Here is a 137742-nt window from a genome sequence, read left to right as displayed (position 1 = left end):
ACAAGCTGAAGGAGGAGCAGAAAGCGGAACTCGAGGCAAGCTTTCGAGCAGCAGTGCTTTTTATCCTTCAGTACAAATAGGAGGGGAGAGGTGTTCAAGAAGTATGATTTTCCTACTCTTCCACCCTATGATGAAACGCAAAAAGAGGACATGATGGTGCATATGATGAATCAAGCAATCGGGCAGGCTTTCATAAACCATGCTCCAATTATGGCTAATTCTGTTCACAATGCTGTGCTCAAGACGCTGCAAGATGGGGGATTGTTTGTCTTTTTGGGACCAGCCTATCAGCAGGCTAGTCAGAAGGTTTTTGCCACTACTGGATCGACTACTGCAATGCCTTCGATTGACCCTCAAGCTCAGGCAGAAGGAGACAATGGGGCTACACGGCCGATTAGCACAACAACGTCGTCTCAGTTCTCTCCTGTGTATACCAGCTCCACGCCAATGGCTACACATGCACAGGGAAACTTCATGACAGGGTTCCCGGTTGGATGGAATCCTGCTACTGATTATGGTATGCTCCCAGAATACATGGTGTTATCTTCAGCAGGGCAGCCAAGCTCATCAGCTTCACAGCCGATGAATCAACAAGCTAATACGTCGGCTCCTCAGCCGACCCAGTCTCAGGACACCACGTCGGCTCCACAACCATCGATTACAACTGCGTCAGCGCCATCGTCAGCAAGTCCAAGCAACGTGTTGGCTTTTGGGTCGACACCTCAACAGCAGAATTTGGCGATGATGATACAGCCCAAGTCTCCTATAGAGATCCTGTAACACCGTAAATTTCAAATCAGGAACCCAAATAAATTTAATTAGTTTTGTTATAGGCCGATAAGGCTTATTTGCTTCATCTGGCATTTTAGAACATTTATCAGGAATTAAATAATTTATTTAGCCATAAAATAAATATAAGGAAAATAGGTTGTGAGCATTCATGCCGTTTTGCAACTTTTATTTGTTTGTTGTTCAGATTGAGTTTGAATTCTTTGAATTCAAATTTAATTTGAATTTGTATGAATCTAGTTTCAAGAAAAATGGAAAACCTATCTTTCTCTCTCTCTTTCACTCCCTTGATTCCAGCACGGCCCAGCCCAATCTCTCTCTTTCTTTTTCTTCTTTTCCCCCGCAGCCCAAACCGGCCCAATCTTTCTTTCTTTTTTCTTCTTTCTCCCACGGGCCGAATCCCCTCCCACGGCCCAGCTCCCGCGCCCCAGCCCAACTTCCATTCCCCCCTCTCTCTCTCTGACCCGTGGGGTCCGCTCGTCGGGGGCGTCCCCTACCTCGGGTCCGAACCGAACTTGCGGAGGAGCCCGAGTCCGACCCCGCCCCGCGCCGCGTTCCCCTTGGGCCCGCATGCCCAGGTCCTTCGACCGCCCCTATATAAGCGTCCCTTGCGCCCCTTGAACCCACCAAATCCGCAGCCGCCGCCTTTGCCTTCGCAAAACACTAGCTCCCAAAGCCGCCGCCTTCATCGAGTTCAGAGGTCGCCGCCGTGCTGCCGTTCCGCTCCGACTCCTCGACGACATCGCCGCCCCGAAGCTTCTCCGTGGGGTGAGGAACCTCGCCGACCTCTTCTCCCTCTCTCTTTTTTTCCTCTCGCGCGCGCGAAATCGCTCGCTGGAGTTGGTTCCGACGGCGCTCGCTGCCTCTAGCCGCTGCACTAGTTCCCCGCCGCCCTAGCGTCATCCCCAAAACACCCAATTGAGTTCGCGAACTCGGTTCCCGTCCAAACCATGCTGCAAACCATGCCCGGAATTGTGTTTTCGCAGTATGCCGGCGAACCGCCGCCACGCAGCCTCGCCGCCGGCGCATTGCGCCGCCCCCCCAAACCCTTTCCGATCTTAGCCGCCAGATCCAGATCCAATGACTCAGATCCAACCTGGCCCGAGTCAATCCAACCCATACTGGTCAACCCCATCCCCTTTTGCTAAAGAGCCCCAGAAGTTTTATAAAATTAACCCGCGGTCCAAGTTAGTAGGAAAATATTTCCAAAATAGCCCTGTTATTTATGTTTTAGCCCCTGGACTTTTCTAAAATCTTACCCGCCGTCCTAGGAGTTCTTTTTGCACCCTAGCCCCAGAGTTTTGTTACAATATTATGTTTAGGCCCTTGGTTCCTTTCTGTTTTTCATAAATAAGCCCTTAGAACCTTGTTTAGGCCATAACTTCACCGTTTTAGATCCGTTTTCGACGATTCTTGCGCTCACGCAATCCTTGCAATGTGTAGAATAGATTCATGCTCTCTTTTTGTACTGTTCATGCTGTATGGTGTATTGTTTCTTATTGTTGTATGTGTTTATTTGTATGTTCTCGTGTGATGTGTAGACGACGCGCCTTCGAGGGTCAGCAAGACTTCGAGGACGTTGGTCAGCAGCAGCAGTTCGAGGAAGGCAAGTGGCCTCTTGATCATACTTTTGTCCCCAAATAAATCACAAGTTATTCACATTTACTTTATTGTATGCATGTGTCTATAAAATGATGGGAACCCAATTAAGGATCTTACCTAGATTGTTTATCCATGCCTTGATCAAACCGGGTTCTATAATTAAGTTGCGTAGTACTGCTAGTTGCTTATACATAGATCATGGTTAGAGATACTTGATACAATTGTTATACATGTTACTTCATGTTCTATGGTTAATGTTGTTAAGCAAGATCATATGATTTAATTGGAACATGGAGAACCACCCAGGAAAACAGTACAACCACAATATTACATGGCTCTGGTCTTGGCTGATTAATTAGAAACTCTAGCTTGTTACAGCCTTACCGAAAGGGCAAGAGGGGCTGTATCGATGGGGTATAGCTCGGTCCTCTTGGGGTAGCGGCCTTTGCTAAGGAGCTGACCATTAGGGAGGGTTATGCTCTACTTTGACTCTAAACCTTAGTGGGTTGTCATTTGTTAGGGAATCTTTGTAAAGGCCTCGTATCGTCCCTATGCAACCATACCTTGGAAGTGTGGTATTGTGTCTAATCAACACATGCGTGGTTGGGTTCAAAGTTCTTCGGGACTTTTACGCAAATTGTGGTGAAAGTGTACAACCTCTGCAGAGTGAAAACTAACCGGTTAGCCGTGCTCACGGTCAATAGCGGCTTGGACCCTCACATGATAATTGAACTTGAAGATGATCTAAATCGATGTTTATTTATGATGTTGATGATGGTTACTTCATATGCTTATTTATTGGGTTAATGGTATAAACTTACATCTAGTTAATGCTTGCTAATAAAACTTGATCAATTAAAAGTGCTTATCGCAGTTAAACCATGTCAGCTATTCCTTGTTTCAGCCATGCATGTAATTTTTAGATGTTTTCTTGCCACTTGTTGAGTACCAACCATAAGTATACTCACCCTTGCATAACGCTGTTCAGACCAACATAACGATTGCCCGGAGTACCCAGAAGACTTCGAAGATTTCTAGGCGTATGTCTCCCAGTCGACTGCCTGTGCTAGAGGATTCTGCTGTTACTCTGAGATGCTATTTATTCGTTTAAGATTAAGACTTTCGGTTATGTAATAAAGTCTTTAATACTCTCTTTCGTTATGACATTGTTATGATATTCGCTTTATTGTCTATCGTATGTGTGTAAACTGATCCTGGCGCATATATGAGAATGCGTTCGGTTTCCTTCATAAATCGTGTGTGACAGAAGTGGTATAAGAGCAGTGTTGACTGTAGGACGTTAGCCTCGTTAGAATGGTCGTAATTAAGGTCTTGTTTAGTAGCCATGCCTTTATCTATCTTTCTGCTATTGCTTATTTTGAAAATTGCTTAATCCTTATTTTATTCTGACATCTTTTATCCTATCCATGGTGGTATACTTGTTTCACTTCTTTCAAGTATACTCTTGCTAAGCAAAAATTTCTCTATCTTGCCCCGCTACAGATGGCCAGGACTCGCCAGACTGCCCGCAAGAGCACCGGAGGACGTGCCTACGCTCGTCGCACACCTGTGGAGCCACAGCAGGAGGAGGTTCCCGTGCCACCAGTCCAGGAGGACGCACCCGCTCAGCCAGAGGTGCCCTTGGCACCACCAGAAGATCACTCAGATGCCGCTGCAGATGCACCGCGATGAGATGATGAGGAGGTACCAGGGAGGGACTACTTCTTTGATGAGGACTAGGATGGCCGCATCATGGAGGTTGATGAAGAAGGGAACCTGAGGTCACCGCTGCCATCGCCAACACCAGCACAGGCAGAACCAGCTCCATCACCAGAGTACTAGGCACCCCCGTTGGAGGATGATGAAGACCCCATCCAGTATGAAGGCTACTACCGCGGAGGCATGTGGGATGACTCCGATGCAGAAGAAGAGCCCCTAGAGCTGATAGATGGTCCAGGCGCCCCAGATGGAGGAGAAGAGAACTCGGCGAACCCCCCAGCACCACCCAGAGTTGCACGAGAGCAGCCTGAGTACCGAGCGGAGGGGGAGATTCACTATGTTGATGATGCTGAAGTGTAACACCCCTGTGTTAATCGTCCTGCTAATCACGATTTATCTCGCTAATCGTGGACTCAAATTCGTCGTTAACGCTAATCGCGTTCGCTTAGTAAACATCTAGTTAGCCGTGTTCGATCTCGTTTTTGTCCTTGATCTGAGCTCCAAATCAACTTCCGCCCAAAACGAAAGTTGTAGATCTTTTAATCCTCTACAACTTCTATTTTGGCCAAATTTCATGTTCCCATACGAAATTTGGAGTTTCAACTGTTCGAACTCGAGCAAAAATCATTTAAACGAAGAAACAGTGCATCTCCTGTGCTCGGCACTGTGCCGCCCCGACGCCATACCGGCGTCTGGTCGCCGGCGAGCGACGCCACGCGTCGGCAATCGCGCCCTGACGCCGCTCTTCACCTAGCACTGGCCTGGAAGCTTCCGTTCAGTCCATCCCTATCCCTTTCCCGAGTTGTTGCGCAGAGCACGAGCTCGAGTCGCCGCCGTTCGTCGCGCCGGCCACGGCTCGCCGTCCCGCCTCGATTCGTCGCACCCCAAGCTGCGCAACCTCGCCCCGACCTCACTCCGTTCCATCCCGTGCCTGCTCGAGTCGTTTCCCCGGCCGAAATCGAGCTGCAGAACTTCGTCCGCCATTGCCGTCGCCCCGAACTCCACCCCGCGCCGTCGAGCTCCCTCTCCGAGGTCTTCTCCGCCCAAATCGAGCCCCTGGTGAGCTCCACCGCGCTCTCCTCTCTCTTCCTGACCCTTTCCCCGGCCTAATCCGCGGCCGCCGCCGTCGAAGCGCCGCCGCGCCGCCGCGAACGCGCCGCCACCCTCACTGTGCACGCCGCCGGAGCTCTCTGCTCCTCCCTGGGCGCCACCTCCGCGCGCCCTAGGGCCGCTCGGCCTCCCCGTAGCTCGCGCCGCCCCTTGCCGCGGCAGCCTTGCGCCGCCGGAGCCGGAACGGCTCGGCGCCGCCGCTAGCCGCCGCCGCCCCCAGCCAGGGTCGCCGCCGCGCGGTCGCGGGGCCGTCCTGTGCGTGCGCGGGGGCCCCGCCGTGCGCCCCGGGGGCCGCCTGCCCGTCCCGGCCGTAGGGCCCCGCCGCTAGCCGCCGGCCGGCCCCGCCGGAGGGGAGTGCCGCCGCGGCCTGCCGGCCGCGCCCTATGGCGTGCGGCGCAAAGCAGAGGAGGGGGCGAGCTGGGCTCCCTGGCAAGTGGGGCCCGGCTGTCAGCCCCCCCTCTTTTATGTTTTCCAATTTATGTTTTTATTCTAAATTCGGCTGAAAGTTCATAATTGTGTATAAAATCACAGAAAAATGCGAAAAATGCCAAACCAATTTTGTTAGGTTTCTAAAATAATGATCTTCAGAGGAAAAATACTGGTTCACGTGAATTGTCATTTTTTCTCTGATGAAAAATTCAATTTGTGTTTAACCTAGTTTATTTTGTACCACTTGTTCTATAGCTCTAAAAATTATGAAAAATTTGCAGTGGCTTACTCTTGGTACGTGTAATCCACTGTAAAAATTGCAGGTGCTAGTGATGTGCACTTTTGGGTAGATCTATTTATGTTCTTTTTCCTGGCTAGGGTTAGTTAATTGCTTTGATAGCAGTAGCTTATGTTGGAAAATTTTTGTGAGGCATGCCTACTGCTTTCGCGTTGATCTGGTTATTTGTTTCGTGCATGCAAAGCAAATTCCTGTTAATCCATGCTAACCTAAGTCGTTTTAGTAGTTGTTTTCGAAGGAAACACTTCAGGCTAAATGTTTAAACCTTGTTTTCACATCGTAAGCTCTTATGCATTGCTCTGTGTCCTATCTGTTGCATGACATATTTTATTCGTGTAGACGCCACGACCGACGCTGTCCACGAGCTAGTTGCTGAGCCGGTCCAGGAGCCACGAGCAGGAGAGCAGCAGGAGGTCGTCGTTGAGCACGCTCCAGCAGACTTTGTTAACCCCGCTGACCTGCAAGGCAAGCCCCGGAGCATAACCGTAATTTAAAATTATTCAATGTTTATTTAAGTATTGTGCATTTATGTTCTAGGAGTTGAATGGAACCATAGTATGCATGTTTTCCCTAGGTACCGTGGGCCTATACTAGTATGCAGGTGTCGATAGAAATGCTTTGCTAAATAGGATTTCGGTAGAAGTCGAGTGATTGCTGTCACTCGCAAGTTTAGGATCTTGATCCCTTAGCTTTGGCTTAGAAATACGTTGATGAGTAAAAAGAATTGGAGACCGGGCGGAAATGAGTTGGTTTATGTGAGAAAATGAACTCCCGCCTGTGTCGATTGAGGACCGTACCGTTGTTGGCCCTGATGACCGAGTTTGAACAGTACTAACCACATACCGGAAGTAGGAGGTAGTCGAAACCGGTAAGCTGTGTACCACATTACAGCGGTGATTTGAATTCCGCCATGCTACGCTGGGCGTGGGAGTTGGCGGGTGTTGGATAGGATGCCGCCTCCGGGTTCTCCGGGAGTTCACCGCGAGGGGCCCATCACCTGGGTTTTAGCAGGCGTAGTTCAGATGCCGTGGTAATGTGGAAACAGTTGACGCGCATGGCCCGGCGGGGTTTACATGTGTCGTGTGAGTTAGGTCCACCTTGCAAGGTTAAATCGGATCGATTCGCCGTTTCTCTCGGTTAAGAGAACCTTGGTCACTGCGTCACATCGTAGTAAGAAGTGGAATAAGTATTGAAAGGTAGCGATGGAATGCTTTACCTGTTGTTCTGAAGGTTTACTCTAATCTACCATGTGTGCTCTAGATGATTAGGCAAACTTAGTTAATACTTGAGATACTAAACGGAGCTAAAGTATTGAAAGTAAGGATTCACTTCTAGCAGCCTTTCAGCAAAAGAGCTCCAGAACCAAAAAGCCTTGCATGTCTAAGTAATGGGCTAAGTATACCCAGAGTCGGGTAAGCCTTGCTGAGTATTAGTATACTCAGGGTTGTTGTTGTAACCCTTCTGAGCAGGTTGTGTCCCGACGGACTTCGAGGAGATCTGTGCGTCCTGGATTGGACAGCCACTCCCTCCAGGTTGGACCGTCGAGTGGGCCCCGTCTTCCCCGTGAAGATTGGGCAGGTTGGCGTCACATCGGTGGGCAGGATGTGGAGCTCACCTTTTATCGTCGTCGTAGCTATCGTATTGTATTTCGAACTCAGTTTTAAACTTCCGCTGTGTGTTTGAACTCTGTTGTTTGTATTTAAACCTTTTATGTAAAACCTGTGTTGTAAATTAATTTGAAGATTTCTGTTGCTGGTAACACCTGTGCTCGTCTTCGTACGGGTCTAAGTGCAATTGTGATCCTGGAATACAGTAGTTTAATCGGGATTTTACCCGACAGCCTGTCAGGTTACACCGTTTTAAGTGCACAGTAACTTGATTAAGTATTAAGATGATGGTTAGTGCATTTAAGCCGGTTTAATTTGGACGGTGCTGCTACAGCTGGCATCAGAGCTCTAAATTGCACTGGGGTGATTACCTGGCAACGATTTCGGGTTTTCGAAAAGTTGACGCTAGATGCGCTAAGGAATAGAATAGATAGTTCGTATGCCCTAATTATGTTATATAAGTTAGGTGGCAACTAAGTATCTATTTTATTCCAGCACTTCCAGCTTTTACTTTTTGTTAAACCTTATTTCGGTAACGACGCACCTACGCTAAGGTAAGCAAGGTAAGCATTCTGGTAGTCCTTAGAATAGCCCACGTGTTTCATACGTGCGCGGGTCCTGTATGTTGAGCATACGAGGAGGTGATAAGGCTCAATTCAAATGAGCCTGTCGCTATCTGCCGCCTGATATGGAGTGCGGATTTCATGTCGTGTGATTGTGATCACGGCCATTTCGTAAGGCAATGTTACGAGATGTAAACCTGTCATGCGGTTGGCCATGACCGTGACCCTTGGGACACGTCTACCCTTGGATGTCCCGTAAGGCGAGTGTACGGGAAGCGAATACGTTGTTATGACGTATGCAGCGCTGCCCATTCAGCGTCGAACGTCTGGGTGCCATCTCTATAGTGGATGGTAATGTATGTGTGAATATGTGGGAAACTGCATATGCGTTACCCGTGTGGCGTAGGACACATGGGGGCCGTTCGTGTGTGCTGGCACGAAGGGTCCAGAAATGGATATTTATACCTGTCTCTGTGTTCTTCTGCAGGAAACTAACCACGTAAGCGCGTTATAAAATCCTTGATCGTAGGAACGACTAGTCTATATATAGGGAGAGTACGTAAATGTGCCACCGATTGTTCTCGTATACCATATTCTGGTACTTGTTTGGGTGAGAAACGCTAGAACGTGGCATGCATCCTGCATCTTGCATTCCTGAGTTGTTGTTTATTTTTGTTACCTTCGGTAGCACTTCACAAAAATTTATTTGGATCACCATGTTTTTACTATGTGTTCTTAAAAATTTATTTGTGTTGCGTTGCCAAGTTTAAACCTGTTTCTTTTGAAAACTGTCACTTACGTTAGCGCTATGTGTTCTTACAGATGGCTAGCTTCACGCACGTGATCGTGGACGCTGAGGGTTGGGCGCATTCCAGTGCCCTCCACACCGGCCACTTTCCTCGTCTGCTGTGGCAGATGCTCAGGGCGTTTGACTACACTGAGCCCCCACAGTACTCCGGACACGAGTCTAGCTTGCTGGGCACCGAGCGCTGTCAGATGGTTGTAAAGATTCCTGCTTGCCCCGCTCGCTTGGACTGGGACTCGTGGCAGCTCACTGTCTATGGTAGGAAGCTGGCAGACTCCTGGGAGATTGCAGCTAGGAGGGCCATTGAGGAGTTCTCAGAAAAGCATAATGCAGAGGTGATAGATACTCCTTACAGTGTGTTTCCTCTGAGGGATGAGACCACTCAGGCCTATGCAGATCGGGTTAACCGCAACCTGAACATCATGATGCCCGACTACAGCGTCAGGACAGCACTCTCGTTCAGCTACTCCTCAGCTTTGAGCAACATGTATGAGCAGCTTCGTGAGGAGAATGCGATATGCAGGAGCAAGGCTCGAGAGGCTCACCTCCATGAGCAGCACATGCTTGGTACCCAGGACAAGATCAAGACCCTGAAGGCCAAGTCTAGAGCAAGGAAGATCAGGATTCAGGAGTTGCAGGAGGAGTTAGAGAACAGGACTCAGATGGTGCAGCACCTTGAGGGGCAGCTTCAGCAGGCCCAGGAGTGGATTGAGGACGCCCAGGCTCAGGTGCAGGCAGCAGCAGAGATGGAGGCTGATGCAGCAGAGGAGGAGCCAGAAGAAGAAGAAGAGGAAGAGGACCCTGAGGAGATCGAGGGAGTGTCTGGAGTCGAGTCGGGACCTGGGACTCCGTGAGGACGTGGATGGATAGTGTTGATTCTCCCCTTGTAGTGTAGCCTTACTGTAGGATAGTTGGGTAGGATGACCAACATAGAGCTTTAGGCTAACCTTGGGTTGAGAATTCTTTTGTGGCTCAGTAGTTTGAGTCATGTAGGATAACCCCTCGCTAGTGTGGTGTGTAGCCGGGTCGTGTAAGACCCCGTAGGGGTGTGTTGTAGGGTCGTTTGTGAACCCTTCTCCCATGTTAGTTTGTTGCCGTAGCACGGCTTGGGTTGTACTGAACCTTGTTCCAGCTGAAGCAGCGTGGCTGCTTATTGTAAATTTTACTTCCGTAATGATCTTTTCTGTCAGTGTGTGAATTTTCAGATTTGAGTTGTGTTTGGATCGTCTTCGAATCTGAAACATTGTTGCGCGAGGTTCAGTTTTGCATACGTTAGAGCTACGTTGGACGAAACTTGTTGTGTTGATGCATTTTCAACCAAAGCAAGTAAATTTTAATTCCCTTGGTGAACCATCTCGCGAGAGAAATGATTCATGCCGTGTGTTCATATTATATATGCACATTCTTTACTTGCATGGATTAGTCTTGCTAGCGAAATGGCTAACCAGGGGAATGATTCTTTTTGCAGATGGGTGATAATCATGACAATGACAATCACGAGGCACTGCCCCAGCAACCTCCCTCTTTGGCTCAAGCCGTTGCAGCTCTTATCGCTGACCGCAACGAGCAGACGGAGTTAATAAGGCAACTGGTGCAAGCCCAAGTCAATGCCGGCAGAGGTCGACATGCTCCCCCGCTAGCACCAGCAGAAACTGACTATGTCGGTTTTCTGGCCACCCAGCCACCTCTGTTCCATAAGGCCGATGATCCCCTTGAGGCTGATGCCTGGATTCGCACCATTGAGGATAAGTTCAGCATCCTCAATTGCACAGAGATGGACAAAGCCGCCTTTGCAGCGCAACAGCTGCGAGGACCTGCGAAAATATGGTGGGTCAATCATAAGGCTTTACTTCCCGCTGGTACACGTCTCACTTGGGATGAGTTTGTGGCAGCGTTTAAAGCTCACCACATCCCTACGAGCTTAATGAGGCGAAAGATGGCAGAGTTCCTAGCCCTGAAACAAGGGACTAACACCGTGCTGCAATATGCTCAAACCTTCAATCAGCTATCTCAGTACGGCGGTTTTCATGTGGATACTGATGAGAAGAAGCAGGATTGCTTCAGAAGGGGACTCAGCACAAAACTTCAGGACAAGCTAGCTCTCACCACGTGCAATAACTTTACTGATCTGGTTAATAAGGCCATCACGCAGGAAGATGCCACGCTGGCACACAAAGCTGATAAGAAGAGAAAAGCACCTGCTGGATCCTCCAGCAATGCACCCCAGAGGTACAAGCTGGTTCAGACAGGGAATCAGCAGGCTTCAAACCGTCCTCCACAGCAGGGCCGTTGGGTCGCTAGGCCACCCCAGCAACAGCAGCCGTGGGTACCTCGTTTCCCGACACAACAGCAGAGGCCGCTAATGCTACAAGCTCCACGCCCCAACAACTACCCTTGTTACAATTGTGGTAACCTGGGGCACTTTGCACGAGACTGCCGTCTGCCACCTCGGCAGAATATCTACAAGACTCCAGCACTGAGTCAAAGTTCCAGCCAGAAGGATCATAAAAAGAAGGTTGTACCTGCCAAGACTGGTCGTGTGAACTACACCACTTTGGAGGAAGTCCCGGAGGGCACTCAAGTGATGGCGGGTACGTTCTCCGTTAATCACTGCCCCGTTACTGTGCTATTTGATTCTGGAGCATCTCATAACTTTATCAGTGAAGCATGTGTGACACGACTTCACTTACAAGTAACATGCCTAGAGAAACCCTACGTTATTCAGACACCTGGCACCCGGTTAAATGCTGGCCAAGTAGTTCGAAATGTTCCCCTTACCTTGGGTGGGAAAAATTTTCCACTCACTCCCATTGTCCTTCCAAGTCAAGGGATAGATATCATACTTGGAATGAATTGGATGAAGAAGCATGGCGTTATCATCAATACCTCTTCTCGTATCCTTCAGTTCAACTCTTCCATGTATGGTTCTATGGAAATCCATCTTTCCCAGCATGCAATTCCAGCCACTGTCATATACCATCTTGAGGGAAAAATCCTAGAGGTAATTCCAGTGGTTTGTGAATACCCCGATGTGTTTCCGGAGGACTTGCCAGGCATGCCTCCCGATCGGGATATTGAGTTTGTCATTGAGTTACAACCTGGCACAGCGCCTATATCTCGAAGGCCATATCGAATGACTCCGAATGAGTTAGCTGAATTAAAAATCCAGTTACAAGAGTTGCTGGATAAAGGCTATATCCGACCGAGCACCTCACCTTGGGGTTGCCCGGCTCTGTTCGTAAAGAAGAAAGATCACGGGCTGAGGCTATGTGTGGATTACCGACCTCTGAATGCAGTGACCATCAAAAACAAATATCCACTTCCTCGTATTGATATTCTTTTTGATCAACTAGCCGGAGCTAAGGTATTCTCAAAAATAGATCTTCGATCTGGCTATCATCAGATAAAAATCAGACCGGTGGATATACCAAAAACAGCATTTTCTACTCGTTATGGGTTATATGAGTATTTGGTGATGTCCTTCGGATTAACTAATGCTCCCGCTTATTTCATGTACCTCATGAATTCTGTATTTATGCCGGAGTTAGACAAGTTCGTCGTGGTCTTCATTGATGACATCTTGATCTACTCCAAGAATGAGGAAGAACATACCCAGCATCTTCATATAGTACTTCAGCATCTGAGAGAGCACCAACTTTATGCCAAATTCAGCAAGTGTGACTTCTGGCTGAAGGAAGTACCATTCCTCGGTCACGTCATATCTGCTGAGGGCATCTCTGTGGATCCCAGTAAAGTACAGGATGTACTCGATTGGGAAGCTCCCACTTCAGTTCCTGAAATCCGCAGTTTCTTGGGTTTAGCTGGGTATTATCGACGATTTATTCCAGAATTCTCCCGAATTGCGAAGCCGATGACTGAACTTCTGAAAAAGGGTGTCAAGTTCTATTGGAGTAATCAATGTGAGGAAGCTTTCCAGAAATTGAAGACACTTCTCACTTCTGCTCCAATCTTGGCCCAACCAGATACTACAAAACCATTCGATGTCTACTGTGATGCCTCAGGCACAGGACTTGGCTGTGTTCTGATGCAGGAGAACCGAGTGATTGCTTATGCATCTCGATCGCTCAAGCGTCACGAAGAAAACTATCCCACTCATGATCTTGAATTAGCAGCTGTGGTCCATTCACTGAAGATCTGGCGACACTATCTTTTAGGTTCATTGTGCAACATCTATACCGATCACAAGAGCCTCAAATATCTGTTCACTCAAGCTGATTTGAACATGCGTCAAAGAAGATGGCTTGAGTTGATTAAAGATTATGAGCTCGAAGTGCATTATCATCCTGGCAAGGCAAATGTAGTTGCTGATGCGCTAAGTCGCAAAGCTCACTGTCATTGCATCTCAGCTATACCATTAAGCGAATCTCTTTGCTTTGAAATGGAAAAGCTGAACTTAAGTATTGTACCACATGGCACATTGGCTCATCTAGAGCTTACTCCTACTCTTCGTGATCTCATCATAGCGGCACAAAAGCTAGATAAAGGGGTGAAGGAAATTCAGAGAAGACTATCAGAAGGAGACCCTAAAGTGAATTGCTTCCACCATGATACTGAGAATGTATTATGGTTCAAGAACCGATTAGTGGTGCCTAAGAATTTTGAGCTTAGAAAACAGATCCTTGATGAAGCCCATACTTCACGACTATCAATTCATCCGGGTAGCAACAAGATGTACCAAGATCTGAAGCAACGATTTTGGTGGACTCGGATGAAAAGGGAAATAGCCAAGTATGTGTCAGAATGTGATATCTGTCGGAGGGTTAAAGCCAGTCATCTCAGACCCGCTGGGACTCTTCAACCCTTGAGTATTCCTGAATGGAAATGGGAAGACATTAGTATGGACTTTATAGTTGGCCTGCCTCGAACTCAAAAGGGATACGATTCTATTTGGGTTGTGGTCGACAGGTTAACCAAGTCAGCACATTTTCTGCCAGTTAGTACTCGTTATTCCACAAAAAGATATGCGGAGTTATATGTTGAGCGTATCTTATGCCTGCATGGTATACCCAAGACTATCATCTCTGATCGTGGTAGCCAATTCACTGCTCGCTTCTGGGAACAATTGCATACTTGCTTAGGAACTCGGGTGATTCGCAGCTCTGCTTACCACCCTCAAACAGATGGCCAAACAGAGAGAATTAATCAGATTCTGGAAGATATGCTTCGTGCATGTGTCTTGACCTATCCACAGAAATGGGATCAATGTTTGCCATTAGCTGAATTTTCTTATAACAATAGTTATCAAGAAAGCATCAAAATGGCTCCATTTGAAGCCTTATACGGTCGTCGATGTCGTACACCTCTGAATTGGTCTGAAACTGGGGAAAGAACAATCTTTGGGCCCGACATGGTTCAAGAGGCCGAAGAACAAGTCCGCCTTATCCAAGCCAACTTAAAGATTGCACAATCTCGACAGAAGAGCTATGCAGATAAAAGAAGAGATCCACTCGTCTTTAAGGTCGGTGATCACGTCTATCTGAAAGTATCACCTTGGAAAGGCGTGCAAAGGTTTGGAATAAAAGGAAAGTTAGCTCCCCGCTACATCGGTCCATATCCAATTGTGGAACGATGCGGTCCTGTGGCTTATCGGTTGGATCTTCCAGCGAATCTTTCTGCAGTTCATGACATCTTCCATGTGTCACAACTCAGACTGTGCCTTAGAATTCCGACGGAAGCTGTTGAAAGTGACTCGATTCAATTAGAGTCTGATCTCACTTATTCTGAGCATCCTATCAAGATTATCGATCGCAAGGATCGAGTTACTCGTCGCACAACCAACCGATTCTACAAAGTTCAATGGAGTAATCACTCCGAAGATGAAGCGACTTGGGAGAAGGAAGAATTTCTGAAATCCAAGTATCCGGAGTTTTTAAACGCTCATCCAGGTACTACATCTCCGAACCCTTTCCGCCTGTTGAATTTTCTCATGCTTGAATCTCGGGACGAGATTCTTTTAAGGGGGGAAGGCTGTAACACCCCTGTGTTAATCGTCCTGCTAATCACGATTTATCTCGCTAATCGTGGACTCAAATTCGTCGTTAACGCTAATCGCGTTCGCTTAGTAAACATCTAGTTAGCCGTGTTCGATCTCGTTTTTGTCCTTGATCTGAGCTCCAAATCAACTTCCGCCCAAAACGAAAGTTGTAGATCTTTTAATCCTCTACAACTTCTATTTTGGCCAAATTTCATGTTCCCATACGAAATTTGGAGTTTCAACTGTTCGAACTCGAGCAAAAATCATTTAAACGAAGAAACAGTGCATCTCCTGTGCTCGGCACTGTGCCGCCCCGACGCCATACCGGCGTCTGGTCGCCGGCGAGCGACGCCACGCGTCGGCAATCGCGCCCTGACGCCGCTCTTCACCTAGCACTGGCCTGGAAGCTTCCGTTCAGTCCATCCCTATCCCTTTCCCGAGTTGTTGCGCAGAGCACGAGCTCGAGTCGCCGCCGTTCGTCGCGCCGGCCACGGCTCGCCGTCCCGCCTCGATTCGTCGCACCCCAAGCTGCGCAACCTCGCCCCGACCTCACTCCGTTCCATCCCGTGCCTGCTCGAGTCGTTTCCCCGGCCGAAATCGAGCTGCAGAACTTCGTCCGCCATTGCCGTCGCCCCGAACTCCACCCCGCGCCGTCGAGCTCCCTCTCCGAGGTCTTCTCCGCCCAAATCGAGCCCCTGGTGAGCTCCACCGCGCTCTCCTCTCTCTTCCTGACCCTTTCCCCGGCCTAATCCGCGGCCGCCGCCGTCGAAGCGCCGCCGCGCCGCCGCGAACGCGCCGCCACCCTCACTGTGCACGCCGCCGGAGCTCTCTGCTCCTCCCTGGGCGCCACCTCCGCGCGCCCTAGGGCCGCTCGGCCTCCCCGTAGCTCGCGCCGCCCCTTGCCGCGGCAGCCTTGCGCCGCCGGAGCCGGAACGGCTCGGCGCCGCCGCTAGCCGCCGCCGCCCCCAGCCAGGGTCGCCGCCGCGCGGTCGCGGGGCCGTCCTGTGCGTGCGCGGGGGCCCCGCCGTGCGCCCCGGGGGCCGCCTGCCCGTCCCGGCCGCCTGCCCGTCCCGGCCGTAGGGCCCCGCCGCTAGCCGCCGGCCGGCCCCGCCGGAGGGGAGTGCCGCCGCGGCCTGCCGGCCGCGCCCTATGGCGTGCGGCGCAAAGCAGAGGAGGGGGCGAGCTGGGCTCCCTGGCAAGTGGGGCCCGGCTGTCAGCCCCCCCCTCTTTTATGTTTTCCAATTTATGTTTTTATTCTAAATTCGGCTGAAAGTTCATAATTGTGTATAAAATCACAGAAAAATGCGAAAAATGCCAAACCAATTTTGTTAGGTTTATAAAATAATGATCTTCAGAGGAAAAATACTGGTTCACGTGAATTGTCATTTTTTCTCTGATGAAAAATTCAATTTGTGTTTAACCTAGTTTATTTTGTACCACTTGTTCTATAGCTCTAAAAATTATGAAAAATTTGCAGTGGCTTACTCTTGGTACGTGTAATCCACTGTAAAAATTGCAGGTGCTAGTGATGTGCACTTTTGGGTAGATCTATTTATGTTCTTTTTCCTGGCTAGGGTTAGTTAATTGCTTTGATAGCAGTAGCTTATGTTGGAAAATTTTTGTGAGGCATGCCTACTGCTTTCGCGTTGATCTGGTTATTTGTTTCGTGCATGCAAAGCAAATTCCTGTTAATCCATGCTAACCTAAGTCGTTTTAGTAGTTGTTTTCGAAGGAAACACTTCAGGCTAAATGTTTAAACCTTGTTTTCACATCGTAAGCTCTTATGCATTGCTCTGTGTCCTATCTGTTGCATGACATATTTTATTCGTGTAGACGCCACGACCGACGCTGTCCACGAGCTAGTTGCTGAGCCGGTCCAGGAGCCACGAGCAGGAGAGCAGCAGGAGGTCGTCGTTGAGCACGCTCCAGCAGACTTTGTTAACCCCGCTGACCTGCAAGGCAAGCCCCGGAGCATAACCGTAATTTAAAATTATTCAATGTTTATTTAAGTATTGTGCATTTATGTTCTAGGAGTTGAATGGAACCATAGTATGCATGTTTTCCCTAGGTACCGTGGGCCTATACTAGTATGCAGGTGTCGATAGAAATGCTTTGCTAAATAGGATTTCGGTAGAAGTCGAGTGATTGCTGTCACTCGCAAGTTTAGGATCTTGATCCCTTAGCTTTGGCTTAGAAATACGTTGATGAGTAAAAAGAATTGGAGACCGGGCGGAAATGAGTTGGTTTATGTGAGAAAATGAACTCCCGCCTGTGTCGATTGAGGACCGTACCGTTGTTGGCCCTGATGACCGAGTTTGAATAGTACTAACCACATACCGGAAGTAGGAGGTAGTCGAAACCGGTAAGCTGTGTACCACATTACAGCGGTGATTTGAATTCCGCCATGCTACGCTGGGCGTGGGAGTTGGCGGGTGTTGGATAGGATGCCGCCTCCGGGTTCTCCGGGAGTTCACCGCGAGGGGCCCATCACCTGGGTTTTAGCAGGCGTAGTTCAGATGCCGTGGTAATGTGGAAACAGTTGACGCGCATGGCCCGGCGGGGTTTACATGTGTCGTGTGAGTTAGGTCCACCTTGCAAGGTTAAATCGGATCGATTCGCCGTTTCTCTCGGTTAAGAGAACCTTGGTCACTGCGTCACATCGTAGTAAGAAGTGGAATAAGTATTGAAAGGTAGCGATGGAATGCTTTACCTGTTGTTCTGAAGGTTTACTCTAATCTACCATGTGTGCTCTAGATGATTAGGCAAACTTAGTTAATACTTGAGATACTAAACGGAGCTAAAGTATTGAAAGTAAGGATTCACTTCTAGCAGCCTTTCAGCAAAAGAGCTCCAGAACCAAAAAGCCTTGCATGTCTAAGTAATGGGCTAAGTATACCCAGAGTCGGGTAAGCCTTGCTGAGTATTAGTATACTCAGGGTTGTTGTTGTAACCCTTCTGAGCAGGTTGTGTCCCGACGGACTTCGAGGAGATCTGTGCGTCCTGGATTGGACAGCCACTCCCTCCAGGTTGGACCGTCGAGTGGGCCCCGTCTTCCCCGTGAAGATTGGGCAGGTTGGCGTCACATCGGTGGGCAGGATGTGGAGCTCACCTTTTATCGTCGTCGTAGCTATCGTATTGTATTTCGAACTCAGTTTTAAACTTCCGCTGTGTGTTTGAACTCTGTTGTTTGTATTTAAACCTTTTATGTAAAACCTGTGTTGTAAATTAATTTGAAGATTTCTGTTGCTGGTAACACCTGTGCTCGTCTTCGTACGGGTCTAAGTGCAATTGTGATCCTGGAATACAGTAGTTTAATCGGGATTTTACCCGACAGCCTGTCAGGTTACACCGTTTTAAGTGCACAGTAACTTGATTAAGTATTAAGATGATGGTTAGTGCATTTAAGCCGGTTTAATTTGGACGGTGCTGCTACATGAAGGCCCCAACCCGAGGATGCTATGGGAGGCACTGCAGATCATTGGCTCCACTCAGAGGCCGCACTTTGAAGCTTACTACACTGAGGACCCCGGCCAGCAGGGAGAGTGGCGTGTGTCAGCTGTGATCACCATACAGGATCCTAGGTATGGTACCCGGAGGGAGATCCATGCAAACAACGACCAGGTGATGAGGAGGTCACTGGAGGCAGGAGTCAGTGAAGCCGCACGGAGAGCTCTCGCGAGGATCTGCTACATCTACAGTGATGAGCTTGCGGACTCTAAGTTCAGATTCTGCCCACGCCGCAGCAGGGGTGCAGCCAGTGCTCAGATCCCTCGTCCACCCCCTGAGGAGAGGAACCCCGCTATGGATGTTGCATAGGAGATGGTTGCCGCTCTCAGCACTGATCTGGATGTGGTAGGAGTAGAATTGGATGAAGTCAAGGACGAGTTGAGGAGGATACGTCACCGATGCCAGATCTTGGAGGCTCGTCAGCAAGGAGAGCAGGAGCCGCCCCCACTAGATGATGAAGAGCAGGAGATTCGCAAGGCAAATTCACCAGCACGCAAGCGCGTTCGTTATGGAGACCCCGGCTACCGCACCCGCTACCTCTAGATGATTAGGCTTAAGAGTCTTAGGAGAGTCTTGTCAGAGTCGGTTTGTAACCGTGAGATCGAAGCATTCTTTATGTGTGCTAGTTTAAATTAGTGTGGTTTTTTATGCTTGTTATTGTGAGAACTACGTGATTTGCTTCTTTGTAATGATTGCGATGGAATTGTGGAGTGATTACCACAATTACATCAAGTTTAATAAAGTTAGTTAGTTTAGTAAAGCTTTTGGGGTTATCTATTTTATTTATTTGCCTCGCCTTATCCTTGCTATCCTATTTATTTTCCATGATATATTCATGAGTCTCACTTGTCTAACCGATCAGATAGTGAACACCAGGTCCGGTTCAGGAGTTGATCAGCCACCAGTTCAGCGACAAAGAGGAGACAGAAGCAACATCAACTCCGGAAACATGCAGAACAACAACAACAACAACAACCAGGGACCCCAGGGCCAGCAGCAATAGGCACCACCACCACCACCACCTGCAGGGTTGGAGCAGTTCCTTGCTGCTCAGACTCAGTTGCTCACTAATATGTCCTAGACAATGGCCAACATGTAGCCACAGACGAATCAAGAGCCACCGCCGCAGTAGAGGGACCGTCGTCGTGACTTCATGAGTCACAAGCCCCCTACCTTCTCACATGCGCCAGATCCTCTCCAGGCAGATGATTGGATCAAGACCATTGAGAAGATGCTGGACATCGCTCAGTGTACCGATCGGGAAAGAGTTCTGTATGCTTCAGGAAGACTGGAGGGAATAGCTGCAGCTTGGTGGGATGCAAACACCGCAGCCCACAATGCTCCTAACACCATCACCTGGTAGGAATTCAGAGACAAGTTCAGGGAGGACCATATACCCAAGGGCCTCATGAAGCTGAAGAGGCAGGAATTCCTCGGGCTCAAGCAGGGAGGACCATATACCTTGAGTTGGCTCGCTACGCCCCAGTGGATATTGCTGATGATGAAGACAAGCAGGATCACTTGGAGCCATCAAATACCAGCTGTTGTGTCATACTTTTGCAAGCTTTCAGGAGCTGGTAGACAATGCTATCAAGGTGGAGCATGCTAGCAAGGAGATGGGCGAGATGAAAAGGAAGATGGACTCATAGGGACAGTCAAGCAACATCCGCCCTCGCTTTGCATCGCCACAAGGAGCACCTTTCCGTTCTGGAGGTCAGAATGTCAACTATGGACAAAATCAGTACCAGCGTCAGAATCAGCAGACTCCGCAGACTCCACGCATCGGATAGCAGGCGCCCCGCCCCAATTTCACTCAGAACCACCAGAATACTCCCACTAGTACACCCATGAGGAACCCCAACTCTGCTCCTGTTGGGAATGACACTTGTTACAGGTGTGGTGAAATCGGGCACTATGCTAACAACTGCCCTGTCGGTGTCCCGACCCGGGGGCCCGGATGCCAACTAGTGAATGCCGCGTGTTTCCTCGTCCCAGGTGATGATGCAAGAGACAACACAGTAATGCTCGGTTTATCCTGGTTCTAGCCGCGGGGCCGTACGTCCAGCAAAGGGGGTGTGCGAGGGCACTGTATTATCTTGCACCCGATGTGCTTGTAGTAGGGGGTACAAGCGAGGCGAGAGAGGGAGGGAAGCTCCCAGGTCTCTGCTAGAAAAGGAGTCGAGTATGGCGATGATCGTGAGCGTTAGGGATCGCAGTAGCTGAGGCCCAGAAGCGTCTGAGCGTCCTCCCCCCGCGCCAGAGAGAGCCAGCCTCCTCCTTTTATAGTCACAAGGAGGGGCGGTGCACATGAGTTGGGGCGTGGAAGTCGTCGTTTTCCCCCGAATCGCAGGGTACAATGACCGAATACTGTAGGAAGTACACTGTAGGGCATGGCGTCTGGCGTGACAGTCGTCCTGGATATCGTCCTTGGTCCTGCGTAGATCGCGCCGGCATCCTGCCAGCCCCTGCAGGCGGCGTGGTCATCACTGTAGGGTGTACGGGCCTCCAGATATGGCGTTCCATGGGCCCTGCAGGTCAGGGCCCTGCGTGCCCCAGCGGTGGCGAAGCACGCGGCGGTCCTGGACTCTTCTGGACAAAGTACCGATGTGCATACTAAGGAGGTCCGGGGGTCGCGTGGAGGTTCCGGACCTCTCGAGGGGGAGGTCTGGTACCTCAGTTGCTTGTGCTGAGCATCCCCCGAGGGGTACGCGGCGTCGCCGGGCCCTTTCGCGAGCAGGAGGCGGGTCCGGGGCCATGTGTATGGTGAGGTGGAGTCCGGTCAACCGGAGTTGGCGGAATAGCAACGGGGACTGTGCCGAGCGCGTCTTGTCCCGCGTCGCAGGTTCCACAGTGCCGCCACAGCGTCCGGGATGGTGGAGCAGTGACCGAAGTCGGCGGATGGGACTCCGGTCGCAGCCATCATGAGGAATGGCGGTCTGACACGGTCTGTCCTGGGCGCCGTGGAGGAGTAGTCGGCTTTTAATTCCCCCGTACGGTGAGTGGTTGAGTGGCGGGGCCATTTGTCCTTTATGCCAAGGGGTGGCCTCGATCGAGGCGGAGATGATTCGCCCGCTCGAGGGTGGGTTCGCTACCCTCGAGCGAGGCGGAGATGTGGGGCGTAGTCAAGAGATCTCGACGGGAGCCCTCGAGCGAGGCGGAGATCGTTCCGCGGGCCCGAGAGGGGTGTGAATGGGCCGCATGCTGGACTTTGTTGAGTCCCTTCCTTTCTCTTTAGATAGGAAGGAGGCCGTGGGCCTTCGTGGGCCCAGTTTTCTTAACAGGTGTTTGCGTTTTAAGGCGGTCTTAGTACCTCGATTAGGGTGTCCCTAATCGTGGTACCCGATAGTAGCCCCTGAGGCTTTGGTCGAGTCAAAGGATTCGACCAAAGGGTGGTTTCGGTGATTTCCCCCTTGACGTGATCAGTCAATGCCGCGCACCCACCAGACGCGCCTGAGCGCCAGCCCAGCGGATGTGACAGCACGCCGGTCGGGGTAGTGTGCCCATGGGGGGAGTACTTCGAGACGCGCGCCTCTTTGTTTGTTTGTTTCAAGGACAAGACGTGTCCGCGCGCTGAGGGGGGTCAAGGTGACGACGGCGCCTGCTGCTCGGCAGCTGGTGCTTTCGTCGCACTGTCCCGCACTCAGGGCCTTGGCCCTGCCTTCCCTGGTTAACTGGCTGTGCACCGTTCGAGGGCAGTCGGCCTGAGCCGATGCTGCACCGCTTAGCGTTCAGGGGCTCAGCTCCGCTTTATTTCGTTCGGGTGCGTCTCAGCGTGGTAACCGCGGACATCCTTTGCTCGTGGATTGCCGCACCGTCACGGGCAACCCAAGCCTCCGCTTTTCGACAGGCTTGAAGCTTGGTGCCTGGCGCAGCTATAAATAGGGGTCGTGGGGTTCCCTTTCCTCTCCAACCTCCCAGCTCTTTCTTCCAGCATCGCCTAAATCTTGTAATGTTTTTCCTTTGCCTTTCGTGACCGGCCCCCAGATGGGGTGGCCTAGCTTTTTTAGGCTTTGGCGCTAGAAGAATGCTTGCGAGTAGTGGGGGAAGACCGGAGTGGGCGTGCGCACCATCCCTCAGCTTAAGTGGGATCAGCAGAAGAGCATTGGGCCCATGGGGTCCTGCTCTTGCGATGTCCCCTAGCCTGAAGGGGGATGGAGACGCCTGACCGTGGCGCTGGCGCCAGGTCTGCTGGCTGTTTTTCGCATCGTCCCTCCCCCCCTCGGCAACAAGTTTGCTCTCGTGGAGACGGTGCGGAGGGCGCTGTCCGCCAGCTCGACCCCCTGCATGGTCTTTGGTGGAGGAGACGCTAGAGGAAAGCTTGCGAGGAGAGCATCCCACTGGAACCGTGCAGCCTGGGGGCTGCTCCTCGCATCCCTAGCAGCCTGGCCGTTGCGTTAGCCAGGGGCTCAGTGCCTTTCTTTGTCGCTCGCTCCTCCCCAAGACAGGGAAAATTGCCACGTAGGTGGCAACATGTTTGTATCTTCCGACGGCCTCGCGCCGGTAACCCTTTTTAATCTTTATTTGTATTGAGTAATAAAGTCCCTCTTTCTTTTGTACAGGAAGTATGATCGAGGGTATAGGGGCATACAGAGGGTTACAGGCCTCGAATATGTGTGAAGTCTCCTTCGCGGGGGCGCGTCAGCGCACCCGCGGGTGTAGCCCCCGAGGCCTTGGAGGAGAGTTTGTGCTCTTCCAAGGGCTATAAACGTTGTCCCACTGGGTTGCCTTACTGGGGTGGCTGTCCAGTGTCTTTTTCAGCCGACAACGAAACTTTTTCAGCCGCCCTCGGCATTCCCGTGCTGGTACAGCGACTCGGCGTTCAGCTTAACCATCAGGGGAGCGTACGTTAACGGCGGGGGATTTGGTTATACACGTGGAGCTTCATAATTGACGGTCGTCGACTCATTCGAGGGTGCGTTCTGAACCGTGGTGTGCGGGGAGCCCCCGAGCCTAGGCCTGTGTTAAGGCATTCAGGGGAACCCTCGACTTTGATTACGACCCTCGTCGCCCTTCCGCAGGGAGGAGGGGTGAAGCGCACCATGCTACCCATGCCCGGGCCGCGAGCTACGGCTGCTTCAGTGAGCTATTAGCGGGTAGTTCAAGCGGACGTCTGTGCCCCATTCGATAGGGGTCGGCTTGTGGTCCATGGACACGTCTCATAAAGCGCTCACAAGGATTCGCTAGGCGGGGCTCGGACCCGTTCGATAGGGTCCGAGGGCTCGATGCTCTCTCGATGGGATCCCCCTTCTAGGCACCCTCGACTGGCCTTGAACACTGCGTAGGATGTCTCGAACTCCGCGTTCGAGGGTGGCTTGTACGGCACATCCCTGCAATCCCTGACTCTGATGATCTGGGGAGCCTGTCGAACCTCCGAGGGTAAAGGGTCCCCCGAAGGAATATTCCGTCTTGATTCAAAAACGACGCAGAGTCGCGAGTCACGCGCGCGGGTCTTCCGCCGGTGGTGGGCGATGTGGCCCGATACGTGCGGTGCGGTGCGCGCCTTTTCAGGTGGCGGCCTCGGGCAGACGAAGCGGCGTGGGCGGCGGCTGACAGATGGGATAGTGCAACAATCGCGCCGCGCCCGCCGGTTACCGTGCCGCAGTTATTGCTGCGTGTGCACGTGGGAGACTCCGCGGTCGTGGGGCCCAGCCGTCAGCGACAGCGAAATCTATCGCATTCAATGCGGTAGATTCGGGCTGCGGCCGCGGATGCGTCCGTCGTGGTGAATAAAAACGAAGAGAAGGGGGTTGTTTGGGCTCACCTGGCCGTTTGCCTTTGTCTCACTTTGCCTTCTCCGCCTCACCTGCATCCTGAGCCCGTAGCCAAGAGCGAAAGGAGGAAGAGGAAGGAGAGAGAGAGAGAAAAAAAGACAGAGCATACCTTAGCCATCCCGAAATCTTCACTCCCGCATCCCCCCTCGACTCGCAGAGATGTCGGACATCCAGGAGCCATTGGTCGCCGACCGGCTGCTGCCGCGGATCTCCGACTCGGGGGCGCCGGCGTGGATTTCCCCGCACCCGGACGAGACCGAGCCGAAGCCCCTACAAGGCTACATCGTGAGCTTCGTGCGCCTTCACGAGCGAGGCTTCGGCGTCCCCGTCTGCAGGTTTATGCGGGCGTTGTGCGACTACTATGGAGCGGAGCTGCACAACTTCAGCCCCAACTCCATCTGCGAGGAGTACCTTGGGATAGAGGTACACTGGGATCTTTGGATCCATCTGTTCCGCGGCGAACTCTTCGTCGAGCGCACGCGGGGCCAATCGAGGCGATTCGCGCGGGCTGGTGGCCTGACGTTCCACGTGCGTCACTGCCGGAAGAACCTCTACTTCCTGAGCAGGATGACGATGAACAACGCCGGGTGGAGCCGAGGGTGGTTCTACCTTCGGAACTACCGTGGCGCGCTCCCGGCGTTCACCAACAGAGTTCTCCGGGAGCGAATGCCGAAGTGGGACTGGGGGGTGTCGCCCCCAGCGCAACAAGACAAGCTCGAAGTCCTCACCGACGCGCTGGCGCATCTGGCGAGGAAGGGGTTGACGGCAGCGGCCGTCATCGCGAACTTCCACCGGCAGAGGGTGATCCCTCTCGTGGAAAGGGCCCTGCCGATCTTCCAGCTCACCCCCGGGAGCCAGGTTGAAGGCTCGAGGACGTCGTACAAGCTACTTTCCCGCACCACCGCCGCCCAGAGGATCTTTGGAGAATCAAGATGCGCCCCGAGATGGGGTACATTTCTCTGGTAAGTTTTGATTTCGAATCCTGTTGTGTCTTGTGTAGCCCCTTTTCCTGACTCCAGCTCGGGCATGCTTTGCAGGGGTTGAGGTGCGGCACCTCGAAGCCCCCGATCTCGGAAGAACGCCAAATCAACCGCCTCCACGCGGAGAAGATGAAAAGGCGGAAGGACGCGGTGGAGGCAAAGGTCGAGAGGAAGAGGAAGAGGAAAGAGAAGCACAACAAGGCGTGCAAGCTTGCTCGCGCGGAGGGGAAGCCGCTGCCCGCCACGCCCGAGTCCTTGGAGAAGGACGAGGAGGAGGCCTCGGATGCCAAGGACCACGCTCTAGGGAGCGACGGGGCTGCAGCGGGTGCGAGACCCCAGCCGACCTACCAGTGGGACGATGACGAGGGGGCGCCGGCGGCGCCGGAAGAGACGAGGGCCGTGGCGGAGTCATCGGCGAATCCCTCCCTCGATGGTGCGGAGCGGGAGTCATCGACGAATCCCTCCCTGGAGGGTGCAGAGCGGGAGTCATCCCCTCCGGCAGCCGGTGAGGAGACGCCCGCGCCCCGGGTGCTGATCCGTGGCGACGAGGCTGCGGCGGGCGCGGAGTCATCCGTGCTGGCAGCCTCGAGTCACCAGGCCGACACGAGGGGGGCGTCCTCGGGACAGTCTTCGAGGGGCGGCGGGGTCCTGCGGGCCCGAAGAAGCACCACGAGGAAGTGGAGCATGAGTGCTCGATCTGGGTAAGTAAACTTTGGATTTTGTTTCTATCGCGTGTTTAATCGATTTTTCGATACCGTTGTCCTCAACCTCTGTTCCTCGATTTCCTGCCCTAGGGCCATCGCCAAGGATGCGGTACGGCTTGCCTCAGCTAAGGCCCTGAAGACCGGGGCGCGCAGCACACCGCACACGGCGCCGCAGCCCCTGCCTGCCGTGGACCTCGAGGCGGCGGCCGCAAAGCTACGGGAGGCCATGGCTCGAGGGGCCCAGGCGGCCCAGCAAGCCCGGGCACAGGAGGAGGAGGGCGACGCCGGCCGGAGCGGTGCTGAAGCAGCCGCTCAGGCTGACGATGCCGAGGAGACCGGCCGGGGCGGCGTGGACGGCGCCGCCCGGGCCGTTACTGAAGTTGAGGCCGGCCGGGGCGGCGCGGCTAGCGCCGCCCCGCCGGTTACAGAGGGAGAAGCTGGTGGGAGGGCGCAGGAGAGCCCCACCGACCATGTGGAGGAGGAGACCCTCGTCCTCGAGCCCCTGAGGGCTGAGGTCGAGGGCGTCGCAGAGGAGGAGACGGTGCAAGGGGCGCCGGGGGTGGAAGGAGCCGCCGCCTCGGAGCCCACTGAGGCCCGGGACGAGGGTACCGTCGCGGTGGTGCCGGTGTCAATGGCGCAAGGGAGCGTGGCGGCGGTGGTGGAGCTGCCGGACAGCAGCGAGGAGTACGGGGACTCGATGGACATCGACCCCACTGCTGCGGCTAGCGCCGCCACGCATATTGCCGATTTCGCGTTGGCCAACGCGGAAGTGCTCGAGGCGGGGATGTCCAAGGGGCGTCACTTCGGGGCGATCATCCCGTCCGAGCTCCCCTCGGAGTTCCTCCGCAAGGAGCAAGAGGAGGAGGGGGCATGTAATGCGCAGCTCAACGTCGGCCGCGAGATCCTGGAAGCCCTCGACCGCGCCTTCCAGCTTCATCAGAAGACGGATTACCAGGTCGGCCAGGTAAACACCTTCCCCTGAAAATTGCTCAGATTCGGTTTGGCTTTAACGTGTCTTCACCCACACCCTCCTATTTGCAGCGCCGAGATGACCCGGCTGTACTCCCAGATGAGCCAGCTCGAGCAGCACAACGCCGAGCTGGTGCTCAAGAACATCGAAGCCAACACGAGAATGGCAAATCTGGGAGCGTGTCAGCAGGCGCTGGAGGAGGATCTGGCGCAGGTTACCGGTGAGCGGGATGTCCAGAGGGCCGCGGCAGAGAAGAAGGCTTGGGAGGCCGAGGCGCAAGCTGCCGAGCTACAGCGCCTTCGGACGGCGCTCGAGGAGAAGGCTCAGGAAGCCGAGGTGCAGAGCGCCGAGCTACAACGCCTCGGGACATCGCTCGAGCAGCAAAAGACCGAGCACCTCCACAAGGAGGTGGCCATGGTCGCGCTCACTGGGACCCTCCGGGAAATGGGCGAGGCCCTCAAGGAGAAGGAGGTGGCCCTCCAGAACGTGGGGACCGCCCTCAAAGAGAAGGAAGCCTCCTTGTCCTCGCTCGCAGAGGCTGCCCGAGCCCAGAGAGAAGAGGCACAGAAAAGTATCACGGGTAAGTACCTTCGAGTTTTCGTTGGTATGTCTCTTTTCGTGGTTTAAGTTGATTTTCTTTGCTCAGAGCTGAAGTAGAAGGTGGCGGATGAGTCCGCGGCGAAGGAAGCGGTCCACACCGCACTCACGGCGGCGCAGGCGGAATTCGCTGAGTTGGAGCAGACAGCCGTGAGTGTGTGCCAAGGGCTCAAGGGGAGGGAGCCGTCTCGGGCAGTTCGGTGATCAGCCGCCTGGGCGCGCTAGGCGGACGGATTGCCGAACATGCCAAGAGCACCTTCCGCCTCGGGGTCCTGCGGGCCCTCGCAGTGGCCTCGACACACTACCTCATGGATCTCCAGAGGGTGTCGTCGGGGTACGTCGTTCCCGATGACGCTGATGCGGACGCCGCGTGGGACATTATGGATGAAGCTGACGCAGCCGCGGAGGAGTTCGCCACAATCCTCGCCGAGAAACTCGAAGCCGACATCCCTCCCATTGGTGAATTCAACGCCACTGAAGACCCGCAAGGGAGGGATGGTAGCCTGTAGGAAATCTGGGCCTCGAAGCCCATGTAATAGATTAGTGTTTGCTGTAATCGTACTTTGCACTCTGTAATCGTATCTTATGAATACAAGAGATTTATTTTCATTAAATCGACTGTGTGGCCCATCGAGGCCTTGTGCGTTCGAGCCTATGTTTCTTTACTTTATTTCCATGTTCTCGTATGCGACTTAGATAAATGTCTGCGAGGAATTTCGCATTCATAAGCAACGTAGGCGTAGGGTGGTGAGGGGGGTGCCGTATCCCGGAGGTGAAGGCGGCCCCACGACTCGGCCGGCCCCGTACCGTAGTTGCTTATGCCTCGCGTCCGTTTTTTCCAAGGATACGAGAAGCTTAGAGGCAAGACGGAAACATTTCGAAAAACATTGGCGATTTTTTGGGGACGTTCGGGGGTTTCCCCCGTAGTAGCCCCCGAGGGAGGCTCGGCTTTGCCGAGGGTAAAGCCGAGCGTACCTCAGTGTTAGTGCGCATCCGAGCCTTCGAGGGTCCGGAAGGTTCCCAAAAATAAACAAGTAATGTGTACTTCTTTATTATTTAGGGAAAATTAAACTGCGAGTACAAACGATGTACAAATAGCTTGGAATGCTAAGGATAGAAGCGACGTAGCTGTTGTATATTCCAAGCGTTGGTGAGGACTTCGCCGTTTTCGTTCGCCAGCTTGTACGTGCCGGGTTTGAGCACCTCGGTGATTATGTACGGTCCTTCCCATGGTGGTGAGAGCTTGTGGCGGCCCCTGCTGTCCTGTCGAAGCCTCAGCACCAAGTCCCCTTGGTTGAGGTCTCGGCGCCGGACTCTCTGCGCTTGATACCTTCGTAGGGACTGCTGGTAGCGCACAGAGTGTAGGAGTGCCACGTCTCGAGCCTCGTTCACTTGATCCAGCGAGTCTTCGCGAGCTCGCTGGTTTTGTTGCTCTTGGTATGCCTTGAGCCTTTGCAACCCGTACTCCAAGTCAGTGGGGAGTATGGCCTCGGCACCATAGACGAGGAAGAACGGTGTAAAGCCCGTGGCTCTGCTTGGTGTCGTCCTCAGGCTCCAAATGACCGAGGGTAGCTCCGTGAGCCATCTTCGGCCAAATTTGTTCAATTTGTTGAAAATTCATGGCTTCAGTCCTTGGAGAATCATGCCGTTGGCACGCTCCACTTGCCCGTTCGTCTGTGGGTGCGCCACAGCCGACCAGTCCACACGTATGTGGAAACTGTCGCAGAACGCCAAGAAATTCTTGCATGTGAACTGGGTGCCATTGTCGGTGATGATCGAGTTCGGGACCCCGAACCTGAAGACGATGTCGGTGAAGAATAGAACTGATTGCTCAGATTTGATCTTGCCGATGGGTCGAGCCTCGATCTACTTGGAGAATTTGTCAACCGCTACCAGCAAGTGGGTGAAGCCCCCGGGCGCCTTCGGCAGCAGACCAACGACGTCCAGTCCCCACATGGCAAACGACCACGTGATTGGGATGGTCTGCAGAGCATGGGCCGGGAGGTGTATCATTCGAGCGTAGAACTGGCAACCCTCGCAGGTCCGCACGACGTCAGTGGCGTCGGTGACCGCGGTGGGCCAATAGAAACCTTGCCGAAATGTGTTACCCACGAGGGTGCGCGGCGTAGCGTGATGGCCGCAGATGCCGGCATGGATGTCGCAGGTCATCACCTTGCCCTCGGGGACGGGGATGCATCGCTGCATGACGCCCGAGGGACTGCGCTTGTATAGCACGTCGTCGATTAGAACGAAGGACTTGGCCCTCCTGGCGAGGCGCCGCGCCTGAGCACAGTTCGAGGGTAGGGTCCCTCGAATCATCCAGTCGAGATACTGGACACGCCAATCATGCGAAGTGGGGGCCTCGTCGACTTCCATTGCTTCGGCCTCGTCCGCAGAGGTGGTCCCGAAGTCAATGTCCATGGCCTCGGCCTCGTCCACCGGGGGGTTCTCGTTGGAGGGCCCGGCGGACGAGGGGCCCGTCTCCGTCGGATCCGTGAATTCAACGGAGGGCTTGGTGATGTCGCGGGCGAAGATATTCGGAGGGACGGTGGTCCGCCCCGAAGCGATCTTGGTCAGTTCGTCGGCGTCCTCGTTGTACTTGCGCGGGACATGACTGAGCTCTAGGCCATCGAATTTGTCTTTGAGGCGGCGCACTGCATTGCAGTACGCCTCCATCTTCGGGTCGTGACAGCTAGACTCCTTCATGACTTGATCGACGACGAGTTGAGAGTCACCGCGCACGTTGAGGCGCTTGACGCCGAACTCGATGGTGATGCGGAGGCCACTGAGGAGGGCCTCGTACTCCGCCATGTTGTTCGACACAGGGAAATGCAAACATATCACGTACCGCATGTGTTCTCCGAGGGGTGAGATGAAGAGGAGGCCGGCACCGGCGCCGGTTTTCATCACCAACCCGTCCAGCATTCGCTCTGGATTTGTGGTGAGGGTAGCTGAATGTCCGTCCATTCAGCCACGAAGTCGGCCAAGATTTGTGACTTGATAGCCTTGCGGGGGGCGTAGGTGAGAGTCTCTCCCATCAGCTCCACAGACCATTTGGCATTTCTACCCTCGGCTTCCTGGTTGTGGGCTATCTCTCCCAAATGGAAAGATGAGACCACGGTGATGGGATGGGCCTCGAAGTAGTGGCGCAGCTTGCGCCGAGCCAAAACCACTGCGTAGAGCAGCTTCTGAATCTGCGGATAGCGTGTCTTAGTTTGAGATAACACCTCGCTGATGTAGTACACCGGCCGTTGGACGGGCAGAGCATGGCCCTCCTCTTGTCTTTCGACCACGATCACTGCGCTGACCACTTGGGTCATTGCAGCTACGTATAGATAGAGGGGCTCGCCGTCTGTGGGTGGTGTGCTCGCCGTCTGTGGGTGGTGTGAGAATGGGGGCATGAGTGAGCAATGCCTTCAGCCTTTCGAGGGCTTCTTGAGCTTCGGGGGTCCATGTGAAGCGCTCGGTCTTCCTCAAGAGTCGATACAGGGGTAAGCCTTTCTCGCCGAGGCGCGAGATGAATCGGCTGAGGGACGCTAGGCATCCCATGACCCTCTGTACCCCTTTAGGTCTCGGATTTGTCCCATCTGAGTGATGGCCGATACTTTGTCAGGGTTGGGTTCGATACCCCGCTGGGAGACAATGAAGCCCAAAAGCATGCCTCGAGGTACCCCGAACACGCACTTCTCAGGGTTGAGTTTCACCCCTTTGGCCCGTAGGAAATCGAATGCGATCCGGAGATCGGCAACCAGGTCGTCCGCCTTCCTGGATTTTACAACGATATCGTCGACATATGCCTCTATGTTGCACCTGAGATGGTCCCCGAAAACGTGGAGCATACACCGCTGGTATGTGGCTCTGGCATTTCTGAAGCCAAAGGGCATCATAACGTAGCAGTACATGCCGAAAGGTGTGATAAAAGAAGTTGCGAGCTGGTCGGACTCTTTCATCTTGATTTGGTGGTAACCGGAGTAAGCATCAAGGAAGGATAAGAGTTCACACCCCGCAGTAGAATCTACAATCTGATCAATTCGTGGCAAAGGAAAAGAAACCTTCGGACATGTCTTATTTAAACTAGTATAATCTATGCACATCCTCCAATTTCCATTCTTTTTCTTTACTAATACTGGATTAGCTAGCCACTTGGGATGGAATACATCCTTGATGAATCCGGCCGCCAGAAGTTTCTGCAACACCTCGCCGATTGCCCGGCGCTTGAGCTCGTCGAAGTGGCGCAGGCGCTGCTTCACCGGCTTGGAGTTGGGTCGGACATCAAGAGAGTGCTCGGTGACCTCCCTCGGTATGCCAGGCATATCCGAGGGGCTCCACACGAAGATGTCAGCGTTGGCGCGGAGAAAATCGATGAGCACCACTTCCTATTTGCCGTCGAGGGTGGCGCTGATCTGCAACGCCTTGTCGTCGGGGTGGCTTGGGTCAAGGGGCACCTTCTTGATACCCTCGGCGGGTTCGAAACTCCCGGTGTGTCGGTGCGTGGAGTCCAAGGCCTCGCTTGCCATTTTGTCGAGGGTGGCTGCGAGGGCCTCGTCCTCCGCTTGAGCCTCCGCGCGCTCAACGCACTCGACGTCGCACTCGTAGGCGTGCTCGAACGAAGAGCCGATGGTGATGACGCCCTTTGGACCCGGCATCTTGAGCTTGAGGTAGGTGTAGTTGGGGACGGCCATGCACTTGGCGTAGCAAGGATGGCCAAGGATGGCATGATAGGATCCTCGAAACCCCACCACCTCAAAAGTGAGTACCTCCTTGCAGAAGTTAGCTGTTGTGCCAAAGCAGACAAGCAAATCGATCTGTTTCTTGGCGGGGGCGTTGGGCTTGACGTTGCTGCCCTCCGCGGGCGCATCGTCCTTGCGCTTGCTCGGCTTGTCGTCGAAGATGGCACCAACAGCCTCCTCGCCGGTGGCGTAGTTGGTGGCAGTGTCAAACAGCTCGTTTGTGTTGGTCGGACGGCTTCTCACGAGCTCATGCACCAGGTTCCTGCACGTCGTACCCTCGAGGAAGGCGTTAATGACCTCAACGTGGGTGACGCTGGGGAGCTCGGTGCATTGCTTGGAGAAGCGCCGCACGTAGTCGCGTAGGGACTCGTTGGGCTTCTGACGACACCCTTTGAGGTCCCAAGAGTTACCAGGGCGCACATATGTGCCCTGGAAATTGCCCACGAAGATCTGGACCAAGTCGGCCCAGTTGTGGATCTGATTCGCAGGCAGATGCTCAAGCCACGTTCGTGTGGCGTCAGCAAGGTGAAGAGGAAGGTTGCAGATGATGACCGCGTCCTTCGTCGCGCCGCCTAGCTAACACGCTAGGCGGTAATTTTTGAGCCACACTGCAGGGTCGGTCTCGCCCGAGTACTTGACGAGGGTGTTGGGTTGTCGAAAGCGCGGGGGAAAAGATGCAGTTCGGATTTCCCGGTTGAACACCCGGGTGCCCGGAGGCTCCGGTGACTCACCCCTGTCGTGCTCGGGGTCGAAGCGTCCACCCCGTCGAGGGGTGTACCTCCTGCCGTCGATGATGTAGCGGGCGTCGCCGTCACCAGCATGCCCGCGCGTGTCACGGATTCGCTCCCTTACGGGAACTCTCCCGATGCGCTCGTGCACCGAGGGTGCCTTCGTACCGGGCGCTACGGCTGCCTTGCCCTTCCCTGCCGGTGGTGTGTGCACAGAAACCTCGCAGTCCTGGTGCGCAGTCCCATCAGGCTGCTCTGGGGCTTTCGAGCGCATACGAGACGCAGAACTCTCGGCCTGCTGCACAGCAGCTTGCTCGATGAGCTCCTGTGCCTCGCGGCGCAGGTTGCGGCCCGAAGGCGTTGATGGCTCGGGCATAGCTTGGAGTAGATAGGCCGCAGCGACGAGCTTTTCACCGGCTGTCTTCAGTTCCGGAGGTTTGTCGACGTTGTCATCGGCTAGGATGCGCTCCCGGGCAACACGTCCCGCCGCCTGGGCATGTGCACCACGCGCGGTACGCTGCTGCTCGAGTGCGGTGCGCAGCTCCTGGGTCTGCCGACGCTGCTCGTCGAGCTTGGCTTGAAGCTCCTTGAGCTGCGCTAGCTGAGCTTGCCGCGCCGCCGAGCTTGGTTTGCCTGCGCGTCCGCCCTGCCATCCCCGTCGTTGCTCGGGGCGTTGTCGTTTTGCTCGTCCGCGAGGTCAGCCATGAAGCACTCCCGGGCGGGATCATAATCCCCCTCGCTGGAGTCCTCAGAGCAGGTGAGGCAATAGGCCATCGCGAGTTGGAAAGAGCAGAATGCGTCGGGGTCGCGAACCCCAGAGTAGTCCTCGACCTCCTCGGCCGTGAAGTTATTCATGAAGAAGTTGATGTCGTCGGCGATCGAGCTCGCCATCTCGGGGTAGGATTCGTCGGGAGATGATGCGATGAGGTTGCGGATCGACAGAAGATGATGACCCGGCAGATCCTCATACTCGGTGAAGTTAGTGCTGATTGAAGAGGCGTAGGTGCGGGCGGCAGTGTTGCGCATCCCGAAGGGGAAGGGCGAAGGCGAGGTCGAGCCCCCCCTGGGAGACACTGGTGCCGCAGCAGGAGACGGTGCCGGCGCAGATGACGCCGAGGCACGTAATGACAAAATGGTGGCCCCGTTGTCCATGATGCTGAGTTGCGACATGCCAGCCTTGACCCACGTGGGGGAGCTGTGGCGTGCCGCGCGACGCCGCTCCGCGCGTGCTTGTCGCGAACGCTGACCCGAGCGCCTGTTGTGCCGGGCTAGTGAAGTCGGGGTGATGGGTTTGCATCTGGGCGAGAGGAGCCGCATGAGGTAACCGTTGCCGGTTGCTCTGAACTCGAGACTCCCGAACCAGATCACGAATCCCACTGGGAGCCGATCCGAAACACCCAAAGGGTATGGGTTGGATCTGCCCGCCATCCCTGGAGATCAAATGGGAACAAGAGAGAAAAATGTCACGCAGCGACCCCCCCCCTACCTGGCGCGCCAACTGTCGGTGTCCCAACCCGGGGGCCCGGATGCCAACTAGTAAATGCCGCGTGTTTCCTTGTCCCAGGTGATGATGCAAGAGACAACACAGTAACGCATGGTTTATCCTGGTTCCGGCCGCGGGGCCGTACGTCCAGCAAAGGGGGTGTGCGAGGGCACTGTATTATCTTGCACCCGATGTGCTTGTAGTAGGGGGGTACAAGCGAGGCGAGAGAGGGAGGGAAGCTCCCAGGTCTCTGCTAGAAAAGGAGTCGAGTATGGCGATGATCGTGAGCGTTGGTGATCGCAGTAGCTGAGGCCCAGAAGCGTCTGAGCGTCCTCCCCCCGCGCCAGAGAGAGCCAGCCTCCTCCTTTTATAGTCACAAGGAGGGGCGGCGCACATGAGTGGGGCGTGGAAGTCGTCGTTTTCCCCCGAATCGCGGGGTACAATGACCGAATACTGTAGGAAGTACACTGTAGGGCATGACGTCAGGCATGACAGTTGTCCTGGATATCGTCCTTGGTCCTGCGTAGATCGCGCCGGCATCCTGCCAGCCCCTGCAGGCGGCGTGGTCGTCACTGTAGGGTGTACGGGCCTCCAGATATGGCGTTCCGTGGGCCCTGCAGGTTAGGGTCCTGCGTGCCCCAGCGGTGGCGAAGCACGCGGCGGTCCTGGACCCTTCTGGACAAAGTACCGATGTGCGTCCTAAGGAGGTCCGGGGGTCGCGTGGAGGTTCCGGACCTCTCGAGGGGGGAGGTCTGGTACCTCAGCTGCGTGTGCTGAGCATCCCCCGAGGGGTACGTGGCGTCGCCGGGCCCTTTCCCGAGCAGGAGGCGGGTCCGGGGCCATGTGTATGGTGAGGTGGAGTCCGGTCAACCGGAGTTGGCGGAATAACAACGGTGACTGTGCCGAGCGCGTCTTGTCCCGCGTCGCAGGTTCCACAGTGCCGCCACAGCGTCCGGGATGGTGGAGCAGTGACCAAAGTCGGCGGATGGGACTCCGGTCGCAGCCATCATGAGGAATGGCGGTCTGACACCGTCTGTCCTGGGTGCCGTGGAGGAGTAGTCGGCTTTTAATTCCCCCGTACGACGCGTGGTTGAGTGGCGGGGCCGTTTGTCCTTTATGCCGAGGGGTGGCCTCGAGCGAGGCGGAGATGATTCGCCCGCTCGAGGGTGGGTTTGCTATCCTCGAGCGAGGCGGAGATGATTCGCCCGCTCGAGGGTGGGTTCGCTACCCTCGAGCGAGGCGGAGATGTGGGGCGTAGTCGAGAGATCTCGACGGGAGCCCTCGAGCGAGGCGGAGATCGTTCCGCGGGCCCGAGAGGGGTGTGAATGGGCCGCATGCTGGGCTTCGTTGAGTCCTTTCCTTTCTCTTTAGATAGGAAGGAGGTCGCGGGCCTTCGTGGGCCCAGTTGGCTTAGCAGGTGTTTGCGTTTTAAGGCGGTATTAGTACCCCGATTAGGGTGTCCCTAATCGTGGTACCCACATGCCCAAGTAGAATGTCCAAAACACACCGGGTCAGTTCAACAATAGTGCACAGAATCAGACTCCTCAACAACAGCCGTAGCAGCAAAGAAACAACAACCAAAACTTGCAGAATCAGGGTCAGTAGAATTATGTTCGTGGCAGGGTGAATCATGTAGCTGCGAAGACCACACAGGAGGCCCAGGACGTTGTGTTTGATATGTTCTTGGTTGACTCCGCTCCTGCATCTGTTTTATTTGATTCTGGAGCATCGCATTCCTTTATTTCTGCTAGGTTCGTAGCAAAGCATGGTATTCCTGTGCATTCTTTACCAAACCATACGCTAGTTAGTTCACCTGGGGGAGACATGAAAGCCATATACCACTGTGTTGGTGTTAGTTTCAAGATCTTGGATAAGGAGTTTCGTGCCAATTTCATAGTGTTGGATTCTAGTGGAATCGATGTCATTCTTGCAATGGGATGGTTGAGTAAGGTGGATGCTGTTATCCAATGTGCCAAAAGATCAGTACTCCTTACCAGCCCGGCAGGTGAGAGGTTTGAGTTTGTTGCAACCCCTACAACATCAGCAGATTGTACGGTGAATCAGATGAAGGCTGCTCTGATAGAGGACATCAGGATAGCATGCGAGTACTCATATGTGTTACCCGATGACTTGGGTATGCCACCTGAACGTGACATTGAGTTCATCATAGATATTTTACCTGGTACTGCACCTATTGCTAAGAGACCATATAGGATGTCCGCTGGTGAATTAGAAGAACCTAAGAAATAATTAAAGGAATTGTTAGATAAGAAATTTATTCGTGCTAGTTCGTCACCATGGGGAGCACCACTGATCTTTGTTGACAAGAAGGATGGTACACAGAGGATGTGTGTGGACTACAGGTCATTAAATGAAGTTACTATCAAGAACAAGTATCAGTTGCCTCGTATAGAAGATTTGTTTGATCAGCTGAGAGGAGCCAAGGTATTCTCCAAGATCGATATGAGGTCAGGGTATCACCAGTTGAGGATACGACCGTCGGATATTCCCAAGACCTCTTTCACTACCAGATATGGGTTATATGAGTATACGGTTATGTCATTTGGGTTGACCAATGCACCAGCTTACTTTATGTACTTGATGAATAAGGTGTTTATGGAGTATCTCGACAAGTTCGTAGTGGTGTTCATCGATGATATTTTGGTGTACTCCAAGAATGAGGAGGAACATGAGGAACACTTGAGGCTTGTTTTGCAGAAGCTCAGGGAGAATAAGTTGTATGCCAAGTTCAGCAAGTGTGAATTCTGATTGAATGATGTTTCGTTTCTTGGTCATGTCATCACAGATGGAGGAATTGCAGTTGATCCCAGTAAGGTCAGAGATGTGTTGAAGTGGGAACCACCTCAGACAGTGTCAGAAATCCGGAGTTTCTTAGGACTCGCAGGATACTACATGAGGTTCATTGAAGGCTTCTCTAAGATAGTGAAACCCCTTACTTCACTACTAGAGAAAGGTAAAGCATTTGTGTGGTCAGAAGAGTGCCAGGCCAGTTTTGAAGAATTAAAGAAGCGGTTGACTACAGCTCCAGTGTTGGCTATGCCGGACATTCACAAGAGTTTTGATATATATTGTGATGCATCTCGTCAGGGACTTGGTTGTGTGCTGATGCAAGAGGGACATGTGATTGCTTATGCGTCTCATCAGTTAAGGAAGCATGAGCAGAACTACCCCACTCATGATTTGGAGTTAGCAGCCGTGGTACATGCCTTGAAGATATGGAGACACTATTTATTGGGACACAGGTGTCAGATCTACATAGATCACAAGAGTTTGAAGTATATCTTCACTCAGAATGATCTCCACCTGAGACAGAGAAGATGGTTAGAACTCATAAAGGATTACGACCTGGAGATACACTATCATCCAGGCAAAGCTAATGTGGTTGCCGATGCTTTGAGCCGCAAGAGCCATGTAAATGCAATGAGAGTTAGCCAGATGCCTCAAGAGTTGTGTTGGGAATTTGAGAAGCTCAATCTTGGTTTCGTTGCTCACACAGAAGGGATTACCATAGAAGTGGAACCGACACTTGAGCAGGAGATACGGAAAGGTCAGCTTGAGGATGCTAGAATCAAGGAGATAAAAGAGTTGATGGAAATAGGCAAGGCACCTGAGTTCACAGAGGATGAACAGGGAACAATATGGTTCAGAAAGAGGATATGTGTGCCAGAGGTAGAGCATCTTTGTGAGATGATTCTGAAAGAGGCTCACGCCATGAAGGACATTGGAGATGTCCGACATTGGAGATGTCCTTTCTTTGTGTACTGTTGGGAGGAAAGTTTGACTCTGCCGACGGTGGATAATTGTCCAGAGTGCAACAGTTTCTAACGTGAAGATCGATCGCACAAGAAGTTGTGATTCGACCAGAGGCCTCGTGGGCCGATCATCAGAGAAAGGGGTTATGACAGATGCATCACTGTACATGATCGGCTGGGAGGCAGGGTTTCAGTTCATGATCGGCTGGGGGGCAGGACCATGCTACATGATCCTGCAGGAGGAAGGATTTCTGCCAATGAGCGGGTTGAGTAGACTGCTGATGCTCGAGTTTCAGATGAATACCCACATCGTAGGAATCCAGAAAGAGAGCCTGTTTATGATAATATTGATTAGTCTTGATGGTGTCCAGCGGGTTTGACTAGATCGTAGAAAAGACAAGTTCAGAGGCTGCGTCAGACAGAGGCATTGGAAAAAGAGAGAAAAGAGGCTCCTAAGAAGAAAGGAGTCAGGTAAGAGGTTTGGCATGTCAAGCCAAAGACTGATGATCAGCAAGGTCCAGAGTCATCAGCTGCGCCTGTTAGCATTATTACCATGCTTCCACCGATCCAAGCAGTCGGTTTCCCAAACCGTTCCTAGTGGATGAGTTCCTAGATGATGAAGGGAAATTGGGGCATAGGTTCACGTTGACCGATGCTTTGGAAGAAGTAGATATTGGAGATGGAGATGGAGATAGAGATAGATCAAGACCGACGTTCCTAAGCGCCAAATTAGATCATGAGTATAAACAAGAGCTAGTGAAGCTGTTAAAGGAATATAAGGATTGTTTTGTTTGGGAGTACTATGAGATGCCTGACTTGGATCGATCTATTGTTGAGCATCGGTTACCTATTAAACCTGGATATCGGCCGTTTCAGCTGGGTGTAAGACGATGCAATCCAAAAGTTTTGCCAGATATAAAGGCCGAGATCACAAGGTTAATAGAAGCAAAGTTTATCAGGCAATGTAGATATGCTAAATGGATATCTAATGTGGTTCCTATATACAAGAAAAATGGAAACCTACATGTGTGCATTGACTTCAGGGATCTCAACAAAGCTACGCCGATGGATGGTTACCCAATGACAGTTGCCGATATGTTAGTAGAAACTGCTGCAGGGCATAAAGTGATCAGTTTTATGGATGGGAATGCCCGATACAACCAGATATTTATGGCCGAGGAGGATGTTCATAAAACTGCATTCAGACACCCAGGACATGTTGGTTTGTTCGAATGGATCGTCATGACCTTTGGGTTGAAAAATGCCGGAGCAACATACCAGAGGGCCATGAATTATATTTTCCATGAAATCATCGGCAAGATTGTGGAAATTTACATTGATGATGTTGTGGTGAAGTCCAAGGGGCATCGGGAGCATTTAGCCGACTTGCACAAAGTTTTGGAGTGCACTAGAAAGCATGGATTAAAGATGAATCCTAACAAGTGTGCATTTGGTGTGTCGACTGGTCAATTCCTTAGGTTTATGATTCATGAAAGAGGAATTGAAATTAGTCAGAAAACCATCACAACCATTAACAAGGTAGTGGTTCCAGAAACAAAGGTTGAAGTTCAATCATTGATCGGCAATATTAATTTTATTCGGAGATTTATTGCTAATCTATCCGGTAAAATTCAGTCGTTTAGTTCTTTATTGAAGTTGAAGGCCGATCAGAAACTTGTATGGGGAGAAGCACAGCAAAAGGCATTGGATGAAATCAAACAGTATCTAACATCGCATCCTGTGTTGGTTCCACCACAAAAGCACAAGCCGTTTATGTTATATTTATCGGCTGATGAGCGTGCTATCGGATAGGCCCTTATTCAAGAGTTCGAGGGAAAGGAACGTGTGATATACTTTGTCAGGAGAAGATTCTTGGATGCTGAAACCAGGTATTCTCCTGTTGAAAGGATATGTCTTTGCTTATACTTTTCTTGTACCAAGTTTAGACATTATTTATTATCGGCTGAGTGTGTTGTGATAAGCAAAGATGATGTAATTAAATACATGCTTTCACTACCGATTTTGAATGGGAGAATCGGAAAGTGGATTTTGGCCTTATCTGAGTTTGATCTGAAATATGAATCGGCCAAAGCGGTTAACGGACAAGTCATGGCCGATTTTGTTGTTCAGCATTGTGGGCCAGGATTGGGAGTTGTTGATCTGGTTCCATGGACATTGTTCTTTAATGATTCATCATGTGGAGCTGGATCTGGAATTGACATTGTTTTGGTGTCACCTCGAGGGAGGGGCAACATTTGAATTGTCTTTTCCGATAGAAGCAACTGCTACTAACAATCAGGCTGAGTACCAAGATATTTGGAGATTCCATGCTGGTGGTCAATTAGTTGATCGGTATATATGAATGTAAAGATAATATTCTATGAGTTTATCATGAAGAATGCTGCCGATTACTGAAAGAATTCAAGAAAGTAACTATAGAGCATGTCCCCAAATTTTATAATGGTGATGCCAATCGGCTGGCGCAACATGCCTCTGGTTATCGGCTGATAGAAGGTGTGATGGCTCTGGAATTACCTACTGATGATTGGAGAAAAGAGATCATTGATTATTTGGAAGATCCCTAAAAGAAAGTAAGCCGAAGAGTCAGATTTCAAGAGACTAAGTATGTGTTGCTTGAGGGAGAACTGTATTACCGGATAATTGATGGTGTTTTGCTTAGATGCCTTGACAAGGAGGTGGCTAAAATCTTGATGGGAGAAATACATGAAGAGTGTTTGTGGCTCGTATCAATCGGCATATAAGATGAAATGGATGATTAGGAGGAATGGATATTTTTGGCCAACTATGTTGGAAGATTACTTCACTTATTAGACCCTAAGCTATAAGAAATTTACAACTAACAAGCCAAGTGACCATCTCTATAGTTTTAGAGTTAAAATCATCAGTTAGCACACACGTGAATATGCAAGGCGCAAAATCATGAGTTATCCAATTGGTTGAGCTTGTGCCTCCCATCAGGAATGTTGCATACGGAGTGGTACCTGGTACGGTGGATGCTGTTCATCGGTTTTGTTGCCATGACTTCTCGACATCGAGACTCAGCATCTAGATGCACGTATCGAGATTCTCATGGCTGCATGTACTAATGGAAGATTTGCATGCTACGGACTCAGGCTCAGGCGGAGCCCGTGCAGCAGCCCAGGCTCACCGGGCCGTAGGTCCACCGCTGGTCTCGGTGAATTCCTGCCGTGGGCCGACGCAGCGAAACATGGGGACAAGCCGCGGAGTGGCAGGTGCACGGTGCAGCCGTGCAAGTACCTGGAGTGCCCGAAAGGAGAACGAGAGGCCTGGCGGAGAGCGCTAAGCGGTCTTCAAGGAAGGAGGAGATGAGGCGCGGCGACGATGGGATCGCCATGGGGTGTGTGTGGAAGCAGCGCGAAAGCTTGTGTGTGTGGCTTGCGGGTGTGCGCCGCCTGCCTGCTGCACGCTGCTAGCCTCTAGTGGGCCGTGGAGTTCGTCTGGAGGGTCCTCCTATCCATAGGATGTCCTACTCCAACAAGGAGTAAGACAACCCATTAGGCCCATTGGGCCAAATCTGGCCCATCCAAACCCTAATTCCACCTCGCCGAAGCTTCTGCCGCCACCGACCCGCCGCCGCCGTCACCCCCGCCGCCTGGCTCCGGCGGCGCCCCCGCCTCCTCTGCCGCCCTAACGGACGGGGCCGGTCTCCCCCGCCGCACCCCCGCCCACCGCCCATCCTCCACCACCCCGCCGGCGGCGCCATCGCCGCTCGGCCTCGCCGCCCACCAACCGCCTCCGCCGCCGGGCCGCCGGCCGCCCCCGGGCCTCCTCTAGGTCCGGCGGAGGAGGAGGCCCCCCGACAATCCCAACCCCTAACCCTAACCGGGTGGTGTGGGTGCCGGCGGCAGCGCTCCGCGCCAGACAGGAACGCGGTGGGCCGGCGAGGGGGAGGAGGAGGACGGAGGCGCGAGCACGAACGCGCGAGGGAGGACAAGGAGGAGGTAGGCGGGCGGATTGAGCAGCGCGAGGAGGAGGCAGGCGAGCGACGCGAGGAGGAGGCAGGCCGGGAGGGGCGCGAGGTAGGAGACGACTGACGGCCGTCGATCCGCGCGGCTGCACCAATCTCGACGCGTCCAACTCGGGGACTCCGAGTCGGGGACTCAGATTGAGTAACATTGCTATAGCATGTCACCATGTGACATTTGGTGCATCTGGGTGCTTCAAATCGAATCGAATGGTTCCTTGCACTGGCCCACCCCAGGGCTCTGTTTTGCACCCGCAACCTCCGTTTGGGGCTAAACAGGGGCCAATCCGGCTCACGTCCGGGTGCTACGCTCGCGTCCTCGCCCCCCCCCCCCCCCCCCCCCCCCCGAAACGTCGCGCCGTGCTGCCTGCCAGGCCGCCATGCACCCTCGCTCACTAGCCTGCCGCGCCGCCCAGGCCGCCGGGCGGCCACACGCGCGAGGCTGGGGTTGGGGCCTTGCCCTGTCGCCGTGCAACCGCGAGTGGGCTCAAGGTCGACGACCTCCAGCACGCGGCCGACGACCTCCAGCACGCGGCCGACGACCTCCGTAGTTTGAGCACCCGCAGCGTGGCACTCCGCGCGCCGAGCCAGGCGCGGAGACATTCCATGGAGAAGGGGCAGTAGATGAACGCCAGGTCGAGCGCCAGCGCACGGTTGCAGTCAGCGATGGCGTCCACCGGGCGCCCCGTCGACTGGAACACGGCGGCGCGACTGATGAGGCAGGCTGTGGCGAGGGGGTTCGGCAGCACGCCGCTGCGGCGCGTGTCCAGAATCTTTTTGAAATGGTGCACTGCCTCTGCAGGGAGCCCAGCGTCAAGCGCCGCCACCACTGCCGCGCGACGACAGACAAGGAGCTTCTCGCGTGCAAGCAGCTGCGACACGGACTCCGCTGTTCTGTTGGACGATGGCGAGAAGCTGTCCTCCGACCAGCACACGCTCTCGCGGTGGAATGCTACCGAGGCAAGGCGGCGGACGGTTTGGAGAAGCACCACTGCGTCCTCCATTAATCCGAGGTGCTCGAGCTGCGGTCCTGCGACTTGCGGAGGTTGTCGGCCGTGTATTGGAGTGTCATGATTATAGATGGCAACGGGTAAAACTCGCGCGGATACTAACTTCAGAAACCCGCACCCGCAAGCCGAAACCCGCGCCCGCACCTGCGCCCGCAACCCGCGATGTGTAGAAACCCAGACCCGTACCCGCTATTCGCAGATATCCGCGTACCTGCGGGCACGCCCGTGTACCCGCAAACTTTAGAAAATGAAGCACAAAATTCAATTTTAACAGCAAGCAAAAATTAATGTGCATAGCAAACATAATCAAAATCAAACAAGAGTTCTTGTTCAACATAGATTAACACAAACAAGTGATGATAGAGTAAGGCGCTGGGGTTGGGGGTCAGGCCGCCTAGCGCATCTCGCTGGATGCGTCGCCTGGGCCCGTTGCCTGGGCACGGGGTGCGTCACTTGGGCAAGGGAACCGGCGGCTGGTGGTGGAGAGACGACCGGCGGTGGAACGGCGGCCGAGCGGGTCGGGGCTTTGGACCTCGGAGCCTCGGAGCTGGGCAGCACCGGCGGGCGGCGTCGCTATGCAGCACAGGGGGCCGAGGAGGAGGGAGGGGAGGCGGAGGGGCGATGGGGATTGGGTGGGCCGCTTGGGGGCGCGGAGCTGGCCGCTAGCTGGGGGGCGCCGGGCGCGTCGCTGGTGGGGGATTGGGGCTTGTGGGTGGCGGCCGGGACAAGAGAGTGGGGAGGTCGGGAGGGGATGAATGAAACCCTAGAGAACATTTATATATACAAGGGTAGTAGGGTCCATATGTCAGCGGATTTGCGGGTTTGGGTATTAAATTTTGAAACCCGTTATAAAATACCTGTCGGGTTTGAAGTCGTACCCACACCCGTGCCCGCGGGTACAAACCCAGACTCGAATCCGCGGCATCAAAACCTTCCATCGTTGGAAGCCCGTGTCGTCGAACCGTGGAGCGGGTCTAAAAGGATCCATACTTTCCCCCTAAGAGGTAACTCACTAGGCAGTGAAGCCTACCGATCTAATGAGCCGGTAAACACAAATTTGCCAATGGAATTGGCTTTCTTTGTGAGAGAAGTGAGTCCCGGCTCTGAGACCAATTGAAAGCGATCGGGTGCTCTAGCCTAAGAGGGGGAGGAGGTGAATTAGGCACTATTAAAAACCTTAACCTATGACTCCAACTAATTTGCACAAAATTTAGACTAAAACAAGCTATCTAGATGTGCAACTACGGTTCACCTTAGTGTGAAACCCTCATCCAAAAAGAGTTTTGCAACCTATAGCCAATCCTAGCAAGATACTACACTAAGAAAGTAAAAGCACACAAGTTGCAATATGAAATGCGGAAGCTTAAAGAGGAGGGATGAGAGGAAGCGAACTCTCGACACGAGGATTTATCCCGTGGTTCGGATTGCCACAAAGGCGCCCCTACATCCACGTTGTTGAAGCACTCACGAAGAGTATCGCTTCTCGACAATCAAGTCTCTTCCGTGAACACAATCATGGTCACCTTGATCCCGATATCCACTAAGGGAGATTGTCCACGAAGGAGGGGTCTCCGTCCCCCGTACAATGTTGTCGATGCCGCTCCACACCAAGCCGGAGGGTCGTTGACGTGCCGGCGAGCCACCAATGCTCCAAGGAGGCCGGCGCACCGAAATACAAGTGTGGTTCACTCTAGAACCAGCCATAAGGATCTCAACCTTGCTTGTTCACTCAATCAAGAGCTGATCTAGCACTCACACTTACAAAGCTAGTGCTAAAACCTAAGGATATGATCTCTATGCTCTTGGATGGCTTGGAGGTGTTCTTGGATGTGTGTGTGATGTCTTGGGACTCCAGCAAACTCAAAATGGTCGGGGTGAGGTGTATATATAGGCCACCAAGTCTTGTAATCGTTGCTCCAACGGTCAGCAAAAATCAGCATACCATCGGATGAACCGATGCCTCTGCATGGGGTGGCGTCGGTTCATCCGGTCACTCTCAGCCCTGAAGTAGCCGTTGAGCTTCTGACGCAAGCACCATCGGTTTAACCGATGACTGGGTGTCGGTTAAACCGGTCACTCACAGCACTCAACTAGCCGTTGGACTTCCTTCTCTCCTGCTGACGTCATTACACCGGTGCTATTCTCCGATGCACCTTTGGTTCAACCGGTGCTGATGGTGTGGCTCCTGGTCGCTTGACATCGTCTCTGGAACATAGTATATTGAATATATCGATGCTTGACTTGACACCGTCGGTTCAACCGGTGCTTCACTTCTTTCTTCACTTGATCTCCAGAGGCGCTCAGTCTTGCACCAACGCCAGGGCGTCGGATCTTCCGACAACCATCGGATGCACCGATGCTATAGGCATCGGTTCTTCCGGTGCTACTGATTTCAGTAGAACTCGTCCAATTCAGCGTTTCTTTGAGTTCTTTCTTCGTGTTTTGCTTTGTATGGCCTTTTTACATCATCCCTGGGATCTAGAAATGTGCACTCAACAAAACCATTAGTCCCATTGATTGCGTTGTCATACGATCACCAAAATCACTCGAAATGGCATAAATGGTGCCATGTTCGTTATAATCTCCCCCTTTTTGGTGATTGATGACAACACAATCAAAGCAAGCATAAAATTTGCAAGATTTGACAAATTTAACCACTTACACTCGCTTGGATGTTTACTACCATTTAATGACGGTTTTGGCCTCCCCCTAAAACCATGACCCCCCTTTGTTCCTCCCCCTATTTGCTGCTCCTCTTATATGTTGACTTGACCCAATCGGCATTTTCCCCCCTTTGGAATAAACTTTTTCCTTCTTGAAAACATCTTTCCCCCTTTGTTGTGAACATGCCTTGCTTTGATCCATATTTCTCCCCTTTTGGAATCAAATCACCTAAAATGTCTTGCACCTAAATGGTCTTGCAAAACAATATAGATCAAGAGAAGATTAGTAGGCTAGGGAGTTAGTTCCATGACTTATGATCCAAATGTATGATATCAATGAAGATACCAATTGAAAATTTACTATGGTGGATCACAAAATTACGAAACTAGTATGACATGAGCTAAGCTTTCCATAAATATGTGCACAAAATGATAATGTGAAAATCAAGTGAACTAGATGTTATAACTAGAAAGCTTAGATCATATCATACACGGATGTAGCTCTAAAAATGATAAGAAATTGACAAAGATACCAATTGAATGAGTTTAGAACCTTGCATACCTCCGGGGAACTACTTAGTTTACCTTGCATGTACCAATTGAAAGTGACTTGCAACCAATTGAAAGTCTTTAAGAGCTGAGCACTTGGTATACCAAGATTAAGCAAATATATGAGCACATAGCCTATGAACTTAGATATGAGCTTTTAAGTTCAATAGAGCATGGCTCAATATGCAAGATGCACAATTTATCTAATCACTCTTGTAGAGTTGTTTGTTCACATTGAGCGTGAATAACATTCTCTTAGAGTGTTAACTCCATCGTGAGACTACAAAAGATAAACTTGCAAATATGTTAGTCTCGAAATCACAAACCATAGAGTGAACTCCCCCTAAATATGTGCATTTAGTGTTTGAATTACCAAGCAAATGTATGCACATTATTTTTGACAATAATGGGAAGTTTACCCTATATCTTATGTTCATGGTACACATATGAAACACATACCTCATTAAGTCCATGTACCATGAAGGGTAACCTTGTGTAGCTTTCTACACACTTATCAAACCATGCAGATTGCTCATGGGTTAGAATCATGACACAAGCAACCTACCATATATAACACTAGGAGATGCAAAACATGCAAACGTTCTAGCAAGAGCAATAGAGCTACATGATGCTTGAATTTAAATCTAGCTACCATTACTTTATGGCGGACTTGGGCAACAAATGTCCAAGTATTGAGCTTAGCTTGTTTTGGCTTGAACCTTCACTTCAACTTGTGAGCTAAGTCTCCAAATCCCCCGTAGCCGTTCTTGGCTTTAAGTCTCATTTGGAACCCACACCATTTGAGGCCCCTTCATATTGGTGATGATGTCCTTGGGCACCCAAATGGAGTGGTTCCAACTCCTTTCCTTTTTCCCAATCTTGTGAGCAACCACCTTGCCATTGGTCTTCTTTTTGATCACATAGGAGGTGCTATTGCTTTTGTTCCTCCGGTTGGGCTTGGTGTAGATGAGAGAACTCTTGATTGTGAGCTTGTTTTTGTTCTTCTCATCCGGAAGCTTTTTTCTTGGTTGAGGACACTTGTTGGACTTGTGGTCTTCTTTGTGGCACTTTAAGCAAGTCGCGGTGGACCCCTTCTCAAGCTTCTTCACCATGTCTTCACGATTATCTTGAGAAGGTTGGACATTGCTCTCTATGCCTTTGCCCTTCAATCTATACAAGTCCTTCATGAGCCTTTCCACTTCTTGTTTGAGCTCATCATTCTCCTTGGCAATGAGATCATCACATGATTCTACAACAACATTCTCATTGCATTTCTCATTGCAAGGGTTAGAGCAAGATTCATCAATTAAGTCAATGCAAGAAGTTGAAGCATCTACCCTAGAGATTGGAATTGAACAAGGGATAGTTTGCTTCATTTCCAAAGAGTCATTAGTATCATTAATGTTCTCAAATTTTAATTTGAGCTCTTCATGCTCCTTACTAAGCAATTTGAATTTGCACATCAAACCTTCAAAATTTGTAGCAAGAGAAGCATTTAGATCATTGAGAGCATTAAGGTTTTTGATTTCCTTTGATTGCTTCTTAATGAATTTTTGGTGCTCATGAACAAGGTCAAGAAGTTCATCAATTGAAGGAGAGTTGGAGTCATCATCACTTACATCGCTATGCATACCTTTGGCCATAAAGCAAGGGTTGGATGATGATCCCATGTGGGTGGTGAATTTCTTATTTGATTCATCACTAGAACTTGCACTTGATTCTTCACCACCGCTTACCCATTCACCAAATATGGCAAATGATTCATGCTTGGGCTTCTTCTCCTTCTTTTGCTTGTTCTTCTTGAACTTCTTCTCAACCTTCATGAGTTGATAGTGAGGCCCATCCTTGAGGAAGATCATATACCCCATTGAGTTGATTTCCTTCAAGCATTTGTTCATCTTTTTTACTTGCTTGTAGAGGTTGGGGTGCATTGGCTCTTTTTCATTATTTGAGGAGCTTCTTGCATCCTCTTCTTCCTCATCACTTGAGCTACCTTTGATGGCCAACTTCTTCAACTTCTTGAGTTGCTTGCATGCAAGTGCACTATGTGTTGGTGATGAAGATGACGCTTTTGCCTTGATGTCATTGCGTAGCTCTTGGGCGATCACCTTGTTGAGGACTTGATTTGGTGTCATTGTGTTGAGATCTTTCTCATATAGAATTGTGGTCACCAAATCATAGTCCGGCCTTCGGAGTGAGTGAAGGATCTTGTGAATGAGTTCCAAGTCTTCAATTTGCTTTACACCTAAGGAATTGATCTCATTCACAAGAGTGTTCAAACGTGAGTACATAGATTCGGCATTCTCATCATCAACTTGCTTAAAGCTATTAAGCTTATCAATGAGAACATGATATCTTTCATTGGCAACGTCATCCGTGCCCTCATGGTTCTCAATGATAGTCTTCCATAGCTTTTTAGCATTTTCATAAGAATAAACACGATTGAACACATTGTCACTAAGAGAAGACAAGATTATGCATTTGGCGGTGACATTATTTTGCTTCTCTTGTTGACTATTATTTTTTACCCCTTCACTCACTACTCTCCAAACGTTTACCCCCGTCGCTTGGAGATGGGCTTGCATCAAAACCTTCCATCGTTAGAAGCCCGTGTCGTCGAACTGTGGAGTGGGTCTAAAAGGATCCATCCTTTCCCCCTAAGAGCTAACTCACTAGGCGGTGAAGCCTGCCGATCTAATGAGCCGGTAAACACAAATTTGTCAATGGAATTGGCTTTCTTTGTGAGAGAAGTGAGTCCCGGCTTTGATACCAATTGAAAGCGATCGGGTGCTCTAGCCTAAAAGGGGGAGGGGGTGAATTAGGCACTATTAAAAACCTTAGCCTATGGCTCCAACTAGTTTGCACAAAACTTAGACTAAAACAAGCTATCTAGATGTGCAACTACGGTTCACCTTAGTGTGAAACTCTCATCCCAAAAGAGTTTTGCAACCTATAGCCAATCCTAACAAGATACTACACTAAGAAAGTAAAGGCACACAAGTTGCAATATGAAAAGCTTAAAGAGGAGGGATGAGAGGAAGCGAACTCTCGACACGAGGATTTATCCCGTGGTTCGGATTGCCACAAAGGCGCCCCTACATCCACGTTGTTGAAGCACTCACGAAGAGTATCACTTCTCGGTAATCAAGTCTCTTCCGTGAACACAATCACGGTCACCTTGATCCCGATATCCACCAAAGGAGATTGCCCACGAAGGAGGGGTCTCCGTCCCCCGTACAATGTTGTCGACGCCGCTCCACACCAAGCCGGAGGGTCGTTGACGTGCCGGCGAGCCACCAATGCTCCAAGGAGGCCGGCGCACCGAAATACAAGTGTGGTTCACTCTAGAACCAGCCATAAGGATCTCAACCTTGCTTGTTCACTCAATCAAGAGCTGATCTAGCACTCACACTTACAAAGCTAGTGCTAAAACCTAAGGATATGATCTCTATGCTCTTGGATGGCTTGGAGGTGTTCTTGGATGTGTGTGTGATGTCTTGGGACTCCAGCAAACTCAAAATGGTCAGGGTGAGGTGTATATATAGGCCACCAAGTCTTGTAATCGTTGCTCCAATGGTCAGCAGAAATCAGCATACCATCGGATGAACCGATGCCTCTGCATGGTGTGGCGTCAGTTCATCCGGTCACTCTCAGCCCTGAAGTAGCCGTTGAGCCTCTGACGCAAGCACCATCGGTTTAACCGATGACTGGGTGTCGGTTAAACCGGTCACTCACAGCACTCAACTAGCCGTTGGACCTCTTTCTCTCCTGCTGACGTCATTACACCGGTGCTATGCTCCGATGCACCTTCTGTTCAACCGGTGCTGAAGGCGTGGCTCCTGCTCGCTTGACATCGTCTCTGGAACATAGTATATTGAATATACCGATGCTTGACTTGACACCGTCGGTTCAACCGATGCTTCACTTCTTTCTTCACTTGATCTCCAGAGGTGCTCAGTCTTGCACCAATGCCAGGGCGTCGGATCTTCTGACAACCATCGGATGCACCGATGCTATAGGCATCGGTTCTGCCGGTGCTACTGATTTCAGTAGAACTCGTCCAATCCAGCGTTTCTTTGAGTTCTTTCTTCGTGTTTTGCTTTGTATGGCCTTTTTACATCATCCCTGGGATCTAGAAATGTGCACTCAACAAAACCATTAGTCCCATTGATTGCGTTGTCATACGATCACCAAAATCACTCGAAATGGCATAAATGGTGCCATGTTCGTTACACATGCATATCATGGATCCTACTTTTTAATCAGACAATTGTTCCAATGTAGTTCTGACACGGCTAGCAACGAAAGAAACTATAAAACGAACAATTAGTGCATTCAAGAAAGTCAGCAGGAAGGCGTGCATTACATTCTATAGATCGCATTGTGTTGCATTGCATATCATCCAAACCATGGAGTTATTATAATCTGTCATTAGTACTCCAGCTCTAGTAGTGCCATGTTCTTATAGAAGCATTAATATTTCTCTCGGCCCATCCTTTTTTCTGGAAAACTGCGCTCTTCGCTAATGTTTCATTTCGTTTATTATAATGCTGTTGAGCATTTACTTATACATTTGTAAACATTCAGATTATGATGCTAAGCAATTATAATCTCTTTTTCATCCTAATGCAAACATGCACAATTCTTCAATGTATTAGCTAATAAATGAAAACCACAGTCTCTAATCTTTTGTACGTTTTACAGATATTTCTAATTCGTATCAAGAGAGATCATGGCAGCATTGACCTCGAGTGGCTTAGATACATCCCACGTGCAAAGGTAAAGTAAGGCAATACATACTCATAAATTACACAGTGATTTGCAAGCTTACGCAAATATGTTGTTTAAGGTACTTTCGAAAAATAATCATTTTGGCTGATCGATACTAGAATTTTATAATTGTGGGAACATAAATTGTTATGTATGAAATACATTATCTCTATCTGTAAAATTTTGTAATGAGTACTTATATTTTATTTTTTGCCATTCAGGAGGTACCTACTGAGTATAATTGGCCTTGGATTCAAAAGTGTTGACTGCATTCGTCTCTTGTCTCTGAGACACAGAGCATTCCCGGCAAGCAACCACTTTTAAAATGAAATAATTGTTGAGATAGGTGAATGCATTTTAAAAAAGTTGTGACAAGTTTATCTTGTTTATTTCAGGTTGATACAAATGTAGCTCGCATCGTGACAAGACTAGGATGGGTGCAACTCCTACCTTTGGATTCTCAAGAGTTTCATTTGGTGGGGACGTAAGATCATCTTCACTTTTAGTTTGGTCCATAAACATTTAAATGATCAAATTTTAATGTTTGTTGATGAGTTATTTGTCCTCTTAAAGATATCCTATCATGGCCGATATTCAAAATTATCTTGAGCCTTTAATGTGTAAGATTCCTACATACAAAATGTAAGTTCTCTAACTTCAACTATCATTTTATTGCCTTGATACAAGATTTTAATGAAGACTCTAATGTGATTTCTCTAACATATTAAAAACATAGGTACGAACTGCATTGTCAATAGATAACATTTGGAAAAGTAGGTTAATTGATTTTTGTGTTGATTTTGTTATCACGATATTGATGATTGGCTCTCCTTCCAATGGTAGGCAATATGCACCAAGAATAGACCGAATTGCGGTGCCTGCCCGTTCACAGCTGATTGCAAGTACTACGAAAGCAAATTTAGAAGGTTAGTTTCAATATATGTAATCTATTTTGTACAAAATTGTTAAGATACTGTTGCTCTTATTATTTTTCCTTTTTATTGATAAACTGAGCATAGAAAAGTCTGAACTTATACAAGTAGTTTTCTTTGTGTGGTACTTATTATTAATATTATGAATTCATATCCTTAAGTGTTAATTAATGTCCTTTTCTAAGAATACTACAAAATATCTTATTTTCTTTTTGAATAGAGCCGTGCTTGCTCTCCCTGTCTATGATCAACATCACATGGAAGGGCAAATAAAGAGTGATAGAAGAATAAAACCTTCTATAATTGTTAGACCAAGTCTTAAACAGATGCTTCAATATCAAATTGAAATGGAAAAAAGCACACAAAGGCATTGCAGTGAGCCCATTGTTGAGATGCCAGCAAGTCCACCACGTGAATACGAAGAAACATTAAGCGGGGAAGAGGACGAAGAGGAGGGTCATGAGATTGATGATATAGAAGATATATGTCGAGGCTATGATATGGAGATAGATCTTCGGTCGACAGAAAATTCAACTATGAGCTCATCACCGGGAAGTGATTTGATTTTAATCCATCCAAATGTTAGCGCAAAACGAATGAAAAAGAGATACAGTTTACGAACGGAGTACACTGTGTAAGGCTAATTTTTTCCCCTTCTATGTAAAACAATCTCATATATGGCATATTTGTGCACTAACATGCTTGTGTTGCATTGGGTAATTATTGCAGGTACATTATCCCAGATGGGAATAAAATCTTGGACAAGGTTAGTAAAGAAAAATCATTAACTTTATTCGTTAAGTAGTTATGAACTGTGCATTACTCTTTTATTTAGCATACACATTTTTTAATGAGATAAATGGCTTGTGTAAATAGTTTGACCAGAGAGTTCCTGGTGATGTCAATCCTCACCTCCTCATCCTTCGTAGTTATGATGATCATAATGTGAATGCCACGATCCTGGTGAGTTATTATGGTTCAATTTTCATCGTTATGAGTCATAACTATACTTTTGTGGAATATTTTATATGTATCGATGATGAAAATAGATTCTCTAGAAATTTCATGAATTAAGAACAAATCAATACATTTTCATGAATCAATGGATGTTGTTTGCATCAATGAATAGGTACCCTGCCGGACAGCAACAAAAGGAATCTTCCCACTAAATGGTACATACTTCCAAAATAATGAGGTACACTGTTCTTTGACTTTCTTGTCCTAGTTAAGTTTTATACGCTATATAAACATTTTTGTATGGACACAACTAAATTGTTTAATATCTGACTACGAATAATGTGTCATTCTCTATCCTAGGTTTTTGCAGACCATTCATCTAGCCGTACGTCCATAAAAATAGATCGGAAAGATGTTTGTCATCTTAGGACATGTACAGTGTATTTTGGTTCCACAATGAAATCTGTGACCAAAGGTACAGTGTGGTATGGTATGATTATATAATTTCAAATAAGAATACAATGAACATCTACAATAAAATCAGTAACTGCAACATTTTTTCAGGTCAAACGCTACAAGAAATTCAACAGTTCTTTCATTCAGGTAAATGGTTAGGTTATCTTTCATCTCTCTTTTTTTTCTCATGTTCATCCTCAATCATTTGACATAAATAAAACAACCGAGACAATACAAATTTTAAATCGGTACATGTAAAATCCATTAGATTACACAAAATATAATACATGTATGAAGAATACAGTAATAAGTAACATGAAATGAGCATTTCTTTCTTTGTTACTATTTTAAAATTTATTATGTGTACTAAATTAGTGGTGAAGAGTTTCATATGTATTGTATTTATTTACTGATGAATTTCTTTGGTGTTTCTTCGAAAGTCATGACTTTACAGTAGTTTTCTTTTTATTATTGTTCTTCACATTCACTTACATGATTAATGTGTAGGGTACATATGTAACAGAGAATTTGACCGCAATGCTCGGGTTTCAAGAGATTTATCGCCACAAATACATGCCACTAATGTACAGAAAGAAACAGGCAAGAAGAGGTTCAGGCCTGATTCAAGCTTGAATTCAGGTGAAGATAGTGATCAAGGAAGATAGAGTGGAATTTAGTTAGATGATGTCACAAGTGATGAATTGAAGGCACGACGGAACTAAAAATGTTAGGCAAGTGATGAATTGAAGGCACGACGGAACTAAAAATGTTAGGCATGGAATGTTGTGTAGCTCTGTTGTTGCATTGATAATCAGGGATGGAGCTAGCAGAAACAAAGTATGATATATAGGGCTCGTGTGCAGACGGTGATATCTGAAACTTGATAACTTTCAGCCTTTCATGCACCTCATCACATTTAAAATTAGTTAATTATTAAAAACATAATCATGGCGACGTACGTGCCGTCCGGTTATCTTATCTTGCACAGTAATAAACTTTGTTACGTGGGTTGGTAGTCTTACCCTTACCCTTCTATTCGCACAACTTGTTTGGCGGATGGAATGCCTCTGGCGGCTGAGGACGAGAAGGGGTATCTGGCGAAAGGTCAGGGTCGCCATGTCTACCATGTTCGACTGCCTGAAGGCTGGAATTACCCTCTTCTGGCTGACGAAGCTCGAATTGAATGCCCCACAAGTTCACGTTGTAGACTCGAGCAACACAAACCTTTAATTTTGACAGGCTAGTTGAAGCGCTCAACGGGAACTTCTTCTCAGTTCTTGCAGAAGTGAGCGACAAAGGTAAGTTGTAATTGACATTTATACGAACTTTGACTATTCGTCTTATTAAAAAAAAGAAACTATCATTTATTTCTAGGTGATTTATTTTATCAATAAATGTACATTTATTTCTAGGTGACTTGTTTTATCAATAAATGTAGTTTAAGCATGATAGTTTCATAATTTTTGGAATAAGATGAATGATCAAAGCCCGTATAAAAAGGTAATGATGATTTACATTTTAGAATGGAGGGGTACTATGGAACGTGATAGGATAAATTTTGAAGAAAAATTAGTAAAACGACCCATCTTCATGCCCGTGGGGTTTTGCCCCCCCCCCCCCCACCAGTTCAACGGATGCAATTAATACAAGGAGACACGCATGTGCAATTGTGTGCATCCATGTTCTGTACAAATTCTGCACAAGGACGAGGAAGCTATGCATGACGACCTGGAATAATGGAAGCCTTTTAACCGATAAACAGACGAAAAGCTCTGCTGCTACTGCAGTTGCTCGGACAAGTTGGAAGTACGAAATAGAGAAAGGTTCCTTGTTCTTTTATCTTTTTTTTTTGGTGGGTGAGGCGTGGGGGCGTTTCAAGTAGACATACCATTATAATGGTCTAAGTCCTGGTTGCCCCCGATTTTTGGAAAAATAGATGGTAAAAGGCAAGAGTGGAGACAATGACTTCCACCGGAAAGTGGAAAATTTACGAAATTATTGCAAGAGGTTTCTTCTTCTCTCACGCCCGACAACTGAAGCTTGCAGCTACGGCATCTGAAAGATTAATTTGCTTGGTGGCCCCATTTTTCTTTTTAGCCTTTTCATGTAAAACCCTCTGTTGTGCTCGGTTCCTTTTATTTCATCTTTATTAATGTATAACTAGTAGGGGCAAGATCCTCCTGTTCTCTTAAAACAAGAGAAATATCAGAACCTTACCTGCCTGCTGGAGCGTCGCAGCGGGGGTTAAGGGCCGGTTGTGGGTACGTGTGGGGAGGCGACAGAGTGCCGCCGGCCGCCGCGGACGGTCTGCCAAGGCCGGGCGGAGGTGTCAGCTCACGGTGACATGTTTTTATAGCGTATCTAGGGTGGGGCCGATGCGGGCATGCGGCGGCGAGTGGGCGACGAGAGGCGTTGCGAGGCGGTTGCTACGCCACCGGCCACGAGCGGATCAGATGAAGGCGGTAGGGAGGTGCCGAGGTGGGGTAGTCGGCTGTGGTACCGAGGAACACAGGACGGGCGGGAGGCTCAGGGTGGAGGATGACCACCGGATCAAGATCTATGGTTAGCCACAAAATTAGGTTCTAGGGGTCAAACCCTTCCCATTCATTTCTCTGTCGTTTTTGGTTGTGGCCCCAAATAAAGTGTCGGACTAGTTGGCTGCTTTGTCACCTCTAGCGAAAAGGCATGTTATATTACTCCCTACATTCTCAAATAGATGACCTTGATTAGTTCAACATTGAACCTACCAACATCATCTATTTGAGAACGGAGAGGGTAGTATTTTTGCCGCACCCCTGTTGCCAAATATGGAAGGGCCCAACTACCTAGTCACATGTAGTGTGTAGTACGGATGGCAAAGAACTCTCGCGCGAGGTCAGCAACCGGGTTCGAATCCCAGCAGTGTCCAAGTTTAGAAAATCCGTAATTCATCAAGTGTATAAAGTCTAGAGGCCAAGGGGAGGGTGGTTGGGGTGGCTCGTCCGTGAAAGAATATATTTTAATTTTTTTAACCTTTAAAATAGTTATAGATGACATGTAAAGAATGATGTCCGTCACCTTTGTGGTGACATAAGTGACACGCAAAGAATGATGCCCATTATCTTTGTGCTGACATATATGACATACAAAGAATGATTGGCGTCACCTTTGTGGCGACAGAGGTATAAAACCCATCACGTTCGAATGGTCACACCTTTGAGTTTCTTTTAATATTGTTTCTAGAAAATGTTGTAAATCTTAAAGCAAAGTGGGGCTCATCTAACTCTTCACACCTTTGTGGTGACATAAGTGACACGCAAAAAATAATATCCGTTATCTTTGTGCTGAAATATATGACAGCAAAAAAGAATGATAACCGTCACATGTAAGGATGGCAACGGGTCGGGTTCGGATCGGGTGGAGTCTCTGTGCACCCAAAACCGAAACCCGAAATCGAAACCCGAACCCGAACCCGAAACCGATTCGGGTGGAAATCTATCACCAAAACCAAACCCGCGGATACCCGAAACCCGAATGGATACCCAAAACCCGCAGATAAATATACACATATTCACATGAATAAACAAGATGCAACAAATAATAAATATTTTCATGACTCAACTTTCAATAAATTTAATAGTCTAAGTAAACAAATTATCATTAACATATTATAAAACATGAGTTTTAATTCCAAATAATTTATTTCGGATATCCATTGGATATCCACGGGTGGAAACCAAAACCCGAAACCGAACCCGAAACCGAACCCGAACCCGAACATGAAAACCGTGGGCGAAAAACCAACACCAAATCCGAAACCCGAAAACCGCGGATACCCGCACCGAACCCGATCCGCTGCCATCTCTAGTCACATGTGGCGACATAGGTGTACCAGTGTAAAACCCATGACTTTTGAATGGTCACACCTTTGAGTTTTTTTTAAAAAATAGTGTTTCTAGAAAACTTCATAAATCTTAAAGCAAAGGTGGGGCTCATCCAACTCTTCGCATGCATGGTAACTTCTCGGCCATGCTACCGTACCACCGTAGTACTGTGCATGTCTGTTTCTGTGTTTCACACCATGTTATTTGCACGTGTCATCAGAAGATCAACCACGACAAGATCATGGACGCGCTGAAGGAGCATGCAGAGGAGTGCGGGCATCTTCAACAGCCGTTTTAGAGGGGGGGGGGGGTGTTGAAGAAAACCCCCCGCGCGGGTAGGCGATGGGCGTGCCGTCGAGTCCGGTCTCGACGGCCCGAGGCCGGTTGCGGCCTTGCGGGGGGAGGCGACGGTGGGGTTGGCATTGGCACCGTTGAAGCACTCTTTCCGAGTAGTCGACGGCGGGGTCGGATCCTGTGCGCGCGCGGGGCCAACTTTTGGCGCGAGGAAAACAGGCATCGCGCGGAAGGAGGTCACCGTTGCCCGGAGCCAGCCGCGCCAAAGGAGATCGCCGGCCCCTCGCTCGCACGGCCATGGCCGGAAGAAGCTCGCCCCGCGAAGCCGCTCCGCCCGCGCGGGCCGTTGATTGCCACACCTAGCCACCGGTCGCTCCCCCTTCGCGCGCTGAGCCGCCGTCGCGGCCCCTCTGCATGCGGGCCACTGTCGCCCGCCCCTCCGCGCACTGAGCCATCGTCGCTCGCCCCTCCGCGCGGGGGAGGAGGGGGACATGGCGCGCGGAGCCCGAGGAGGAGGGGGTCGCCGCGCCTTGGAGGAGGAGGAGCGGAGGGGGTCGCCACGCTAGGCCGCCCGCCGCCACCGCAGAGGAGGAGGTAGCGTCCATGCGGAGAGTGATAGGCCGCTGGCGGAGGGGGAAAGCCCGCCGACGGAGGGGGAGAGGCTGCGATCGAGAGAGAGAGGTGCGAGAGAGAAGGTTGATCTTTTTTATTTTTTCTTTACCATCACTTACATAAACAGAAATAATATATATATAGTTTATTTAGGTATTTATTTATATGTACACAGCGGTGAGATCCCACCACAATGGATCCCGAGTGCATGCAGGACATTTAGGCCACATTTGGTAGGGCTCCAAAATCAGCTCCAAGACCGGCTTCACGTGAAGCCCTGGCAAACGGGTGTTCCTGCAGCGGCTCCGGCGCCGGAGCCCCCCAAATCCCGCTCTCTGGAGCAGTTTGGGTGTGCCGGAGCCACAAAAACGTGGCTCTGTCAGCTGCGGCCGCGGCTCCGCGACCGACTGCCAGCTTTGCCCTCGCGGTCTCTTCGCGCGCTTGACCTCCAGGCGAGCCCGAGCGGCGGCGGCGCAAGACGCTAGGTCGTCCAGTCCTTCTCTCTATCTTCAACGCCCGGGAAGGACGGTCGAGACCGTGTGGGACGGAGAGCAACTAGTTGCAGGCTGTAGAAAAAATGGGCAAACTAGAACAGTCGACCTCGAAGAAAGCTAGCGCGGTGGCCGGGCGGGCATACGGCAGCGCGTCGCTTTCGGAGCCCCCGCGCTCGAATAATCGGCGGGCGCATGCGGCGGCGGGAGCCCGAGCGGTGGCGACGGACGCAGGTGGTGGCGGGTCCCCGAGCGGCGGCGGCGGGCGCAGGTGGCTGCGCGAGGCAGGGCAGCAGCCAGCAGCCGGTGGCGGGAGCACAAGGCAGGGGAGGAGGCCGACGGGAGCAGGAAGGAAGAAGAGGATAAGGAGGAAAGAGAAGATGGGAAGAAAAGAAAATAGAGAGAAAGGATAAAAGAAAAATAAGAAGGAAACAAAATGAGAAGAAAAGATAAATAATAGAAAAAACATAAGGGTATTATGGATATTTATTTCTTCAATCCATCCATGAAAAATAGGGTGAAGCCGTTTTGCCAAACGTTTACCAAAACGGCTTCAGCTCCATCAGAAAAACCGCTCCACTAGAGGAGTCGGAGCTGGAGCCGTTTTTGAAGGAGCTGGAGCCCTGCGTCCTTAACAACCGAACATACGGCTTGCTGTCTAAACTATTGAAGATGCCCTAAGAGCATAGGGATGTCGACGGGCATTATAATCCAATGCATCATGAGGAAGACGGCTGCATGGATAATATAATGCAGGATGGCATATGTGATATGTCGTCAAAGTGACTATAGGATTTTTAGGACAAATTAGTGCGGAACACAAATGACTTAGGTACCCCTAATTATGGATCTTTGCATAACTGCATACACAGAAATAAGGAAACAATTACATGCACAAGGCCCATAAGTTGCTACAATGACATTCTTTATGGGACAAACTTTGAATCCTATAATGTTCTTTACAGAATGTAGGTAGTACTACGGGACAAGTTTAAGGGATATGCATATACTTAACTAGAAAAATATAATACTAAGGATGTTATGCCAACATTCTTCTTTACAACACAATCCTTAAACGAGATACAATATCTTTACTCTATGATGAATCAAAATATTAAGAACATTTTTCAACATTAATGGTCACATTCTACAACCAAGAATATTCATTTGTCTAAAAAAAGTCTTTGACAATTCTACTGACCAAAGCAGTGACAAGCAATTTACACTGTTTACAGCAACAAAGCAGTGATAAGCCTTGCATGCACCCAGGCACTTAGGACAAATTAAAAGCCCCAAACTACCCACCTCTCTAGCAGATCGATCTTCGGACAGCAACAATAGCTTGAAAGAAGAGATCCCATCCCAAGTTCTTATATTTCCACCAAGGCAAGCAACAGTCTTACTGCACCAAGTAACAGCAAATCGGCAGCCAAAAAGAAAATACATTGACAAATACATTTCCTGCAAGAGCACACACCTAGGCAGCAAAATGTCTTCAAGCTCCCCTAGCTTCAGGAACTGTCCTCGGAGCTGCCAATCAACTGGTGCATGATCTAGATCTGAAATTCTGAAGTGCACTCATCTGTTTAGCCACAACACAATTAAGAAGAGCTGATGATGTTAGTTTCTTCTTCCCACCTGTGTTTAAAAAATAAAATCATGAATCTTTGTGAGGATCAACAAATGCTTAAAAATTTTATTCATTTAGCAATAATATCCCAAGAACTTGGCTGCTAGCTATGTAAGAGAATTACATGAGGACTTGAGTCGACCTAAGAGAATGCAAACATCAGCTGCTATTTTTAGTTGTAGAAATTAAATGACAATTGAAGTATACAGTGCAATATCTAGAAAGAACCTTCCACAAACATTCGGTAAACATCTCCTTTTCCTAGTGCCTGTGCCAAAAGTCAAACCGGCTGACATTGGTCAACTCGCCGTTCTCCCGTAGTGTTTGCAACACGCGGGTATTTAGCTGGTGGTAATAGGAAAGTCAAGGGGTTTGCTGGAAACTAATAGGAAAGTCCATGGGTTTGCTGGAAACTATAGTTTGCTATTTATAGCAGGAGATAATTACGATCGGTAGTTACCAAGATTGTGTTTCTTCGTGCATAACACGACATAGGCTATGCAGGCAGGCGTTAAATAACTCAAGCCCATCTAGTATCTGGAGACGCCGAAACACATCTTGAAGATCGATTGGTTCGCCATGGAGACAGCGGCGGCGGCGGCGGCCCGGAAGAGCGCAACAAGCTCCGGCCTGACGGTGCTGTCCAACCGCCTCACGAAGAAGTTGTCCGCCTCCAGAAGCCAGAACCTGGTCTTCTCACCGCTGTCCATCCACGCCGCGCTCTCCCTGGTTGCCGCCGGCGCCCAGGGCAGGACCCTCAGCGAGCTCCTCGAGCTCCTCGGTGCGAGCACCCGCGAGGGGCTCGCCACGGACGTCCGCGGCTTGCTGGATCGCGCCGTCCCGGCGGATGCCCCGCAGGAGCCTGGCGGCCCTCGCGTCGCGTTCGCGTCCGGCCTCTGGCACGACGCGACGCGGCCGCTGACGCCGGCCTACCGCGACGTCGCCACGGCGTCCTTCAGGGCCGTGGCTCGCGCCGTCGACTTCCTCACCAAGGTCATGTTAGTAATAAACCCAGCACATGTGTGTGCGTGGCTGGGATGTGTGTGCGCGCGCGTTGTGCGCGAGAGGCCGTGTGTGCGTTCCAAAGCGCGGTGCGCGCGTGTGTGTGTTGTGTGCACGAACGGCGGCGAGCGTTTGCGTGCGCAGCCGCGGTTCGGACGTGATCGTGTGGCGATCAGGTGGCTGCGATCGGGGCTCGTCCGAGCGAGTAGGAGGGTGGCCGTTGAGGCCGTTAGAGCGCCCACCTCCGCCGGGTATCTCTGCCCACGTCGTGCGCGTCGGAGCGCGTCGCGGCGAAGCAGAGCGCGTCGGGCGGAGCGGATAGGGTAGCGCGTGCGTCGTGGCCGCGTCAGCCCGGGCTATAAAGCCTCGGTGTAACCCTGTGATCGTTTGTGTGCAAGCAATTGAAGAGCGGCGTGCGTCGCCGTGCGTTCGTGCGCAAAGCTTGTCCGCGGGCACTGTTCATCGTCTTCCTCCTCTTGCCTCGCCAAATTCGCGTTGTGTGGTAGCTAATTCGGCCGGCAAGTGAGTCAGCGAGCTCGAGTGTGAGGCGTGTAGTCGACTGCGCGCAAGTTTTGTGGCCGGGGACTGCTGGAGGTGTGAGTGCACCGACGACCCCCCGGCGGAGCTCTGTTCGCGTGGCGAGGCGGCGTTCTGCGTCGGGTGGTGATCCAACAAGTGGCATCAGAGCCGGCGAGGTCCAGGCACCATGTCGTTGCCACCGGAGCGCTCGTTGTCACCGCTCCGTCGTCGCGGTCGCTCTCCGCCGAGGAGGGTGCGGACCCGTGACGTCGTGTTGGAGCGCGTCGTGGAGCGGGTCGCAACGTCGGGCTCCGTCAGCTATCCGGTGTTGGCGCCGTCGAGCTATACTGCATGGGCGATCAAGGTGGAGGCGATCCTTGATGCGCAGGGGCTCTGGGAGGCGGTGGCACCGGCGGACGGCGAGGAGGTGGACGTGCGCAAGAACAAGGCGGCGCGGGCCCATCTCCTCCAAGCTCTGCCAGAGGATATTTTGATGCAGGTGTCAACCAAGCCGACGGCGAGAGAAGTGTGGGAGGCGCTCAAGACGCGGTTCGTCGGTGCGGATCGCGTGCGGACGGCGCGCCTTGCCACACTCAAGGGGGAGTTCGACTCCCTGATCATGGCGGACGGCGATGCGTTGGACGAGTTCGCGGGGAAGATCAGCGCCATGGCCGCGCGGTTCGCCAGCCTCGGGTCCACGCTGGACGATGCGGGCATGGTCAAGAAGTTGCTCGACTCGGTGCCCGACCGGCTATACCCGGCGGTCGCGGGCATCGAGCAGTTCTGCAATGTCGCGGTCATGCCGTTCGAGGAGGCGCTTGGGCGGCTCAAGGCGTTCGACGAGCGGTCAAGGCGGCGCGCTCAGCTCTTCGGCGGACAAGGCTCGTCAGGCGGCCAAGTCGACGGCGGGCGGCTCCTGCTCACGGAGGAGGAGTGGAGTGCGCGGCGCAAGGCGAAGTCGGGCATCGGCAAGTGCTTCAATTGCGGTGTCTGTGGGCATTTCGCCCGTGATTGCCGCAAGCCAAAGAAGGAGGTCGTCATGGCGGCCACGGCGGAGGTCGACGACGAGCCGGCGTTGCTCTGAAGATCCGGCGTTGGCGGCGCTGGGTTTAAGGGGAGATTGTTAGTAATAAACCCAGCACATGTGTGTGCGTGGCTGGGATGTGTGTGCGCGCGCGTTGTGCGCGAGAGGCCGTGTGTGCGTTCCAGAGCGCGGTGCGCGCGTGTGTGTGTTGTGTGCACGAACGGCGGCGAGCGTTTGCGTGCGCAGCCGCGGTTCGGACGTGATCGTGTGGCGATCAGGTGGCTGCGATCGGGGCTCGTCCGAGCGAGTAGGAGGGTGGCCGTTGAGGCCGTTAGAGCGCCCACCTCCGCCGGGTATCTCTGCCCACGTCGTGCGCGTCGGAGCGCGTCGCGGCGAAGCAGAGCGCGTCGGGCGGAGCGGATAGGGTAGCGCGTGCGTCGTGGCCGCGTCAGCCCGGGCTATAAAGCCTCGGTGTAACCCTGTGATCGTTTGTGTGCAAGCAATTGAAGAGCGGCGTGCGTCGCCGTGCGTTCGTGCGCAAAGCTTGTCCGCGGGCACTGTTCATCGTCTTCCTCCTCTTGCCTCGCCAAATTCGCGTTGTGTGGTAGCTAATTCGGCCGGCAAGTGAGTCAGCGAGCTCGAGTGTGAGGCGTGTAGTCGACTGCGCGCAAGTTTTGTGGCCGGGGACTGCTGGAGGTGTGAGTGCACCGACGACCCCCCGGCGGAGCTCTGTTCGCGTGGCGAGGCGGCGTTCTGCGTCGGGTGGTGATCCAACAGGTCACTATTCATTACTCATTAGTGATGATTGGATTGGATTTTTTTTCTGTATGTCTAAAACTTGCATATCATTGTTTGATGGAATTGACAACAAATCTCCCGATCGATCGATCTTGATCTTGCAGCCAGAGGAAGCGTGTAAGCAGATCAACAGATGGGTGGCGGCGGCGACGAACAACCTCATCCGATCCATCGTCGATGAGGGCTCATCGGCAATAAACAAGGACACACGCCTCGTCGTCGCCAACGCCATCTACTTCAAGGGCGCCTGGGAGAGGCCGTTCAGCAAGCGGGCCACCAATAGGACAAGTTCCACCGCCTGGACGGCAGCGTCGTGGACGCCCAGTTCATGCGCAGCGGCCGGGACCAGTTCATCGGCGTTCACGACGGGTTCAAGGTGCTCCGGATGCCGTACGAGATCGGCGGCGGCAGCAGGCCGCTCCAGGGCATGTTGTGGAGGGAGGCGATGGCGGCTGTTCCCCCAGCAAGAGCCATGAAGATGACGACGGTGCCCCCGCCGCGGTACTCCATGTGCGTCCTCCTCCCGGACGCGCGCGACGGCCTGTGGAGCCTGGAAGAGAAGGTGGCGCTGTCCGGCCCGGCCTTCCTGCGGGACCACATGCCCCGGCACCGTGTCGAGGTCGGGGACTTCCGGGTGCCTAAGTTCAAGCTCTCCTACTCCGCGAGTGTCAAAGGAGCCCTCCGGGACCTCGGGGTCAAGGCGGCTTTCGGCGGCGGAGCCGAGCTTCCAGACATGCTGCTGGAGGTGGACGGTGAACCCTTGTTTGTTGCGGATGTCTTGCACAAGGCCGTGATCGAGGTGGACGAAGAAGGCACCGAGGCGGCAGCTGTTACTGGTGCATTTATGGCAGCAGGCTGTGCTATGCCGCGAGAGCCTCCGGCGCGGGTGGACTTCGTGGCTGACCATCCCTTTGCATTCTTGGTGGTGGAGGAGGTGTCCGGCGCCATCCTCTTCGCGGGTCATGTCCTTGACCCTACAAAATCCTAGATCACAGCTAGCATTACAAGAGTTATAGTAATAAGGATATACAGTAGTAATTATATATACGTACTCCACGTTTAGTTATTATTTTGGCGTCAGTCTTAGCCCTTAATAATGTTCGAAAAAAAAGTCTTAGCCCTTAATAATACAGTAATACTGTACAATAAATAGTACTGCAGGCCTCTTCTCCCGTTTGCTTATGGCATCTTATTAATAAATACTCCCATCTATTCCTCAATTGAGGTAGTACTACAGCGTTCCTTTTTCTCTTTACACCTGTTCTTCAGTTGATGACTGCGCAGACAGAACAAACCGCGCGCGCTCTATGTTTGTTTACCGGTTGACAAGAGTTAAGCATAAGCAGTACTGGTAATAAACAGGAGAATAGATGGACAGTTTGGAAATGAAGTAGCCACGCATTGCATGGACGACACAACGTTTTATATATCTCGCGCTCTCCGACTACATTGACAACATAGATGTAAATTTTAACTTCAATAATTTTCATTCTGAATTGGAAACATTGCTAGTTTGACAGGGAAAAAAAAGAGCTAGTGGCATCTGGAGTATCTTTCCAGTATCAATTTACTGAGCAACTTTCAAGCACTACTACGGAAAAGTTTTTAGGACCAATGAAAATAGATTTGTAAAGCCTGATTTTGCAACCGGTCCTACGTAGATGACTGTAACCGGTTCTAGTGGCATCGAAACAAAGAACAGCGAAAAGGCAACTGCAATGTTATCGCGTCAATGATACAGTATATACATAGGCACAAAACTAGGTAGCTACGGGCGCTAGTTTACATACGTCTGCATGGGACTCTAGACTTCAGACTGATCTGAAACTAATCTCAAATTGGAATTGCTACTGTAACAGAATCAATCGATAGGTTTACCATACATGTTTCATTTGTTTAACTTATCTTTTTTTCATATTTGATCGTATATTTGTATTTATATCCCCCTACACCCAGGCACAGTAACAGGAATGAATTGCACATTGGATTTTTTTTAAAAGAACGAATTGCACACTGCTGGATTGGGATATGAGACTCCACGCTATTAAGAATGTCGCTTGGGGCCAACTGTACCTTCATAGTAACTGTGATAAAGGCTGTCACTCACTGAAATGTTAAGGTGAGCTGGCAACATAACTCCCGAGTCCCGACGATGATGTATGGGTGATTTGATCTTGCAAAGTTGCATGTAGCTGGTAGCCTGGTACTACTACAGTGGTTGGTACCATAGGTTGGTTACCTAGCACGTACAGAGCAAATCCACGTACAGAGACGAGAAGATAGGAAAATGGTGTTTCCACCATTCTGGAATATAATCTGGATTTACAGAAAGCTTTCTCCAAAAGCTTTGGTTGCAATAAAGTTCCTTATTTCTTTTCATAGGGTACGTTGTGCACAACTTGAGATGCATGTCGTGAATTAAAAGTACACTGTCCCATTTGAGTACAATCTGTAATTGACTATTTCTGAGACTGACTTATTTTGTTTAAGTGAGTTCTCTTATCCATTCGATCAAAATCGATTAAAACACTTGCGAGGTACGATTCCATCAGTCAAATACCCTGTCGTTAAAATGATGCAATACCAAATCATCAATAGGCCCGCTAAGGTGGGGTAGATGCGTTAGTTCAAAGCGCACAATAAGGAGCTCAATACACATACACCTGCCTATCACCCTTTCTCTCATCATCCAAATTCTATATAGGAATAGAAGCATCCCAGCTCAAGGGAGAAAGAGGATTCCTTTCAGCTAAACGGACAGCATTTCCAAGTCAAGCATGTTAGTTGTATTGTATCCACTGCTCAGAAAAAAAACATGTATTTGACAGATGGACACGTAAGCAGCACATGTTCTGAAGTTGGCATCCAAGTTCCTAAGAGCTTCGTTTCAACGCCTGAGCTTCTGCTGCAGCCATAGGATCTGCCTTCGCATCTGTATCGCCATCTCTTTCGGCAGCCAGCTTCTCCCTGTGCAGCTTCTCTGCTGCTTGCATTGCTGCGCGGTGCTTTGCCTGCAGGCGCTGCATCTCCTCTTCCTGCTGTTGCCTTTCAAACCATGTGTCCGCATCAGCCCAAACTGAAAAGAGACAAACATACTCGTGAGCAATAAAGTTAGGTATTAATATCAAACAATGTTGATGAACTCCATGGTAACCATTCCTTACATGTCTACAAACTCGAAAAACTAAAGCACAGACAGTAAGTTCAGGGATAATCTAATTACAGAGAAATTTATGTGGGTCATACAAAGAGAGAACCAATATCAGAGACCTGCAAAAAAGAAAACATACGCTGATACTACCGCACTCTTATAGGAGCAACAGATACAAGCATCAAACTAGATTAGCTTTTTCTAACACACTTACTTAGATTTGATTGGTAGTCAGTTGGTACTGCCAACTTGCCCTCATTTGAGCATTACAAAGTTAGGATTATTGGATGCACGATCTTTTATGCTGCCTCTAACTGACATAACGTAACTTAGAGATAGCAACTAGCTATAACTGTTGGAGAGATCACATTTGCTAATTAGTGATCACATTCACATCTTCGGAGAGCGAGACGTCACACGTGGGACGTCCCCACACGGGCCCAATCGCATAAACTAAAAAGCAAACGGGTCTGGCAGCCGAGCCCAACAAATTTGCCTTTGGGCCCAAGAAAGAAGAGCCAGCGACGCCTTCCTTCCAACAAAACGGAAGCGGCGAGGAACACATGCTCTGCCCCCATTCTTGGAGAGTTGTTGCGGACAAAAAGAGCACGAAAGCGGAAAAAGGGTAAACGGGAGGAAGCCACAGCCGCAGCAGCCCGCCCCGCCATTCTTGCCGAGTCGAGTTCGAGTCCACGCCCCCGGCCGCGGCGAGGCGGCGCCCCCCTTCGGTTCTCTCCTCGGGAGTCGCGGATTGGTAGAGGAAGCGAGGAGATTCGAGCGGCGCGGCCATGGACACGACCACCAGGGCCGCCAAGATCCCGTCGCTCCACCAGACCGAGATCAACTGGGACAAGTAAGCAACCGCCGATCCTGTAATTCCTAGGTTCCCATTCCGTGCCGATTGCCCCGTTTCTTGCGGTCCTGGATATTTAGCTCCGATCGTTGAATCGAGTCCTCCGCCCTATTCTGGATTGGCGTTAGGATTAGGAATTGTGGTTTGAGGATTTGGCATGGTCGGTCTTGTTCCTGGTTGGGGCGCGATTTGGGGAGTTCTAGCTGATTCCGGGGTTACGGTAGGTTGTTTCTGATGCTTGTTCTGTTTCTGAAATTGCGGTCCTGAAATGTTGCAGCCTCGACAAGACCAAGCTCTACGTGGTGGGCGCTGGCATGTTCAGCGGCGTCACTGTGGCGCTTTACCCGGTCTCGGTGGTCAAGACCCGGATGCAGGTGGCCTCTGGGGGCGCCTTGAGGAGGAACGCGCTGGCTACCTTCAAGAACATCCTCAAGGTGGACGGTGTGCCAGGGCTGTACCGAGGCTTTCTTACTGTTATCATCGGGGCTGTCCCAACTAGGATCATCTTCCTCACAGCGCTTGAGACAGCCAAAGCAGCCTCGCTCAAGCTTGTTGAGCCCTTCAAGCTGTCAGAGCCGGTGCAGGCCGCCTTTGCCAATGGCCTTGCTGGTCTGTCAGCGTCAACATGTTCACAGGCTATTTTTGTTCCGATTGATGTGGTATGCCTATTGTTTTCCCTTTACATGTTCTATAGAGGCAAAATGAGCTTATGCTATGTTGCTGTTTTCACACTAGAATATTGTGTTTATTGTGTTGTACATTGAAATGTTTCAGATAAGCCAGAAATTGATGGTTCAAGGATATTCTGGTAACGCCAGGTATAAAGGTGGAATAGATGTTGCTCGAAAGGTCATAAAGGCTGATGGGATTAGGGGGCTGTACAGAGGATTTGGGCTGTCTGTTATGACCTACGCACCATCTAGTGCTGTGTGGTGGGCGAGTTATGGATCCAGTCAGCGCATAATTTGGAGGTTAGGAATTATCTAATTGACACATCACTATGTTCCTCTCAGTCTTTTGCATTCTATTATGTTTAACAAAAAAAGCCAGCGGTACATTTCTACATCATGATAATTTGAATTGGTATTTTTCATCCTCCCACAAACTTTTCAATCTGCGTTTCTTGATTCCCAAACTGCAGTTATAATTGCAATTTTATTTCCTGATGCTTGTTCTATTGTGTCAATATATATTTTAGAAACAAGAATGCATACCAATGCATGCTGTGGTGTGCTGATTTATTGTGGTGATCAATTCACATTTGCTCCACTGCTGAAAAGTTCACCAGGATAAGTTTGATAACTAACCAAACGGGGAGTTGAATAAAGTACATAGACTGTTCCATACATTGGCAGTTCAGAGAGGTTAATTACCAACCTAAAGCAAAATGATGAGTAAAGGGCATGAGTCCACATATAGCCTTCACTCACTTAATGGAAACATGATCTGTTAGTATGCTGTTACTGTTTTCAAGAGTGTGTATGTAAGTGTACCAGAATCAGTTCCATTTGTTAGTTTATTTCTTCCTGGTTGATGGTTGAAAGATTAGATTTCTTATCTTGTTAACTTAGCTGAAGTGATTCACTGTCATTCTCTGTACATGTCTGAACAGTGCTCTTGGCAATTGGAAAAATAAAGAAGAGGCTCCTAGTTTCCTTATCTTGTTAACTTAGCTGAAGTAATTCACTTTCATTCTCTTTGTACATGTATGAACAGCGCTCTTGGCCATTGGAAAAACAAAGAAGAGGCTCCTAGTCAAATGAAAATAGTTGGTGTTCAAGCGTCAGGTGGAGTTATTGCTGGTGCAGTGACCTCTTTTGTTACAACTCCCATAGATACAATCAAGACCAGGCTGCAGGTACTCTGCGACACTCTGTTCGCTGTTTAATCTTGTAACTTGATATGGGTGGTGTATATATTGTCAGGCGTTTTTTTAGGGCTATATGCTATCAGGTTTATGCTTGTGACTAATGATTCCTGACTTTACATTAATGCTTCTCATTTGTCTATGATTTGATTCCCTTATTAATACAATGCCACTAAGTCTAGGGACATGGATATTTTGTCTTGGAAGTATATTTGATGTCAGACTTGAAGACCTAGATGATTTTTATACTGGTATATTGTCTAATGGGTGGTGTTGAGGTGCTAGACTGGAATGCTGTATTGCTGTCTATATTAAAGCAATATCTCCTTCTGTATTTACAGCTGTCTATTTTCTGCTGGCATACTGGGATTAATTTGTCATAGATCTGTTGTAAGGTCTAAAAGGAACTCTTGTTGGGAAAACTTGATCTATCTATGACCTCATTGCTTGTTGTGAGTGACACAAATTAGCACTTTCAAACTGACTATGAGTATGCCAGGGATATGGCTTGCCTTTAACAATGGGCTTCATATATCCCCAAATATCACATGTTACATTTGTAGTGATCAACTACCATACCTGAAAGTTCTCACAACCCTATATTTTGACCATTGTGTTCAAAATCTCTCTTCATCTATTCCTATGTTAAATTTGTTGAGTTTGTAGTGATAATGCATGTTTATCTTTATTTTGTTGTCGCATTTTATATTTGTGCTATATGATTTCATCAAGTTTTGTTCCTTCCCTTTTAGGTAATGGATAACGAAAATAAGCCAAAAGCTGGGCAAGTAGTTAAAAGATTGATTGCTGAAGATGGATGGAAAGGTTTGTACAGAGGGTTAGGTCCAAGATTTTTCAGTTCATCAGCCTGGGGTACCTCGATGATAGTATGCTACGAATATCTGAGTATGTTTCACCTCCCCTTGTCAAATGTATACTTATGCTCCTGGTTCCTTGATTACTGTATCAAACGATAGTCACATGCATATATATGGTGGCATATTTTACTGCAGCTCATGCAAGTTGAGTTTACATGCACAATAATTCATATTTAGAATTTAGTTTATATGGATTATTCAGGTCAATTAGCATCTCCAATCAATTTCTCTTGTAAGTTGTACCATAAGTTTCATAAGCAATGAAAATCTTGACTGAAATTGGAGTGTGGAACCTTTTTACTTTTTCCGAACAAAGTTACTACCTTACATGAAAACTTGCTTGCTTTAATGCCAAGGAGCACACTTTAATTCCTGTAGAGTGGCTGCATGCTAAACATTAGCACATGCAAATAGCAAATACTATCAGTTGCTTTGCTCATTTGTCAATCTGGTCTATTTGGATGTAACCTCTGCAAAAGAAACCAATTTTTCCTTTGTATAAAACATGGCTTTAGCGTGTCATGAATAAAATCACTCATTATGTTTTCCTATTTCTACTGAATCAGTGGGCATTTCAATGTTTAGGGGGTAATTCTACATGTAATTAAACATCTATATCATCTAAGTTGTGTAATTAAAGATCTTTTTCCATATAAGTTGTTCACAGTTGTACGCAAAAAAATATTTCGATGAGAACATACATTTAATTTTGGTAATTTTGACCTGAAGTCAAACTATTTGCTGTTCAAGAAAAACTATTCTGCTCTTCTTACTGTAGTTTACATTTGTTTCCCCACAGAGCGCTTGTGTGCTAAAGATGAAGAGGTCTGACTTCTGAGTCGCCTTAAAACCAATGCAATTTCTACAATGCTGGAAGTTTTGTATTAGCACAAGTGAAATAATGCTGTACGTCAACAACAGTGACACCCTCCTGAAGCTCCAGTTGTTGCTGACATAGGCGAAAGCATTAAGCATGGATGTTTGACGGTGTTAAAGACTTAATTTGATGCTAGACAATAGTCCTTACAAACTTTGGATCTCTGGGCAGTATTTTCGAAACTACAGGGGCCCTTTTTTTTTGCCCTCTTATGTTGAATATGGATTAGGAAGATTATTTTAGATGGACATATAAAAGAGATCAGATGTACACGCTTCTCATTCTTTAAAACATCAAGGCTTGGTATGGCGATGCTGGATGATAGAGACCAGTTGTAATGACATGGAGCGATGTTTCCAAAAGATGCTCATTTTGACTATTTTATTTGCCAATGTACATGTGGTATGTGGTTCCAGTTGTCCTTTTGATCTGCCCATGGAATGCAAAAAGGTGGAAATGTTGCTGTACCCATGTTCGCTGAATCACTTGGAAATCATATATTTTTTTGTGATAAAGTGGAAATCATATTTTGATGCTTTAGCAAGCTAACAAATCGCTTAGGGATTCATTGCTGGTCTGGTACCGTTTGGGTGTCCTGGACGCGTTCAATTTGGTGCTCGCTACAATCATTTTCCTGAATTTTTGTAGGTGTGATACCATTTTCACCTCCGGTCAGTGTTCAGGTTAGGCATCCATGATTCTTTTTTTGAACGATGGTCCATGCTTGATTTTTGGAAATAGCTTGAAACTCGCCTTCGATGGAGGAAGAGGCGTATTCTCTGCAAAACATAGGTCTTACGCCATATGAATTTTACACGAGCGATGTGTTTGTGCCATATATATTCATACTTGTAACCCGAACTGAACGATTTCAACGGTTTTTGTTCGGGATTTGCCCCAATTCGCTGAGATTTGGTCCTTGGCCCACATGTAAGAGGCACGAGTGGTACTTCCTCTTTCACGAACGAAGGACAGGACTTCAGGAGCTTTGCTATTGCTACTCTCTTCAGCTTCAGTCCAGTCACACATAGCAGTACAAACCGAATCCGCCGCGCAGGAAAGGCATCGGATTTGGGTCGGCCTCCGGAGCGGGTCCGGAGGGGAATCGAAGCGACGAGAACGAAGCAATGGACGAGGCGGTGCAGGAGGCGAAGCTGCTGCGGCAGGTGAACGCCCTCATCGTGGCCCACCTCCGCGGCCAGAGCCTCGGGCAGGCCGCCGCAGCCGTCGCCGCCGCCACCATGACCCCCCTCTCCGCCGCCGACTCTGTCCCCTCCAACCACCTCCTCCGCCTCGTCGCCAAGGTCCCCCCCACCCTCCCCTTCTTCCTGCCTAGGATTTTCTTCTGCACCGGCCTAAACCCTCGCTGTCAGTTCGCAGGGCCTCGCGGCGGAGCGAGGAGGTGCCGCTTCCGCGTTCGACTCCGCTGGGTTAGGTGGGGTGGTGCCGCCGCTCGGCTCCGGTGCCGTGGATTTCAGGTATACCCTAACGTTGCTCGCCCGTGGTGTTGCCTCGTGATTGTGTGTTTGGTTCTGGTGCAGAGTAGCGAGTGGTGTGTGTTGACGCCGATGCTGTGTAGTGTGCTGGATGTCAGGGGTTCGTCTAAGAGCTTCCCCAAGCACGAGGCGAGGCACGTCTCTGACCATAAGGTGCGTATGTTTTTAGTTTTTCCTTGATATTGCACCGCTATTTTTGTGTCAATCTACCGTTTACTGAACATTTACTAATGCTATTCCGCACATTGCACTTGCAGTAGTTCCGTTATTATGTGTAAGCTTGAGATTCTACTAATGAGTTGGCAACGGATTTTGCTGATGTTTATTGGCTTACCCTTGTATTTTCTCTAGAACATTGCCCGGTGTGCGAAATTTAGTCCTGATGGCAAGTATTTTGCAACTGGGAGTGCTGACACTTCCATTAAGTTCTTCGAGGTGAGCTTGAATTGCCACTCCAAGTGCAATGTGGGCTTCTGCTGTTTTGTACTTGCAACTCACTGTTGCTCACTCTTGCAGGTTGCTAAAGTTAAGCAGACGATGATAGGAGACTCCAAAGATGGCAATGCCCGACCTGTGATACGTACATTTTATGATCACATGCAGGTGAGCATGTCTTATGTTCATATATGGGTATATTTACCGTTCAAGGCTGTAAGACTCTTTTCAATACTTCCACAAGATTGCTTCTGGTTCAGGCTCCTGCAGTTTGTAGTTGAAATTTGCTCACTGAGCTTTGTGGAGCATTGTTGTGACACATAAATTCATGTACTCTAGTGCCTTCCTTTATTTTCCATTAATTTAATTTCCACCATGCCCTCTGCCAGCCGGTAAACATTTGATTTCTTGCAGCCCATCAACGATCTCGATTTTCATCCTGAGAGTCCAATACTAATATCAGCTTCAAAAGACAATACAATAAAGTATGCTTATCCTTGACGTCTACTCTCCTTGCTGTTTGATTGAATATTTGAGGTGCTCATACTGGGATTATGCATACCTTTCGATTATTTGAATCTTTTTTTGTGGTATTAATTGATCTCTTTGTTATTTCCCTGGACCTGAAATCAACAGATTCTTTGACTTCTCTAAAACCAATGCAAGAAAAGCATTCAGAGTTATTCAGGTAGTAAATTCTTGTAACCCGATCTATCGCTATATTGTCTAACATGGCGTGTTCATTTCATATGTCAAGGCTCACTTGTTAATAATTGGACAGGATACTCATAATGTTAGATCCGTATGTTTTCATCCATGTGGGGATTACCTTTTAGCAGGTACGACATTCCTTTCAATCAATTTAAAGTTTACCAGTAATTGTGCTGTTATATACTGATTCTTGATTTCTGATATCAATGCATTGACTCTTCTGCACGGTTGTGAAATTATAACCGTTTAGTATTGTTTAAGGAAAAATGGTTTAACATATTTTTAGTTATTAACCAGTGAAGTAGTTTAATTGTTTTCACAATTTTTATTTGATATTTTAGCTCAAGTATTTGATTTTGAATTTTGATCCTGTATCAAGCAGTTTCTGCTTCTTGGCATTTAGAAAATACTGCAATCTAATCTAATCTAATATTTCCTAATATCTGGACCCTATTACTTTTCACGGCTTGAACAGTGCTTTCTACACATAACAAAGTATATCATCTGGAGGTTTCGTGTTTTGGAAATTCGAATAACCTTTTTTTTTGTGAAAATTCATTTCAATATGTTAAGTATGCAAATCCTGGAAGCAACTGGTGCTGATAAAAATATTTGCAGGAACTGACCACCCAGTTGCTCATCTGTATGATGTAAACACTTTCACATGCTTTTTATCAGCAAATCCACAGGATTCTAGTTCTGCCATTAACCAGGTAGTCTTTTTTCCCTTATTCTGATTCACAAGCATGAGACTGCATTATTTATTTTCTCATTAGTGGCTCAATTTTACTCTGCTAGCTCAATTTACTGATGTTGGTGCCAGGTGCGTTACTCGTGTACTGGGAGCTTGTATGTGACTGCTTCTAAAGATGGTTCTCTGCGCATCTGGGATGGAGTATCTGCTGAATGTGTTCGTCCTATTATTGGAGCACATGGATCTGCAGAAGCTACTGGTGCAGTTTTCACCAAAGATGAGAGGTAAGTGAGCTGTTGGAAGGTGCTCTTCTCTGAAGATAAGACTCAGTCGGTGTTTGTTTTAGAGAAGAACAAATGGAAAGATATATGTTGTAAGTTCAACTAAGAGAATAAAGAGAGATATGTGCTGTAAGTTTGACTCAGTTTAGAGAACAAAGAGAAAGGTATATGTTGTAAGATTGTCTCTAGATAGTAACAAGCTAAGCCGTATTTGGAACGCAGGAATCTTGTAGGATTCTGAAGTATTTGTGAGATGTCATTGAAATTTGAAACTCACTGTGTTCCAGACAGATCTAACTGTTTGACAATCTGTAGGGTGACTAACAAGTTTTACTAGCCCTAATATTTCAGCAATACATTAAGTCATTAACAACCTGCATATAGACTTCTTTTGAGAACTAAAGCTCAAAGACATTGTATTTATATCATTGTTTAGTCTGAATGCACCTTGCATATAAGATTGAACAGAAAAAAATGATATAGTGAACTTCAAATACTTGTAGTGCCTTTTTTTATAATGTTCATGGAAATTATGAAATTGCGGCATTTTATCTTACCTATTCGTAATGATCTTTACAATATTCTTTCAGGTACCTCCTGTCTTGTGGAAAGGATTCTTCTGTAAAGTTGTGGGAAGTTGGCACTGGACGACTTGTGAAGCAATACGCAGGAGCTGTTCACAGACAATTCTGTTGTCAGGTTAGATAAATTATGTGTGCTTCTGTAAGGTTATCCTTTTTAATCAAATTTACACATTTCAATCATTCTATATGTTTTTGTTGTCTTCGGAGCTTAGGAAACATGTTCTTAAATTCCAAACAGAAGTTTGCAATTTTCTTGCAATGTACTGGTTTGAGCTTGCAGCTAAGGCTACCAATATACCTCTAACTACAATAATAAGTTAATAACTGGCCTTATGTTTAGGCTGTCTTCAATGAAACTGAGGAGTTCGTGCTATCAGTTGACGAACAAAACAGCGAGGTAAGTTCCAATTTTGGAACAGTATCTATTTTTGTCATTCAGCAGGGCAAGTAGAACCTAACTATGATAATGCTTGGGCTTCAGGTTGTTGTCTGGGATGCACTTACTGCTGAAAAGGTTGCAAGATTGCCCTCTGGCAGCACCGGTGCTCCCAGATGGCTCGACCACTCCCCAGTAGAACCAGTGTTTGTTACTTGCGGAAACGATAGATCCATCAGATTCTGGAAACAAACTGTGTAGGCTTGTAGATTCAACCATTCAAATCAAGACTTTGTTTGTAGCAGTACTCTTTCAGGATAAATTTTTCTCATGTAACTCGAGTGTTGTATATGGGAGAAATTTGTACAAGCTATGCGTTTATTTAGTTTGTAGCAAATTTAGTGAGATTTTTTTTGGCTCTGCGTGGCAGATGGTACATTGATGTGGTGAAATGCATTTCTCGAATTATGACGCTGGCCTATTGCCAGAACCAGTTCTCCAAATTTCTCGCGTTACATTTGCGAGGAGAGAAGAGACAGGCTCACTTTCCTGACGACGACAAGCCGGGAGAAAGAATTTAACCGAATTTTTTCTCAATTTTCTATGTCGTCAAGTGGGCCTAAGACGGAGACGGGATGGCCCATTAGAGCCCGACCCATATTGCCAGATTCAAGTGAACTGGCTCCAACTAAAAAAAATTCCCCATTTGCCATTTCCGACGAGCACCTCTTCCCCGTCCTCCTCCCACCTCGTGTGGCACGCCAACGCCATGGCCTTCACCCCGCGCTCGCCGTGGTCGCGCGCCAGGAAGCCCGACGTCTACTCAACCTTTGTTGTCCACGGTGACGACGAAGACGACGACCCCCGCGGCCGCGGGGGGCCCGCCGCGGGTGCGGAGGACGAGGACGAGGAGGACCCCTCCTCGCTGCCACCGCTCCTCCAGCGCCTCCCCAAGGACTTCGGCGGTGCCTCTTTCGACGACGATGAGGACCCCTACTCATCCGACCCCGACGACGCTTCCCTCTCCGCCACCGTCGTCGTCAAGCGCGGCGCTCCGGCCTCCGCCCGATCCCCGTTCCTGGATCTGCGGCGCTCCAGCCCCCGCGCCGCCGAGGATGACCCCTACTCGACCTTCGTCGTTCACTCCACCACACGCTCAGGGGTCGCCTCCTCCGGCCCACGTGAGTCCGCCTCCGGCACATTCATCCGTCGCTCGGGTGGCTCGTCCAGCCCTCGCGAGCCCATCTCCGGCACATTCATCCGCCGGACGGGCAGCCCGTCGAGCCCCCGCGATTCCGTCTCCAGCACATTCACCCGCCGGACAGGGAGCCCGTCGAGCCCCCACGAGTCGTTCTCTGGCACCTTCATTCGTCACACCAGCGGGGGCTCCAGTCCCCATGAGGTTGTCACTGGCGGCGGCGGGGGGTTCGGGTCCTCTTTCTGGAGTCAAGAGGTGGAGCAGTCGGAAGAGCTCCGGCAGCCGTCGCCTCTGATGCAGCAACAACAACAGCAAAATTCAAGGCGGAAGCCATCGGTGAGCTCAGTGCCAGACAGCATTACCAGGGAGGATCCTTCCACCAAGTACGAGCTGCTCCATGAACTCGGTACAACTCTTGCTTTGGAATTAGTATTTCATTGCTTTGATATCTCTATTTGTAGAATGCCTGAAGCTTCGAGCTGTTTCCATAATGCAACATTCAATTGGGAATGCAGGGAAAGGTTCATATGGTGCAGTGTACAAAGCAAGGGATCTTAGAACTCAGGAACTTGTGGCTGTCAAGATCATCTCCTTAACAGAAGGGGTTAGTTTCTGTAACAAAGTTCTGTATAGATTCTAAAGGCCACCAGTGACAATCTAGCATCCATATTGCTTTGTTGTGAGCATTTAGTTTGCATGGGCTTAAATTGTGATAGAACTTCATAAATTTGAAGCTCTCTGTTGTCTGAGCACTTGCCTGTTTCCAAAGTCTAAGTTTCTACCTTTTGTCTTCAGGAAGAAGGATATGAAGACATACGGGGAGAAATTGAGATGCTGCAGCAATGCAGCCATCCAAATGTTGTCCGCTACTTTGGAAGTTATCAAGGAGAGGAATACCTATGGGTATAATCAAATAACCTGATAAATGTCCATCTTTGTGACATTTTCTTACTTATCAACTTATGAAACAAGCTTGATGTGAATCTGATTCTCCACTTGTAGATAATTATGGAGTATTGTGGCGGTGGAAGTGTCGCTGACTTGATAGGCATCACAGAGGAGCCTCTTGATGAATCCCAGATAGCTTACATATGTAGAGAAGCACTAAAGGTATTGTTCTTCTAACACGGTTGCATGTGGAGTTAAATTATCGTATCACCTAACTATGAGATTTGCTATTTATGTCGCAACACCCTTAGTCACCAGTTTAAAAGTATTATATATGGGGTAGTCAAATGCTTTCAGATACTTAATTTTGCCTGGATATTTTCTTCTCCAGGGTCTTGCTTACTTGCACTCGATTTTTAAAGTTCATAGAGACATTAAAGGTGGCAACATTCTTCTAACTGAGCAAGGCGAGGTGAAGCTGGGTAAGTACAGTTCTTTTCTGTTATTTCTTAATTTAATTTATTACGGCTTGATATTTCTGTATGTCCTGACTTGTGAATTCGGCATGGTGTACCACAATGACAATGCTTCAAACAGGTGATTTTGGTGTAGCTGCCCAGCTGACAAGAACCATGTCAAAGCGCAACACGGTATTCTTAACAATGTTTGATTTACTACTTCAAATCGAAAGTTCCAGAACCATTACATCAATGTAACATAACATGAAGTGAAAGATGCAAGCTTAGAATAAGAGCCTGCATTTGTGCTTATTCATAGTTCTTTAATATAAATGCTACTTTGGTGGAAAACTTGGAAACAAGTTTGTATTGGAAATGATAACTCCAACATCCAGACTATTTATGTTGAATTTTATTCAACTGCATTTGTTCAATTAGGTTAAAAATGAAAAAAAGGGAAAGTATACTATGTGCTGCCTCAATCGTTGGTACTTCCTTCTGTTCTTCAAAGCAAATACTTTGTTGATGACCTCTTATGAGCTTGCTTAATCCCCACTTGAATTCACCCACGATCCCAACTCAGATTTTTCTTTTGTCTCGAATACGCAAGAGAATTGCACGTCATTGTAGTAAGATTAGAAAAAAGGTTCAATTATAGCACACCCACCCACGCCCTTGCATCCATCTCATTACATTCATGCCACAATAAGTTAAGAAAACGACCAAGGACCAACTGAACACTCTCGTCACTGAAGCAAAACCTTAATCCCCTTCACTCCTGCCATGCTCCAACTGTGCCTCTTCCTTGACATCATGAACGACCAGCAGCACACTTGGTGCAGGACCACTCAACATTTCTTCTGTTCATACTGCTGGGTGCAAACTGGCAAGTTGCTAGCTATGGGAGGTAGTAGAGGGTTACTGTGACAGTAACATATCCAGCCAACAGTTCTGCGAAAATCAGTACCATCGCAAAAGTTGCCAAGTTGGGACATACCATCCAATGTGCTACTGTCTTATTGACATTCGGCATGCAGCCTAACATGTCATCTTCGCTATGGATGGCACTTTCCAAATTATACCTCTGGGATGGTCCTGAGCTAATTTCTTGTTTTGTCATCTTTTATGGGTTGCGGACTCCGTTTGGCGCTTGAGGAAGAGTTGATGCAGAGGAAGTGCAAATCAGGTTGGGAGGGGAGTTAAATTGAGTCATGAGTTAGGAAAGTCAGGATAGAGAACTACTGAAGGTCCAAGTTACAGCCCTAGGAAGGTTCTTTCATGTAGTGCTGTAAAAGGGTTGGCTATATAATTTTATTGAAATCTAACAAGAAAGAAATCAATCTACTCCCTTCTTCAACTGCGCCCAAGGCTTCTATTTTCTCTTCTACCCCTGCTAGACTGCTGCACTCTCTAGTTGCCAACCATGGCCATACCTAGATGCGAGGAACCCAAAATGATTCATTCTACATCCCATATTTGGCGCATAGCGTGCTGACAATAGTTAGTATCTGTTCTAAATGGTATTCATTGTTTTCTGCAAGCATACAAAAGCTGAGACTGGATCCCTCATGAGTCATGACGGACCACATGAAACTCATCATACATGCATAGTATCTTGGATGTCTCTGTTGTTGGGGGGCAAACATACTTCAACCAAAATGCATGGATAAAACTCCCAAGTTTACTGCAAAACAATTCTATAGTTGCACAACTGGCCACTAAATTTACTCTTGAATGAAATTTGCCCCCCCCCCAAAAAAAAAATCAGTGCTTTTTTTGCGAGGAATATAGATTTATGTGGCATAATAATTTCCATAACTTGATGCTTCATGTTTATACTTGCAGTTCATTGGTACTCCACATTGGATGGCGCCAGAGGTCATCCAAGAAAGTCGTTATGATGGAAAGGTATCATCTCATACCCTCTACAGTATATAGCTACAAAATTGTTCATTTTAGAAGTATTATTAATTAATGGATTTTGGCATTCTACTGTAGGACTTTGGATACTTGGATTTTTTTTCAGTAAGTAGGGTTTTTTTTAAAAAAAATATTCCTTTGGGTGTGAAGATTTTACATATGGCAGAAGAAAGTTACATGTAGCTGCAAGGGCATCGGGACTCACTGCATCCAGTGAATGAATATTATAGAACCCTTGCAGAAACTTGGAAATCTTTTCTTTTCATTGCCTCTTGATGGTTTCTCAAGTGACAAAAACTTACTGGTTACTACTCCGTACCTAATAACTAAGCCTTTAAAACAACAATATACTGCTTACTATTGACTGTTGGATTCTTTCTTTAGTTTGTCCTATCGATCTATCATAACAAAGGTAACCTTATGGTCTTGTCTTTTGGCCCAGGTAGATGTTTGGGCATTAGGTGTATCTGCAATTGAGATGGCAGAGGTAGACAGTATTCTTTGATTCTTTCTTTTGTGGTACAATTTTTTATTTTATGTGATGACGTGCTATTGTTTTCATATTTCTTTTGTATCTCTTACTGTAGGGCATGCCACCAAGATCCACTGTGCATCCAATGAGAGTACGTGCAATGTTTCTCAGTGCTTGCTAGTTTCTGCAGTTAATGTAGCTATAAGTCTAAAGCTGCTTTGAACTTTTGTGTACTGTGCTCTTGTCTCTTTACTTTGCAATTTTGCATATGTTTCTTTACTTTGTCTAGATAAATACTTACCAATCTATTATGCCATCTTCATCTAGCTTGATGCATCGATTAACTCTCTTTCCCTCCCTTATTTCAGGTTATCTTCATGATATCTAGCGAGCCTGCACCAATGCTGGAGGATAAGGAGAAGTGGTAAGTGGTTTCTAATCATCTATTTCACTTGAATAGGGGATAGGCCCGTCACATCTCAGATTGTTAAGTGCCTAGACAAAAGGATTCTGGCCCAGGTTTCTTTTGATCTGCAATGAAATTGATATGAACATAAGCAACTGTGTGAAATTAGAGGCACACTCATCCAAACAAGCTTTTTCTGGGATTGAAAACTGATGCTTTAATCAATTGTCTGTCAGTACCATTTGCCCATCATATGTTACTCCTTTTTTTGTGTGTGTATTTGGGCCATATTATATCTTGATGACTTGAAGATAAAGTATAGAAAGTGAGAAAACTTATGAGTGAGCAGAAATACATGCTGCCTTTCTATTAACTGTGTTCTTATCATGTTATCCCATCTCCTTCCTCTTCTGTGGGCTTCTATAGTCAACTTAGCTTTTTTGCTATGATCAGCAGCAGTTGTGTCGCTTGTCTTAAATTTACCACTTTGACCTGAATTATATGAGATAGTTGCTCCGTCTAGGTATATAGCTTGATGGAAGTTCCAGCCAGTTCTCTTTGTGATCATTCAAGAACTTGTTTGCTTAGTGCTTGGTCCAAGAAGCTGGCAGATTCTATCCATTTAACCTTTGTAGGCTTTAAAAACGCCAGACTAGTTGACAGGTATGAGACTTAACGTTGGGACTCCTGACTTATTTAGAGCATAAAGAAATCTTTTCTGAAAGAGTTGCAATTATAGGCTACCAAATTTGATTTTATCATTTATCACAGACACTAACACTTGTCATAATGATCTATTAAGTTTTTTCTTTAGTAAAAAAACATCAAAAGATTAAACATAAGACAATAGTTTTGAGCATCAGTTCGCCTATGTTCTTACTATCCTACCCATCAGGTCTCTCCTCTTCCATGATTTTATTGCAAAGTGTCTAACAAAAGATCCAAGACTTCGGCCTGCTGCAAGTGAGATGCTGAAGGTAATTCATGCTCAGGGGTGACTTTTAATGTGCATTTTCATTATCTCTTATTTATATATTTACTAATTATTGTATTTTTTTTTCAAATTCCCTCTGCAGCACAAATTTATTGAGAAGTGCAATACTGGAGCTTCAAAAATGTTGGCAAAGATCAAGGATGCCAAGAAGATTAGAGCCACACTTGCTGCACAAGACCAGCTGGATGGCCCTGACGACGTATGCCACATTCTCTTATACTTTCATCTGCATTTGATTGGTTATTATGGTATCCGCTCAACTCTGTAGAATTGGCTTTGATGTCTGCAGACAATGCTAGATGCAACTGTTCGAATAAATGAAGACTTTGGGGAAACTGTTCCTGCGAACTCTCAGCAACACATGAAACACACAACATATAATGATGGTCAGGCAGGTAATGATAAGTCTAGTACATCGCTATCGTTCTTTATGTTGCTTATACATCGATTTCTTAAAACAATTGAGATTTGTTATTTTCCTCTGCATGTAGTCTTTCTTCAACAGTTCCATTTGCTCACTCGAGATGCTAGTGATGATTGCTAAACTGACATGATCACCGTTTCCTATTTCTTGTGAATCTTTTTGTCGAGCAACTGTAATATCAATTGAATACAACATTTTTCTTTGGCACGCTCGTAAGTCATAATACTCGCTTCTATTAAAATAGCTGATTAGGGGATTCTCTGGTTATCTTGGTGGTCAGGTTAGTGTGTTGTTCCTTAAATGGGATGCTTATAAATATAGTTCAGTTTCATGAGTTATTATCTTGTGCTGTTACCCTTGAAACAGCCAGTTAATTATTTCCCTTATAGGTGATTTCGGTACAATGATAGTTCATTCTGAAGATGGCGACGATGTGGCAGAATCACCCATTTTCCCAAAAACTGAGTTCATTCCAGGCCTGGGTAGCATCAGTTCTTTCACACATGATCCAAAGAGAGCCGAACTCATTTCGAAGTTTTGGTACGATGAACAGAAATTATATATCCAGACATACAAAACATCACAATGGAAACTTATTATCTACCCCATCGGAAATCTCATGCATGGTATTTTGGTAGGGCGGAGAATGCAGCTGATAGTGATGCCAATAGAGATCGGGATCTAGATGATCATCTTGACATACAGGAACCAAAAGCAATCACAACTTCAACTGGAACTGTGAAGAAGCATATGAGTGCAGAGGGGACTATGCGACGCCATGATAGTCAAATTGGCCCATCACCAGGTTTTGCCAACACGACGACTAAGTTGAATAGCAGCCCAAGCCATAAAGCATTTTCTGTTCAGGATAAGGTATATGCTTTGTGCTCATACATAATCACATAAACTACTTTTCTTATAACTGAACCAGGCTAAAGTATTTCAGATTTTTTTTGAGGTTTAAAGTATTTCAGATTTTATAATTGCCCTCCTTCCCCTTTGAGCCCCATGTCTAATTTTCCAGTGTCCTATGAATTTTCCTTTTCATTTGTAGCTCTGGTCAATATATGCTGCCGGCAACACTGTGCCTATACCATTCCTCAAGGCGATTGACATTTCACCGCTAGCTCTAGTGTCAGAAAATGAAGCAGGAAATGGCCTGGCTGGGTCAAGTACAAATGATGCCTTGGAGGCAGTTAAGGAGCTGTTCAGTGGTGATGGGCAGGCAAAGAAAGGACGCAAAGGGCAAAATGAAGTATGCTGCTGAATCTTTTTAATAAACACTTGCAAAGTGATACTGACTCTAATACTGGATTTGGTTACATTAGGTCTCTCTTCCCCCTGGCGTGCACCACAGATTAACGACATGCCCCACATTGATGAACCTGGCCCAAGCTCTAGCTTACCATAAAACGTGTGTTTATTTGGACAACTCTGTTTTTCTAGTTTTTATTTTTTTCGCAATATGACTGAAGTTAATAGCTTATCTGCATTGTTTTCTATAGCTGCTACGAGGACATGCCTCTACAAGATTCACAAGCAACACAAGAACAGCAGACGATACAAAATCTTTGTGATACACTTCGAACCATACTGAGGTTGTAGACGCGCATGAGTGAAGGCTACAAGCCTGACAATGACCTTGGGAGTTCTGAAGCGCGTCTGGGAGCCAAGGGTGAACATGGCTTCCCATGGTGGACAATGACCTGCTCGGGGTGGAGGACCAGGATCGAAAGCAGGCATGAGGAATGGTGCGAACCGCGGGGTGTAACGCAGATGGAGCCTACGTTGAATTTTGTGGTGCTTGGTGACTGGAAGCTGTGAATTCTCTTCTGGAAAATAGAAATTTTTGACGCGTGTTAATAGCCTCTAGGTGTTTCAGTGGTCCGTGTATGTAGAGACCGTGCATCGATTTTGGCTAATCAAATTTTGCGGTGCCGATCTGTACTTTGGTTCTGGGGCTTCAACAAGGCAACTGTCATCCATCCGAATAAATAGATCTACTAATTGATAGGTCGAAATAAACAGCATCGAGTTCTATGTTTGAAATTGTGTTCGATGGTTGCCTTTTTACCTAGTACCTCTTCTTCTTTTTTCTTTTTTTTTTTGTGCGATCCGTCGCTTTTGCTAGTTCGCACTCCGTACCTCTTCATCAGTTATGTTGACTCTTCAAATTCTTGCAAGGCGTGATATTTTGCTGCCTCCCCACACCTGCTTTCTTATGGCGTGCTTCTCGTCGTCACAGGTGCCGGTGCTTGTAGCCGCGCAGCATGTGTTGTGAACGGTGTGGTTCTTGTTGATGCACGCTCACGCCTGCTCCGGTTGAGGCCGGTCGGAAACTGAAATACTCCTCCCGGTCAGGTACTGAAATACTCATTTTCTGAAACGTAAGATATTTTGATTTGTCCTAAATTAAATTGTTCTAAGTTTAACTAAATTTATAGAAAAACACTAATATTTTAAATATTGAATGGGAATAATTAGATCTATTATGATATATATTTTCATAACCTACTTATTTGATGTGTTAAATGTTAATATTTATCTCTATAAATTTAGTGAAACTTTGACTATTTTAACTTAGAACAAAGCAAAATGTCTTATATTTTAGGATGGAGGAAGTAGTGTCCTGACCATCTCTATCCATCTAGGTTGCCAAGTACTCCACGATTCTGTGAGCCAAGCACGTTCCACGTACACAAAATTGGTACTAGCACACAGGAAGCACCAAATCAGCCGGCCGCCCATACCTCAATGCTAGTCAGCTAGATGTGACATCCTGGGATCTAATGATGCCACGTCCCACTGAACCACAGCTGGCATAACTCACACTTGAGCATGCCCAATACCAAACGCAGATGTCAATTGCCAATCACCGAGCTGTGTGTGCGCGAGAGAGGGGGAGATGATGGGATGATGGGGCAAGTGACGTGACTGATGTGCATCAGTAATGCTGCTACCAACGCAAAAAAAATTTGCGTTGGAATCTTACTAATTTGAAGTACTAAATGAAGTCTATTTACAAATTTTTTTGCACAGATGGGTTGTAAATCGCGAGACGAATCTAATGATACTAATTAATCCATGATTAATCAATAATTAGTGGATGATTACTGTAGTATCACTGTTGCAAATCATGGATTAAGTAGGCTCATTAGATTCGTCTCGCGATTTACAGCTCATCTATGTAAAAAATTTTGTAAATAGACTTCATTTAGTACTCCATACATGTGTCAAAACATTCGATATGACGGTTTTTTGTGTTTACGGGTTTATGGGGTGGGAACTAAACCGGGACTAATTAGTTCGAGATGGAAATTGCGTAGTAACTGTATGTGCCCGCTTGCATGAGCGTGTTTGTGCGTCAGACCGTCAGTAGATAAAGATGCACGACACATACTAGGTAAAGTGCATCACGTGGATGTTGCAGGCCAGCAGGGTAATCCGAGTGCAAGTGTGTTGCGCGCCTAGCTGTACTCCATTAAAAAAAAAGGGGCATTGAGGTAGGTAGATTCCTGTGCGACATGGGTCTCGAGTCCTGACGCCCAATGATCAAGCCGCAGATCCCCCAGCTAACCAACCAATCAGCCCTTCAAGCCTGATAATTTGCCAGGTGGGCACGCCGGATCGCGCACGTTGTCCTACACTGGCGGTTGCGCTAGCGCCTGTCCCAGTCGCGTCCGCGGCCCGGGTCGTTGGCCTTGGCCGTACGCGCGCTGCCTCCCCCCTCCCCTCCCCTCCCCTCCCTGCTGCCCTCTCGCCCTGTGATCGCGAGTTCGCGACCACCAGACCAGCGGCAGCGGCAGCAACCGCCCCGCGGCGCGGCGCGGCACGGGCACGGGCACGGGCACGGCGCTACGCAACAACAAAAGCAGGTCCTCTCGTCTGTCTCGTCTCGTCGTCTCCCCCTGTCCCGCGGCTCACCTCACCTCACCTCACTCCACCCTCGTTCGTCCCCCCCCCCCCCCCACTTCCGCGCGCAGACCGAGGGGGCGGCGGCGATGGGGAAGAACATGCGCATCAAGACGGCGCCCAAGGCCAACCGCGTCCCCCTCCTCGGCGACGGGGTGGACGCTCTATCTCTCCCCCTCTCCGCCTCGCAGCGCGGCGGCGGCTTGCTATTCGAATTTGGTTTCTGATTGCATGCGCTGGTGCGTGCAGGAGACGTCGAGGGCGCTCTCCGACCTGGAGGAGGGCAGCAACGTCCAGGTTCGGCGCCCAGCCCCGCCCTGCAAACCCCTCGCTCTCTTCCGCCCCCGCGCGGCCGCGCACAAACCAGCTGATTAACCTTCCCCTCTCTCTTGTTGTCTTTTTCATCGTCAAAATTGGAATTATCTCAGCCAGCGAACGTCGGGTTCTGTCGAGTTATCAAGTTGGTGAGTGAGCCCTGCTGCCTTGGATTTTTATCTCTGTCTCTTGTGCTGAGGTTGCTCGTGCTGATCGCGTGAGCACGGGTCTGCAGGCCAAGCATGACACCGGGAAGCTGGTCCTCGCCACCATAGCGCTGCTTGTAGCCTCCCTCAGCAACATTCTCGTTGTAGGTACCTGAAACTTGTTACAAAAAAAATATTATTGCTGCTAACAGTTTTTTTTTGTTAACTTTTTTGAAAAGAAAGGATACCTGCTGAATAAGCCTTTCCTGTCTTCATGAATGCTGAGCACTGCGTGCAGAGCTCTGGTTCCTCTATTAGCAATTAGCATGTATGTTGATTAAAATTCAGCTACTACTACGACTTAACGAGTCTTAATTAGTTTGAAATAAGTCGACTCTGTTGTTAGTATGAATCAGTGTTCAGTGGTACGAGTAAAATACAACCACCTTTTGGGCAATTGCTATTTTCATCATTCTCAAACAACATGGTCATCAAACATTCTTTTCATGTTGTAATGGATGGATCATCTTTGTGGTGTCCTACAGCCGAAATATGGTGGCAAGATAATTGACATTGTGTCAAGAGATGTTCGGCGCCCAGAAGATAAGGCTCAAGCCTTGGAGGACGTGAAGGGCACAATCTTGTACATTGTGATAATCGTTGTAGTCGGGTATCTTTCTTTCTTCAAAAAATTTACTTTGAAAATCATTATTAAATGCTCTGTACCATAGTCACAAAGTTCCTGGGTCGACCAGGTCGAGGAACGGGGTCGAGGGTCGTCACTTTATAAAATTATGGTACGAAGGGGGTATACATCTATGTAACGATAAATTATTATGTGGGACGCGACCCTGATTCATCGGGGTCCATATCTTCGGGTCGATAAAGACAAAAACTATATATATGCTACTAATGAAGAAACTAATCTGCACAAGCATATAAGAAACATATAAAAGAGTACATTTAGACCATGCTACACGTACCCAGCTCATTGTCTAACAAAAATCACACCAATCCACTGTTTTAACCTCCTTATCACAATTAAATCTGCTAGCAATGGGGCTGTGACCCCTTTCAAACCAGGACACGATCCAACCTTGAATGGGACACTGACCCTCTTCGACCCCGACCCTCGAATCGGAACGACGTTCCCGGGTCGAGGGACGAGGCATCGACCCCGAATCCTGTGACTATGCTCTGTACTTCAACCTTATGAGCTTCTTTTTGTTTCACTTTATGTTTAGTGGATCGAGTTATGCTGCAACCTTACTTTGCACTGATTAAACCATGTTTTCTTTTCTACATACACTCTCATTTAGAAAATGGAGTATGATTATGTAACATACCAAGTTAACTCTTTGGTGGATGCCTTGAATAGTTAAACATCATCTCTTACCCTGTTTCAGTTCAGTTTGCACGGCTCTTCGGGCATGGCTATTCAATTCTGCTAGTGAGAGAGTAGTCGCTCGACTTAGGAAGGACTTGTTCAGTCATCTCATAAACCAGGCAAGCAAGTCTGTTTTGTACAAAATTTAGCACTTATAGTCCTGCACCCAGGATCACTCATACTCTCTAGACTTATGCCACCACAGGAAATAGCGTTTTTTGATGTGACTAGGACCGGAGAGCTCTTAAGCAGGCTTTCTGAAGATACACAGATAATAAAGAATGCTGCTACAACCAACTTATCAGAGGCACTGCGCAATATCACTACTACAGCTATTGGTCTTGGTTTTATGTTTTCAACTTCGTGGAAGTTAACATGTAAGTAATATGTTTGTACTATATATATATAGAATTCATTGGCATTTTGTTCTGCTTTGGGAGGCTTAATGCACAGAATCTTTATATGCTTGGCTGAACTTCAGAAAGGAACATGGCTGGGCATGTGATACCATCAAATCATCAACATTTCTTTGAGCATTTTCTTTAATTTTTTTAAACCCACTGTAATTTGAACAGGGAAATCTCATTGATTACTATCTGCGCAGTGCTGGCACTTGTAATTGTCCCGGTTATATCAGTTGCTGTGCGTAGATTTGGACGATTTCTTCGTGAGCTTTCACATCAAACACAAGCTGCTGCAGCTGTAGCCTCATCCATAGCTGAGGTTTGTATACCAGAGCATCTTGTGGCTTGTGATTTGTTAATGAGCATTTGAGGAGGAGGTTTTCTCCGAACTCTTTATTTGGGCACTGTCACCAAAAACAATCAAATTGGTGTTTTCAGTTCTAACTGTAAGCATATAACAGAACCGTTGTTTCTTTGTATTTATGCCCTGATAAGTCTATACTACCATTCAGGAATCATTTGGTGCCATTCGCACGGTAAGATCCTTTGCTCAGGAATCTCACGAGACTTCACGCTATGGTGAAAAAGTAGAGGAGACGCTTAAACTTGGTCTCAAGCAAGCTGTGAGTTCCCAACCGTTTGTGTAAAATAGAACCACATTCCATAATTTAATGGTCTAATTCAATTCATGTTTTTCTTTTTTGTAGAAAGTTGTTGGCTTGTTTTCTGGAGGGCTTAATGCAGCATCAACCCTGTCAGTGGTTATTGTTGTTATTTATGGTGCCAATTTGACCATCAATGGTTACATGACAACTGGTTCTCTCACATCATTCATCTTATACAGCCTTACAGGTACTTTTCGCATCAACAGTATTTATATTGAACCTAGCATCATGCTTCATGCTTGATTTTGTATCTGTAAATATAAAATTCCACAATATTCATCATGTACACAGGGTGGCTCGTTTGGTTTTACATGTATCGTTTATAGTTTATTGATATTTACGAACAATTCAATTCCTTGTATGTACACAGTTGGTTCGTCAGTATCTGCCTTGTCAGGACTATACACAACTGTAATGAAAGCCTCTGGTGCAAGCCGTAGAGTTTTTCAACTTCTGGACCGTGTTTCCTCGATGCCAAACTCTGGGGACAAATGTCCGATAAAGTTAGTTTCTTTATCAGTTTTCTGGAGTGGTTGTACTTATTCAATAGCAGCACGCAGCACCTTTAATATTGATGATTCCTTTTTTTTAGTGAGAAAGATGGGGAAGTTGAGCTTGATGATGTCTGGTTTTCATATCCTTCTCGGCCTAGTCATATGATTCTTAAGGTATTTTCCAGAATACTGTGCAACTGACATGGATATTTACCAGATTTGACATTTTCTTCCCTTATGTGTAAATAATGTACGTCTGAAAGAGAAACAACGACCCAAACTTGCATCAGTTATCGTCCATATTCTTGTGGGCTTTTCCATGATTACCATATTAGTGGGCTCTCTTTTCCAAAACAAAAGGTTATTCCTTTTCATCATGTTTTCTCTCATTTTGTTTTGTTGTAATTCGTTCCTCTGTGTTCCTAGGTGATTGCTCTTTTGTGAAACCCAGTTGGTGCTGGCCAATGTCAAGCCTGTTTCATACTATTTCAGTATTCTGTCTACTTTAACTAGGGCTGTAGGCAGAGCTCTACCATTCTCACTCCAAAAGGAAAAAAATGCAGTGATATGCATGAATTCACATTGCGATGTTAACAAAAAAAAGTGAACTTAGTTTTGTTTAAAACACTGCTTTGATTGATGCATATGGGATTTTTTTAGAATGACAGATATTTCATTTTTGGTTTAAGCATAAATTATTAATTAAAGGAGATCCAATGTAAATCTGGCAGTGATAAGTGGGACAGCCCCCTTGTCAGACACAGCAAGGATGTTTGTGGCCACTTGGTGCTATTATTAGATCTACTTGTAAAATAAAGCCTACATGTTTCATAACAGAGTACAGTATACAGTCATTTACAAGCCTTATCAATATCACAACATACACTTTTCGTCCAGTACTTGCATGGTGACCATTGTAGTTATGCTTATGCCTGCTGTCAACAATATTGCAGGGAATAACACTGAAGTTAGCCCCGGGTTCAAAGGTCGCACTTGTCGGGCCAAGTGGTGGTGGTAAAGTAAGGATTTTTTTGTCCATGTGATAGTTACATGACACGCTTTGTCTTAATGTAATTGTACAAAGTGTACTCAAACTGCAGCCTCAATTGCAACATTATCTTTTGCAGACCACAATAGCAAATTTGATTGAACGGTTTTATGACCCTCTAAAGGGAAGGATCTTGCTTAATGGAGTACCCTTGGTAGAAATTTCGCATAAATATCTTCACAACAAGGTATGACATGCAACTATTTTTGTCATGTGGGAAAGATTATTTCAAGTCATATGGTGGAAAAGATTATTTTACCTAAGCTATGTTTCAAGGTTCAGAATACTGATCACTGATGATAGAATATTGTCCTGAACTGTCTATATGCAAGTTAGATCCTTTCATTCGTGCCAAAATTATAATTAGCTGTTCCACCTAACAGTCTGGACTCTGGTGAATCCAGTAATTCTGGCTAATGTAACTGATAATTTGGAATAGCGCTTGTCTGGAGTTTGGTGAACTGGAAAAAGTGAAACTAGACTTTGGTTCTGAATTGTAACCAGGACTGTCAGCAGCTGTTCAAATGTATCTTGTAATGGGTGCTTAGTTTTCTATTGTCTGTACTATGCAATGTTGGGATTAAAAACAAGCAGCCTACCTATCTAAATCTGTAGCTATTTTAACTGTGAGGTTAAGAGAACCTATAGGTTTCTATTTTCAGTAAATTTTGTTTAATTATCACGTGGCCAATTTTAACATAAAAAATTCCATACTTATTGTGTTTTATTTTTTTTTTAAACAATGTTTCTTTCATTTTTTTCAGACAATTTGTTACAAATCAACAAGTAAATTGATAATTTGTAGGAATTAAAGGAAAGCCCTTGAAAAGGTTCTATATTATATGAGCACTGCGCTGCAAACCCTGACTCCCTGAGATTATTTTTCTGGCAATTACAATTACAAGTACAGTTATTAATATGGATATTCACTGAGTTCAGAGAAGGTCCTTATGTTTCCTAATGTTTACTGACTGATTTCAGGTAAGCATAGTCAGTCAGGAGCCTACACTCTTTAACTGCACCATCGAAGAGAACATTGCTTATGGATTAGAGGGCAAAGCTAACTTTGCTGATGTTGAGAGCGCAGCGGTAAGTATCTGCATTCAGAAAACTATTGCATGACTGCAGGATTTTACATCCTTATCAACTATCTTTATGATGCAGAAAATGGCGAACGCACACAACTTCATATGCAGCTTTCCGGACCAATACAAGACCGTAGTTGGCGAACGAGGGATCAGGTTATCTGGCGGGCAGAAGCAGAGGATCGCTATCGCGAGAGCTTTGCTTATGAACCCACGAGTGCTTCTCCTGGATGAGGCTACCAGTGCCCTGGACGCCGAGAGCGAATATCTTGTCCAGGTAAGCACTTCTCATCTCCTGAACAGCTGAACTGCTGATTCCAGCCAGAACCAAACAGCACCCTTACTACAGTGCTCTTGTTTCCCTACTTGTCACAGGACGCAATGGACTCGTTGATGAAAGGGAGAACCGTTCTAGTGATAGCTCACCGGCTCTCGACCGTGAAGAGTGCCGACACCGTCGCCGTCATCTCCGACGGCCAAATTGTGGAGAGAGGCACGCACTACGAGCTCCTCGCCCGCGACGGCATCTACACCGCCTTGGTGAAGAGGCAGCTGCAAGGGCCGAAGTTCGAGGCCACCAGCAGCATCAGTGAGGCGGGCGAAATACAAGCCGAACCTAGCAGCAATGGGCAATAGCCCTTCGCGATGATAGGTGCCCTGGATACCCCTCTAAGTTAATGTATTGGAGAGAATAATTGTGTCTATTCCTCCAACCCTAGAAAGGTGGATAATATGGAACCTATACATGAGCCTCTAGATGGGCCTCTATACATGGGCCATAAGGCCACTCACACATAAACCAACCCTCCCCCTCCCCCGCAGTCTGAACTACCGGCGCAGCGGTATTCAAGACTGGACAATAAAAAAAGCACACACAGGGCAAACACCCCCCTGCAGGCACAACTAGCCACCTGCTACGTTGAGGCTGGAGCGAAACTCCGAGAAAGTCGAGGAGGGGAGACCTTGGTGAAGATGTTAGCAAACTGGGAGGTGGTCAGGACATGGAGGACCCGAACATCGCCGATAGCGACCCTGTCGCGAACGAAGTGCAAGTCGATCTCCACTTGCTTCGTCCGCTGATGCTGAACGGGGTTGGTGGAGAGATACATGGCACTGACGTTATCGCAGTAGACTAGCGTGCTCTTGGCGAGTGGGCTGTGGAGCTTTGCCAAGAGCTGTCGTAGCCAGGACGTCTCCGCCATGCCGTTAGCAACAGCCCGGTACTCCGCATCGGCACTGGAGCGGGAGACAACCGGCTGCCGCTTGGACGACCAGGAGACCAAGTTGCCGCCCAGGAAGACGGCGTAGCCGGAAGTGGAGCGGCGAGTGTCCGAACAGCCAGCCCAGTCAGCGTCGGTGTAGACAACCAGCTCAGCAGAGGACGAGCGGAGGAGGATCAGGCTGAGGTCCACAGTGCCACGGACGTAGCGGAGGAGACGCTTCAGCGCAGCAAGGTGTGACTCTCGGGGATCATGCATATGGAGACAGACCTGCTGAACAGCGTAGGTGAGATCCGGCCTGGTGAAGGTGAGGTACTGCAAGGCACCGGCCAGACTCCGGTAGGCAGTAGGATCAGCCACAGGATCCCCAAATCAGCAGACAGCTTCGCCTGAGTGTCGACAGGAGTGGAGCAGGGCTTGCAATCAGTCATCTCAGCCCGCTCCAGAATATCGAGGGCATACTGCCGCTGGTGAAGGAGGAGGCCAGACGGGCGAGACTCAACAGTGACGCCCAAGAAGTGGTGGAGCTGGCCAAGATTCTTCATAGCAAACTCCTGCTGCAGAGAGGAGACAACGCGCTGAAGCAACTGCTGACTGGAAGCTGTGAGCACAATGTCATCGACATAGAGTAGCAGATAGGTAATCTCATCCCCACGGCGGTAGATGAAGAGAGATGTGTCAGACTTGGCCTCGGTGAACCCCAATGTCAGCAAGAACGTGGCGAACCGAGAATACCAAGCCCGAGGAGCCTGCTTCATACCATAGAGAGACTTGTTGAACCGGCAGACCATGTCCGGACGACTGGAGTCCACAAATCCTGCCGGCTGAGAGCAGTAGACTATCTCTGACAGAGTGCCATGAAGAAACGCATTCTTCACATCCAACTAGTGCACAGGCCAAGAGCGAGAGAGCGCAAGCGAGAGGACCGTGCGCACAGTAGCAGGCTTCACCACTAGACTGAAGGTCTCATCATAGTCCACACCAGGCCGCTGGGTGAAACCCCGGAGAACCCAACGAGTCTTGTAGCGCTCTAGTGTGCCGTCAGCCCGACGCTTATGCGTCCAGATCCACTTGCCTGTGACCACATTGCAACCAAACGGACGCGGCACGAGGTCCCACGTCTGGTTAGCAAGAAGAGCTGCGTACTCATCTTACATCGCGTGACGCCAATGAGGATCCGCCAGGGCATCGCAAACAGAGGAGGGTACCGGAGAGACCCGCGGCTCCCCCTGGTGGCGGAGAGAGTCGCGGCCTGAGACGCCATCCGCCAAGTCACCATGGGATGGATATGTCGAGGATCCCGATGGATGACTGGTGGGTGGTACACTGCCAGCTCGACACGAGAGCGAGGCGGTGGAGGCGGCGGCGGCGACGGCTCCGGTGTAGGCGTCGCTGGGGCCTCCGGAGCCGGCGGCGGCGCCGGTGTCGGCGCCGAACGACGCCAGTACACCTACACCGGCTGAGCGTACTGCGGCGGCGCCGGTGCCGACGCCGAACGACGCTGGTACACCTGCACCGGCTGATCGTACCGCGCAGGTGCAAGGGGAGGCATCGGGGCCACGCTTGGCACAGCAGGGGACCTCGGGGCCGCGCACGGCACGACAGGAGGTCCTGGGGCCGCGCGTGGTGCGACAGCGGGCACCGGGGCCGCACTGGGCGCAGTAGGGATCACCGGAAGCGGTGCCGGTGCATCGGGAAAACCTACAGGGAAAGGACAGACAGGTAAAGGTGGCTGAACCACCGGGTCAGTCAAAAACAGCGACTCCAGCTCGGGGTCAGGAGAAGGTGTGGAGGAGGTGGAGTAGGGGAAATCCGACTCATCAAACACGACGTGTCGGGAGATCAGGACGCGGCGAGAGGTGAGGTCAAAGCATCGGTACCCCTTGTGGTCAGGGGAGTAACCAAGAAACACACAACGAGTCGAGCGGGGCGCCAGGTTGTGAGAAGTAGTGGCGGAGATGTTAGGGTAACATGCACACTCGAAGACCCGAAGGTGGTCGCAGCGAGGAGGGGTACCGAAAAGAGCGTGGTGTGGAGTGGGAGCAGGAGAAGTAGTGAAGGGAAGGCGGTTAAGCAAGTAGGTGGCGGTGTGAAGGCTCTCAGCCCAGAAGCGCGGGGGCAGAGAGGCCTGGATCAGAAGGGTGCGAACGACGTCGTTCGTCATGCGAATCATCCGCTCAGCCTTGCCGTTCTGAGGAGAGGTATACGGACAAGACATACGCAGCTGAACACTCCGAGAGAGGAAGAAGGAACGGGGGGTGGAGTTATCGAACTCACGCATGTTGTCACACTGGACGGCCTTAATGGTGAGGCCGAACTGAGTGGACACCCAGGCAAAGAAGTGGAGGAGGGTGGGGAAGGTCTCAGACTTGGCGCGCAAAGAAAAAGTCCAAGAATAATGAGAAACATCATCAACCACCACCAGATAATATTTATAACCCGACATGCTGAGTACAGGAGATGTCCACAGATCACAGTGAACAAGATCGAAGGCATGCGCAGCATGCGAAGAAGACGAAGAAAAATGATGTCTGACATGACGACCTAACTGGCACGCATGACAAAGGTGCTTAGAAGGAGTCCTAGTACATGGAACATCGGTACTACGACTAAGCCTAGCCAAAACATCGCGGCCGGGGTGACCAAGCCGGCGATGCCAGGTGGTGGAAGACGGCGTCACGGCAAACGTAGCAAACGAAGAAGAAGTCGAAGGCGGAGCAGCGGAAGCAGGAAGTCGAAGGGTGTAAAGGGCCCCGAGCTGTCACATCGGAGGAGCGGACGCCGGGAAGCCAAATCCTTCACAATAAGACCAGAAGAGTCAAATTCAATGGAACAAAAATTGTCAGCAGTAAACTGGCAAATGGAAAGAAGGTTGTGAACCATCTGATGAGCAACAAGGACATTGGAAGACGAAAAGAGCCAGGAGCAGAACCCACGGCGGTGACAGGAAGATAAGACCCATCACCAACCATGATGGAAGAAGGACAAGAGGGGTGTGGGGGTCGGACAGAGGAGAGGATACCGGCATCTAGGTGGTGTGGAAGGAGGCACCCGAGTCGGCGATCCACTCGGTGCTGACCGGCGGCGTCAGTCCCATGGTGCTGAAGGACTGCGCCAGAGCGGCCTGGTCCCAACCCCCAGGCCAGGTCGGCTGCTGGCTGGGCTGAGCGGGCGGGGTCCAGGATGGTGCGAAGAGGGGATCCGCACCGGTGCACATGTCCGCCGGCTGGAGCTGAGGATGAGGCCCACCACCCGGACCCTGGAAGGGCCACATCGAGATGCGCCCTGACCATGGGTTGCTGAAGGATGGTCAGGGCGTACCTCCAAGGGCAGGGGCGGGAGCAGGAGCCGGGGTCGGCACGCCTCGACGACCCCCACCAGTACCGGTACCCCCAGAAGCAGGGCCACAGTACCACCACCACCCCGTCCCCCCCCCCCCCCCCGCCGCCGACGACGTCCACGCCCCCCACCACCTCCGGTCTGCCCGGCGGGAGCAGCACCAAGGAGGGAGGTGGCAGGAGCGGCGGAGGAAGCCGGTGGAGTAGCAACGAGCGCGGTGGGGGTGGACGAGGACGATCCGGGCGCGAGACCCCTAGTGATCTCCTCTAGGGCGAGATCGTCCCGGACCTGCAGGAAGGAGGGGAAGGGCCTCTGGCGGGTGATCCATGTCTTCAGGTGGTCATAGGTGCTGCTCAGGCCTCGCACGACATTGAGCACCAAGACCTGATCGGACACCGAACACCCGAGGTCGTGAAGAGCATCAGCCATGCTCTTCATCCACCGGCAGAACTCACCGACGGAGAGGTCCCCCTGCTCGAAGGTGCGGAAGCTGGCGTCGAGCTGGAGAGCGCGGAACTCAGCGTTGCCGAGGAACTACCCCTCTAGCGCCAGCCAGGCCTGTCGAACGGTGCCGCCGTGGGTCCTGACGAGGTCCTGAAGATCTAGGGAGATGGTCCCAAAGATCCAGGACATGGCGACGCTATCGAGGCGCAGCCATACCACGTCCCGCGCCTCGATCGGCGAGTCAACGGGGACGTGGTTGTCGAGGGCGTAGCGGCGGAGGGTGAGGAGGACCTGGTCCCGTCAGCGTCCGTATGAGGACGTGGGGTCGAGGAGGACGGTGACCAGGGCCCTAATGTTCTGGACGCCGGCGGCCTGGAGGTGGAGCTGGGCGACCATGAGGTCGGTCGGGTCCTGCCGGGGTCCAGATCCAGCGGGCGGGGCCTGGTGGGAGGAAGAAGCGCCGTGCTCGGGGACGACGGGCAGCTGGCCGGAGGAGACGCGGAAGTAGTGCTCCTCGGCTACCCGGAGGGCGAGAGCATCGGCCGTGGCACGCTCGCGCTCCCAAGCGAGGGCAGCCACGCGAACCCGCTCCTGGGCCACCGAAGCCTCCGATTTGGCGGCGAGGAGGGCCGCGGCGAGAGCGGCGTCAGCCTGCTGGCCTCGGAGAGTGGCGGCGGCGAGCGGAGCATCCGCGGACGCCATCCCGAGCCCGGACCACGCGGGAGCGGGCGTGGGGAGGATCGCAGGAAGGGCGGCGTCGGCGGCAGGCTGCTTGCCGACAGCGACGGCGGCGCGGTGGGCGGCGCTGTCCCCCGCGCCAGCTGCCGCGCGCGCATCGAGGCCCCCCTCTCCCTCCGGTGTTGTGGTGCGGCGGGCGGCGGCGGCGGCGCGTCGATCTCCACGTCGAGCCCCCCTCCGGTGCTGGGGTGCGGCGGACAGCGGCAGCGCATCGAGCTCCGCGCCGCGCACGTCGAGGCCCCCCTCCGGCGCTGGGGTTCGGCGGCGCGTCGAGCTTCGTGTCGCGCACGTCGAGAGCCCCCCCCCCCTCCGGTGCTGGGGTGCGGCGGGATGGCGGCGGCGCGTCGCACGTCGAGGGCACCCCCTCCGGTGCTGCGGTTCGAGCGGAGCTAGTCCTCAAGGTCCTCGGCAAGGGCGGCGCGTTCCGGCGCTGAAAGGAAGAAGAGGGAGGTGGGAGAAGATGGGTGGGTCCCACCAGTCGTAGAGATAGGACATGGGAGACATCTGAGATAAGGTAGGGGTAGATGGTCTTTTCGCATGCCCGCTCCATGCTGGCCAGCTGACTTGGCATGCCACGTCGGCAAAATTGGCAAATAGTTAGCTTCGCGTTCAGTAGGATGGCAAAAAATTAGGTTTATTTGGAAGGATGGCAAACGAGCATGTGCTGTTCGTAAGGATGGCAAATAGTTAAAAAACCCTCCAATCACCACTGTCTCACGCCTCTTGCTGTCTCATCCATCATCTCTGTATCTCATGGCGCCGCTCTCTCTCCATCTCATGGAGGCCGACGCAGGGAGGCAGCATGCGGCTGGCATGGGGAGGCAGCTCGGCGGGCGCGGGGACGGGCGGGGCGGGGAGGCAGCTCGGCGCAGGAGGCAGGCGGCCGGCGCGGAGGTGACCCATTGCGGGCGCGGCGGCGGCTCCGTGGCCGACGGCCAGATCCGCCCAGGCAAGGCTTGACGGTCGGATGGACGAAGGCCGGCGGATGAGCGGCGTGCGCACCCGTCGGCAGGTACTCGCCATCGACCGTTTCCTCCCGCGCTCTCCAGAAAACCGTAGGGTGGATCACCGGATCCCTGCTGTCAACGAGCCGTCCTCCAACGGGGCTCCGAAGTCGTCTGCTCGCGTGGGAGAACGCGCCCGTTCCATCGCCTGGCGAGACGACGACGCACGGAAGCCGACGACAAGATCTCCGGATCTGAGGCATTGAAGGCCAAAGTGTAGTTTATAATATATCTCTGGGTCCACATGTCGGGGCCCCGCTTAGTGTATGTGCTCCACTTGAACATATAAAATGGAGAGCACGCCCGCTAGAACTCAAGCTGTCGGTACCATAGGAATGGGGTACCCCCTCTTGCTATGTCTAGACAAGAGTCTCGTAGTTATCCTTAACTATGCCCTGACGACCGAGCAGCCGGACCCCTGTGGTCCGGAGCCCTACTTACCCGGCAAATGGCCCCGGATCCGCTCCCCGCTTGGGGAAGGTCCGGTGATGCCACATGTCCCGGAGGAGGTAGCCCTCAGCCAAAACAGCTGGGGCCCCGGACCTCCCAGGGAGTACCGGACTCCCGCCGGGTCCCGGGCCCCTCAGCAGGGAGGAACCGACACCCTACCTGAGGCTGGTCCGGAGCCGCCACGTGTCCGTAGGTACGGGCACGTGCGCGGGGCCGCATGGCTTCGACTGGAAGCCACGCCCACCTTTTGCATTTAATGCGGTAGGCGGAAGTGCGCTCTGCCACAGCAGAGCCCGAGGCGGCTTTTGCCAGGTTGCACTATTGGTCGCGTGTTACCAAGGAGCGCAGAGCAGTCACTGGCGCCGCCCACGCCGCGGATATCAGTCTACTATGCCAATTGGACGCGACGGCTCAGCTTCGCCCATTATGACGCCTACACGGTAGCCTCGACAGACTATGCCGCAAGCTACATTGCCCCAACGGGCGTCTCGCCGATGGGACAGTTGAGAAACCCCCCTCGGTCAGAGAGTCTACAGGGCAATGAAGCGTATCCGAGAAGAGATTCTCAACCGCTGTAGCTCCATTGAAGCTTCCTACGTAGTATATTATACATCCTTGTTGAGCCCACCTGTCGGGGTCCGACGCCTGTGTACGCGTCCTCCTTGTACTATAAAAGGGGGACGCCCGCTAGAGAAGGACTCAAGCCCGGCTGGGCAGAGATATAGACTCATTCATACTAAGAGTAATACATCACACAGTGGATGTAGGGTATTACGCTCCGGCGGCCCGAACCACTCTAAATCCGTGTGTTCTTGCGTTCTTGCCCCCAAGCTAGATCGGCCTAATCGCTTTGCACTTTCCCGAGTACTTTCCCTTTGGGATTAGGCGGGTGCATTCCGCCACTCGGCTGTGGGTACCCCCAAAAAGCCCACGACACAAGCTCTCGGACACAAGCAATACAACACTCAGTGGACGTAGGGTATTACGCTTCGGCGGCCCGAACCACTCTAAACGCTGGTGTTCATTGTGTTCTAGATCGAGATCGAACTATGCGCAGCTACCCCTCGAGTTCATACTCCCTTAGGGCTTAGGCGGGTTGCATTCCGCCACCTGGCTGTGGGTTAGCACACCACGACATTTGGCGCGCCAGATAGGGGCACTTTAGCTAGTTTTAGTTCATCTCTTGCTCATCTCCATGGTTCGGATGGTTGAGCACTCCCACCACGACGACGACGTGGAGATGACGGAGGGTGTGATGTCATCCGCGCCACGCGCCTCTCGCCTTCCTGCGCCTGGGGCAACCGTGCCCGTGGAGCAGCCACCGTCGGCAGCGGCGCGCGCTGCACGTCGGCGAGAGTCAGGGCGCCCGTCAAGGGCCCCCTCACAAGCTGCGAGCGGCGGAGCGACAAATCCCAGCTCGCAGCATACCTCACTCATGTGAGGAAGCCTGCTCCGGCGGAAAGCCGACTCCGGTCGCACCAAGCCCGCTCCGGCAGAAAGCCGACTCCGGTTGCACCAAGCCCGCTCCGGCGAAAAGCCGACTCCGGTCGCACCAAGCCCGTTCCGACGGAAAGCCGACTCCGGTCGCACCAAGCCCGCTCCGGCAGAAAGCCGACTCCGATCGCACCAAGCCCATTCCGGCGAAAAGCCCACTCCGGTCGCACTAAGCCGAATATGGTGGCTCTCTCCGACGTTAAGCCGACTCCGGTCGCACCCCCGACTCTACATCTCTGTAAGTCCTACCCTTAGAGGCCCAGCAGGGAATAAAACATTTTCCTTTATAACTAGGTAGTACTTCCGTGTGGTCCAGTCTGGTGAGCCTCCCCCGTGGAGGGGTCCGGACCTCTGCAAACCAGGTTCAGGGAAGCATACTCACCCCCCGGAGAGGTCCGGAGCCGTGTAGCCGCTTAGCCTGGTTCCGTACCCTAAGCCTGCATGCTCTACCTCCCTAGGGCGAGTACCGTAGTACCTAAGACTGGGGGCCCGGAGGTCCATACAGCTCCGTCCTCATAAACCCGTGTTCTGGCTTACATCGCACATCTCATGTACATCTAGTTATAAAGGAAAAGTTTATTCTCAGTTCGCCTCTAAGGATGTTATATTCCAATTCCAGTCTACGCATTCTGTTTGCGCTAACCCCCACGTGGCTTCTTACTCTTGTGCGGTGATTGTGGTCCGAATTGAGTTGGCTAGTTAGTGACTTAACTCGAGATCCCTCATGGAAGAGAGGGGTTCGGACCTCTGGGAACCTGCAGGTTCAGGGAAGCGCACTCATTCTCCGGGGAGGTCCGGAGCCGTATAGCCGGTTAGCCTGGTTCCGTACCCTAAGCCTGCACGCACCACCTCCTGTGAATAAGTGCCGTAGTACCTAGGACTGGGAACCTGGAGGTCCGGACTTTCTCTTAACCTAAAGGCCGGCCGCTTGAGCTCCGGTCACTGAACCTAGCTGTCTATCTCAAAGGATTACAGCCAACAGGATTTGGGACCTGTGGGCACGCTACTAAGCATCCACCTTGAGTCATGTGCAGGTCCAAACGTGATGATGCAGCAGGTGACCCAAAGGATGGACAACGCAGGCCAAGACCCTTGCGGCGCGCACGGCTGGGCGTCAGAAGCAGCCAAGTTGCTCACAGTAGTGGCCCCACCTGTGGGTTCGTTGCCTCTCCCGAGGCGGGGCCGGGAGCCTCTGTCGGTACCCTGCAGCTGGGGTACCCACTCCTACTGTGCCAAGACTCGCGTAGTTATCCGTAACTACGCCCTAAGGAGCTGAGCAGCCGGACCCCTGGGGTCCGACTCCATCTCACCGGACCAACGGTCCCGGACCCGCTTCCCGCTCGGGGACGGGTCCGGTGTCACCACGTGTCCCAAAGGTGGAAATGCTCAGCACCTGTGACCGCGGACCCGGACTCCCGCAGATGGGTCCGGGACCTCCACGTGCCTATCCGGTCCCCCGTGAGCTCTCGGCTCAGCTAGCTGCTTGGGAGGGGTCCGGAGCCGCCACGTGTCACGCAGACGCGGGCGCGGGCGCAAGCCTTCCACTGGAAGCTCCCTCACCCACTCGCATTAAGTGCGAGTGGTTGAGGCGGGCTCTGCTGCCTCTGGGCACGGGGCAGCTTTTGTCAGTCCACACTGTGGATCGCCAGTTACCGAGGCGGCTCGTCAGTTACCAAGGCAAGCATTAAAGACTCAGCGCCGCGCGCATGGGCGACGAGTCATGATGACCAGCTACTGACTGGGACAACAGTGCACGTTGCTACAGTGGACTGAGCCAGTAGTTCGGCGTTTCATCATGACCTCGACGTGCGGCTGTAGAGGCTAGACTCTACTCTGACAGGACAGCTCAAGACCATTCCTGGTCAGAAGCTACGCACGGAAGCCGACGACAAGATCTCCAGATCTGAGGCATTGAAGGCCAAAGTGTAGTTTATAATACATCGCCGGGTCCACATGTCGGGGCCCCGCTCAGTGTATGTGCTCCCCTTGGACATATAAAAGGGAGAGCACGCCCGCTAGAACTCAAGCTCTCGGACACAAGCAATACAACACTCAGTGGACGTAGGGTATTATGCTTCGGCGGCCCGAACCACTCTAAACGCTGGTGTTCATTGTGTTCTAGATCGAGATCGAACTAAGCGCAGCTACCCCTCGAGTTCATACTCCCTTAGGGCTTAGACGGGTGCATTCCGCCACCCGGCTGTGGGTTAGCACACCACGACAGCATTGTTGATCGAGGATTGAACAGTACTAATCACATGCCGAAAGTAGGAAGTAGTCGAAACCGGTAAGTTGTAGACCTGATTTACAACGATATTTTGAATTGCTACTTGCTACTCTGGGCGTGGCATGAAGGCGGGTGTTGGATAGTATGTCACCTCCGGGATCTCTGGGAGTTCGCCGTGAGGGGCACTTCACCTGAGTTTTGGCAGGTGTGGTTCAGATGTCGTGGTAATGATGAGAACAGTTGACATGTGTGGTCCGGTGTGGCTTGCATGTGTCGTGTGAGTTAGGTCTACCTTGCAAGGTTAAATCGGATCGATTCGCCGTGACTCACGGATATGAGAGCCTTGGTCACTGTGTCACATCGTTGTAAAGAAGTGGAATGGAAATAGAAATGTGATGATCTGAGATATGATTATGTATTCTTGGAAGTTAATATGATATACCATGCTTGCTCTAGATGATTATGCAAACTGGGTTGGTATTGGTACAACAAACTTGAGCTAAAATATTGAAAGTAAGGATCCACTATTAGTAGCTTTTCAGCAAAATAACTCCAGAGCCAAACAGCTTTGCATGTCTAGGAGTCGGCTAAGTATATACCACTAGTCGGGTAAGTCTTGCTGAGTATTAGTATACTGAGGGTTTGTTGTCACCATGTTTTCAGATAGCTGCTGCTGGTTGAAGCTAACCAGGACTCATGTCGGTGGGCTCGATGTGACATTCTCCCGAATGCGTAGATATAGTTGTTTTCAAACTGAGCTCCTATTTAAATTTCCGCTGCATGTTGAACTCGGATAATTACTTCAAACTTATTTTGTAAAGCTCTGCATTGTAATTTAAATTTGGAAACTTTTGTCTGCTTGTAATCATCTGTGCTCGCCTTCGTGCGAGACTTTCAGTGTTTTCGATCCTTAACCCAACAGGTTGTCGGATTACACCGTTTTAAGTGCGCGGTAACTTGATTAACGCTTAAGATGATAGTTAGCGCACTTAGCCCGGTTTAATTTTGGTGGTTCTGTCACACTCCCCATGCCACCTCAGTGCGCCGCTCTCCGCCTGCCGTGGAGGGCACAGATGGCGGATCTAGGCCGGTGACGTCGAGGCGAAGCAATGGGCGGCGGATCCGGTCCAGCGACGTCGAGGTGGATTGGCGGGCGGCGGATCCGGGCGGCGGCGTCGAGGCGGTGCAGCAGTTGGCAGATCTGGGCGGCGGCATGGAGCGGGTAGCGGATTCGGACGCTGGTGTCGAATTGGCAGCGGCGGCGGCGACGGTGCTAGTGTCAAGGCGTCAGCGCAAACGACGGCTGGAGCGAGACGGACGGAGGCGACATCCAAGCATAGGCGCGGGCGGTGGGAACGCCCGGTGGCGTCCACCGCCATGGGGTGCCGTCTTTCTTTTTTTTCTCAATTTTCCTTTTTTCCCCTCATTTTTTCCCTTTTCGGTTTCCTTCCACGTTTTCTTCCTACGTAGCCGAGCGCGTTATTCACCTAGTTTGTATGATGCCACAATGTTAACAGTCTCAAGGAGTGGCTGTGTGCTCACCTTCTAGATGGATGTTAGATTTATCACTTAGGGGCCTTGCTCCAAACCTGCAGAAGAACATAAAATTGACTACTGACGCAAAAGTAAAATGGACAAAAAAATGCACTAATAAACGGAACGGTGCCAAAACGTACATGGGTACAATCTGAGGCAAGGAACAAGATAATGAGGATCTCCAGGTGGTGGATATAATTGTTTCAAGAAAACACAACCATAATTCTTTCCTAGTGTCAATATTCCAACAATACAAACATACACTTTCAATATTGGCGCAAGAAATATGACTAATCTAGTACAGATCAACTAAGATACATGGCCAAGGAAGGCAAATATTTTGGTTAAGGTGACAAAGAAAATATCAAAACTAAACATGAGAAGTGACAAAGCGCAGATGCCAAACAAGCTAAGAAACAGCAATAGATAATCGAGATTATTGCATACATATGTTGTCTGGCACGCAAAAAAGCTTAACTTATAAGCTCATGGGGAAGGGGAAAGTGAGGTAGTACAAGAGTTACTTGCTGCTTCAGATGCTCAAAAATTGTGTTCCATGGTTGGAAAAAGGCTCTTCTCATAGTTAAATGAAGCTTCATGCCAACAAAGATCCCATCACGAGAAAAAAGTGGCCCACCTTCCCAAGGCTAATAACACAATAAAGGTGTCAGGCAACCAGGGTCACATTTGAATGAAGTGGTATGGAACGAGAATTACTTATAAAATAAAAAAACATTTTATTGCTTGCATGCATATAATAATAGAAAAGAATAAAATTCTCATATCATCATGCAAGTGTACCTCTGAGTTTTTACAGGCAAGAACCAGATACCCTTAAATCACTACTCAACATCACAGTCCTTGCAATTAGTTTGCCAGAGATGCCACGCCCTAAAGCTACTAATAATAGCTCACCATGGGACGAAATGTCCAGCACATGTTTAAGTCCAACATGAACATCAAGGAAGGCATAGACGTTGACAACAGCAAAGTTCTGATCTAAATCATATTCAGCCAAAAACCCCTCATACACTTCATTGCCTTCATGGCGCACTCCAATCTACAAAATGGTACAGCAAGAATCACATAATGACCGGAAGTAAGCAAATTAGTAATGAATGATTGTCAGCACCAACCTTTAACTCAATATAATCTTTGTTTGTAGCACCATTGAGAGCTCTAACCAAACTTGCATAAGTCAGAAACCTTGTAAGATGGTTCCTCTGATCTATAGCTATCCCTGAGCATGAAAATAAGGTTGACTCTCCTGCAAAACATCACAATTTGAATCATTTATAACTGGTGGTGTCTCAATACATATTCATTGGACAACTAGAAGACTATAGAAGCATACCATTGCACAAAGTAATTGAGGTGACACTTCTAGACAAAAATGATTATTGCTCATCATTGAACATAGTCCAAATATCTTCATTTGGGTCCCCATACAAGCGACCTAGTTGAAAAAAAAATAAGGCGACTGTGAATACTCAAATGAAACTGTGTAGACGCAGGGACATAATTAGCAGAAAAGAGGAAGAACTAGCATACCTGATAATACTGACCCAGTCTTGCGAGCTTTTCTGTTCTTACGAAAGCTTCTAGTGGCATTACTGCCCCTTTTATCTTTCCGCATCTTTTCCAAGATCGAAACATAATTTTTCCTCAGGCGAATGGGAGAACAGAAACCCCTATAATGATGGTAAAGTCAGCGGTGGCCCCAAAGCGAAATTGGCCGGAAAATAAATAATTACTGCTGCTAGCATTTAGGAAAAAACAAAAGACCAAAATGTGAGGTCACAAGCGGTAAAGCAACAATGTAAAACAATAACCGACGAAAGGAATGCTAATATTGGCCTTATGTCATGGCTGCTGGTCCTCGACATAAGCCGGAAACACCAATGTTGACAATTTTGGTTGGGGTCCCCAGAGAAGGCGGCCAGCTAGCGTCATTTCTTAGCTCAACTATCAACTATAGCATGGAAAGCTGACATGAAATAGACCGCGACAGTTATAGCTGATGCATGGAAAGTATCTACCGTACCAGCTAAGGTTTCAAGTGCTAGCTTGCTCCCCAACAGCATACATGGATGGTATCTTGGAGCAAAGGGCGTTACCACAGACACAATTGAGAAAATAGTTCACTTAAGCCTCATATTCCCTTTGGTGCATATTGTAGCCACTGCTAGAAAAACAGCCTTTAGTACCGGGCCGGAACCCCCCATTAGTACCGGGTAGCTGACCGGTACTGCTTGTCCGGTACTAAATGGCACCTCATTTAGTATCGGTCAAGCTGCCCGGTACTAAAAGGTTTCTTTATCCTTTGTGCCCAAACGTTGCTTTTTCATTCCCGCCTCTTTTTTCCATTTTCATTCTTTTCTCTTTCCCACACCGTACCACCGTCCGTCATATTCAAAAAGTACCACCGTCCGTCATATTCAAAAAATCACATCGCAATCACAAATATTACAATCATTCTTTTCTCATTTTCTTTCTTTTTTCTTTCCCACAACACCGGTCATCACAATCAAATAATCACATAACAATCACAATCACAAATTTCAGAATAATACATTTTACAATCACAAATTTAAAAAAATCAGAAAAAAATGTGACGAGCAGCGCCGCCAGGAGGGCCGAGCCCCCGCGCATCGCCGGAGGGGTGGCCGGGCCCCGCGCGCCGTCGGAGGGCAGGCCGGGCACCCGCGCGCCGCCAGAGGGCGGCCTCCACCCACGCGCCGACGGAGGGGCGGCCGGGCACCCGCGGCCTCCACCCGCGCCCAGCCCCCGCGCGCCGCCGCTGGAGGCCGGCCTGGAGGCCACCGCGCCCTGCGTACTGCCTGAGAGGGAGGGAGGGAGTGAGAGGATAGCTGGAGGAAGAAGATTGAGATAAGAAGATGTGTGGCATACTGGATGGTGGTCGGTATTTAATAAGGACGGTGGTGGTGGAGAAATTTAGTACCGGTCCGTGTCTCCGACCGGTACTAAATGTCGCATTTTAGTACCGGCCGGTATTTTGGTCCGGCACTAAAATGGTCCATTTTAGTGCCGGACCAAAACACCGGCCGGTACTAAAATGCGACATTTAGTACCGGCCAGTGTCTTAGCCCGGTACTAAAATGGTTCCGGGGGCTTCCAAATTTGAGCCCGGTAATAATATTGCCCCGTGCCAATGTTTGTACCGGACTAAAGCATGCCCGGTACTAATGGCTATGGACGAATGAGACTTTTTCTAGTAGTGAGCACACTGGTATTACGGTAGTCATCAAGCACTAAAGTCAAGCACTAAAGTATAGGCTTTACCTTCCATTGGACTAAGGGTCTGTTTGCTTCGTTACCTGAGGTAGCACACACCGAGCTAAGGCCGCGCTCTGCACTTGCAGCAGACAAAATTGGCACCAGAGTTCTAGCGTGATTTGGCAAGCAAATGAACTAAGTGGATGCCCAAGTATGTGCAGTCCGCCGCAAGTTCATCAGAAACCAAACATCAGCTAAGGTTGGTGCAGCGAGTTTTGAGCAGTTCTGGTCGAGAACCAATCGGGCCTAAATGTAATATACAACTTTGTCTATACAAAACCACCATAGAAGCAGGCAAGCAGCCGTATATTGCAGCCTCACAAATGAAAATTTCACGTTTTTAAGATTTCCACTTGTCCGTCTAGATGAGGCAATGCAAAACATGTTGGTAGAATTTGATTTAGATACTAACATGCTTCACTGAAACAAGCTCTTGATCATTCAAAAGGAATACTATGGAACTAATATGAAACCGCACAAGGATATTCCTTGTGCTTGCTGTAGTGCTACTTGTAGAATTGAACAATATTGTACCACCCAATAAATCGATCTTATTGAAAGAATTCAAACCGCTAAACTACACGTTCCGATTAGATGGGCACATGTAATCGGCTGGACGTACCAAGAACAAACACCACCGCATCCCAATTACCACACGTTGGGCACAAAAGTTGGATTTCGGCGTTACCCTCTGCTACCACAATTTTCCTTTTTTTTTGGTAAGATCTGGGATTTCAGATGCCTCAATAGGAGGGAAGAGATGAGAAGGGCGATCAGGTACCTGTCGTACAGCCTCAGAGGGCGCATGGCGGCGCGGCAACCCTGCTGGCACCCCTAGCAGGATCGCCTGCCGTCGCTCGGGGGGGTGGGGGGGCCTAGAAACTTGAATTATGGTCCATTGGATCTAAAATGTGCGGCTTGATATGATGGCTATAGTCCATCGGTACATTTGCGTTCAATACCCTGCGTTTGGCAACTAATACGTGGAGGTAGAAAAATTAATGATGGGAGTTGACCAAAAAAATTCACTTGGAATTTTAATTTTCAGTATTATTTCTTTATTTGGTTTTTGGAGGAAATTAATAGTGGGAGTTTAAAAGAGAATTCATATTATTTGGTATAGGAAGTTAGAGGTGGAGGATCATATCGAAGTCATAATTAGCGGTGTAGATGTACATCCTTAACTCGATGATTAGCCGTGTTTAAGAGTTCAACAGGGAATTATATTTAATTCAGAGTGGAATATGTAACTCTATATCACCCAACCAAAAAGAGGCTTGCGAGAGCCTCTTGGCTGCTTTCCAGTCCCGTCGTGCCGCGTATCACGCAAAATAAATAGTTACTTCTGAAATGTTGGGCGTTTTTGGAGACAGATTATGGAGGTAGAGAAAAGACGCATGGGCTCAGAATCAGGGAGGGAGGATGAGTGCATGGACAGCAATTTGTGACTGTGTGGATAAAGGCGATGGGGGTGACTTCTAGCATGCAGATGGTAAAATAAACATAGGGTCCACATGTAAGACCGGAGACATGTGGTAACAAAAGTCTAGCTTTCATTATGTGGTCATGTTTATTTTCATCACTAAAATCTAGTCAGCTATTAGCCTAGCATTTTGTGATTCCTTATGTTATGGATTCCTACGATAAAAATAATCTAAATTTTACATTCCTGTATTTTGGAATCCTATAGTTTTTCAATATTCACTTCATTTCTGTGTTTTTTTCCTATATTTTGAATTCATTTGTTCTACACATGCCCTGTAGCCATGCAAATCTTGCAAGCAACGTAAGATAGCCCATTCCTTCCGCACCCGCTGTGAGAGCCTGAGATATGAGAAGGGTGTGGCACATCAGAGTGATCGGTGTATGTATATGTATTAGTAATTTACAATACAACGAATACACTGATCAAGTAATGGCCTCCAGAGATCTTGGTGGTTTAGGATCATCAAATGGGAGCACCCATCAAGAGTAGCAAATATTTTGATCACATCACCGGCTGATCACGCGGTTAGCCTCTTTGATCATCGATTGGTCCACAACCAAGTACTTCGGAATTCGGATCATTATGTGTAGCAGGTTATCGCGATTAATAATATACTAGATGTTAAGCTACTAGATCATGTACTAACATCAAGGACTCCGTGGCCCAATGGATAAGGCGCTGGTCTACGGAACCAGAGATTCTGGGTTCGATCCCCAGCGGAGTCGTTGTATCTCAACTTTTTTCCCAAGTGGCATTCCAGTTCTGTTCAATATTTTTGATACTCTGTACTCTATGCCTATGGCAAAGCCTTTGATGTCTTCCCTCAAGCAGGCAGTGAGAAAAAATAGTGCTCAGGTAAGTCTGAAGACTCCAAGCTAAGGCCCTTAATTTGTGTGGAATCTTGACCATTAATGGTCTTGTTTGGTTTAGTTCTTTCAAGAAAATAGTAACACTTTGACCGGTGCTAGGTAAGTCAGAAGACTCAAGCTAAGGCCCTTAATTTGTGTGGAATCTTGACCATTAATGGCCTTGTTTGGTTTAGTTCTTTCAAAAAAATAATAACATTTTGACTGGTAATTACGGTGTCAAACAAAGGCAGTTTACAAAACCTACTTCAGAACCTTGCGCTAGGAACCCTGAAGATTCCAATGAGGCCTTTGACCGCGTGATTTGAGAATGGTACTGTAGCATCACTGTAGCTAATAATTACCGTCATTAGATTCATCGCAAAAAGTTATACCCATCCTTGAAGAGGTTTTGCAAATAGACTTCATTTGATCGTTCATGCGGAGGCTAGAATATCTGTTCTAGGAAATCTAGAATGGAACCAAACGGGCCAATCTCTACTATTACAATATGAACTAAAATGACAAGAAAGTGATATGTACAATTACATAGGCGGTCAGCGAAGTGATTAGATAGTTATGGTTTTGCCTTGATAGACATAAGTGCCATCCAGTCGCTCTTACAAGTCCTCCAGGCCAATCCTTTTCCACTGACTGATCGCACAGAAGGCCAGAACTGCCAGATCCGTGGTTTTGCTTTGATAGATGCGTTCCATGGTACAGGGTAGTCATCTCCCATCAGGAGAGCAGCTGAGGCACCTTGAGCCAATTTAATTGCTCGGTAAGGCATAAAAATGCATCAAGGTAACTGGGTTGTGCCTCATCCTGCACGGGGCAATGAAGTCGACAGAGGGTGTCCTCGGGTTAGGCAATGATACATGAACGAAATTTTCCAAAAAAGAAACAACAGTGCCATGGGTAGTAGAAGAGGCTGCTTACAGCTTTGGCATTTGGCAAGCATGGCAGAACTTCCTCTGGGTTGCAGTGGCATTGAAGCAATGTCGTGTTCCATACAGCAATCCAAGGCCACATAATCAATAAGGGTTCAAACACCATGAGTGTCCTGCTTGAGGGCTCCTTGAGAAATGGCATTTGAATTGCTCGCCACCAGTTTGTTGGGAACATTACTGGTAATTGCAGTCACCAGAACAGCAACAGCCTACATACAGGAAAAAAAAGTACAGAACGTTTCAGATTTTGATGATAAAGATGACACACACATGTCAAAAACCTATATAAATGGGCATGGCATATAGTGAGCAGCCACATAATGAAACAAGCAGCTACTTTTTTATTAAAAAAAATGACCTCAGGGAGAAGACATCCCCAAGCTTTGTCATAAAGGAGGGGAGAACCAAACCCGAGCTGGCCAGGCAACTTGCGCAAAATAGTTCTCAGGGAGATATCTAACATGTGGACATGCAAGCACCTGGGTTTGAGGCTTCTGATCCCAGGTGGGTGTCCTCTAAAACTGGAGGGTCTACCAATGGAACTACCCATCAATTCTCAAGCAAGCAGATGTTTCTACTATTATTGATATCGATCAGAACACATACGAAACCAACCCCAAAAGAGCAATTTCATATATTCTGGTGCATGCCATGCTTCTTCCAGAAAACAGTATCCATAGGACAACATAATTAAGTGGCGACTTGCAATGGGGCAAAACGAGCACAGTTATTGTACAAGAAGATTCATGGACGCTTATATTCGATAAGGTCCATGGCTCCTAAAACACAATCATGTGCTATCAGTACACCAATCATAATCCAAATAAATAACTATTTGGTTGAGTACAAAGCAAAAGGACAGAAAAAATTGTTATTTTACCTTGCTCTTAATTTGCAGAAGCAAGTCAATCCATCCTTGCTATCCCTGGTAAGATGGAGGTCTAAGTTCCTTTAATCGCCGAACAACTTGCTTCATTGTGGGTCTAGAAGAAAGAGAATCTACTGTACACTTGATACCCAGGTGTAGAATTTCAACAAGGTCATCATGCGGGGCCACATCCCACAGCCCTTCTATGAAGAACTCACGAGCTCGCCCCTTCTGTAGAAGCATGCAAGCCCAGGCAACTATGTTGAATCCATTGCCATATGGAGAGAAAGAAGGATCCAGTGCCTTTTTGTCTGAAATAAGTTCAAGAAGTACAACTCCATAGCTATACACATCTGCCTTATCAGAAACACGGCATGTCATCGCATATTCTGGAGCAACATATCCAAAAGTACCCGCCACACCAGTGGTTGCATGTGTTTCTGAATTTCCAAGCAGCCTTGCTAATCCAAAATCAGAAAGGTATGCGGTGTAATCATTGTCAAGCAATATGTTACTTGGTTTGACATCCCTGTGTAAGATGCGTGGAACGCAATTGTCATGAAGGTATGCAAGTGCACGTGCAACATCTAGAGCAATTTTATGAAGCATTCTCCAGTCAATAGGTCTCTTAGTCCTTTCTTGTATGAACCTTTCCAAATTGCCACCAGGCAGAAAATTATATATTAGAAACATCTCTGAGTCGCTGAGATGGTATCCTATGAGTGTCACAAGGTTGGGATGGCGACAACACCTCCCAAGTGTTTTGACCTCTGCTTGGAACTGCTGAATACCTTGGAATCTTCCAATAGCAAGCCTCTTTATTGCCACCAATTTTCCCGGTGCGACCTCAGCTTTGTATGTTGCTCCGAAGCCACCACTTCCAATGCAATTACTTGCATTGAAGCTGCCACTGGCACGTAAAACAGTCTCATATGTCAAAGGAGCACCAATATCAACAAAAACAGTGACTTCCCTTTTCCTGAGAGAACGTCTTGACGGTCTTGATGCACATTTTCGTGTGTAAACATAAAGGATGATCAGAGCCAGGAGAACAGCAACAATCGCTGACGCTGAAGTTATTGAGGCAATCTCTATTTTGCTGAACCCACCGCCACCATTGCCATCAGGAGCTGTATTGTCAGCTGGTGGATTAGTGTCTGCCTCACTTAGAGCTCGGACATTCATTAGTGGATCAGAGAGTGCTGACAATCCACAAGGTTGGAGGGATGGATTTCCATGAATACTGTCGCATGTCAGTAAGTGAAATTTTGAAGGCAGTGGCCCTGACAAGTCATTGAATGAAACATTGAATATTGACAGCGATGGAGAAGAGGTAAGATCAGGAATGTTTCCAGAGAGCCTATTATTATTGAGTAGAAGCACACTGAGATCTCTTAGTGTCACAAGGTTACTTGGGATCTTCCCAGCAAGAGAATTAGAAGAGAGATCTAAAACCTTCAGTGATCTCAACTGACCCAAACAGGATGGTATTCTACCACTAAGGTTGTTACCAGCTAATGATAGAAATTTCAAGCTCTTGAATTCTTTGAAACTAGCAGGTATTTGGCCCTGCAGCAAATTTCTGCTCATGTCCATCTTGACAAGAGCTCCCAACGAACCAACATTATCAGGCATCACTCCTGATATTTGATTGCCAGCTAAATCCAAAGCTCTGATAGCACTGCATTTTGTGCTAAACTCTGCTGTGAACTGACCAGATATCTTGTTGTCTCGGAAGCTTACAACCAGCCCCTTCAAGCTGCTACACTTCTCCAACAGAATTGAATCCAGTGATCCACTGAATTTATTGTGATCAACAACAAACACATAAGACGTCTTGTTTCCAAACCTGTCTGCACTGAATGGCAAGGATGTAAGATGCCCTTCGAGATTGTTCTTTGCAAAATTATGATACACAATAGAACGCCCTCCAGAGTTGTAGAAACTCAATGACAGTTCTTCTAGAGTTTTCGAAATGAGGAGTGAAGAATAACTGGATGTTATTCCATCTAGCATTAGCTGAGATGCACAGACTTTATTCTCACATGCTGGAATTGATCCTGACAGCTCATTTCCACTGACATCAAACACATCCATGCAATGAGGACAGAGATCCTTATCCAGCGAACCAGATAATCTATTAGAGCTAAGGTTGAGAAACTTGAGGTTACTGCACAGCCCTAGCTCCCTTGGGATTGCTCCAGAAAGTAAATTCTCCCCAAGATTAACCATTTCCAAACTACGACACCTTCCCCAATTGTCCGGCACAGTTCCTTCCAGCCCAGCCCTTGGTGCCCAAAGAACCCTGAGCCTTGGCAAAGCTGTCACACTCTCTGGAATCCCCCGTTCAAACAGATTGAGCTCATGCGAATCCATTGAATTGAACTGGCTAGACAATATGAGAACTGACAAATCTGAGCAATTACCCAACTCTAATGGTACCGGTCCACTCAACCTGTTACCGGAGACATCTAAAACCTGCAACTTGCTCAGCCTTCCAATCTCTGCTGGAACAGAACCATTCAACAAATTGGAGAACAGCCGCAGTGAGAGGAGCTGCGCGCAATTCCCTAGACTCGAGGGAATGCTCCCCAAGAAGAGGTTTCCGGACAAGTCAAGCGTCTTAAGCTTGGGCAGGCCGCCAAGAGCTCCGGGCACCGATCCAGTGAATCGGTTGCCTGAAAGATCCAACCTTTCCAAATCTTTGCAGGTGGAAAGGGAGGAGGGGATCTCACCGTGAAGCAGGTTGGAATCAAGGGTAAGCACCCTCAGCCTCGGCGGGAAGACGGCCGGAAGGGCGCCCCGGAGAGAGTTCCCCGCAAGGTTGACCACCTCGAGCTTCTCCAACCCCCAGATCTCACTGGGGATCTCGCCGCGGAGACCGTGGAACGGAAAAGAGACCTGTTTCAGCTCGGTGAGGAGCCCAACCGCCGCCGGCAGCTCGCCAGCGAGCTCCCCGCCGGTTTCGAAGCGCCGTGAAGGCGCGGGCACCTCCAGAGCGACGACCCGGGACCTCGCGTCGCAGGTGACCCCCGGCCAGGTGCAGTGGTCGGCGGCGCCGGAGTCCGGAGACCACCGCCGGAGCAGCTCCACGGAAGGGAAGGCGTTCTTGAGCTGGAGTAGAGCCGATCTGTCCTGCTCCTGGCCGAGTTGCAACACGGCGGAAGAAAAGACGGATGCCGCAACCGCGAGCAGGAGCAGCAGGAGCGCGGCCGTGGAGGCCGTGCTCCGGCGAGCGGCCACCATCTAGATAGCCGACGGCGACGACCCGGGAATGGACCAGAACCGCAGGAGGAGGCGTCGCTTCCGGTAGGTGCAGGCGACGGGGAGGGGAGACTTACATGGGGGCAGAAGGACTGGAAAGTAATTAGCTAGATTCCGGAGGGGAGACAGCTAGTTTTTGCCTGCAAATTTCTCTCCCTCTGATGATCTCTCGCTGGCCTCTCCTCTTCTCCCGGGCTGCTTCTTCTCTCTCTTGGTTGGTGCCGGTCTTCGTTATGTTGCCTCCTTCGCTCCTCTTTCTTCTTCTCCGCCACCGTCCTCTACTCGTCGCCCAGGACTCCAGGTCCAGCGATAATTCTTTTTCTATTTCTTGCTTGAATTTTTTAATCATTATTGGAGTTGATTGGCGTGACGATTTTGCCCTTGGAAAGATTGGTTTTGTTTGTTGATGATGGCCTGATGGGGGCTCGCCTGGCCTGCCCATGCTGTGGGGCTTGTTGACTCTTCCGCGTCTCGTGCTCATGTTCGACGGAGATCCGGTGCAGTCACTGCACGTGCACACGTCAGCGGCAGTCACTTCCCGTGCAGTGACTGCACGGGAACTGCGTCCGCTCATGTTTCCATGGGTGAAAAAGATATTAGTACTAGTAGTACGTAAGGGAGAACGGTGGCAACAGAATTGCTTGATACTCCTTTCCGTCCTAAAAAAAATATAACTCTTGTTTGTCCAGAAGTTAAATGAAAATATATTATATAATTAATTTAACTATACTTTAACATAAATGCTAATACTATTTATATAAATTTGATCAAACCTAAAATTTGACTTCTCAGGAAACAGTTGCATTTTTTAGATGAAGGGAGTATCTCCTGTACTAATACGTGTGCCATGTCAATGTACTAATGGTTCTTTGTTACTTGATCGCTTGATATGTGTATTTACTCTTTCTAATATGCTTTTACTTTCTCTTGAAACTGAACGCTAGAAGTGAGAAATGATTACTACTCCTTCCGTCCCCTAGCAGTTGGAGCAAGTCCTATGCGCATAATCAAGTAACTAAGGGGTTGTTTGGTTCCGGGGATTTTTTTTAAGTCTCTGGAACTTTTTAGTATTTAGAAGTATTAAATAAATGTTAATTATAAAATTAACTGCAGAATCCTAGAGCTAAACTGTGAGACGAATCTAATGAGGTATCTTAATCTATGATTAGCGAATGGTTACTGTAGCATCACTGTAGTAAATTATGAATTAATTAGGCTCATTAGATTCGTCTCGCGAAAAAACACTCAGCTGTCAAAAAAACATTTATAAACAGATTTTATTTAATACTATAAAATAGTAAAAAATTTTTTGATGTGATAGAGACTTCTGAAAAAAATTTGGTTCCAAACAGGACCTAAGGCATCTCTGCATGGCTGCAGGTAAGTTGTCGCCGTCGTTAATTTTTGGCTCCCTGCAGGTTTTTTGCTAGCTTTTCTTTAGCGCTGTGCAGATCTCTTGACGCTCGAGATGGATCTTTTAATTATTGTGGGTCTAAAAAATTATACAAAAGCTAGGGTGACTGATTTTGTGGGATAAATTTTGAATTCCAGAATTATTTATTTTTTGGGACTGAAGGAGTATATTATAGCTTAATAAAAACGTGAGATAGGTAACAGTGACAACTGACAAAGCAGTAATAAGCACCAGCCGTTTCAGAATTTATTATTTGCCGTATGTTAACATTTTTCCTTTTCAAATATATATATTTAAGTCAAACAATGCAAGATACTCCTTCCAGCAACTCAAATTTAAAATTTAACTAATATTTTGTGGTACAAATATTCATAGAACAGAGGGAAAATATACTTTTATGAACCACATTTTAAGGGAAAGAATATTCATACATTTCTTGTCACGTGCCGAAGATATATTATCTTCTTTTGCATATCTTTATTTTTATTTATTTTTCTAGACATAATAAAAATTTATTAAACCATGGACACAAATATATGGGGGCCGGGGCCTGGAGTGCAATGTCAAACTCCGCAACAATTACATTTCATATTACCCAACATGGGCGCAAAGACATCAACGGCTCCTAGATCCTCAGTGCACGGAGGTACACTATTCGAGGGAAATTGTAGCACGAGAAAGCTATAGCATGTGTTATTTTCACACTTGAGCAGTGCGGGAGACTGGAGAATGGGTTGAGTAAACTCCCTTAGGGCCGATTAAATCACAGACGAGGCTCTTTATTTTTTATTTGAGGGGATCGAAAATCAAGGCAGAGGTAAATACTTCGAAGAGGCGGCTCGGTAGGGATGGAATGGTCAATCGTCAAGTCAAGGATGACTTCTTTGTTGGCGAAACAATGGGGGAGAGAGCACGCCAGTGATTCTCTGAGCCGGTCTTCATTTCCAACGCCTCGGGAAACAGGTCGAGATAGACGACAGCACCTTTTTATCCTCTTCATTACCAGGAAGGCACACTTCTCTTCTTCTTCTTGCCTTCACCTCCAGATCTCCTGCCCGGCCCATTAATCAAAACAAAGAAATGAGCAGTCTCCAGAATTTCAAGTAATGAACTGTCATATCCAATCCTGGACCAGCAAAAATGTGCCTGTTCTGGCAAATGCGCCTGCCTGCTCTGTTAGTTAGGTAAGTAGCAAATGCGCCGCCTGTTAGGTAAGTAAGATTTCGCCAACAATGCATTAGCCAACAAGGGTAAATCCTGGTATGAGTTCTTATCTTTACTCGGTGAAATCAATCTCTATACTTATTACCCATGTTGAAAGTTTACAATTTTTTGGACAAATCTCACTGAAAGCAATAAAAATCAACCAAATAAAACCTTTAACTCGAAGATAACTCCATACGCAGGGAATCTCTTCCATTCTTTTTTACAAGTGGAGATGTACTCCCTCCATCCCTAAATAACTGTCGCTTTCGCTTCCCGAGAAATAACTTTGATTAATTTTATATAAAAATATTAACATTTATGATACATAATTAATATCATTAGATAGATCTTTTAATCTAGTTTTTTAACAAATTTATTTGGAGATACAAATGTTGCACGTTTTTTCTACAAATCGAGTTAAACTTGTGGCACGCACACCAACGGCGACACTTAAAAAGGGACAAAGGGAGTATGTGCCATAAGCATGTATTTATTTTTTTCTTCCATCAAGCAACAATATCATTCATTTTTCTTCAAAAATAATTCACATCTTTCTTTTTCTTCCACAAAACAATGATGTCAGTTATTATCCTTCTAAAACAAATAATTACGCAAATTATGGGTGAATATGCATGTGTAAAGGAATGTAAAGTGTGTGTTAAAGAAAAGTAATATGCGGGTACATGAGGTGGGTATAGAAATTATTGGTTCAAAAAAGTATTAATATTTTGGTGGAATTATTTTTCTTCTATAAAAAAGAATCACCATTCTCTTTTGTCAAATGTCTAGATCTAACAAGTGGGATAGGGTACAGTAGACCTAATCTCAGTGAGAAAAAATTTAATTATTTCAATTTTTATAGTATATATAATAATATATGTTTATTACGTGCGCATGCGCTGTGAAAAACTTGCGCCCTTTTTTTTACTAGTGGTGATGCACGTGCCACAAGCACATGTTTAAAAAATAATTATATTTAAAAATAGTATGTGTTTATAGAATAATTATATCTAATAATAATTGGATTGCATCTAGGCTACTAAACATTTAATTCATTTAGCAATCCAGTATAATCTAATACAATCTAATAAATAGTAAATATTTTACTTTATTCAACCAGCAACAATTGCAAATCAAAACTATGCTCCGGATCAAAAAACTATTCTACTCTAGCTTAAGAACTAATAAATTGTAATGGAACAAATTCATATGTTGAGTTAGGTTGTTAGAAATGGATATCAAGATGCCCGGTATATCTGCATCTTTATCACAGGAGTGATGCTTCCCTCGGTGTGGAATGATACGATTGGCCTCCTGAGGCAATGGATAAAGGAAATCTGCAAATTCTTGCACGGACAGAATCAGATGGTACATGGAGAGATGAGTATTGCAGGAATTCATGAAAGATGGAAATATCTTGATAGACCATTCTGAGGGTGTCAAATAAATTAATTTTCCCTGCACAATGCTTAAGCGGTAAAGAGGGCGAAGCAGCATGATAAGCTGATAACGCTGGTGTCAAGCCAAACAAAAATCCCTTGAAAAATAACTTACGTTACAAAAATGATGGGCAGCATATAAGTAGCAGACTATCTTTGATAATGTTTGGCAGACGAACATGGTCGTCAGATTATTACAAGTGTGTAGTGTTAAGGGTATAAGAGTAAATGAGTCAAGGGTAGTTTAGTCTTTTCCTATTGTCTAGGGTTTGGGTGCTCATGTACTATATATACTCCATTTGGGGCTATCCAATACATACAATATTTCAGCCTCCTTTCCTATCGTAACATGGAATCAGAGCTCCAGCTTGTGTAGATCCGGCGCCGCCACCCTCGTCGCCGCTGCGCTGCCCCTGGGAGCATCGATTTTGCTCCTGGGGGCGGCATCTTCAAGCCCCAAATCCATTTTTCCCCCTTCCCGTAGCGTCATCACAGCAACAGCAGCTCGTCAGCAGCCCGTCCTCTCGTCGCGCGCCTCCGTCGGTGGATCCGCTTTCCCGCCGGTGGATCCGCTTTCCGCGCCGTCCCTCCGTCCGCGGCCGCCCGCAACCTTGTGGCCTCTGCATCAGCCCGTCACTGGTCCACCTGCATCAGCAGCAGCCCGTCACTGGTCCACCTGCATTAGCAGCAGCTCGGTACTATCTGCAGCAACCCACGATGCTTTATTTGCCTGTCTCTTCTTTCTGCAGAGGCACATGGCTTCCTGATGTTGGGCTGCGCACCAATGTGCTGCTCTTGGGGGAATTTGTCAATCGCCTGTGGCAATCTGCTGCTGCTATCACCTATTTGTTTGCTTGCTGCTGCTTCGTATAAGTCCATCCATAGTCCCATTTTGCTTGTTGCCTTGCTGCTGCTTCTATCCATAGTATATTGTCATATCCAAGTCCAGTTATACATCTCCAGTTCGTCAATGCCGTGCGTTTCCACCATTTCCTTATCAAATCAGCCCATATCTTGTTTTTATTTTGGTTAGCTAAGTCCCGTCGATTTAGCTAATCACATCATCATTGTTGATGCGATGTTTGCCCTCTTGGTCCCTTTCGGAGCCATTTTGCTCCACATCATGATCAATGGCCATTTATTCGTCGTCGTCATCACACATCCTCCTGCTTGCCGTCTTGCAGTAGTGATCTCTCATTCTCCTCTCCGTTTGGCTGGTTTGACACATCTCAAGTTATTGTCAAGTTCAAGACTCCAAAGCAATGCTCGTGTTTGAGGAGTTGATGTACTTGTTTGTGAATACTCGGGCTATTCGCTGAAGTACGGTTGTGAAGGCGATACCCGCTTGTGGAGGAGATCCTTTTCTACATCGACATATTCAAGAGTTGCACGCTTCGACGACATCTTTGATTTTGGACTTCGGATGTATCTTGTATCAATTTCATGTTTATGTTTGAGTCTAGTGCTTAGTGTCAACTCTCCAAATGCAACGACTTTGCATTCACGTTGCATTTGAGAGGGGGTGTTAAGGGTATAAGAGTAAATGAGTCAAGGGTAGTTTAGTCTTTTCCTATTGTCTAGGGTTTGGGTGCTCATGTACTATATATACCCCATTTGGGGCTATCCAATACATACAATATTCCAGCCTCCTTTCCTATCGTAACATGTAGCATCTATCGAGATAGAAAATTAGGGTGCAGCTCTTTCAACTTCAAAAGAAACTAAAATGAATCAGTAGTCTGGCATATCTATATCATAAACACAGCATTCCTTGCGCGCACAGCAGCTCTGCACTTTGCCTGTTTCCACCAGATCATCCAAAAAGTTGCTGAGCTAGCTCATTGTCATCAAAATTGATAATCATAGCTCATAATCTGCAAGTTGGGGCATAATCGGGTGCCCTCATTGGATCACGCATTGAGCAACCCACGCATGCATATGGAATTAATAGCCTGATCGGGTACAGATTCAGATGGTTGACTGGTTTCAGGCTTTTAGCAATTAGGTCTATATCAAAATTTGAACAATTACTGAATAGCAAGAATAGTGAAGCATGCATCTTTCAAAGGTCTGATAAACACAGAAAGAAGTAGCAGACGGAGAAATTGCTCCTCTCAACAAGGGAAAACACATCTAGGAAGAACTCCAAAAGATTAGGAAATACCTGCGGTTAGATGAGAGGAGAGGTTGGCTCGAGGAGCCCCCGCGGTCCTTGCCCGCGCCACCCCGCCTCTGTGGTGGCCGCCGATGCTGCTGGACCGGCCGGGTCTCCTGTGCCCCTCGCTGGGACATAAATCCCTGTGACTATCTCCTCCGATCTCCTCCTTTTTCTTCTCCCAGTGAGCAGCCCTGAGACATAAATTTTGTTAGGCAATATATGTACAGCACCATAAAAAAAAAGTTATGTGTTCCATACAAATTAAACCCAGCACACCAGAACTTTGAATTTATATTCATGTTATGGGCCGATTTAGGCCCACGAGTACTGTAGCGCGTGCGTGAACAGTGCCGAATCCTATTTGATTAGGTTAGTTTGGTTTATTAGGAAAGAGATAAGATGGATTGATTCGGTTAGGATAATGCTTAGGGGTCAAGTCATATTGCTTAGGGGTCAAGTCAGTCGTCTCTATAAAAGAGACTATCTTGTATCAACGAAGAACAAGCAAGATTAGAACCAAATACTTCCCAGAGCCTCCAACGTGAGGGCGGGTAGCCTCTAATCCTGCTATCTACCATATCAATTCATGTAAACCACAGTTGGAGCAAATGAATACGGCGAATCAATCATCTGTGCACCATTTTCAAAGTATTACCTGGTTGACACATGATGTGGTCACATGATTTAAACCACCACCTTCTTTGTGCTGTAAACTACCATGTTCCTCTAGATCAATCATCTCTGCAGTCAGCTGTAAAACCAGTGGTGTTCCATCTATTTTATCAGTAGTAGAGAGGAACTTGATCCCTTTTAGACTGACGCTGAATATATATAGATGCAGAGTTAGCAGTAGTTCTTCTTAAGCATTTGTGCAAAGCTTAGTTTATGACTAAACTTGCAAGGGCTACAAAGGGAACGAATAGAATGACTACAAAAGGCAAAAGTAAAACTGCAAAACAGCACCTGACAAATCTAAATGTATCATGGACAGTCTCCTTCAAGTAATCTACAGCATGAATAAAAGTTCCAAAAAGGTGTGAAGTTAGTGGCTGAGATGTTCATGAATTATAGATAATAGAAAAGATAATAGTATCCATTCCTCTAGCCCCCAAGACAAACAAAAATTCCAACCAAACGAAGAGGGAAAATCTAGGAACTGAAATAAACAGAGTCTAGGAAAAAACATACGGAAATTGTCCATAAAAAACAAATGTCCTGCTCGAGCATATGCAACATCTACAGCATGACGTTCAGGTCCTCACCTTGATGTTCTTCAGCTACCTTGCGAGTAAAATAAATGTGGAAAGAGACAATCATGTATTATTCATTGGTTGGCAGAATAAACAAACATAAGAAATTGGCTGCTTAGAAGAGAACACTAACGCCTTATAATTGGCTGCATGAAAAGACAAACTTTTAGGCACCTGGATGTCACAACTTTATTGTTGCAGTTTGTACCCTTCAATTACAAGAACGATATAAAACTCTAACTGCAGTTCCAATGCCAATTTCAAGGGGTGCAAAGCATGAACTCAAGTTATGAACAAATACTACTTGTTAATTGTTCATTCTACTGGCAATAGCAAACCAAATAAAACAATGCAGACATCTGATGAACAGAATTTATCACACTTAGCAAAAATTAGCAAAGGAGTGGGAAGAGGAGAGAAGGCAGCTCCCCGCCGAGCATGAAGCTACCTTGATGACAATTGGTGTAGCTCGCCGTCTGGGCAGTTGCTTCTCGTCGATATCCGGGCACCGACATTCCCTTTTGCTCCCCTCCTGTACCCATCCCAGCAGTGCAGGATCAACAGATAAGCCAGGCTTAGAAAAACAACACAAAAGGTGAAGATAAAAGGAATTGAATATTTAATATAATCGAAACATAGAGGTGAGACAAGGATTGGTCTGCATAAGGGGGTGATCTCCTGGCGCTTCCATCTACGCGCGATATAGCAGCAGGAATGCAAGAGATCCAATAATCAAACAGCAGCCAAAGAGGAAAAGAAAGTCATCTTCAGAGACCGATGGTTGAAAATGAACCAACTTTGTGATTCTTCGCCGCCGCTGCCACTTCCTCCCCGGCGCTCGCCGTGGGGGCGGTGGCCGTGGTCAGCAGGTCTAGCCCGATCTGCATAGCAAGGATGATCAATACAATTTGACATGATGGGCACCATAAAAGGACAATCAACACGCATAATTTCAGCAATCATCACGAGCCAAGACATGTATGGAAGAAGATGATGGTCGAGATCGAGAGGCGGCGACTAACGTTGACGTCGTGCCGGGCACCCTGCGCACATGTCTGTAGAAATTAATAAGCACATCCCATCAAAAAAATCTAAATTTGATTTACAAAGTACACTAAAGTGGAGGCAGAAGAATTTGATCTTATTTTAGGAATATTCATTCCAATTAGTCAACAATATAAAGCCTGGGTTACTTCAATATTCCATAAGCACCAAATAATCTTTACCAATCGAAATATTCAGCCAAAAAAAGAGCATTTACCTTTTCGAAGTTCTCTTGGGTCAACTCAAGCCTAGTCTCTTCATCAGCGATGGGTTCAACTGCTACAATCTCTGGTATTTTCTCCATCAAGCATTGCTCGATACCCGTCTTCATCGTTGTTACTAAAGCCGGGCATGAGCCACATGCTCCTTGCAGCTTTAACCTCATGATATTCCCATCATTCCCATCAATCTCATGCAATGCAACATTTCCTCCATCTGCCATAAGATATGCCTTACTTCACCCAACACCATCTCAACATTTTCAGCAGTAAGCGGGAGCTCAATCGCAAGGTCTGGGTTGGCAACAGCTTGAACCACTGCGGAAGCAGGAAACAGGTAGAGTTTCAGTTGCTTTAACAGTTACATTTTAGTCAATTAAGAATGATAATCCAAGCAAATAGTCTGAAAGTTGGAATGCCCTAGTATACCAAACCTAAATCCACAATAGGAGATGCTCCAGCTTGCACCAAAACAGTTAACCTTCTATTTGCTTACACGATAATCATTACACACTGCAGGCAATATGAAAGTGAGCTCCAACTACCGAAGACGGTGTTATAAAAAAAACGAAGACGGAAGGTACCATGTGACCTACAGAACATACTGGATAGGTGCAAGGTGCACTATATAGTTTTTAATGATGTTGTCGCTGCATAATTACAAAGCATATTACACAATATCCAGATTGCATCTACACTTAAGCACCAGCCAACCACGTGTCACTACATCAACAGATTAATCATCTTTGAAAATAGCTATCCTTATTTGGAGAACTTAGGCAAACAATCACCATGTGGCAACGAATAGCGGGTGCTTACCCTTTAGACCTGAACACGGGATTTACGACAGCAGAGTTTGTGGGTGCAAAATTCATCCTTTTTAGCAGATGATGCCGCGGTATGATTATAGGATTATAGCATCGAAGTTCCACGACACATGACAAGTTAATCCCTCTGAAGAAATCCCCAGAAATCCACACAGTATTGCAAAGGTTGAGATAGCTCCCTACCAATAGAAAATCCCAAACAAAAGCAAGAAGCAGGAAGACGAACAGAGATTGTAGCAAGAAACAAAGCAAGAACCAGGACCCAAAGCCAAAGGACGCACCTTGCCGCCGCCGCCGACAACCCAGGGGCGCGGAGGCGGCGACCAGGGTGGAGCCATGGAAGAAAGCACCCCTCAAGGGCCACGGAGGGGAACGGAGGAACCCTTACCCTGAAGGGGGGAGGCGAGGAGGAGGAGGTGGACGGCGATAGGCCCGGCGCCCACGCCACAGCTGCCGCCATCTGCATCGCTGCCGGCGTGGGAAGGAGCCCGTGATGCGATGGGGAGTCAGCGTTGCAGGTCGCGGCGGCGTCGGAGGCAGGTGAGGTTGCGGCGGCGTCGGAGGAAGGTGAGGTTGTGGCGGCGTCGGGCAGCACCGGGAACGGCGGAACGGGCGGCGACCGGCGCGGCCGGCCCATCCCCGAGAGCAAGTACTCCGTCGCGAGGCACGAACGCCACGGCCCAGCAGCCGCCGTCCGCCGTCCGCCGTCCGCCGAAGCAAGCAAGCGCTGCCGGCCGTGGCGCGGTGCGGCGACGGAGCGGGATGGCGGATGAGCGCGATGAGCGGGATGACCCGACGCTTGAGCGGGATGGGCGGGACCGGGAACTGGGGAGGCGGCGGAATTAGCGGTCGGAGGTCGCGTCGGGTGAAATTAGCGATTTGGGTACATGCGGGCGGGTAAGGCCGCAGCGTGGTGAGAAAAGAAGAGATTTGAGCAGAAATATTTTCCTTCATGTTGTTACGAGGTTTAGTCAAGCAATAAGATCTTTTATGTGGATCTAAAAAAATACTTTGTGAGAGAGGTAGATAGATTAGAGTGAGTAATAATTGTTCTTAATTTTTTCAGAATTTATAGTATAGATATAGATGCAGCGTCGTCCTTCAAACTATACCCCTCTACCTACCCCTCTAATGCGTGGGCCTTGCCAGGAAAGACTCGGAGGACGACTGGGTCGGTCTTGCGGCGGTGCTCCCAAGTCCAGTAGCAAAGCACTCCAACAGCATCCGCAAACGGTAATAACTAGTACTAGCTGCTATTTAGTTTGTTGATGTGGAAATAAGAGAGAAAAGAGAAAAAATATTTTATACTATTGGATCCACATATCCCTCTCACATGTTCTTAGACTACGTGAAATATATCAGCTATTTGCTCGTCGTTAGTGACTACTCTCTCTCCTACTTTTTTATTACAACATCAGATCTAGCTAGCTAAATAGCTAACTATTGTGGACGCCCTAAACACCAAGCATGCCCTACTCTTTCTTTCTATCTTTCTTTCTTTTTTTTTAAAAAAAGAAGTCATGGCCCACTCTTTCATAGCGATGTTATGATCAGCTGATGGTGCCTGCCTCCTTCCTCTTTCCTTGCACATTCCAATATCTTTGGCATGTTTTCCTTTTCTTTTCCTCCTCCCTTGAGCTGTTCATTCCTTTCAACTAATTCTCCTGATTTATGTTAGGCAAAGTTGAAAAGGTTTTTTGGAAGCAAGATAAAGGGAAGGAAAGGATCAAGCGAAAGCCAAGTACAATCTTGCCGACGCCACTTAACTTGCTATTAAGCTATGTCCAGTTTAGAGCATCTCCAAAAATTTGCTATTTTTAACTTGCCAAATCTTGTGATTTGCTAACTCCTAAAAGATTTGCCAAGCTAAAAAAAGAATGCATCTCCAAAAATTTGCTATTTTTAACTTGCCAAATCTTTCTTTCTCTCTTATATATTTGCCTCAGGAACTCTTCTCTGTTTCTTATTTCTTTTTTCAACCTCCCACCTGGCTTCTCCGTGAGAAATGTCGATGCCAAATCGGAGCCGCGCGTGTATATTTGCACGCTCGAGACAGGTTTTTTCTAAATTGTCAAAAATAAAGTCTTTTGCCAAACTGTTGGAGAGGTATTTTTTGTTGTTTTTGCCAAAACTCAAAGATGCCAATCTGATTTGGCAAACTATTGGAGATGCTCATCATGGAGGCTGCTCGGAATCAGCCTAAATACAATGCGATACATCTTCTCAGGTTAAGCGGGTAAAACTGATATAAAATATTTAGTGCCATGTATTCAGTTCATATTGGCCGGTCAGGAGCTTAACTTAGCCCGTATCATATTAAAAAAGAATTTTACTATTCATGAGAGAATCTAACGAGACTAATTAATGCATAATTTGCTACAGTAATGCTACAATAATCATGAATTAATATATCGTATTAGATTCGTCTCGCAGTTTAGCCCGATTTTACAATTAATTTTGTAATTAGATTTCATTTAATATTTTTGAATACTAAAATTTTCTTTGATATATTATGATCTAAAGTTTAACCCTCGGATCCTATTAACAAATTCTAGAGGCTGTTGCGTGGGAAGAAGAAGAAAAAAGAAACGAATCAAAGGAGAGGAGACGGTGGCGCAGTTGCTTTTATTGGCGAAGGACAGCCGAGCCGCGATGATGCCAGTTGCCAGGTGTGCGCAGCGCAAGTGTGCAACACGAGCTCCCAGCTACCCATCTCACTAACCTAGTCAGACCCACCCGTCAGCTCCTGCGCGCGGTGCTCCTCCCTCGAGTTCGCGCTTGACCCGCCACCCAGGCAGCCGCGTCGCAGCTTCGCGTCCACGTACGGGAGGCATCGGCCGACTGCGTGCTGACTCTACCAGAGCCGTGCAGGACAAACACCAGCCTTTCTTTTCTTATCCTGTGCTGACAGGCAATTACCGACTATGATCAAATTCTACTATCATCATTTTTATCAATTTTTAAAGTACGTAATGTTTCCACTTTAATTTTTAGTTTTGTCCAACTTCTATCGTCGATCGAGGACAAATCTTATCATCGATCAAGAGCACATCTAAGGGGGGCTAGAGGATCAAATCCATTGCCTCACTAATATTAATGGATATCCCTCTAAGCCTCTCTCTATTTTTGGAAGAAAGAATGAAGAGGATCGGAGGGGTAAGGAAGAAGAAGAGAATAGGCTGCTACATATATATGATCTAGATTCGCCACTGTCATTGATATATGAGTTTTGTCTATCTCAAATACGAATAGGATCAGCCTCCCGTCCACAACTCAATCATGCAGATCCCTGCAAATTAACATATAGACAACTATATATGTCCGATATTTATAACCTTTGTTCATGGCACCATACATGCATATTTGCCTAGTGTAAATTATTTTTTTGGATAAAATTAGTGCAAATTAATCGGTGGAAAGCTACCCAAAAGTCATTTGTTCCAACGAATCTTTTACCGGAAGCCCGGGGTCCGGTAAAGTTTACAGAAAAGCAGCCACTTGGAGGTAAATTACTGTGCCTGGTAAATCCCGTTGTGTACCCACCGATGGTTTCTCGGTGGAGTAAAAATGGTGGCCACGGCCGTGTGTCGCTCACCGCGAACAGGAAAACCCTAGCGGCGTCCATGGCGCGTGACTTGGCAAAATGGCAATAGCTGCTGCTCGTGGTTAAGAATTCATTCAGGTTACAGGAGGATCCCACTTTCGCAGCTCCTGGTCAAGAGTTCAGAAACCGTGCTCGTGCCTTTTCTGAAGGAAGATGACGGCCTCCGAGATTTTGACAGGCACCCAATGCTTCCTCGGCGAATCTGGGTGGGTGAAGAAAATGGTGGTCGTGCTTCCTTCCACTTCCAATTTCCAAAGCACGCGCCAGGTCACAGTCACCGCTACAGGCCCGTCAGTTTTTGTAGCGGAAATGCCCCGGGGCTGGGCCGCTGGGGGGTGAAAAGCGAGGGTAAGGTGAGGCCCAAACAAATAAGTCTGTAGGCCGGGCTACAAGAGCATTTCATGGCGCTTTTTTCTTTTTTTATATTAAAAAAAATCAAAATTTCAAAAATATATGTCCGTTTCGAAAATATACCCCGGTCGCCCTATGTGCGGCGACAGCCCCTAAATGTAATTTTTTTTCTTCAAATTTGCAACGACGTCCCTGGCTGGGGGTGCGCGGGTGCAAGGGGGGTCTGTCGGCCCCACCCCCCTCGGGCAACCGGGCGGCCCCGCCCACAGGCGCGACAGGGGGCCTGTCGCCCCCCCCCCTCGGGCGACCGGCCCTTGCCATCCTATATAAGCATTCTACCCTCATTCCCTCCTCATTTGAACCAAAAAATTTCACCAAAAATCCAGAAAAAAGAGAGGGTGAGGAGAAGGGAAGCGACGAAGCTCTGCCGGATTGCGCACTTTTGATCTGCAGGTTAGTAAATTTAGCTTATGTATTTTTCCATTGGTATTGTAGAGTAATTTAATTTAATTAGTGCTATAATAGAACCATTTAAGTAGGAGTTTAATGATACTTTAGTTATGTAGTAGTAAATTAGTTTAGAAAATTAGTACTACGCGTTTATTATTACAATTGCAGTACTATTAGAGACATGTTTATAAATTAATTATGATTTAGAATAGAATTTCGCATATGCAGTATAGAATTTGAGTGTCATCACGTAGTTATGAATAGTTATATGTTGTAGTTGAAATACAAACTTAGTTTTTACAGATTATTGAATAAGGTAGTGAAGTAAAGAGTATAACTCGATAAGTATTCTGTGATATACAGATATGTCGAGCAATATGCAGTTTCAAGTATTTTTTGGTGACTACAATGTTTTGTATGGGCCAAATGGAGCAGACCTTTCTGCATTTAAGTGCACATCTAGCGCCATAGATAAACCTCTGGAGAGGAGTTTTGGTTCCATATGTAAGTGGCTGCAGCGTGGGTTCCGTGTTGATCCGGAGACACATGTGATGACCGTCCAATCTCTTGTTAATTGGGAGGTAAAAAGTGATTTATGTGAATTGATGATGATACACAGCACTGATGACTGGCAGAAGTACATACAACCAGCTCTAGAGCGTGGGTGGCATCTGTCCATTCTTGTTCAAATCCGGGAGAAGACATAAAATGAAATACAACATGGTGCAGATCAACCAACTCCGAGTATTCGAAGAGAGACCAACTATGTTGAGCAAGATGAGTCAGAAGAGATAGAGAACCAAAACATCGGACCACAGGGCCTTGCTGATGAGGGAGAGAGGATACATAGCATTGTGGACGAGATGGAGACAGAAGACCAAACCACAATAGAGATGGAAGAATATGAGGGCTCATCTGATGACGAGCAGTACTCATTGCCAAAAGAGTGGAAGGAGCATGGTTTTGGCAATCATGTCGCAGAAGGCGTACGAAGTCAGGAGTGGGAGTACAGAGGGAATGAGGTAGTGCAAGGTGCAACATATCCAAACATTGAAGCCGTAAAAGATGCTGTGAGACTATGGGCAATATCATTGAAACGAGAATTTCGAGTCGTAAAGTCTGGCAGTAAAGAATATGAGGTGAAGTGTGTGAATGATGGATGTCCATGGCGAGTACATGCATTCAAGGGAAAATGGAAGTCGAACTGGAAATATTCCATTGTGACATAGCACACTTGTTTGCTGTCAGAAGTTCTTCCCTCGCACCGCAATATATCATGCGACTTTGTTGGAAAGCAAATATATGGGTTGATTATGGACAACCTAGATTATGAGCAAAAAATGATTGTTCGACACATTGAGCAGACTTATCAGTACACCATTAGTTATTTGAAGACATGGCGCGCTAAACAAAGGGTGTTCGAGATGCGGTTCGGCACATACGAGGCATCATATGATGACCTACCTCGTATGTTATCCCAGGTTGCTGCTAGAAATCCTAGAAGCTTTTATGACACATACCTCGTACCATCCGTGACTAGGGGCAAAGCATTCTGCAATGAGCCTTCTTTTGCCTAGGTGCTTGTGTTAGAGCATTTCAGTGTTGTCTTCCGGTGATCTGCATTGATGGCACATTTCTGACTGGAAGGTATAAAGGTCAGATACTCACCGCAATCAGGGTAGATTGCAACAACCAAATAGTTCCGCTCGCATTTGAATTTGTTGAGAATGAGAACTTAGACAGTTGGTATTGGTTCCTTGAACGAGTGAAGGTTCATGTTGTTGCTGCACGCCCAGATGTGTGCCTTATTAGTGATAGGCATGCAGGTCTGCTGCAATCAATACTGAAATTGCAACGTGGAACTGCGACAACGCCTTCATTGTGGCCCGATGTCCAAAACAGGTGGTGCATTAGGCATATGGGTGCAAACTTCTATGACCACTTCAAGAACAAGGATCTTAAGAACATGTTTAAGAGGTTGTGCACCCAAAATCAACAGAGAAAATTCAATGCATTATGGCAGATGCTTGATCATTTGACTGCAGAGCTAGTGAAGATAAGGGCATCAGGAACAAGCAACGAGTCAGGTTGCAGAGGCTAGGGATTCAATTGAGAAGCCATTTTCACACTGGATTCGAGGTGCACCCAAGGATAAATGGTCATTCCTTTATGATACCAACAGAACACGGTATGGTATTGTTGACGCTCCTTAGCGCCCCCGATTTGTATACCTTAAGCGCATGGTTTCGTGTAGCTTTTCCCTCAGAGTATTCCCCCAAGATTTATCAATCCACGGAACCAAAGAGACAAGAAACAATCTACTAACATAGAAATTCCTTTGTGTTGATGTGGTGTAAAACGAATCTAATCTACTAAAAACGACAAACACCGAAGGTAGCGAGAGAAAGTTAGAGATAACCAATCTAGATCACTTAGATCATGCATATGTTGTAGTTCCAGCTATATGAAGTGAAGTAAGGTAGATGCGAATCTCAATGAAAAGCCTCTTTAAACCCAAAATCTCCAATCCGATCCCTCGATACCCCCACCTACTTAGTGGCAACGCCCTGTCACGACGCCACCCCTTTCGACAAAAGTACCCTGAAGCAAGTCGAACCCCCTTTGGTAGTTCCGCCATGAACCTCTAGCCACCATGACTACAAGATCATGCTAAGCGATCTATCTCGATAATAGATCTAGGATGAAGCAAACCCAAAGAAAAGAACGAAATTGAAAGAGAGAACACGGTCGCTAAACATTCGGAATCACAAATAACTTCAGCATGAATGATTGTACATCACAAGATCACAACCGGGGCCCTACCTTGATCTTGATGATCCTAGCTCCAGAACTCCGACGTGGTCTTCCTTGCAAGGTTCCCACGTCGGCTAGGGCAAACCCTAGACAACTAGCACGACCCTCGGCTCTCTGAGAGGTGTCCCTCTATCTTCTCTGCTCCTTGGCGTCGTCTCCCGAACTGATCTCTGCGTGAACCTTGGGGAGAGGTCTTTAAATAGCCTCAGGAAACCCTAGGCAAAAGGGGAGGCCGAACCGACCTAAAAAAGGGCTGGGCCGGCCCAATGGGCCTAGGCCGGCCGGCCTAGCTCATTCCTTCGCCGTCTCGTGTCCTTCTTTCTCCCCAAGTCTCCTGGAATCTTCTAGAGTTTATGCCTTTCACGATTGCACCCCATTAGACGTCGTTATCTTTGAGATTTCTTCGAGGAAAAGAATAGGATGGAAAATCCTTCCTTAAATATCTCTTTGCTTTGCTTAGGCCCGAAGTATCTTGATCTTATCTTGTGGGCTTTATCCTTTGGGCTTCATTGGAGGGTGGATGTGCATGAACGGGCCTCTAATCATCATGGCCTTCGATCCTTTGTTCGGGCTTTGGCCTTCGACTTTCTTCGTGTCATCGCGTGATCGTGGGCCTTGTCATTTCATGCTCCAAAATTGGTCCAAAACCTGCAAAAACGAAGTACCTCCAAAATATATGTGCAAACGCGAAAACGACCAATAATTGGGCCGAGGTTAGGATGGTTAGTGATTTTGATATTAAATTCATGCCATTATCAAAGTTAAACAGGGGATAAAATGGATACTTAAGGAGCGCCAACATGTATTCAGACAACGAACCATGCAGGGTATTTCAATATGGTTATGCGTTCTTGTCGTGTCTTTCCTCTTGTGGGAATTGTTGAGTTCATCATGTATGGGTGCATGAAGTATTTCAGAGGGCATTACACGGCTGCAAGCATAAACATCAGCAACCCCCAAATTCAGTTTTGCACAAGAGTGACACAATATATGCAACAGAAGATTGAAAAGGACAAACTGCACCGCGTCATATCGACAGGTATAATGGAGCATAGATTTGAGGTTCTATGCAAGGATAGAACTGGCCGTGGTATCCGTAGAGATAGGGTGGTACAGGAGAGTTTGATTACAGTAGATGGCAAAGCCTTCTGCTCCTGCATGAAGCCTAAGTTATTGCATTTGCCATGCTCGCATCTCATTGCGGCATGTGCAGAGTCTGGGTTGCAGCCAGGAGTATTTGTTTCACCTTACTTCAGCAAGGAAGTAGCTGTATCCACCTGAGGACATGAGGTATACGGGATTGGAATAGTGGGACCTTTCATTCAGGATAATGAGAATAAGATGTTCATTCCTGATCCAGCCACTAAGAAAGGCAAAGGCCACCGTCAGACACATCGTATTCAGAATGGTATGGATGAGTCCGAAGCAAGCAAGGCACAAAAGTGTTGCAGCCAATGTGGAGCATTGGGTCACAAATACAAGAAGTGTCCTCAGAATGCACTTCACGATGCTACTGATGTCGGTCCTTTCGGAAATCCCAGAGATGGAGCACCTCCTACGTTCAGATGACCATCGGCGAGAATTGCTCGTGGAAGGCACTCGGTGTCATGATCCACCAGTGTGCAGTTTGTTCCTATATACTAATCGTGCGTGGAGTTTGTATCGAACATATCTGTAATATGTAGTAATCGTGCATCCAGTTTGTATGGAACATATTTGTAATGTATAAATATCGTGCGTGGAGTTTGTATCAAACCTATCTGTAATGTATAAATATCGTGCGTCCAGTTTGTATGAAACATATATGTACCTATGTGTTCTCATATATTTTTGAATGCAGGTATGGAAATGGACTCCTTGCTGGACCCAGTTATCGACTCGAGCCACAGGTCTTTCTTTGCAGCAGTTGAGCACCGAGCCCTAGAGGTGCTACGTCCTCGTCCACCTGGGGAGGTGATCTCTATACACCACGATTGGGTTGACAGGTATGTAATGAAATATTATTGTTTATCACTTATGTATTCGTCGGTATTTCTTTGTTTCGACAATTTTGTTTATTGCAGGTTACGTGAGTCCGGTCTATTGACTCTGGGCCGTCTTATCGAGGGTGAGCCTATTCAGCTCGACCGATCCCTCCTGACGGCGCTCGTTGACAGATGGAGGCCGGAGACACACACATTCCACCTCCCGTGTGGAGAGATGACTCCTACGCTGCAGGACGTGGCCTACCTCCTCGACCTCCCTATCGTCGGGGAGGCTGTAGGTCCGCGTGTGGTGGCGGCCTCGTGGAAGGATGACCTGGAGGCCCGTTTTGCCCTGGTTGACCGCGTGGATGAAGCAGGTCCGATCAACCCGCACCCGCGAGCTGTAGGTCCTTCGAAGACATGGTTCTTACAGTTTACCGTATGTATTCATTGCATATTTAAGTTTAATTGTTACAATTCACATGTTGCATTGTCAGCTGAAATCATTAATCTTAATTGTTTATGCAGCCTGCCCTATTGACTGCGGATGTCGACGAGTACAGTGTGACCAGATCGCTGGAGACGTACATAGTTTGGTTGTTTGGTTACATCATGTTCAACAACACTCATGGCAACTCGGTCGATAGGATTCTCCTTCTGTATGCACGGGAGATTGCAGATGGGGATGAGGACGTACCGGCCTATAGCTGGGGTGAGGCGGTACTTGCAGCCACTTACCGTGGACTCTGCGACGGCTGCATGAAGACACATGGGAACGCTATCCTGGCGGGGTGCCCACTACTGCTACAACTTTGGTCGTACGAGAGGCTAGCCGTTGGTCGGCCCATCGTCAGCCACGAGCCTTACCACGAGGCCATGTACGGCGACGAGGAGGACGACAGGCCCACTATGGGAACTCTCTAGATCTGGCGTCAGGTACGTTCGCAACAAATCTAATTTTGTTATTCATTGTTACATGATGCATTAGCGCACTTTTAATTTTACTTATTCGGACTGCAGAGGTCCTGGGCGCATGCGCAGGTTAGACGCGCATATCCTGAGTTTGTTTCGGAGCTCGACATGCTGACGCCCGAGGACGTTGTCTGGGAGCCTTACAGCCCAGAGGCTGTGGCTACCCGTGCACCAGCAGGCCTGTCTTCGCACTGCTCCGCGAATGCGAGCCTGTGGCTTACTACAGCCATCCTGGTTTACGACATCGCGGTTGAGGCATATTGCCCCTGGAGAGTCAGGAGACAGTTTGGGCAGCGCCAGGAGTTTCCGGTGCCCACCGCGTTGGAGCGTGTCAGTCGCCAGGATCACAGGTAATTATGAATGAACTGGGCTCATACATTCATGTCGAATCTAACGATTCTTCGTGGTCCACTTTTGTAGGTTGCCAAGGAGTGGCTTGCCGTGCTCTGATGATTGGCTCACCAAGATACAACTGTGGGTGGACCAATGGGAACATGCAGACGAGCACTTGGTCCATCCAACAGGACCACACACAGATAGCTCCTTTAGGGCTTACCTCACCTGGTACTTACCCCAGACTCGGGCTCGTCTGGTTTATGTTGACACTCACCCGCAGCCACACCAGGCGAGGCCTCAGGATGGCTATGCCCGGTACCACGTGGAGGCACTAGCTGGCGCGGTGAGTCTCTTGATCATATTTGCATATATATATATATATATTCATAAGATAATTCATGTGTTTCTAACTGTTCATTTACTGAATGGATGCAGTTTCGCCTTTGCAACATGATGGAGACGGACTGCTCGACTTACCTGACGAGGGTACGTGCCGGATCCCCAATGACCCAGTTTGAGCAGACAGACGCATGGTCGAGGCAGCGTGACCAGTTGCGTCAGGTAGTGCACAACTTGGGAAGCCGTGTGCAGTACGAAGACAGCCACGGGTCGTCCCAGGCCTCATCGTCGTTCCCATGTCCGGCGACTGTGCACGGGCCGACGTCGCAGTACTACACAACTGCAGGTAACGTAGATATCTCTTTAAAATTAGATCAAGTGTTGCTACATATTTACTAATATCACAAACAGGATACGATCCAGCTACTGCATTCGGCCATACTGGAATATTTAGAGGGACACCACCAGTTGGCGGACCGTATCCAGAGATGGTACCGGGGCCACAGATACCGTCCAACACAGGTTAGTTTATGTTTCGTATTTCGGTTTCTATATGTCATGACGAAAGACACGAGCGTACGCTAACATCTGCATTTTATGTGTAGGATTCTACCCCGATGCGGGCGCCAGACCTTCTTCTTCCTCCTTTCGACCTGGTACAAAACACACTCTCAATACACTCTCTAATTTACCATGCAACATATGTTGGTTTACATTTATATGTTACGCAGGGTTTGTTTCGAGTACGTTCATTCCAGATAACGAGGGCTTCACCTTAGACGAACTCGACAGCTTGACTCCAGACTCACCTGGAGCGCACGGTGACCCCGATGTCTTGGGGTATTCACAGCTAGGAGGAGCACCACTTGGGACCTCTCAGCAGCAGACACCGCATCCCTTTTTGCGTCCTGAGCGACTGGTGAGGTCTCCGGATCGTCACACCTACTCCGAGGGCCATGTCCGTGCCTAGCAGAGGGCTAAGAGGGTCCGACGCCCTAGGGGTGGTTAGATATATCCGATGTTTGTATCTCTGATGTTTATTTGTAATGAGATAGCTGTGGACCGCTTATTTGTATCCGATGTTTATGATTGTGGTAGTTTACTTATCATTTGTTTATAGATACTATTGATGTGAACTTGTTATGTTTGTGGGTTCCATAATGCTCGTGAAATAAGGGAAGTTCTTGCGAATTTTTTCCGTGATTTAATGAAGGACAAGTTAGGTGCGGTAGGAGTTAGCGGCCGAGATCCCGCCGACGATGATGACGACTACCGCATACAATGTAAACTTCGTGACACGCTCGTATAGCTCAAAATAGGGAACATAGTGTATCTAGCTACGAGTACGAGATCACAGGTTGCCACTGCTCAGCACGGCGATCACGGGTTTCCCACATGTCGCGTTGTTTGCCCAGACATACTTGACAAAAGACGACAACCCAATAGCAGTGCCCTTTCACCATTTCAAAAAGATGTGACAACACGACAACCACACCAACTCACCTTCAAAGCAGTCTCTCTGGCGAGGACGACAGACTTGTCATTCTACAGCGAAGGTCTGTGGTGTGTAGTGGGGAAGGCGGCATCTAGGCGCGATCGACCGAGCGGCAGCAATGCAGTGCTGTGAGTCTGCATGCACTTAGATGCTCTACATACACAAAGATGCATCGAGTAGTCAGTTCGAGAATTGAATCTAGCCTTTTTAGTGTTAGGTCAGCTAGCCTCTTCACTGTGTTGTCATGTAGGCTTTTCAGGTGCATTTACACTCCACACTCCGGGTATCAGACCTTTGTGCGCCTATAAATACTTCGAAGTTTGTGAACTCCCAGCAGCACTCAAACACCAAAGCTCATTGTATACCCAATGTCTGGAGGTGGGTCTAGCGGGAAGAATTACTACGGTTTTGGGAAAGGAAAAGGGGGAAGAAAGGGAGACCCCATAATATGGGAGGGGCCTCTTGGACCTGATTCCTTTCCAGAACCAGTATTTGAGTTTCCGCCACAGCACAAGAGTGAATTTACCAATGAAACTCCTCTTCG

At 48.4% G+C, this 137742-nt stretch overlaps 5 protein-coding genes, 1 long non-coding RNA gene, 2 other non-coding genes and 2 pseudogenes across 9 annotated transcripts; 6 read left to right on the top strand and 4 right to left on the bottom strand.

Moving 5' to 3' along the window:
- Positions 1-60972: 60972 nt before the first annotated feature.
- Positions 60973-64724, top strand: LOC120688663 (annotated as a pseudogene).
- A 2731-nt stretch (positions 64725-67455) lies between these two features.
- LOC120690066 (solute carrier family 25 member 44-like) lies at positions 67456-71786 on the top strand. The gene is made up of 6 exons (XM_039972584.1): positions 67456-67740; positions 68018-68399; positions 68515-68711; positions 69457-69598; positions 70360-70513; positions 71285-71786. Exons 1-6 carry the CDS (start codon positions 67676-67678, stop codon positions 71314-71316), a joined length of 972 nt encoding a protein of 323 aa, XP_039828518.1. The 5' UTR covers positions 67456-67675; the 3' UTR covers positions 71317-71786.
- Positions 71787-72221: 435 nt separating this feature from the next.
- On the top strand, positions 72222-76407 carry LOC120690065 (cleavage stimulation factor subunit 50-like). 2 transcript variants are annotated; one of them, XM_039972582.1, is made up of 14 exons: positions 72222-72359; positions 72399-72666; positions 72743-72840; positions 72942-73011; positions 73210-73293; positions 73375-73461; positions 73708-73778; positions 73930-73981; positions 74075-74132; positions 74623-74717; positions 74828-74982; positions 75570-75678; positions 75904-75960; positions 76045-76407. In XM_039972582.1, exons 2-14 carry the CDS (start codon positions 72490-72492, stop codon positions 76198-76200), a joined length of 1269 nt encoding a protein of 422 aa, XP_039828516.1. In that variant the 5' UTR covers positions 72222-72359; positions 72399-72489; the 3' UTR covers positions 76201-76407. The 2 variants fall into 2 exon arrangements, with proteins under 2 accessions (XP_039828516.1, XP_039828517.1); XM_039972583.1 differs by lacking the exon at positions 72222-72359 and having other exon boundaries at positions 72388-72666.
- A 222-nt stretch (positions 76408-76629) lies between these two features.
- Positions 76630-84748, top strand: LOC120690063 (serine/threonine-protein kinase STE20-like). The gene is made up of 18 exons (XM_039972580.1): positions 76630-77543; positions 77653-77741; positions 77933-78040; positions 78140-78247; positions 78417-78507; positions 78623-78675; positions 80329-80391; positions 80846-80890; positions 80991-81026; positions 81244-81299; positions 82177-82258; positions 82358-82474; positions 82565-82670; positions 83089-83239; positions 83338-83572; positions 83754-83954; positions 84028-84113; positions 84205-84748. The coding sequence occupies exons 1-18, from the start codon at positions 76709-76711 to the stop codon at positions 84302-84304; spliced, it is 2562 nt and encodes an 853-aa protein (XP_039828514.1). The 5' UTR covers positions 76630-76708; the 3' UTR covers positions 84305-84748.
- A 1862-nt stretch (positions 84749-86610) lies between these two features.
- On the top strand, positions 86611-103936 carry LOC120690064 (ABC transporter B family member 25). Its single transcript, XM_039972581.1, has 18 exons — positions 86611-86766; positions 86861-86908; positions 87040-87075; positions 87162-87236; positions 87618-87742; positions 88479-88578; positions 88665-88836; positions 89064-89182; positions 89376-89486; positions 89571-89715; positions 89899-90031; positions 90121-90196; positions 90976-91041; positions 91150-91257; positions 92052-92159; positions 92235-92432; positions 92531-92807; positions 103735-103936. Exons 1-17 carry the CDS (start codon positions 86701-86703, stop codon positions 92789-92791), a joined length of 1947 nt encoding a protein of 648 aa, XP_039828515.1. The 5' UTR covers positions 86611-86700; the 3' UTR covers positions 92792-92807; positions 103735-103936.
- Positions 103937-105287: 1351 nt separating this feature from the next.
- Positions 105288-106163, bottom strand: LOC120690067. The gene is made up of 3 exons (XR_005681562.1): positions 105962-106163; positions 105744-105874; positions 105288-105667 (listed from the first exon to the last, which is right to left on the bottom strand). It is a non-coding gene; the product is annotated as an uncharacterized LOC120690067 (long non-coding RNA).
- A 3658-nt stretch (positions 106164-109821) lies between these two features.
- LOC120693636 lies at positions 109822-109905 on the bottom strand. The gene has a single exon (XR_005683094.1). It is a non-coding gene; the product is annotated as a small nucleolar RNA SNORD24 (small nucleolar RNA).
- A 137-nt stretch (positions 109906-110042) lies between these two features.
- TRNAR-ACG lies at positions 110043-110115 on the top strand. The gene has a single exon. It is a non-coding gene; the product is annotated as a tRNA-Arg (tRNA).
- A 512-nt stretch (positions 110116-110627) lies between these two features.
- LOC120690062 (LRR receptor-like serine/threonine-protein kinase RPK2) lies at positions 110628-115613 on the bottom strand. Its single transcript, XM_039972579.1, has 3 exons — positions 112066-115613; positions 111175-111394; positions 110628-111060 (listed from the first exon to the last, which is right to left on the bottom strand). The coding sequence occupies exon 1, from the start codon at positions 115297-115299 to the stop codon at positions 112105-112107; it is 3195 nt and encodes a 1064-aa protein (XP_039828513.1). The 5' UTR covers positions 115300-115613; the 3' UTR covers positions 110628-111060; positions 111175-111394; positions 112066-112104.
- Positions 115614-119453: 3840 nt separating this feature from the next.
- On the bottom strand, positions 119454-125820 carry LOC120690061 (annotated as a pseudogene).
- Positions 125821-137742: the final 11922 nt, after the last annotated feature.

The sequence above is a fragment of the Panicum virgatum genome, chromosome 9N, assembly GCF_016808335.1.
Source record: "Panicum virgatum strain AP13 chromosome 9N, P.virgatum_v5, whole genome shotgun sequence".
In the NCBI taxonomy this organism is placed as follows: Eukaryota; Viridiplantae; Streptophyta; class Magnoliopsida; order Poales; family Poaceae; genus Panicum; species Panicum virgatum.
Note: the sequence above shows the minus strand (reverse complement) of the source record. Positions and strands in the feature narration are given on the sequence as shown.

What these genes read in the sequence shown, in the direction of transcription:
- LOC120690066 (XM_039972584.1), top strand. Translation starts at nt 67,676, where the DNA reads ATGGACACGACCACCAGGGCCGCCAAGATCCCGTCGCTCCACCAGACC. An exon ending in AGTCAGCGCATAATTTGGAG is followed by an intron (nt 68,712 to 69,456) that starts GTTAGGAATTAT and finishes ATGTATGAACAG; the next exon opens with CGCTCTTGGCCATTGGAAAA. An exon ending in CAATCAAGACCAGGCTGCAG is followed by an intron (nt 69,599 to 70,359) that starts GTACTCTGCGAC and finishes CTTCCCTTTTAG; the next exon opens with GTAATGGATAACGAAAATAA.
- LOC120690065 (XM_039972582.1), top strand. Translation starts at nt 72,490, where the DNA reads ATGGACGAGGCGGTGCAGGAGGCGAAGCTGCTGCGGCAGGTGAACGCC. An exon ending in AAGCATTCAGAGTTATTCAG is followed by an intron (nt 73,982 to 74,074) that starts GTAGTAAATTCT and finishes ATAATTGGACAG; the next exon opens with GATACTCATAATGTTAGATC. An exon ending in GTTTTCACCAAAGATGAGAG is followed by an intron (nt 74,983 to 75,569) that starts GTAAGTGAGCTG and finishes ATATTCTTTCAG; the next exon opens with GTACCTCCTGTCTTGTGGAA.
- LOC120690063 (XM_039972580.1), top strand. Translation starts at nt 76,709, where the DNA reads ATGGCCTTCACCCCGCGCTCGCCGTGGTCGCGCGCCAGGAAGCCCGAC. An exon ending in CCATGTCAAAGCGCAACACG is followed by an intron (nt 78,676 to 80,328) that starts GTATTCTTAACA and finishes TTATACTTGCAG; the next exon opens with TTCATTGGTACTCCACATTG. An exon ending in CTGGAGGATAAGGAGAAGTG is followed by an intron (nt 81,300 to 82,176) that starts GTAAGTGGTTTC and finishes CCTACCCATCAG; the next exon opens with GTCTCTCCTCTTCCATGATT.
- LOC120690064 (XM_039972581.1), top strand. Translation starts at nt 86,701, where the DNA reads ATGGGGAAGAACATGCGCATCAAGACGGCGCCCAAGGCCAACCGCGTC. An exon ending in TCCCCCTCCTCGGCGACGGG is followed by an intron (nt 86,767 to 86,860) that starts GTGGACGCTCTA and finishes TGGTGCGTGCAG; the next exon opens with GAGACGTCGAGGGCGCTCTC. An exon ending in CATCTTATACAGCCTTACAG is followed by an intron (nt 89,716 to 89,898) that starts GTACTTTTCGCA and finishes GTATGTACACAG; the next exon opens with TTGGTTCGTCAGTATCTGCC.
- LOC120690062 (XM_039972579.1), bottom strand. Translation starts at nt 115,299, where the DNA reads ATGGTGGCCGCTCGCCGGAGCACGGCCTCCACGGCCGCGCTCCTGCTG.